The sequence below is a fragment of the Mugil cephalus genome, chromosome 21, assembly GCF_022458985.1.
Source record: "Mugil cephalus isolate CIBA_MC_2020 chromosome 21, CIBA_Mcephalus_1.1, whole genome shotgun sequence".
Taxonomy (NCBI): domain Eukaryota; kingdom Metazoa; phylum Chordata; class Actinopteri; order Mugiliformes; family Mugilidae; genus Mugil; species Mugil cephalus.
The window spans coordinates 18,936,834-19,081,012 of NC_061790.1; the positions used below are offsets into that span (position 1 = coordinate 18,936,834).

The window sequence follows — 144,179 nt, forward strand, 5'->3', positions numbered from 1 at the left end:
AGACAAGCAGTTAAAGGAAAACTAGTACTATACTTCTGTAGTGGTTTATACTCATTTCATGGGAAAACACAACTTTGGGTCCTGAATATTAATGTAGAGAAATTGAAAAAAAATGCAGTCAGGGAATATAATGTAGTGCAATAAAAATAGCAATATGCAACACTTTACAGAGCCCAAGGACGCCAGAAGTGATTTAAAGAGGAGAAACCAGGGATCTTGAAGAGTGTCTTAAAAGAGAAGTGTGCTTCTCAATCCTTCCCAGGGTTGGGGATCCTGACTGCAAGAGCCCTCTCTACTGAACATCAAATGTTGCGTTCAGGCTCCTAGATCGGCATGTATGTGACTGTAGTAGTAAGAAAGGCGAAGGGAAAGAGATGAGTGATGTGGCGAGAATAACTAAAGGGAAACTTTCATTGGATTTCTGCTGATGGCGTCCCTGTCTGTTCAGACATGGAACTCAATTCACTCTTTTATGGATTGCCACATCTCCAACACTCAAGCCGAACACAGGTGCTGCTATTGCCTCCACAGCTATTGCAGTGTGAGGGGACACCTGCAGGGCTACAGATGAGACCGTAGATATGGGGTTCTGGATGTCCCCAACCTTAATATGCCCAGGCGCCACCCTGTGAGACAGGGCGCCACCCCCTCCCCGTCCTCTCTCTCACCCATAAATTTTAAGGAAAGGATTATGGGTTCATTTGACAGACCCTTTTAGCCCCCGCAAATCCACCCATGCCCTTTGACTGGGGGAGCCTCCAAAACATGAGCCCTGCTTCACAGGGGTCCGCGTGCTAAAACTGAGGATTTGGAGGACGCAGCCCTCTTCTCGATGACAGTCCCTGCCCCGGAGCTTGATGTGGTGTCAGGCCCAGGTGCCATGGTGGCGCAGCCTCTCTCAGCGCTCCAGACAGGCCAGATCCTGGCTCTGACAGGCTTGGTCTGTGGGGAGAGGCTGAGTCCAGACGCTGCTATGACCCCGCTGCCCTCCTGTATGTTGTTTACCTTCAGGTGTTGGCACCTGCTCGAAGGAAGAAAAAAAAAGCAGATATGTCTGCCTCTTCCTCTCCCAGACAGGACTCAGAAACTGACAATGCTGGGGCTCAAAACACCTCAGCCAGACCTTGTAGGCCCTGTGGGGCTGCCAAGAACTGACTGGAGCTTGACCATAGCTTAAGCAGGTTCTCCAGGCCAAATGGACCCAGGTTCAGTTTTCAGCCTTGAGAAGAAAAATAAGCATTTAATCTGAAGTTTTTCTATTGCTGCTGTAAAAGGGAAAAAAAAAAAAAAAAAACACTTCTGACAACACATATGTAAAACTTCAATTCATGCAGTTTTCAAGTGTATATTGACCAGCTTCCAGGTCATATAGCATTTGAATTGACCTGAACTCCAAGCAAACCTTCAATTACTTCAGGAGTAAAAAGAAAAGAGAAGAAAATCAGCCATGTCTGTGATCCCTCTGTGAGCTAACACTGAATAAATGCCTGTGTGGGCAGGACCAAACCTTTTCCCCCCTCACCTCAGTGTGAATGAAGTCCTTTTCATTAGCTTGATTTGATATCATTCCCTGCATTTTGTTCAGCAATGTTGCATCCAAATGAGAATTTGGAAATACAATGCAGATTTAAATACATTTGGCCTTTCAAATTGGAGGTTAAAAAGACTGGACGGCAATTACAGCAAACATACTTTCTCGCTGACGGTTTACCGCTCACTGCTCTATTCTTGGTGAGCATTAGTGCATGAGTAATTATGGAGAATTATTCAACGCGAGCGTAATTATGCAAGTCTTTCAAATGACGGACAAATCTGTTGCATTATGTTCATTGTTTTGCAAATGCGGTTGATGATTCTGTTATCTGTCTCCTGCTCTGCAACACCTGTTTCCTATAATTAAAACAAACTTTGACATGGGATTATGGCTGTGACAATCAGTTGAATCACGAACGCTATTCAGCTTCAGAAAATAGTCAGCCAACGGCCGTGCACAGGTAATTTTTTATTCTTCATATGGGGACAGTGTGTGTTTGAGTTTTACAGGCAATACAGGCCAAACCAGGTCAAGGGTGAGTTTTGAATTTATGCATCTTGTTCGTCGACTTCAGAATGCAGTTGTTTTTGCTATTCAGTTACAGATTTTTTGCTCATCATTAGCATATTATACTCATAATGTTTTATATTATAGTCAAAGACTCGCACAACTCTGCCAGTCCATTCTTATTTATGAAGAAGCATGCCTCTGGAGTGTATTCATTCAGAATGAGGCGTAACATCCATTTTCATGATCACATTTCTATAGTTCACTACACTGATGACTTCAGATACACAAACACCAAGGAAGTCTTTAGAACACATCGTACACATATACTGTATAATATCAATACAAGTGAACTCAAAGACTTTTTTGACTTTAAATGTGTTGTCTTTAAAAGGCCTCCAACTGATTCAAAACGCCGCAAAACGCAATAGTATTGACAAGAATTAGCTCAAGAGATAATTTTTCTCCAGTATTAGCTTCTCTTCATTGGCTCCCTTTAAAATTTAGAATTGAATTTAAAATCCTCCTCCTTACATACAAGGCCCTGAAATGCCTATCTGCATCATATCTGAAAGACCTCATAGTACCATATTGTCCCAACAGATCTCTACGATCTCAAACTAAAATGGGAGGTAGAGCCTTCAGTTATCAGGCTCCTCTCCTGTGGAACCAGCTCCCACTTTGGGTCCATGCATGCAGCGAGTTGCTAAAGTGAGTACACCAGTAAAATGTAAAACAGTTAAGAGAGAGTTAATAACGCCGTATGTGATATGCAAATTGGTCATTAAGACATCTGTGGCGGCATCCAGTCAGAAGGCAATCTTCAGTGTGTGCAGAAACACCAGCTGCAGCGTCGCATTTCATGTATCAAACACTGATGGACAATAAATATGCTGTCTGTATTCACTTGGTTTGTATATGTGCCTCAAATAGACCACAAGCTGAATTGTGTTTGTTTTTTCTTTAGCAGATACAGTGTTGGGCTGGTTAGCCACTGTACAGCTACTATAGTGAGTTGCCACAATATGTACAGAGCACCCAGTTCCCTGGAACTGCATGATGGAAAACAATCTCAACATCAAACGTGTCTGGAACCTTTGCACAACACTGTATTGTTATTCACGGCTAATGTACGCCTAACAGTGTCATCTCCTGGCTAATCCACTGTCAGGCCTTTGCATTTCTCTCAAAACATCTCCAACCCATTGAGGCTTCCACTCTCGGTCCTCTGAATGTGACCTGCAGAATCTGGTGCCCAGACATGACTTTTAAATCCTTTAAATCCTGTAATTTGGAGCCTGGATCAGACTCGTCCCAGCACATAGTCCAATAACCGCCGGCTAAGTCGCCGGTGCGTTGTTTGAGCAAATTTTGTTAGCAGCAGTCCTGAGCACAACACAAGCTTTAAAGCTGCTCAGGTCCTTACATCTACACCCAACATGTTGACTGTGAGAATGGTTGATTCATCATCTAAATAGGCCACACCTTGACTTTCACCACAGCAGCATAATCCATGTTAATCATGTGTGCGATACACGTGAGTCATGCTGTTTATGGCTCCACAGAGTACGCAGGAGTGGTAACATTGACTGTAAACTGCAGAGAGTGACATGTGGCTTGCTCAGCTCCTTACAGTATAGTGTATCTTTTTCCTCAAAACATCAGAGGTAGAAGTAGTACCAAGCTGCATCTCTACCGTTAAATTGGTACAAAAGACATTCAGTCCTTACCAACTAATGGCTTATCTGCACTTGTGTCAGAATCCTAAACGAACATGGGTAAAGGTGAGAAAATAGTAGCGTGAATCCATTTGGATTGTTCTATTGCTTGAATTGTAGTGTAAGTAAAAAAAAAAAAAAAAAAAAAAAGCGTCATCCTGTCTCTGCAAATATATTCCCCCTGGGGTCAAAGTCAATAACCCATTACATGGATTAAAAGGGCCTCTTCTGTCCTGCTCACTTCTGGACAGCAAATGGCTTCTGATTTTTATTCATTGGTTTCTATCACAAAGAAATAGTTGGTAAAGTATGTGTCAAAGCAATTTACTCCCTTACATACCCATACTCCCACCTAGAACAATACTCATGCTGTTCGCCTAAGCATTCGACTTCCTGACTCACAGAGACATGAAAAAAGGAGAAAAACCCATCTTTAAGGCAATCTTAAGCAGATGCATAGAAGCAGGAAAATCCCCCTGGATAAGCCGTTATGATGTGAAAACCTTTCTCTGGTTATGAGCTGACAACACACTGCCTTTATTAAACATGGGTTTCATCTGTGACAGGTATAAAAAGGTATTTCAGATACACTGCAGGTAGGGTCTAACCCAGATCCTCCGGTACGGGCTATTCACAGCATTTAAACCTCCGTGGCAGAGAAATGAGGAGAGATTCATGCCTCCAATCTTGCCCTCAGTATTCCAGGTTCATGCTTGACAACACATTACCATTTGATATGTGCTCAGTGCACACCTAAGCTCTAACAGGCTTACATTTCTCACTAGTGGTATGTCACAGAATCCAAGACTCCTTTCAGTGGTTAAGGTATAATCTCATCAGTCTAGTAAAATCCTTTATACAGTATCTGCTCTATGATAGGTGTGAATGTTGGACTTTTCCACTTAAAGGATGGTTCCAATTTATTGCAACTTAAATCTTGTTTAGGATTTATGACCATATTTGTGGCAACAATAGTGCCTGATAAAGACCCTTTTATAGACTGGACACGGCAAGAGATGATGCCACCCTGTGCTTTGTCAAACTCAAAGCTGGGCAATGTCTTTATTGTCAACACAATGGGAGGTGGTGTGGATGGGTGAGTGACACTTGAAAATGATGATAAACAGTAATTTGACCACAATTCAATGTGCAAACAAAGTGATGCGATGGAGAGATCAGTCACCCCAAACCAGGAATATCAATCAAGCCGATCCCAACACTCCCCTCCTTGAATAGAACTCTTATCATGACTGATATTTTGACTTATAACGTACAGTAGGTAAAGCAGGTGTATTATTGATGACTGCATTCCACTTCTGGGAAGGCCATGTTTTTGATCATTATTAATTCCAGCAATGTTTTCTCTGCTATTCATTTACTTAAATATAGATTTATTTTCAAAATGACCACCACACACTGATGAAAATGAGTGTATTTAACTAATGACTCTATAAAGATTTGTGGAACAAAATCACTGATTTATTTTTACATGAAAGGCTGTTTATGTAATGGAGACTATCTTAGCCAGAGAGATTTGAGAGTTTTTGTGATACGAGGGGTTTTTCTCTTAAAGGGGCTTGCTGCTCTGACTTCCATTTAAACCTGTGGTTGTTGCCGTGTGGAAAAATGCATTGACTGACTTTACTGGACTTGTTCACTCAAAGAGTTTTACCTCGAAAGTGGGGATTATTGTGGATGTTTCATGTCTAAACAAAGTGGTTATAATATTGTATTTTGCCAAGATTAAAAGAGCTACACAATGCAATATGTTACAGTGTTGCATTTAACTATGATTCAGTTTGCATTCATAGGCCAGTCCAGACAAAGAAACTGAGACAACTGACCTGGTCATATTGGCCTGTGGGTGATGCATGTTCTCACTGCCATCTCTAACCAGTCTCAGCTTGGTTTGTGCGTCGCTGTGTCCACACCAGCCCAAACGAACTGACCTCGGAACAACAAACTAGGTGTGAAAGCACCCTATAGATTTTCTGGGTGAACTGCTGGTCCGTTTACAACCTGCCTGATTGTCTTACTGCTCATGTCGCTTGCCCTCGTGACATCAGTGTTTTCGTGTTACACTATACTTACCAAGTATAGTTGTTTTCACAACAGCTACTGTGGTAAAACACCCACAAAAATAAAGGTCCTTACACAGCGCCTGATAACAGTGATCTTGCTGGGCCATAGCACAGGTTATTTTTTATTTTCAGTCCAGAAAACTTCTGAATGAACAACCTTTTCCTCTACAATCACCTGCAGATTGACATTGCTGGTTCTAAGTCAGATCAAAATAACTTGTAATGAAATTCTTATTTTCCCTTCAGAGTGAACTATAGTGCGACTAGTCCAAATTCCATTTGCAAAACTAACTTCCTTGCAGTCTCTATAGTATTTTTGTTCAGGGTAAGAACAAAAGAGGCAAATGAAGTGATGCCCCCATCCTGCCTAGTGTGTACTGTACCAGCCTGTGGGGGCAGTGCTATGATGTGGGGTTGCTGCAGTTGCTCAGGTCTAGGCTCAGCAACATTGTGCCAAAAGAATGAGGTCAGCTGACTACCTGAATATACTGACTGACCAGGTTATTCCATCAATGGATTTTTTCTTCCCTGATGGTCCCAAGATGACAATGCCAGGATTCATAGGGCTCAGATAGTGAAAGAGTGGTTCAGGCAGCATGAGACAGCATTTTCACTCATGGATTGTCCACCAAAGAGTCCAGACCTTAAACCCACTGAGAATCTTTGGGATGTTCTAGAGAAGGCTTAGGACTGTGGTCAGACTCTCCTATCATCAAAACAAGATCTTGGTGAAAAATGAATGCAACACTGGATGGAAATAAATCTTGTGACATAGCAGAAGCTTATTGAACCAATGCCACAGCGTTTGCTGCTGAAGGTGGTCCAACCAAATACGAGAGTGTGATATTTTTTCTTTTTTTTTTCTAAATCTCTTAAAGGGTTCTGAGCTTGATGATGCACTGTCCTAAATGTGCACCGTTATCCTATTTTAAATGGCATGACATGAGCGTTGTGTCTTACTGTAGCCTCATATAACAATAGACTGTTATTTCAGACATGAACTTAAGAAAGAACATAAGAAAGCTGGCTTAGTCAGGCTGTTAATGACTTTGTGTCATTCAGACATGACTTACTTTTAAAATGTTCATTACTGTCCTCCTCCTCTCTTCTAAAGGAGAGCAGCTCTCTGGTCAAGCCACCATATTGGTTTTATTCAATAAGCCTCTTTGCGGTAAAACCTGCTTCTACTGGACAATGTCTGGGATTAGATACTTGCTTTCTTCATCTGCCTCATCGGTAGGATGACTGCCCTAACCTTATTGTACCTGCATTCATTCAGACTGTCTCTCCGTTACATCCAACCTAATAAGATTGCATTTGTAACTTTTACAATCAGTTCAGTATGTGTTGCATGTGGGGGTAAAAACAACAACTATATTTTAAACTCAAGCTTTGCAATAACGCTTCTAATGACACATTTACACATACACTGATCAGCCACAGCATTAAACCCACAGACAGGAGAAGTAAATTACATTACGTCTTATGACAATTCAGTGTTCTGCAGGGAAACGTTTGGACCTGGTATTCATGTGGATGTTATGCTAGACACACAAAAACACTGTAGGAACAACTAAGAAAAAAAAAAGAAGGTGACTTGAGCTCCAAATTCACTGGATTTAAAACTGATCAAGTATCCACAGAGTGATGGAGTGGAGTGATCCACAGAGGCCCTCCCTTCAACGCATAGGACCCAAAGACCCCCCACTAACAACATTCTGTTACTAGACACCACAGGACACCTTCAGAAGACCCGTGTCCATTCTATGAGTCACACTGGTTTTGGAGACACAAGGGAGACCTACACAATATTAGGCAGGTGGTCATAATGTTATGTGTGATTGGTGTATATTCTGTCATTGCATGTTGTATTATGATTGGTTCTTTCTCGTGTTTATATTGTCATAAAGCAAGAATTTTGGAGTCCAAACTGTCATTTTCCCTGGATTTTGCCCTGAATTGGACCTAAATAGGGTCCTGATCGACTCAATCTGTAATCAGCTCCCTAATTTTACCAACCAAAACCTTATGTTGTTCTTTGGAGGCAAGGCTGTTCTGTACCAAACGTAGGGAGTTGTCCACTGTCTCAAACACAAATTCGACAAGCCCTGGTTTGACTTTTTGCTAACTACACATCGACTTGGGGCCCAGAGAATTGTAGTTCACTAGAACTTAGAACTACTTTATCCTAACTCAGCAGGCCCTGATGGTTCTCCCATGTGCACTGATGACCTCAGGATTCAATATCCTTATTTGCCTACTTAGTTCAAGACATGTGTCTGACACCAAAGTTGTTAAGGCAAAACAGTGATTTATTTAGCCAATTAAATTCGGGTATAATTAGGCGGAGACAATGAGGGAGCCGGGTGGGGAATTTGTCCAGTATGCAGAGGTTAATGATAATCCTCTTTGAGATAAGTGCCATGTGACCAATGGGAGTTAAGACTGGATTGTGTGATCCAGCAGACATCAGTGGGGTCTCTGAAGTGCATAAATTAGTATTGGGCAAGCCTCTGGCTGATTTACTGTAACTCCCAAATGACACACTCATTATTGTAATATCTTCTCTGCGCTACAATACCCTCTTCCACTTATTTGATCATGTTTACTTCAACCTGATTAGCACTTGTGTTTTGTTTTTTGGGGGGGGGGGTTTTGTACCAAATTATGAATAATGGAATGTGAAAACGCAATTATTTTCTCAGTGCTCATGGTGAGTGTGGATTAAATGAAGTAGAGGGATGAGGCCTTCAGTGTTTAACAGTGGGCTAACAAACTCTTTTGCAGATATCAACATTATTGACAGCAGTATGTGTATAATTAAATGATAACTTCCTAATCAACAGATTAAGTTATTCTTCCTGCATTTACTCAATCAATGACAATTTGAACTGTAATACTGAATACAAATGATGTCTTGATGGTTCTTTTACCGTTGGATGGACAAGGAATAATATAGCAGCATTAGGGATAAGCACAAGGTTTAAGGTACCCTTAAATATCCCTGATCCTGTCTTTCACTTTCAGCTGGAATCCAGTCATCATTATTGGTATTAATCACATGTACTTATTAAACGTGCCCAAATTTCATTCTGAATTTGGTAAACATTGTTTTAAGTACTCTGCACTGCTATTTGGAATTCCCTGCAGAAAGCTTTAAAGTTAAAGGAACTAATCACCCTTGGATCTTTGAAAACCCATGTGAAAGACCTTGGGGCAGCTACTTTTTGTACTTGTTCTTATTTTAATTTAAACTCTGAGTTTTAGTCCTGTTGTTTTTATCTTCCATGTATTTTATTTGTGTTGTGTGAGTTTCTGTCTGTTCTTAATTGTCGAAACCTTCCTAGGCTGCTGTCTTGGCCAGGCTTCCCTTGGAAAAGAGGTCTTTGTATCTCAACTGGATCGACCTGGTTAAATAAAGGCTAATAAATAAAATAAAACACAATATTAAAAGCCAAATGCTGCATTTAAAATAATAGTAGTTTATTGAATATATTAGCAGAGAACATTCTTCTCACCTGTGTATAATCACCGATGCTCTCATCTAATAATGTAGTATACGGTTTAAACAACTCGCGTATGGATAAATATTTAACATATAATTCACATATATCTCATTTCCAGCGTGCCAGAAGTTTAAATACAGTCAGCTGAATGTGTCTTTGCAAAGACTGACAGAAATCCTGGCTTTATCCTTTCATTCAAACTCACTGCCTCTTTGTTTGACATAATGGGGTGAAAAAATAAGTCAGTCATTGAATAGTGGATCTTCATATGTCTGGTTTATCCTTGGGAACCATTTACAAATGCCTTGTAGGTACCATGTGCATCTATAAAAACAATACCACTGAAGTACGCAAACCATGGGTCCATGCAGCCATCATGCAACTCAGAAAAAAGACACCGAGACCTCGAGGTGAGCACATTGTTGGAACAAAAAGCACAATCCCAGAACAACAACAAAGGACCTTGTGAAGACACAGGTACAAACATCTTCATTATATTCACAAGAAGAAAAACATCCAAAGAAGTGGCCACTGCTCCAAAACTACCACACACTTGCCAGACTAGAGTTTTCAGCTGAACACATGAACAAAGAGACAAACCGTAACAGTTTGGCCATTAAGACCATCTGGAGCAAAAAAGGGAGTCTTGTAAGCCCAAGGACACTATCCCAACTATGGAGCACAGGGGTGGAAGCATCATGTTCTGGGCAGCCTTGCTGCAGGAGTGACTGAAGGAGTCTGGTGAAACAGACGTCATCAGGAAGAGGGAAGAACAATGTGGTTAGCACTATTCAAGGTTCGATATTCTTTATTGTCATTTATTGACAGAAATTCAGGTGCACCATTTCTCAGAGGTTCTGAGGCACTGCATGTATATATGTTGTCATTAGGGATGAAAGATGGTTTCCTAAATCAGACAGGAAGTTAGCAAAGGCTTGGTTGCAAATAAATCTTCCAAATAGACAAAGACCCCATGTGTACTCCCAAAGATATGGCAAGATGACTTGAGGTTATCATATCTAAAAGGCCGTCAACATTGTCCTGATCTTAATCCAATAGAACAGTAGTGGTCACAATTGGAAAAGCTGACAAGGAGGAGGCCTATAAACCTGACTTAAATCAATTTTGTCTGGAGGAATGGGCGAAAAATCCTGCAGCTTATTGTAAGCCGCTTCAGAAGGCAAACCAAAAGATCTGATCCAAGTTAAACAATTTAAAAGGCATTGCTACCTACAAACCAAGTATATAAACTTCTAAACCACTGGGAATGTAATGAAGGAAATACAAGGTGAAATGAAACTTTATCTACTAGTATTCTGACATTTAACATTCGTAATAGAAAATTATGAATGTAACTGACACAAGAAAGAGAATGTCCAGCAGGATTAAATGTCTGTTGTAAAAACCTGAGTGAAATGTATTTGGCAAAGGTTATTTAAACTTCTAACTTCAACTGTAGCTACAAAGACGCATGAACTTTGTATTATGTATACGTAGCAACATACTTACTTACAAGGATAAACCATATAACAAAGAACACATTAAAACTGGCAAAACATACTACTACTACTACTGCTATTACTACTACCACTACTACTACTACTACTACTACTAATAATAATAATAATAATAATAATCATCATCATCATAATAATAATAATGTATCTGTTTTATATAGCATTTATCCAAAGACGCTTTACACTGAATACATTATTCATCTGCTCACACACTCACACCCTGGTAGTGGTAAACTACCTTAGTATTCATAGCTGCCCTGGGGCAGACTGACATGTACATAGCATGTAAAAGCTTCCACTATAAACTACTATTTGTAATGTGAAAGGTATGAACGATGTGTGATAACATTCCAGAGCAGTGCAATTCTGTCTTATAATATTATAAACCCTAGTGTCACATGTTGATGCCTGATAAGCCTTGAAAATAAAATAAAAAATCTTGCTTTGAATGGACTCCCTGGATCAGATTTTATTTTCTCACTGGTGTCTCATCTATGTGAAGGATTCTAACCCGAAATAATACATTCTGTTGCAACTACCCTCACCTATGGTTATAAGGCTCAGCTAGGGACCTGACCAAAAGGGATTTCCTCCCTAGGCTTTGCCCTTTACTTGGAGCGAAGCCACAGCGCCATTGTGTTAAAAGAAGGAGGCATCTAACACCTTGTATTCTTGTGTAACTTGGGAACTTGTAGGAGACCCTTGTGTAAAACCAGAAGAGAGTCATGCAGTAACGCATATCTCATCTTGCCACAGAGTTTCTGAGAATCACACAGAAGATTCTGGAAAACCATGTTTCTGAGGACTACCATGCTTAGTCTGGTGTCATTAATGGCATTTTCATGAAATATCTATGAGGGTAGACTATAAATACATCAGCATTTAAATGGTAAATGGTCTTGTAATTACAGTATATAGCATGTTTCTACCTACTGGTAAACCTTTCGCAATCACAATGTCACATTTACCATATGGTCCATGAGGTGGTGATGGATCCGTCAACACTTCATTGTTCATGGACAACCCATTGTACCAACTGAATGATAATAATTAACCATAAGCTATGCATTTATAAATGTCATTTTCTAGTGTAGCACATATAATTAATGCTTATTCAAATAAGATTTATCAAATCTACAGTAAAAAGGAATACATGATTCATTATATGCATTAGTTACAGCTTATATTATATACAGTATCATGTTGTATCCAGCTTAGCAGTAAGTTACGCCTGTGGTAATATCTTAGCAAACATGTCTCTTCTTGCCTCTTCCCAGCTGTTGTGTATCTGCTGTAATAACAAAACAGAAACGCAACCAGTGAGTCACAGCTTTGGCCATATGAGGAAAACACACACCTCAGTTTTCCTGTTAAACACATAACAACAAACAAGCAGACACACCACTTAAAAGGACGGATTTGAGTCAGCACAGAGAAGTGAGTAAGGCCCTGATCCCACGGTAGACGTGCATCATAGACGCGTTCGTCAATGTAAAGTTTAGAGTACAAGTCTGGAATGGTATTACCTAATGTGGAAAGTCAGACTTTCTATGGTGCAACTCTTGTCGCGGGCAAAGGCTGAAGAAGTCATGTACCTTGTGTTGCCCAGGAAAACAGATTTGTTGTATTCCTAAGTGCTGATCCTTTAAATACACACTCACAGGCGAAGGAGTCTGAGACACAGGAAGACAGAGCAGCAGAGCAGACTGGGCCTCGGTCTTCATCATTAAGCTGTCTAAACATGAACATTTAGCATGGATTTATACATTTTGTTCACTTTTTCTCAAACATTAAAACTGCATCACAGCCAACATCTGAAGGGTCCCAGACAACCAGCTGGCCAATTATGATTGCATAGCCGGGGCATTGTACGACACGATCAAAAGTTGAACTAAACACATCCTTAAAATACATGATTACAGAACTTGTCTGGAGCCAGTTACTGCCAGCCCAAAAAGTTGTACAGTTTGCTTTCTCCTTAAAGCATCTTATTTCAGGGAAATAATCTTTCATTATTATTTATAGTACATGTAAATTTGGAACCGTGGCTCTCAGCACTCATTGTTTATTCAGCACACACAGAAACACAGGGCTGGCTTATTTAGATGTACACACTAAATCTGAAAGCTGTAAGCTGATTTATGATAAAAAAAAAAATGTTTCAGTCTGGACATGTGGCTCAAACTGAAAGAAAAAAAGGAAAGATTGACAAATTACACAACTTAGCGTGGGCATTTCTACCTGCTGGTGGTAGTGGGGAGGGAAGTCATGTGAGAACAGCAGGCCTACAGAAAATGTTTCAGAAATAGCACCCGACCTTGAGCTAACCAGCTTCCATAGGTGGACCTGAAGCAGCCCAAACAAACAAAGGAAGTGCTGTGGAAAGAGTGGCTGGATACTTAACCTCAAACACACAGCTTTCCTGACTGCACAGCTTCCTGAACACCTCACAGCAACAGGGATTCAATAACAACTCAATTTAGATTCCATTATTATTATTTCTTTTTTTTTTTCAACCAAAGCTGGGAGAAATAATAGCAGCTAGAGAGTGGACTTGAGCCCCTCTGATGAGTTTCTTTGAGTTATTTCTCTGTTAGAGTTAATGTGATAATTATGGTTGTTTTGGTCTGACTTAGACTTTGACATTTTAGCCTGACAGGGATGCCATAAAGGCGGTCTGAGAGGGCGACAAACCTCATTGAGATTGTCCTTTGAGAACCATTAATACTCAACCTGGCCCTTGGTTATTGATATGTAAGTGTTCTAATTAATGTGTACTCTCTCTTTGTTCTTCAGAAGTGACCATCATATTTCTGCAACTTGAAAAATAACAACAAAGTCTGTTTGAGTCTTTTTCCTTTTTTGCTTCACTGGACAAGTGCACAAAGATTTATACACATGTTGACAAACTGAGCAACAGACCATTAACCTAGACCATAGGTCTTCAATAGAGGGTCCGTGACCCCTAGGGGGTCCGCAGGGGGTACTGCAGAAGGGTCGCAAAATCTTTAGTTGATTGGGCATTTGGGCATTATATATATATATATTTTATTTTCCCCAAAAAAATTTTCCGGATTATGTTGTGATGAAACACAGTCTCTGGTTGGGGTGGATGGTGGGCCTACACAGAGGTTTAGTTTTGCGTCCATGCTCTTGTGTGTCATTGAGGTAAGATACTGTCAGCAGTTTAGTGAAGTTCAAGACAGGGTAACTTACTCAGTACTATAAATTATTATTGGGATTTGTCAGGAAAATGTGACATGGAATGATGCCCAAAGGCAAACTAGGGAAGATACAGAATTTGTATGTAGGTATATCTGCATGTGCTCTAATTCTTTCGATGACAAACTACAGGTAGAAATAAAGCTGACAGGAATCAGATGGGATGTCTGAACTGCTTAGTATTGCAAGACATCAAAAAGACGAATGATTGTGTCTGACAGATGTCAGCACGGGATATGTGGTATTCTAAACAAATGATTGAGAACCGCAATGAAAGACAAGTGGGCAAAGAGAAGGGAACGAAAACTCATCTGTGTGTGTGTGCAAATTCTGTGGGTGGGATACACACACGCACACAAAAAAAGTTGACGCGCCCACTCTCACGGCTTACACTGCCGTGCCCGAGTCTCAGTGACAGGCCATGAAAGGAAAGAATGCTGAGAGAGATATTTATCAGGTGTGAAAGCCGAGAAACGATAACAACAACCAGGACAGGGAGAAAACAAGAAGAGTAAAAACAGGTTTGGTTAAAGGGAAACCCTGACAAAGTCAGAAATGATGAGAGTCGGACAGCAGGACAGACAGATCGACTAAACATTGCATTTTCAACTAAGAGACCACTGTCTTATAAACGGTCTTGTTTTTTACATCATTCTGTAAGCACGTGCTTTAAACACACCTTCATCTTGTTGTTATTGGGAAAGTAGGCAAGACAAATGACTTCTGTGATTGTTCAGGTTAGACGGCTTGTGCTTTAATGTTCACTAGGCTGTACAACATTACAGCCCCCTTAAGTCATGTGAACGTCATTCTTCTCTTTGACGCCAAAATCATGACAAGATTTTGGTATTGAACTCAAATTAAAAGTTTTCAAAGATTAAACTTAAAAAGTAATCCATTGTGTTGACTTCTACTGAGTTTTGTCTGTGTGGTGGTTCATTTAACACAAGTCTTTAAGTTTTAAGTTGAAAAAAGCAATGGGTGACATGAAATGAATACTTGGAAATATAGACCTTTTTTAATTAGACAGAACTAATACATTTGGATACCTTTTAAACAAGGCTCTACAAAGAGGATTAACCCATAACATTACAACATCAGAAAAAACAGAACCTGTTTCTCTACCCTGAATTAATTCCAAAGAGGTTGTTTTTGGTGGATCTAATTTTAATGTCCTCCTCTGTAAAAGGCCTAAATAAAATGTCAAATTTCTTAACAAGCAAGATGTGAGTTGAATCTGTTTAGACTTTAGGTAAACTTTAAGCCAGTAGTTGTCGAGATGACAATTCAAAACATTAGCGCTCTGAACTTAAAATGGTGTAAATATAGTTAAATTGATCTTGGAAATGGGAGTTGAAATAGTGAGGAATTGGAAGTTCATTTGGGAAGATCAAAAAGGGTTTTCTTTAATGGATAATGTAATCAGCCCCCGGTTCGGGACACTCACGAGGATAGGCAGTTATGGGAAATGAATGAATGAATGAATGAATGAATGAATGAATATTATTTTGAGTATTTATTTATTTTTCTCTCCTCTGTATCAGTTGAAACAGGCCCCCAGTTCAACCACAGCGCCACCTGTACAGGGGGCTGAGTGAGATCCGTGCGCTACATACGATCTAAACGCATGATAGCGTGCACCATTCTGAACATGTAATACACCAAAATGTCGAGGAGAAACTCATCTAAAAGCCTCTGTCAGGCATTGCCACCTAAACAAAACACAAATAATACCCCAAGCAATTGTATGGAAATGTGATGAAAACGTGACCGGCCAGCGTCTCATTTAGTGCTTCTACTAACCCCACCACTTCAAGATAACCACACAAACAGATGCTGCTAATTACAAAGATGTCTGTCTCTGAACTGTGCAACAAAAACTCAGAGAGCTAGAAGCCAAAGAGTCATGAAAATGCTGAAAATTGCTGTTTTGTGGTTAAAAGTTATATCCCAGCTCCAAAAAACGCTGCTAATGGCTTCTCCTATGACTCTGTGTCAGTTTGCAATGAATCATTGTGCTCCAGTTTGTTTACATAAAGAGGAAGAGGTTTCTAGGTTGAAGTGTAGGGTCTTCTGACAATATGCGATCTTTGGGTTTACTTCGCTCTGGATAGTCATTGGTGGTTGCTAAGTTAAATTTGGGCAGCTGGCTTTCGATTTTCTTGACTCTGATTGGTCGAGAGGCGTTAATCATTAAACTTGACCAAATGGTGGTTGAAATATTCTCCTTTGAGTTTCACTGAAGCCCTCCTTTTACGCACAGTCTGGATGAATGAGTCAAAACTGTATTTGTATTTAGTGATACTCTAAATAATGTGGAGTTTTTGTACTTTGTTCTCTACTTTGTTCCAGATGAATATTCTCTGACACAGTAACATATATGTTTATTCTAATCCTTTTGTAGCAATCTCACAGGTGTTTGTGTCACAGGTGACAAAAACTATTCATACAGCCCTTAGAGTTATGAAGATATAACCCGTTTATTTTGGGTTTATATCATTCAACCGCTCAAGTGGTTAATAAAATACAAAACTGAGTGTTACCAGGCTCATATTCTGATAAGAATTTGATCATATTGCACCTTATGATGCTTTATAGTAATAATACATAAAACAATGACAACTGTTCAAATCCATAATTTGATGGACAGCTAACATTATTGACAGAGTAAAGTGTTCTGCGGAGACAGTTTAGCTGCAGAATGTACCACAGTGGTTATTCCACTGCTGCTGCTTCAATTAGCTGGATATTTGTGGAGGCAACACATTTTCTCTGCCATAAACTGTGGCGGAACAGTTTCTGTTCTGCTTTTACAGGGCACGGCGGGCAGCTCTGTTTGATCGCTGAACACCACGTGCATGGATGTGGCTCACTCACGTACATTTTGAAAACGGAGGGAGGAGCCGTGCCGTGATCAGCATGTCTGTGCAGCACTCGGATTCAAGCTTGCTCAACTGAAGCCTCAAGTCATCAGACGTAGGGCAGAAAAGAAAAGCTGTAAAACTAGAGAGATCATCAAGCCTCGACAAGAAGAGGTAATCAGTACATTTAAAAAAAGACTGTACCCACTGTATCCCGTTATGCATAAAAGTTCTGGAGACTAATGGGATTATCATGAATATCATGTGGTGATGTGGCAGCTACATTGATGACTAGCCCAAGGGTGTGGAAAAACAATTATTGTGCAAAACCACCAAGGGAAAAAGAGAACATTTTCCAAAGCAATGCATTTTCTCCCCTCATTTTCATAAATCTATGTTGAGAGAGACGCTTGGGAGGAGCCATTGTATTTTAATAGCTGTCAGAGGATGTCACTCATGTCTCAGCAGTTTTGACAGGTCGAACATTATCCCTCAAGCCAGGAAAATGTCAAGCAGCATTCCCACTAGTAGCTACTGTAAAACTGATGAGCTGAAAGGAGATGTAGGATGATTTCAGATCTATTATGTCAAGGAAAAAGGATTTCACTTTACAGGCAAACATAACTGCATTTACTGCATCTTCAACGTATAAAATGCATTCCCCACTGTCTTTGTTATACAGTGGACATTATTGAGCGAGGTTCTTGAAGTCAGGCATACCTATTGTTCTTTATAATCTTCTGATGTTGTGATATGTCAGAAAATAAAGCGTCTTCTCTGCCTTTTGTGAGCTGGAGTGGCAGTTTCGATTTCACATGTGGAATCTGACATGTGGGAAGATGTGGAGCACACTTGTTTTGAGATTTAATTATCTGATAGCATTGTATGAAGTATGGCTTTTTCAATTATTGTAAATTCAAGAATGGCGCCCTGTCGTGTCAGTTGTGACCCTGGCCGAGCTCTCTCAGCCTTTTCTGAGCCTCTTCAGGATCATAAACTGTCAGTGTGTGTATCCTCATCAAGTGTCTACCCTCTGCATCCCCATGCTTATCCTCGTGGTCACAAATCACCCTGACAATTTTTTTATTGCTTCTATCTTTTGGTTCGACATTGTCTGCTGCCCTCAGGGGCGACGTGGAAATAAGACGAACGCATGTATGTCTGGTCACACTCGCACAGACGGTTATTTCCGTAATACAGATACAGACCAACTCTCTGACCTGCTATATACACTAATATATTTCATAGAAATGTCTGAACACCCTTAAATTGTGTGTGCCTGTCTTTGAAAAGGGTTTGTTGAGACGTGGGCAGCAATCTTAGATCATCAATGTGATTCTGGTTCAACCACAAAAGAGAAATAATACCTCTGTAAACGACTGGCTTGTCCTACAACCAATTGGAGCCAATTTTGCTGGAAACAAATTCAACTCATTTTCAACAGTTTTTTCTGTCCATCACCACATGAAGACCGCCCAAATGATTTGGTTAGCCTGACAGATCTTTGACATCGTGAGCGTTAATCGGTTCCCAACAGAGAGACTCCCGCCCCACTAACAACAAAAATGTTGTTAGTGGGGGACGTCGGGCTGGCTTCCAGTCTACGATTTGAATTGTGGTTAACACAAACCATACTGACGCCCTTAGCAATAATCCACAAATACCAACAGACATTTTTCAAAATAAAACCCAAACCACAGGTGTAAATTATAACATCAATTCCTCCATTACATTAACCCACTAATCTATGACAATGTGACAGTGAGAAAGCTCACACAATACAGGAACCTGAAACTGGCTCACTGAAAATAGCTGCCCAGCCACTGTAACTAAGCCTGTTAATGTTTTTATTACTCAACAGACCAGTGTGATGTGAATGGGACATGCCAAGACTCACTTACCTACTTATGTTTTGGTGTACTTCAAATAAAGATAATAGCGTTTGCATAGCTTGTCAACTTCCTTTCCAGCGGCTCTTGCAGCTTCAGTTGTCTGGCGAGCTACATCAGATCAAATCACAGAATTTAAGAGTTCATTTAAAGCGGAAGGCCTCTTTCTGTCTTTGCCTTTGAGAAATAAATGATTCATTTGAAGTTTAATGCTCTAAATGTACCATTGCTATTACTAATTGCACATATCTATGTTACACACGTTAGCAAGTGTGATGTGCGTTAGGTGTCGCCTCGCTACGGTATTCAGTGTATTAATGTTGGGAAGCTTAACAATATAGTCAACAACATTGTCTCTATTTTGTCCTGTCACTATGAGCAGAAATGGTCCATCATACTAATACAACTGGTTCTTTAAATACATTAACAGTACAAGTAAAAATGCTCATAGGCAGTTAGCTCCTGGGGTACCTTTATCAAAACACACACACAATGACTGAATGGTACAGAATATTAGTAATTTATTTTCTATTACTACACATGCAACTGTGTACAACTACTATATAGCATGTTAACCGCTGTGTGTTCCTCTCTCCATCTCCCCATTTTCTGTCTCAAAGTTTCTTCAGTTCTTCTCTGAGTTTTTCCTTGTCTCCGTATCGCCTTAGTGCTCGCCTTATTATAGTACTGTGTTGTATGAAATTCAATTGAATTTTGACAACTACCAGCCAAATAAATACATAATTAAAAATAATATTTGGCACATTTGTAAAGTTAATTAATGTGACAGCTCCCTTTTAGAAGCCTCTATGTTAACACATGCACTTTACTGTCGTGACCAAGGAGGCAGGAAGTTAAGACAAAATGCTGACGAATTAGTTTGAATAATGCAATTGCCATTTTTGCTAACTTTATAAAGGTCCCTAATGGCTTTCCCAGCCAGCTAATTTGTGTTAGTACATCTGGTCAAACTCAAGGGGGAAAAAAAGTTCAAATAATTCATGCTTGGAAAACTGCAGGGTGCTCAGTCTAACTGCGTTGTGCCTAATATGCTCTGATTTGAGCACAACTTCTTATTTTCAGAATCTCTACAACAGAAGTGAAGAATGGAAAGTGAGCATTACCTTACATTAATGTGTGAAAATAAACCAGAATTTTACTTTAGGAAAGCTAATGCATTTTCTCATTTGAGCAATCTTATGCCACATGTTGTAAAAACATCATTAAGTGTAGATGCTTTAAGCAGCTGGAGAAAATTTCCTCCTGATAAAGCCAAAATACACCAAGTTTCCAGCTGTACTAGCAATACTGTGGGAATGGACTAAAAGGCTCGCAGCCATAAAAATTTACAGCATAGATGAGAACATGTAATACATTCAGTTTACAGGTTCAATTTTCATCACTTTTTATTATTAGTCACGACTCTGCTGTCTGCTGGACAGGTTTATTCTAGTTTAAGGTATTTTTTCTGTGTCTGTCATATGAATAGATGGGGTTACAAGGAACTCACCATTTAAATGAAATAGTCACATTTCCATGCAGGACTTAAAGTGATGTCAAGTTCAAGAAATGAATTTGTCATGGAATCACAGTTTCAGTTGAACATTTTCCTTCTTGGGCCGGTGTCTCAAACTGTCTCTTCCTCCTCGACATCCCATAACAGCCTTTAATAAACCCATTACTGCTTCCTCTTGGAAATGCTTATTGGCATACTGGGGGGATTTATGCATGAAACACGGAAGGCGACGGGCTTCACACTATTTCACACTGGATATGTTTGGTGACAGCAAGCGGTAATGGATTGAAAGGTGCAAATCTATATGGATTTACTATGGGGAAATAATAAAACCTGCTGGCCCATTCTTTCAGGTGGAGTGGGCAATGCAAAATTGGCTCGGACAGAATTCACATTATCACAAATGTGTGGTTTCAATCCTCACCTTCTATCAAACACATTACGATGTGGCTGCAAAAGTTTTACAGTTACACTTCATTATAAAGCAGAAAGTTTCTCCTGACACGTCTCTGCCTTGTCGTAGTTCATTTGGAACTTTAAAATGAATATTTTACATTTTTTGGGAGTAAATTTATTTACTAAATATTTTGCGTATAAAAGCATTTACTTTCTCTTGGCTCATAGGCTTTCTAATTGCCTGCGTCTCTATTGAGTATGTCTTAAACCCTTCATTGAGCTTATTCCTCTTTTTTATTTTTGATTCTTTTCTTTTCCCTTTCTCCTTTAGTGCTCTCTCTGTATAATTATGTATTTAAAAGACACAGTGTTAATTTCTTCTTTCTCCTGATTACTATGAACCAAGAACAGAACAATTTGAGACAGTTCCTCAGAATAAATAGACAAATCTTCCTCCTAAAAGACATGGATTATCACAACATTCCTTTCAAAAATATTGCTGGTCTACAAATCATTTCTTTGATTTGTAGACCAGCTACTAACATGTGTTAGTGTACCTTGTTTGTTGGTTTTTATTTATTTATTTTTTTTATAATTTTATATTTTATTTTTTAATTCTAACATGCTGTTTTTTTCTCTTTTTCTCTATTTACTTAATTATATAAATTACATATATATAGATATATAAGACACATAAGCACACACAACAACAGCCCAAATCACAAACACACAACACAACACAGCACACACTAAACACACACACACACACACATATTGAAATATATAAAATATCTGTGACCTGCAATTCTTTGCAGAGAATCTGCAACATAAAGTCTGAATTCTGCAGCCTCTCAAGGTGCTGTGTTGCTCAAGGACATGAGTTCTGAGCGAGTCCAATGTCACTGTTAATGTTATACCGTTTTCACATGACATGAAACTATGCATCAGGGCTGAGCTAAAACACTTCACTCTATCTTGAGACTGTGTGAACATCTCCAGCCCATCCCTCACTTTATCTACATCACAGAACAACAAACAAAGTCTTGCTTCTGTGGTTCTGACAGCCGTGCACAACCCAAAGTCACATAAGTTAACAAGTGGCAGGTTTCCACATGCTAATTCAGTCGCTCTGGGAAGTGGGCATGCAACAGTGACCTCTCTCCGAGTCAAAGTATGCCACTGGCATATTAATACTGCATGAATATAGTCAAGGGCTAAATTACAGCGCTGCAACTGCATCTTCTACATTTTAATCAAGATGATGTGCTTTTGGTTCTTTATATCTGTTTGCAATGGCATGTTCTCTGAGTTCTCTGATGGGTCTCTGTGGTCAATCCAAGCTATCTCTTTAAGACCTGAACATCCAGCCTACGGATAAAAAAATGCTTGCGGTATCTGAATTACTGTAACTCACCGATGGACAAAATTCAAAGGGTGGCTGAACACTGGGAAGTTGCACTTTCTGTGGTAATGATGATGCACCGCTGCTGTCGTCTTCAGGTTGGGGAGCGACGCAAGACCAGGGAGCCCCAGGGAAATAGAGTTATTTGGAGGAATGTGCTGGTAAAAACAAAGTTAGTTATATACTGGAGATGTCACAAAGATCTTCCAGACAAAAGCACAACTTGCCGGTGTACAGCCACACTTTGAATTTTGTCAGCAGAGCACACCACTGTAAGTTACGGTAATTCAAATACTGTGTGTTATAACATATCACCAGCGAAACATTCAGGCTTTAAAGGGCTATACTTGTGAAAAACTTACATAGCTGTCACCTTCAGAAGGGACCGTGCCCTAAACAGACAGGAGGATAATCATATAATAATCCTATAATTATTATTTATTAAGTAAATTCTAGAAGTGAATTCAAACTAAATACAGGGCACTAAATAAAACAACCAGTAAAAGCTGAAAGGTATAATAAAAACACAAAAGATAACGGTGCATTCTTGAATTCTTCACTATGCTTGAGTGTGAGCGTAAACTATTCCGAATACAACCCTTTTAAATATTACAATCTGCGTCTGATATTTAGTAGGCCTATAAAATAAACGGTGACGTATAAACTGATGAACATGTTCTACTGGAAGTAAAATGTTCCTGTTAAAAATAAAAAGGAAAAGTTGTATTGGAGTGTGAATTGAAAAAGTAAATTCAGCAGAAGTGTCTTTATAGAGTGCAGCACATAACATGTAACAGCTACAGCAGGACTAGAAACAAGAGGCGAAGCTTTCCACAGCAGGGATCATGAAGTGGTTTCAGTACGACAGTTTCCTTCCACAAACAGTTTTCGAAAAGACAAAACAACAAGTGTACTTATGTGTCTTAGTTTTAAAATTCAAAGATGAAAATGTAGAAACTGCGGAGATTTAAATTTTGTGCTATGAATAAATAAAAACTAAAATCACTAGAAAGCAAAGAAGGAACCCGCACCAACGCGATCACATTGTTAAAAAACTATGGAAGAAGACTGGTGCTGTGCAACGCTCCGATTCAGCTACAGCTTCCTCCCCCGGGCCATCAGGGCTCTGAACACTCTCCCCACGCTCTTTGCTTAACCCCCCCACCACCCCCATCCTCCGACATCAACACACCCACACGGACAACACACTCCCGTACAGCCGTGAACTCCCAAACATTGCACAAGCCACTTTCAAATAAGACGGACAGTTGCACAATAAACATTGCACAACTATTAGTTGTCATTAGTTGTTATAAATATGTTTATGATCATGTGTTCTGTAGCATTAGATAGAGTAGTGCAGTAGTTACTGTGTGTGTCTTGTCAGCATATATGTAGCACAGCGGGCCTAGGAGAAACAGTCTTTCACACCTCCGTATGTTTCTATTAACGTATTGTGACAATAAACTCAGCTTGAATGTTGAATAACAGACCTGGACAGATGAACGTGGAGCAGAATGCTGCGGCCCAGTCTGCCATCACTTACGCTTCTGCAGTCAAACCAGCAGCCCCTATATTTTGAGTTGATTACAACTGATCTAAAGTTTAAAGTAATAGCAACGAAACAACTCTGAGGTCACTCTAACACTAATGCACACTCCATGGGGAATACAGTGTACAGCAATACAGGCTTCACAGCAAAACATGGTCTTTTTTATGATGAAAATACAGAACAATGCAGCCATTGCAAATAAAGAAAAGCAAACTGAGGGAGTCCGTTACAGTTTTTCAGAACAACATTTTCCCCTATGGTGATAAGTAACTTTCACACATACTTTATTTTCACAAAGCAGTTGAGGTAAATGTACATGTACCAGAGTTCTGTATGTGAACAAAATGTTGTTTAATTAAGTGTGTTAGCTATGCATAGAAAACAACATTTACTTGGAGAGACAGATATATATATATATTTTTTTATCCTGTTGGAAATTATAAATAAATCAATATACACTGAATACACCGTATATGATGAAGACACACTGCCACACACCACCAAAGGAGTGGCAGTGCTTCCAAACACCACGCAGTTGAGTGCACACTCGCACAAAAACACGTCAGGTGAACTGCTTTGTTATATAATTTGAAGGTAGTCGTACCCGAGGCCATCGTCTCTAACCAGGCTCAGGTCAGATCATGTGTTCCAGAAACACAAGCGAATTGCTGTGTTCATTCCAGCCAAACCGAACTGACTAAAAAATATAAATATAAACAAGAAATAACTTACAAGTAATAATCAAGATGTAGATGACAATTTCAACACTAAAATGCGGTTTGGCAAAAATAATTGTTGTGTTGTGTTGAATGATTGTTAATGATCCACTGTGATTTTTCTGTCATACGTAACAGAAGAATAAGCATACAATGAACAATGAGATTACGACACCCCAACAGAAAACAAAAAGGTTATGCATTAAGATTTACATAATGAAAAACATTTTCCCTAAGCCCTAGTTATTCTAGAGCTCAACGGGCAGCGTTGTTCACCTTTACTAAACCAGACGTACGAAACAAACACAAAAGACAAGGACTGTTAATACATTTGCTTTAAGGGGGAAATTGTGTGTACTGTTCTGTGTCTACCTGCCTCTAGTCTTTATAACAAGCTAGATTAACCATGTCCACACTCCACTTTTGTATTTCACACGTACATGACGCTGATATCAATCATCCCGCTCTCAGAAAGATAGGAAATAAATGGATGTCCTAAAATACAGGACTGATCCCGTAACTACAATTTCAACATCACAGCGCAGGTGTTAAATCTGGGTTAAACGTAACAGACAAATAAAACTCTGTGTGACAAATTCAGAACAAATGTTTGAAAGTGAAAAGTGCTGGATGGGGGCAGTCCTGATTCTAAGCCACAGCTCTGTTTCTCCCTCGCCTGACCAATAATTATCCCAATCAGACGATGAAAAGAAGCAAAGGGGCCAGGATGTGGACTGATCCCTATAAATCTTACATAATCCCTTCTCTTTCCCTAAAGGGCAAAAAAAGAAAACTGAATGTGGAGTCAAAAGTGCACATGGGGTGTTTTAACAACGGAGACGAGCCAAAAAAGTTCGGAGCTAGCCAGTGGCGTCTCATTAATATATACACACAGACCTGAGCCTGAGTGTTAAAGGATGAGTACCTGCTCCCATATTCCACCTCAGTCAGCGCTGATGTACTGCAGCTAAAATGAGCAGTGATGAGGAAGGAGTTTAAGAGAGGCGTGTAGCGATTGATGTGATAATGATAGCGGGTTTCCTCCCAGGGCTGCTTCGTCTTTGCTGTTGAAAAGCTGCGGGTCCGACGGGAACCTGCTGAGGACTGGGCACGTTTTCTCTGGCTTGTCAGAGGATGAAAAGAGCTAAACGGCTCGCAAAGCAGCAGCGAGCATGAAAAAAATGAAATAAATAAAAGCCTGGCTTTAAAACTGTCATTAGAGATTTTCGTTTTTTCGTTTTCAGTATTTTTATGCTACAATAAGTGGTCGGATAGATCTCTTTAACCCTAATCTTTCAGCTTTTACTTTTATTGAAATTCTATATCTTCATTTTATCATCTTGCAAGAATGCTTTCATAATGTTTCTGACTTTTGTGGGGTCTCTTGGTAATATCAGTGAAGGACTCTGCCTGGTGGATGTTTTGGGATTTTATTTAGTTTTTAACAAAGGGGACGCTAACATTTCTCCTGAGGTAAGAGCAGCACAAACCTGTCCCCGTTGGACAGAGGCACTGGGCACAACATTGAATTTCCCCATACCAGCTACAGCTTCAGCTGCATGTTAAATTGGTCAACCTATTGTGGGGAAAGCTGATTAAAGAGCCATTGTAAAAAAAAAAAGAAAAAAAAAAAAAAAGCAGGATGTCTATTTCTCATGGGTCATGAGTGCCAGACAGGCTGCACGGCTAAAGACAGTGTCTGTGCAGGGGGACAGCGGTTAGACGGACCGCTCAAGGGAGAAACGGACCAAGCGCGGCCTAAACTGGATGCTGTCAGCATTGAGACACGGGCAGCTGGAGAAACAGTGAAATAAAACACTTTTCTGCTGGGCGTTCTTCGCATTCAAGGGGGCCACCTTCTTCTCTTTCCTGCTGCTGGAAACTTAAACTCCCTCCTTCACCCTCTACCACGACACTGAGCTTCATTTACAGGGGGCACTTGGGTAACCCAACACTGCTGCTACATTTGGATGAGGGCAAAATACAGTATTCCTAACGGTGCGTTAGGTGTGCGTTCAGTACCTGAGCAGGGTGCTGTTAATCCTGTTTCACATCATAAAAAGAGATTTATAACTGGATGAGCAGCTGGACAATCATCTCGCTAACACTGTTGCCAGTTGTGCTTTGACATCTCCAGTGTTAGGGATCCTACAGGGATTAGTGAGGGGCAAGCCAGATCATTTGGCTTCACTTTAGCATCTTTCTCATTCAATTCAATGAGTGTTTTGACTGGTAGTGTACCACTGAGTTATGCTAATGTCTAACACTCATGGGAAAATTAGTTAAATGTTAAAAAGAAAAAGAAAAAAATATGGTGCCTTTATGTCCTGTATGTATATGCCACAAAAAAACAAAACACAGATGAAAAAAAAACCCCACTGAAAACCACAAGTAAAAAGGAAAATAATGTAAGATAATAAAGATAAAATAAATTCGAAAGAAAAATGAAATAAAATAGTTAAATTAAATGATTTGTTAATAATAATGAAATAAATAAAATACAAGAAAATGTACAAAGTACAAAACTAACAAATATACCCTGTATACAAAGCAAGTTTAAATGATAAGGTGTAAAAATTTGGATGGAGGAGCATTAACATCATTAACGTAGAGTTACCTGTTCAAGAAAGGTGAGTTGCGGACATATGATTCATTTCAAACACACGTGTGTTAATCAGTCAGTTAATCAGTCTGGCTGATCAGAGACAGACGTGTGGCATCCAAGTGTCAAATTTGCCACGTTAAGTATAGGCTTACTCCTGTCCACCATGTTTCTGTGTTCAGTTTCTAGTTTTCAACACCTTCAACACACTCTCGTGTCACAAAATTTCTGTGTTGTTCTTCTGACTTGGAGTTATTTTTAATGCAAAAACTGCATTATTATAAATATTTTCAAGGGATTTTAAACAGTTTAGGAAGGAACAAAGTGTGGGCCAATCCTATGTGTTAGCTTGCATACATACACTCTGTTTTTGTAATTGCATGGGAAAAGTAAAATCGTCCTTCGTTCTGTTGACATATTATCACTGACACATTTGCATTAAAACAGGAGTTCCTGGCTTCCACCGCTGCTCAGGTTTCACTGAAATTGGTGCTTTGAGTTTGTTTTCAGACGTCTCGACTGTGGGACTCTGGACGGCTAAGAGGAAGTCATTTTAATCACTCCTAAATAAACAAACAACACAATGATGGTGGAAGAGCTGAATGATGGAAAGTGAAGCTGACCACATGTTTCCCATAGGTGCAGATGTCTGGGAATCGTCACTTGTCAACAATGATTTCAACAGTCCCACAGAAAAGAGCAGTGACACTGGAAGTGAAGCGGCTCCGAGAGAAGCACACTGCAGCGTTGTGACATTTTGCTTACAGGAAGGTAGTGATCCTGGGATCATTTGAAATTAGACTGCAAAAGAAGTGTCTTATGTGAGCAAGTCCTATTAATTAGCACACTAATTAATTTTCATTTGCTTGGAAATATCAGACTGGAATTAAAGGGATTGTCTTCACATGTGGTTGTCTTTAATGTGGATACATCAATTACTGCAGTTGTGTGTTATAAATAGTGAGAATGTTGAGTCGTTTGAGGCTCCATTAGTCTGGGTTTTGTCTCATGTTCCGTTCTGGCTGTTGTTCTTCCTGTAATTACAGGATCTTTTTTTTTCTACTGCAAAAACGAGTTCTATTATCTGGCTCTCTCTGAAGCTGCAATATCACGCATCCTGTGACCCATTAACTAAGATGCAACAGCCCAAAGTTCTGCTGTACCTAAGTAAAAATTAGAGCAAGACATCAGACGAAAATGTGCTCAACAAATACAAGTGCTCACTTCTTTCTTTGATTCTCCTAATTGGATCACAAAGAGATGTAGATTTCTGGTGTACTTCCTTCCTTGTGTGAAGATTAACCGATTTTCATAATTCCAACCCAAGGCACATGCGACTTTAAACACGGGAGGGGATTTAATGTGTGGAATGATCACTCGTTCTCTGATGCTTTGCATTTTAAAAACTTCACTGCAGCCACAGACAGACTCCAGCAGGAATGTGATTATATCAACAAAAACGGTGTCAGGTGCAAATGGCTTTGAGCTGCCCCACAACAATACCAGTTGAATTTTCAACACTTGAGATTTCCTCTGGGACGACCGTTCCGTATTACTGATCTATAAAAAGAAGCAAATTGCCTGCTTGCACAACCAAACCGCCATTTGACAGGGCCTCTGGGCAGCTTCTCATGGTCGCTATTAAAGCTCTGGGTGGTGTTTTCCTCCGGGGCCCTGACAGGCAGACTTCAGACTGCCCCCACCCTGCCTGCTGGATGCCAGGATCAGCCTGCCGCTGCCGACTGAGGACGGCTTGTTCGCTTCTCACTGACACAGCCTGAGAGGTGCTTTTGGAACAAGATACAAGTGTGTACAGAAGTATTTCCAACTTCTTTACACATCTCAGCAGTCTGTGGGACTCTGTCTGTCTAAGACATGTAATTTGAGCCTGGAGGGAGGAAACACTGGAGAGGAGTTAAGTGCTGCCTGCTGATGAGGACGCCGGATGAATGTTTAACAGATTTTTCTGGAAGGAATACACACTGTGCTCGTGTTCTTCCGACGTTTTCCCCACTTGATGTGATTCTTTAGGGACTTGAAAGACCTTTATAGCATTTAGAACGGTTAGGGGCTTTAAGATACCCACTTTGTCATCACAAATTGTTGTTGTGTTTGCAACCCCGTACGGCGGCCTGACATACTGCACTAGTTCAGACGGAGGAGGGATCAGTGGTACAGAGTAAGGGATCAGGGCTGTGCGGGATATTTTAAATAGTTGTGTGAGGAGTCCAGATTCCATTGTGGGGCAACTCCCACAGCGGCCAAAGGCATATAGTCACTTAGCTCGGATAGACAGAGATTGGTCATGCATCGACAAACTTGCAGCAAGCGTGGCAAGTATTATTGCTGTCCTCTCTAGGACCCCCTACCTACTATAGGCTATACTGTGTTCTGTATTAAACTCGGCCTAGTGCTATTTATACTGAATTCAGTATTAAGCTATCCATTCTCCCTTTACTAAAATATGTTGGAATCATGTTAATGTGCATTTAAAGAAACTTAAATTTGTGGGAGAAATTAAAAAAATATGTATAAAAGTCTAATCAACCAAAGATTTTGCGACCCCCCTGCAGTGCCTCCGCGGACCACCTAGGGGTCACAGACCCCCTTTTGAAGACCTATGATCTAGACAGTAAAGGTGTTTTTAGCCAACATGTAACTTTGTCTCCTGGATCTGCTGGTGCTGCTCCTCAGAGGACGACTGCAGTAATGCCTAGGACGTGTGAGAGGAATTCTGTTCAAACATCTTGTTTGGAAATGAAATATCCAGTTATTGGAAAGGTAAAATGCAAAAAATGACACCCTACAGGCAATTTCCAGATTTTTTTGCAAGCAAAACGACAGAATTTAGCATCTCAGAGCCCTTGTCTCGCCGAACAAACATGCAAGGCAAAAGCAACATCAAATAGCATTAAGATAAACTGCGTGATGGCCACACTTAATATCGACACAGCTGCTGAGATCCAGAAAACACTTACTGGCTACTGGTGAGATGCGTCAGTCCTCAGTCTGCAGCAACAGCTTGCCTCAGCGCATCATGTTGCAACAGCTGAGCCCTCTTGCAGCCACTCCCTCCCTAACAAGTCATTGTTGCCTGTTCTAACAGAGCGCTGAACCTGAATTAGCTTGAAAGTAGAGACGCGGAGGCCGACGGAGAGCCGGTGCATGCTGACACGCCAAGTTTCACCAGCTAACTGCTGCGGAGTGACCTTTTGACTGTCGCACACTTTCACTTCTCTCTGTCAGCCAATCAATTCAGCAATAACAAGGCAAGATGGTAGTAGATTCATTACTGTCAGTGCTCAACATAATACCTCCGATGCTTAGTGCCCCCTCCACATGAGGATAACAGGAACACTTTAATTAGAAGATGCCATGGCAACAGTGAACATGTTTGGCTTAGGCACAATGGGGTGAAACAGACAGTTTCTCCCATTAGCCGTGAGGTTACAGCTATTGTTGCAGTGTTGTGGGGTGTTACAAAGAGACAAACAGCAAGGGTACATTCCGGGGTATGTCCTGCTCTTGGCTTAAAAAAAATCCATTTCACAGACAGGAGAGTCAATCTTTAACTTCACACCCGTCAAAACAGAAGGAGAGCCAGGGATGAGGGAGGAGGCAACTCATATTGTTGTTTAAAATCCTTTAAAGACACGCGGGTAACAATATCATTGTACCCATCAAAGTAATTGATATGGTGACAGGGGAGAACCACTAAAAAGAAGTTTGAAGGAGAAAGAAATCCAAGCAATAAGGGTACCTGTAACTTGAACACGCCCGTCATTGTACTGCACGTCAACCGGGAAGAATGTTGAAATGCCCAAAGAATGTTTCATGGCTCGAGAGGGGAAATAACAACGTCAGGAGGATGCAAGGTAATACAAAGAGTGTGATTTGTCACGGCCAAGTAATGCCTCTTTCAAAAAAAAAAAAAAAAAAGAGAAAAAAAAAGAGGTACCCCAGAAAAGCTTCCGTGATTCTGACCCTGATGCATCCAGCAGGAGTCGTACAGTATAGAAACCATCTACAGTCCTGCAACAGGCGGTCTAACCCCCACAGGGGTCTGATCTCAGGGTGTCAGTGGGTCAGTCTGATTACACTGAGACTGTTGGGACAAGCTATAAAGGTATAAACCCCTGCAGTGAAAACCAGCCTATTATCCTGAGGAATTACAGAAAGAAAACAAACAGAAGGTTAGAGACACACATGTAGCACCAGTTTTGTCAAAATGAAGCGTTATAATCAATTATAATGCACAAGATCTGTATCTATGACACTTCTGTATTAGCTGTGATCATCAGCTGTAGTAGAGTAAAATTCATCCAAATTCCTCAGATTAACCCAGTACTTTCATTACTTTCATACAATCTTATCCGCTTAAGAAGACTTTGCTTTCCTACTTTTCTTAAATAGTGTGATAAGTGTGTTCATTTGTAATCCAGACCTGATGACTCGTCGTGAAACATGACTTTCCATCAGAACTGTCTGTGGCTCACAGGTCAAAAAAAAAAAAAAAAAAAAAATTGCTTGCATAAGGTGGCATCGTCCTTGTTAACACATTTACATGCTCATAGTGTGTTGGACTCAAGCATACACCAATCAGACATAACATTGCGACCACCTTCCTAGTATTGTGTATGTCTCCTTTCTGCCTCCAAAACAGTTGTGACTCAACAGAGAATGAATGGACGTGGGTCTTCTGAGGGTGTCCTGTGGTGTCTGGGAACAGAATGTTGGTAGTGGGTTTTTTTTGGGTCCTATGGGTTGAGGGAAGGGGCCTCTGTGGATCATCTCCCAGATCAGTTTGGGATCCAGTGAATTTGGAGGCCAGGTCAACACCTTGTGCCGTTCATCAAGTTTTTTGAGTTGTTCTTGCTGCCATTAAGGAGTGTCAATGATATCGGGTGCGGGTGTCTGGTCTGATCTTGGTGGGTGGTACGTGTATAAGTAACATCTGCATTAATGCCAGATCCAAAGGTTTCCCAGCAGAACACCAGATTGACACAAGAGTTTCTATGTTATTTGCAGCTCCTGTCACTGGTTTTATTGTTATGCCTGATCAGTGTATGTTCAATTAGACCACAAAGCATGACATTTACTCCTGTAAGAGAAATTAGCTTTGCAACTTCAAACTCCCATTGTCTTTCTCCACATACTTAGCAAAATGCTTTCCTTAGTTTGTGTAAAAGTAAGACCCCTTAAAACTCCTAATTAGTCTTTTTTTAGTTTACTATTTTACCTTAATAATTAAATCAACAAAAACATAATTAGGACATGGCTTTGGTATCTTTAATGGCATGTTATCATCACTGATGCAAATGATGGCCAAAACAAAAAACAAGTTTAAAGCTCCTTAATGCGCTTGATGAGTTGAGTTCGTCTTCCGTGGTTACAGCATGAAGTCTGGGTCTGTCACCGGGGAACAAAGCCAGTGCTGTTGACTGAAAGCCTACATTTCCACGCACACTTTCAAAGAGCGTCTGTACGCTGACTATCAGAGCACCGTACAAGACAGTTTATGATAAAGGTAACATTAATCCAGATTAATTCCAACAATCATTAGTAAAACACATCCAGTCAGGACTCCACTCTGCATCAAGGGCGAAAAGGATTAGCTACAATTTGCATAATGAACAGGCCAAACAAACAAACCAAAACACAAAAAAGCAAAGGTAAATAAACCTTGAAGTGAGTCCTTGTCTCTTTCTGTCCATTTTTATGTACATAGTTTATTAATCAATATTTGTGGGCCATAATTACAGCTGTTTTTTCTTGTTGAGAGGTAATGGAGATTAATTAGCGACCTGCAACAAATGCCGTAAGTATAAAAGGATAATGAGCTCCGCTTTATGCTTTCATTTTTTAAGTGATATGCCAAGTCATCTGAGAAAGTGAGAAATTAACTTTGGACGTTTTAATTGTGTTTATGTTTGTTATTTGAAGACCCCCGCTGAGTCCATCTTTATGGTGAAAGCGTCTGAAGCAGCAGACACTTAATGAGTAGGTCCTGTCGCGTGGATGGCCTGTCTCAGTGGGACCTTGTTTTACTTAAGGTAAACTTCCACGGATAAAAACACTGTTTATCTCTACATCAACTGCTTTATGTGGCTCAGATATTTAAATAAAAGACATGCTGAAGCTTACAGTCCATTAAAAGGTGCCAACACACAGACTGGACAACTTTTTAATTAAACTATATCTTTATACTTTATACTTCTTTTTCTTATAATATCATCATTGTATGTCTACCGCCTCCTGGACTTTATCCTCATGAGTCAAAAATAGAAGAACTAAGGGTGCATGATGTCCACTAAAGCCAAATTTGGAGACTTTTTTCTTAGTGAACTCCTACACCAATCCACTGCCAAAGATCCTCTCACTAGCTGATTATTGTGGGTTGTTTTCCATTTATTCCAAGACCCTGTCTTCTCCTCCTACACACACAGGGAAAAAGTATGAACTTATGTTACAAATATGTCGAATATTAAAAAAAAAAAAAAAAATGCTTTAGAGACCACTGCTGAGAGGTTTGCATCTTTGACAGGCTGGCACTACCACTACACCACCTCCTCCTCCTCCTGACCACCAACATAGTGCAACCGCATGGTTTCACTCCCTAGAGGAAACTAAGTCCCAAATCTGTAATTAACATGATGGTAAATGTTAAATCCAGCGAATCTTATCCACTCATCCAACCACGGAGCTCTGAAACAGAATCGCCGTTATGCCGTAGAAACATATGAGCAGTTAAATAGCACCACTACACTGTGAGTGGGGACAAGCCTCATGCAGACTACACAGATAATGTGCCACAGCATTTCACTCCAGCAATGAATAATTGGCATTCATACTGCCTTGTGCAAATACATCAACCTGGGCATATTTAATTCAAATAACGAAGTGAATGCAGGTTTTAAAATACTTTTTAAAAAATTTTTTTTTTAGACCAATCCTTTCAGGTACACTGGGGTTTTCTTTAAAATACCCTGTTTAAGATTTCATATCCTACATAATTAATGTGTATTGTAGTATATTATTGTTTTAATGATTTGTACAATCTCGTGTGGTTTATAAATATTATATAAATCGCCGATGTTCGGCCCTGCCTGTGACATTTGGGCCAATCTCCGGCCCACACTGCACTTGCCAGAGCCGTAAGTGCTAAAAGTTTCCCAGATTTCTTTCCTAAGTGCGCCTGCTGTCTGGGCTGTCTCTTCAACGTCTGCCATATTTATTTATTTATTTATTTTAAATGAAAGTCGTTCAATCATGCATTTAGCATATTGTGTATAAATTAAAGATATTATTAAGGCATTACTTCTATATTAGTGTATGCGCTTCTTGTGCTCAGACGAATGTTTGTCTCGCAGAACAGTGGAACTCTTAGTAAAGTAAAAAATGAAGCTGCCTTTTAAACTTTAACGCTGGGGAGCTCATTGTTTTTTCAGAGTTGCTATTTCAGCCTCAGACTTCTTGTGGTGTGTGTATTGTGTTTTGCGCCTAGACACCAACTTCACTGCATCCCGTGGCCTTTCCTTCAAGAAACCCAAAAATATCAGCTCTACGTTGTATCCACATTTTCTCCACCGTGCAACCCCTTGCACAAAAACGCTTCCACGCGTGCTACTGGCTCTCCCTTTCCGTGACGCGTTCTCCTCCGCGCTGCTATTGGACCGCCCGTGCGCCCGTCGCCTTGACTGACATCACCGGAGGCACAGTCTCCTCCCAGCGGCAGCAGACGCTATTTGAGTGGGGACCAGCGGATTGTTGTACATTGAGCCGGTTTTTAGTGTCGTCAATGGGAAGCACGCGAGGCGGTGGAAAAGCGAGTTACGGTTTAAATTGAAATCCGCTGCAGCACCATGCTCTCCACGTCCATCCCGTGTCTGTGGATTACATTTTGCCTTCATTTATGCTGTCATGTAGACAGCGGAGAAGCACAGAATGCGAAAGAAGGTAAGTTCTTAAAGTTTGGACTCTCTTCCATCCCGTCGCGATTTGAGATAACATCCAGTTTTTACAGGGATGTGTCCAAAAACGAGCAAACACCTTCCAGACTTTTTTTTTTTGTTTAGTATGTGTGTGTGCGCGCGCGCGTTGTCTCTTTAGTTTTTAAATTTTAATAAGTCAAAATGTGGATGTCAGATGAGGCCGGCGAGCTGGGGTGACAGCCCCGTCTGCTCCCGGGTTGTTTTGCGAGAGACCTCTCGGTGTTTTTACGCACAGCAATTAAACAACGTTTAACAGGAATTAGACTCCCGTTTTTTTTTTTTTTATTTAACTCCAGTGCGCAATTGGTATTACTAGCCTGCTCGTTATAGACAATCTGTCACGACAAACTAGGTAATATCAGCGGATCGATCGTTGCGGGCTCGCCTGACTGGAAGTAAGTGCGCGGTCCATCAGGACGCAGTTTCCGAGGGTTATTTCCACCAAAGTAGCCTGACAGTCCTCTGTAGTTTCTTGGCAGGGAAATACAACTGACGGATTCGTAGCCGTAATCTGTCCTGGACGGCCAAGTAGTCATGATCCAAGAGAATAAAAGACCAAATTAAGCAAAAGAAATAATTAAATAAAAATGGCACATTCAATTTGTGAGGTTCCGTTTATATTAAATATATTATTCTTTCCGTAAAGAAAGAAATCCATTCTGCAGGTATTGATTATCCGAATCAAAATTACAGTGTGACCACCGAGCGCGCCGTGGATGTTGACACGGTGACTGGATTGTAAATCCCTGCTGTTTATATGCGGAATTTCGTGCTCCTCCATATCAGACATTCTCCTGCAAAACATGACACGGTTTATTGTTATCTTAATTTCCACGGCTGTGCGTCCTGGCTCCCCAGCGTCTCCCCTCCATCCCGCGACGGAGCGGTCTGCTGACATTAAATACATTTTTTAAACAACTTCCTTCTTTATTTTTGTGAAAGCCGCCGCGGTGCCGCTTTGCGCTCTCGCACGCGTCCAGAACATAAAGCAGGATTAATTCGCTGAATAAATCTGAAAATAAAGCCGCGTGTTACACGTGGTTTAACTGTAGTTATTGTTATTTTTTTTTAGTCAGTTCTGACATAAAATCAGCCTATCATACATTTTAAGCACGCGTGGGCTACGGTTTGCGCTGGCGGCGGCGGCAGCGGCGGCTCCTTTAGCCTTAAGGCAACAACTTATATTCCTCAAAATCCCATCTCTCAATAAAGGTCAAATGAATCAATAAAAATATCCATTAGTATGCGCAAATCTCTAGACTATAACGTGCTTGTAGACATCCATTCCTTTCCCATACACAGCGCCAGTGTCTTCATTTGTCTCCTAAAAGTTCCAACCGCAGACACGAGGTCCATGTCTGCTGCAGTGAATACCTACTTCTTATTGAATGTTTTTGCTTTAGCTGCTGCTGGAAGAAATTAGGTCACGGGTAAATGCGCTATAGATATACTGTAGATGTGTAGCCTATCAGTAATACCAAGGCCCGCTGCCCCGGTGAGATTTAACCACCTGCCTCTTGGTTTCCTGTCACTAGTGATTCTGCTGGACTCCAAGGCACAGCAGACAGAACTGGAGTGGATCTCATATCCTCCCAATGGGGTAAGTCTGCAGAATCTCTGCATTCCCTGCATGCAGATGTACTCTCTATCTCTATATTTTTCTGCCTTCTCTGATGTCTGGACGCTGTGATCGGAATAATAATACTGAAGGGACACATATAGGAGGATCAGTGTGTTATATTCCTCTGCTCACAAAAGACCGTCCAGAAGAAGAGGAATGTAGCAGACTGTTTCTGCGTGCAAACTCTCCTCTTTTATTTTTTTGACATTCACACCTCAAAGGCCTTAAGCAAACTTTTTCCGACTTGCCGGACCGCTTAAACGCAGGCGGTGAGAAACTTTTCAAATAAACAATGCGAGGACAAACAGATGATCTGAGCACAATCATTCCTGAAAGGTGTGTTTGTGTGACCAAAAACAAACTACTGCACCGCCTTCCTGCTCTGCAGTTCATGGTTTACAGCCTGGTCGGTGGTGGCTTTGCACGCTCACGTTCATGTTAGGTTTGACTGCCAGTCATTAACATAGTTTGTGTGGGTATCTGTTTGATGACTTTCACTCTTGTGGATGCGTTCATTTACAAATATGTGTTGCTTCTTTCAGTGGGAAGAGATCAGCGGCTTAGACGAGAACTATACACCCATTCGCACATACCAGGTTTGCCAAGTCATGGAACCAAATCAAAATAACTGGCTTCGGACTAACTGGATAGAGAAGGGCGATGCCCAGAGAATTTTTGTGGAGCTGAAGTTCACCTTGAGGGATTGTAACAGCCTACCTGGTGTGGTGGGTACTTGCAAGGAGACGTTCAACTTGTATTACCAGGAAACGGATTCAGAGGTGGGCAGGAGCTTAAGGGAGAACCAGTATGTAAAAATTGACACAATTGCTGCAGATGAAAGCTTTACCCAGGGAGACCTGGGTGAGAGGAAGATGAAGCTGAATACAGAAGTGCGCATAATTGGCCCCTTGTCCAGGCGGGGCTTCTACCTGGCCTTCCAGGATGTAGGGGCGTGCATCGCCCTGGTCTCTGTCAAAGTTTATTACAAGAAATGTTGGTCCATCATCGAGAACCTGGCCACGTTCCCAGATACGGTGACGGGATCGGAGTTCTCCTCGCTGGTGGAGGTCGAGGGCATGTGCGTGAACGACGCTGAGGAGGAGGCCGACAACTCGCCCAAGATGCACTGCAGCGCCGAGGGGGAATGGCTGGTGCCCATTGGGAAATGTATATGCAAAGCTGGATTTCACCAGAAAGGGGACGCGTGTGAACGTGAGTGCCTTACTTCTTAATAAATATTTTAGGAGTGATTTCATTTGCTTAGTAGGGTCTTTTTCTTGTTGAAATATTCTTTTTTTTCCCCCTGCTGCCTTGGTTTCACATAACAAAAGGTGTGTCTCGACAGAAATCTCAAAATAAATGGGGAGTATTTGTGATTTAATTATGCAAAGTCGAATGACAATTTAGGCATCAGTGGGTGAATCGTTGGCAAACAGGATTAGAGCGGCCAATTTGACAGCAGTAGAGTTGAATAAAGTATTACGGCCAGACATCTTCAGTGTAATAATTGGATTCTGTGCTAATTGATTACGAGGCTCTTAATTTATCGCCATGATTCTGTTGACACTGGGATTAAATAATAAGTTCGGTTTAGCTCCTTAGCTCCTCCACGTCTCTCTCTTTCTGACTGGCTGGGAGCCAAGGCAATCACTAACAGAACACGGCGGTGTGGAGGAAGTCCAGTCGAGTCCGTGTCTTTCAGTCATTTTCTGCCCCGGCCGATGACCCTGACAGAGAGGGAAAACAAATAGCCATCAAACTGTGGCATAGGACGTTAGGTTATTTATAAAGGAGCGTACCATTCTGAATCATGCCGTTGCAATTAGTAATATGCTTTTTGTCACTCTAAACACGCAAAGGATTATTTTCAGTGGCCACCTGACTCGAACGGTAGAAATCACTGTGGATTAAAAAGAGGGTGACTTAGGTCACAGAACTTAAGTGGCCTGTCTTGTCAGCCAAGCCTTGTTTTTTTTTTTTTTTTTTTTTTTTTTTTTTTGCAAAGTGGGCAACCTTAATCTAAGCAGCTTAAAAGGAGCAGCAGCCAGATATAATTGAACGGAATGCGTCTAAGAACAAATTAGTGTCCCTGGCAGACAAGCTTTTATGCCACGCTGTCATCCATTAGGGACCCCTCTGAGGGAGGTGTGTTAATGAAATATATTAGGCCATGTAATTTAGAGCAACACAGCCTGCCTAAAGTTGTTCTGTGTCTCTAATGTTAGCAGGCTATCGCTGATTCAACCCCACGGAGCTGCCTCTTATTGTTCTTGTTGTTTTAATATGCATAGATGGAAGATCCTGTTGTGCCCTTAGGTTGAAAGAAAGCCCACGATTTATTTCCACAGGGAGAGCGATGCAGCATAACAACCGGTGGCGTAATTTTAGTCGCCTTTTCTTATTGCGCAAAGCCCGCTGAACAGAAGACTGTTGCTTGTCTCTATTAATTAATCTGTTCATGTGTCAACTGAAACAAATACCCATAGATACGGACAGAACAATGAGTCTACCTTTAGGTTGTTTTATAGCCAGAGGAGGGACGCTCCTTAATGTGTATGTGGATCAAATTCCAGGGTTGACACTGCACCTTTATGAGCTTTATCTCCACTGAGGCATGAGAAGCTTTTGTATTAAGGGGTAGTTAATCTAAATAAAATGAGAATCACGGTGCACCATCAGCACTTCTTCCAGCGGCTCCACTGACATCAAATTGTCCATTCAGTAGTTTCTTCAGAACAATCTAAAAGCTATTCAAAGTATTTCTATCAGCTGAACAGCAGAGCAATAAGTCCAAGTGTGTGTGACCATAAAAAAAAAAAAAAGAGAGAGATCCAGCAGACTGGCTAGTCTTAGTGCTCCACAAGTACATCATCCTTCAGCTGAGAATCTTCTCTGATTCCTCAAGATACACGGCGGACTTTTACTGACGAGAATTTCTGATGCTTCAAATGAACTGGAATTTAGTGAGAAGCCTATTAATGCCAGATCTGAACGGTGAAAGGTGAGAGAAGAGTAAAAAAAGAATAACCGCATATTTGAAAGTCTCTCCTCTAAAGCTCGGCATTTGTTTCTAGCTGTGCTGGATAGTGATGACGTTATTGTCAGAGGAGAGCTTAAGAGAGCGCTTTCCCGACAAGATGGCTGAGTGATCGTCCATTTGTCAGTTTGTTAAAAGTATTGCTGCCAGTCAAACCTGATCTCAGAAGGTTGTCTTTGCAGACTGAGAAGACGCTTTCGTCTAAATGAATATCAGATTTTGTCCATTTGATAGAAGCGCTTCCGGACGCATTTTTCCCGTACCCGAGTAGTGAGTTCAGATGTAGTCCTGTCGTATGACGAGCACTTCTCCTTAAGCCGGTCCTGGCCTATTTTAGAACTGGGCTCTGTGCTATGATTATAACATGGTCGCTAAGTAAAATATTCAGCTAGAGGGTGGGTGCAGGTGGAGTGAGCAAGTTGAGCTGTCAGTCATGTCATTTGAGGAGCCCCCTGTGTGGATGCAAAGGCCCTCTCCGAAACTTGTTGTGATCCACTCATTCATCACCGTCAGCAAAGAGGGATCCCTTGTCTTTCACTTCTACCACCCCCTCCGTCCCCCCCGCGTCTGTCTTTAACTCTTTGTGCAGCAGTCTGTGGCAGTAAATGTCACTCTTCTTCTCCGCCCGCTGTGTTCGTTCAGTGGTCTCAGTGTAATGGGTGTTGAAAAAGGCCAGTTGAAGTGTCCCCGCAGCCTGCAAGGGCTTCATTTTGCGAAGAAGTGCGTGTTGTGAAAATAGCACCCATTCATCTGCTGGTTCTGTTTAGCGCTGGCTACTGGTTGCAATGGAGCCACTGAGTCGATTAGACAGAGAGAGGGCCCTTGTGGGAGGACACTGACGCCTTTGTTTCACTCAATCCCGGGAATGTATGTTGTCCGATTTTGACACATCACATCATTGTGGTACTAAGTAACCAGTGCCTGAGAAATGATTAACTGTTGACCCTTGCCTAAAAAAAAAAAAAAAAAAAGGGAGAGGCCTCTATTTGGTGGAAAACAGATAAAAACAGGCTGTATCTCATTGCTATCGGTGCATGCTAACAAGTGAATTAATGAGAGGTTACAACATCCTGTAGATGCTGGCACCATCCATCTTGACTGTCAAGGAGTTGGACAGAAGTTAGTTGGAGACTGATTGATGATTGAGCCCCTGAGGGAAAGGGCTGAGCAGTCGGGGTCTGACCGCAACTGTTAACGTGTTTGGAAGCCACCAGGCGCCCGGGCAGCCAGACCTATACCTTCACTTCTGGAGAAAAAGCTCCACTTAGCATTTCAAATGAAGCCAGGAAGCCAAGAGTCAGGAGGTCCTCATACATCTTTATGCTCCCCTGACTGATAAGGTGTGGATTTAATACACCAAATGGCTGTCTTTTACAACTGTTCCAAGCTTAATTATGCAAATGACAGGTGTGTGTCGAATCCACAGGAGACACAAATGGACCTAAATCACTCAGGATTGAAATAAATTGGTGATGGATGGGATCTCATCCCGTCACTGCCAGCGTCTGCTGGGTACGAGCATTCTTTCACATCCCAGGGCTTTTCCCCCTTGTTGTCTTGGCCTGGCAGGTAGCACTCAGACAAACAGATGTAGTATTCTCTACTCAGGAGGCTCCTACTGGTACAGTTGCCATTTCCCTCAAATTGATTACTGAGAGAGGACATTCTGACACACAAATCATTTTAACCATGAACTAATTAATGAAATATTAAATTAGAAGATTTATAAAGTGAGATGCTAAGTATCTCCAGATGAATATTTTTTGGATTTGGAATGTTATTCTCTCTTATGTTTTTGTCCTAATTTTTTTTTAGGCACGCAGCACAGGGTGCAGGTTGGAATTGAATTCGCCCAACAGGCGGTTTTAACGGCTAACAAAAAGAAAAATGTAACATTTTTTTTAAATAATAAATATAGCCTTTTCTTCATGTGGAGTTTAGTTTTTGGTAAACCAAAATCCACCAGTCATCTGGAAAAGCAATGGAAAAGCATGTTGAATTTTTGTTCAAAAAAAAGTTGTGAGTTTACATTTTAAAAAGTTGCTGTCTAGCATTTTTGTCGCCCTTTTCAATGTGGACATCCGGCTTTGATGGTCAGTACATTTCAAAAGTCACAGTATTTTAATCGACTATGCAGGTAGGTTACATTTTCTGTCGAATCCGTGCCTCATTTCAGCTGAAGTCGGTTGACTTTCTTCCTGAACATATTACCATTTTCCTACGCAGCTCTTTTTCTCTAATTCCTTCTCATTAGCAGAGACTAAACCATGGCTCGTTCCTCCGAGGATGAAGAGAGGGAAGAATGTTTGAAGTTGTGATTTAGCAAGCTGTAATGAAGAGTATTTATTTGACTTCCACATCTAGTGCCCCGTTTTAAATACACGCTTCCATGCGCAAAGTAAGGGCGAGAAGACGTTGCTTCCCGGGATTTTTTTGAGCTGGTGCCAGCAGCGCTTTCTGTGGGATCCAGGTCCCCTGTCAACACTTCAAATGAAATATTAAATTTTACACACAAAAGAAAAAAAAATGAGGCTCGCTCATGAGGTAGTTTGGCATAGTAAATATTTGTGTCATGTTAACCACAATTAGACATAAAGCAAAAAGGAAATGAGAAGCCTGTCATGCCTAATTATTTAGCGGTGGTCCCACTGAGCTGGAGCTGACTGTAAAACCACACAATCGGAGTGCAGATAAGTGAGTTTGAAAAATGGTACAAGGCTGCTGGTTTAATGGCTCTGTCTCTCACCTCTGCTGATAAACTGTAGCTGCCGAGTGCTGATGGAAAAGCTCAACCCATGCAAATGTTTTAGCGCTCGTTGGGCTAATGAAAACAGCTCTCGTGGAGAAATTCAATCCCAAATATTCTTTAATACATGGGATCTGCTCTTTAGTGTTGGACCCTGGGCTCGTTCTTCTTCCCACTCATTCCCAGCTTTGTGATATTGTCACGGCTTGGCCAGGTGTCATTTAATGTTATTTCAAGACTCTGTAAAACTTAGACTCAGTTGAATAAGAGTGGACAGGAGGCAAGGACAGAAGGAAAAAAACAACTGACCTGCAGTCTTGACTCAACATGACTATTGTATCTGTGTTTTTTAAAAAAAAAACAACTAAAATCGTTAATGGCAGGGTAATGACATTATGTTTATAATGTCAAATTGTTCAATAAAAAGTTTGTCACAAAAAAACCCAAAAACAATAGTATCAGTAGGTGGTCCTGCGTCGTCATGTGTTGATAATGAAAAGAGCACGTTTTAAACAGTATTCCTGTATTATAATCAATGTTTCTCTTCAGCGCAAATTAGAGATGCGTTACTGGGTAGAACGCGCTTTCTGCTGATTCCATCCTTCTTCGACTGGGTCACGCTGAGACGGAAGGCTGGGACCTTGTTGCAGATCGCACCAACCACTTCTTTCAAGTCAGCAAGAAGAAAAGAAAAAGAAAAAGAAAAAGAAAAAACGAGAGTGATGACTTACCAGCATTGAGGTCTAGGAATCTGACCTGCCAGTCCCAATTTGAGACCCTACGTTGCGTCACGTGAAAAGAAGCAACCAAAGCGAACGTTTCTTATTCTCACGCAAACAAAGCCATATGGTCAGCTATACCGGTTAAAGACTTTACAACCCCCCAGCGAGGGAGACCTTTGTGCCTTTGCGTCGGATGGCGTTATTTCCAAGGTGACACTGAGGTGCATATTTGGCCAGGCATGAGGTCAGTGAATATTAACTTCATTTACACATGGCTGCAGACCAGCACACCGCCACAATGGAGGCCTGCCTGTTGTGTTTAGTAACATGAGCACCCTGGCTGACAGGACACTGTCAAGAAGAAGATGGATGATCGCAGCAGTTGACCCCTGATCACCAGAAGAGTCACCTCTCCGGCCCCCCCTCTCCCTGCATGACAAAAGAGCCCTCCCCACAGCGAGGCGGCCCTCATCTCCACTTGCACTAACGGGTTCAGACATCTCCATCGATCCCTGCTTCCATATCTCTTGCACTCCTAAGCTTTTGCCCTTTTTGGCCATTAAACCTGTGGCACGGATGTCTTTTTTTTTTTTGTAATTGCTTGCTTGCCGACTGCGTCAGAGAGATGCGATCTGACAGGCGAACTCCATGTCAGAAGACAATGTCTTTGGTGATCTGTGTGGTGTCCCGTGGCATGAGGGTGAAAGTGATATGTGAGCAGGCCCGGGCCCTCACCACCTTATGGGGCAGCAGGAAGGGTCCTGTTGTCAGTGGAGCTGATCCTCTGGGAGGCTTCAGATGACTGGCTTCTCTGTGCTTCTCTCTTCCTTTTAAAAGAAAAATCAATAACTTATTACATAACCTCACACTTTTTCCCCCGCTCACACCCAGAGTGGAGGAAGCGGAACTTAAAATGTGCTCATGACGACTGTGTTTTAGGAAAGTCACCTGTTTTCCAAATAGTTTTTCTTGAGTGTTTGAGAAGAAAGGTGATTTGTCCATTAGTGGATGATCTAATAAAGGTCTGAAAAATCCTAATGGCTATAATAAAAATGATTCTTTCAACATCCTGTCCGCCTAGTGTTTTTTTAGGACTTGGGCGTCTGAGGCCAAGCTGGTGCCTTTGTGTGTCAGGGCAGGCTCGTCCACAGCAGTGATGAGCGGCTGGTTTGACATTGTTTCATTCCTTTCTGTCACCGCTCTGCTACCAGAGGGGGGTGGGGGTGGACTGCGATGGGCGGGGGCTGGGTCAGGAGGGTTGGTATGGCATTGGCACAATTCAGAGAGATAATGCTCAGTTGCTGACTGGGGACATTTTCAGTGCCGATTTCGCTTGGGCGGCAGGGGGCTTTGGATCGGTCAGACCTTTAGACCCCGTGCTTTCATCCCCAGAATGCAGAGTCCTCGCCTGATGCGTGGTGTCTTTTAGCACGGCTCCCTTTTTAGAGCTGACCACCTCGTCCATTAAAGGTAGCCGCTTGGCTGGCCTTAAGGGCCCACTCTCCTGTTTCCATGCGAGTTAAATGAACTAAACAAAAGGCGATTAGGCAGGGACATTTTCCATGTCACTGAGAATCCATTTCAAAAAGCTCACTCTGCATGATAAGTCAAAGAAGCAGAGAGCTCTTTGGAGCCGGGCGCTCAGACTGACGACACAGCTCAGGCAGAGTGAGAGGCTGTAAATTCACTGATGTAATGGGTTTAATCTTAAAATGCCCTTCATTTTCCCCCTTCAAATCCACACAATAAATCAGAAGGAGTGCCAGAAGAGAAAACAGGTGTTTGAGTTTGTTGTTTGCCATTTGTACTGCTGTCAGCGGCGGCTCTAATGCAGTTGAAGCTAGTTGTCTTTTGTGAGGTCATATTGCTCCCTTACATATTTCACACCTTAGTAGATGCATTTGTTTGGCATGCTTGGCACCATTGATTTATTCTTAAACACGGGGTTGTTAAGAATAGATTTTTGTTTCTTTTTAACAAATAAACAGAGCAAACCCAAAGGCGGCCTGACTGAAACTGACTGAAACTGTATTTATTATTTATTCTGGAAAATACACAGAAGATGTTGTCAGAAGTTTAAGGCTATAGGAACTATTTGGATGGGCTGCCCCACTTTCAAACTTTGTAGATGAGTTGAAACATCATTTTTTATTTGTTATCCTCATTGCAGAAGCATTGGCTTAAATTTTAGCGTAACTTAATCAGTGTCTGGCTTTGATCTTTGCCGTGAACAACCGAGCAGGCACTTCCTCCGGGTTTTTCCTGCTTAGAGGGCAAAGCTGCATGCCCTCCAACACAGTGTAAGGGAATGCTAATCTTCTCTTTGTTTCTCATGGAAAGCTACTTATCTCCTGCTAAGCACAGGTACCTCAGATGAATGGGCCGGTTGTGTGGATGTGTGGAGTGCGGTAGCAGGCAGACAGAGCCATTCCAAGTATGTGTGGGGTGGAGGGAGGATCCAGCATAATATGACATCAAATTCATTACCCGTTTAATATTCTGTATGTTCCAGTGGATCCTTTTAATTCTGTTTTCGGCCTTATTATAGCCGCGCCGTAACTTCCCTCCTTCCTCCAAAGCCCCCGGGAGGTGTTGCTGCTCGAAATTAATTTTTTTTTTTTTTTTTTTTGACATTGAAACTCTATCTATGTCCCACGAAGAGATTTTCAGCACAGGCTCAGTTCTTTTCCTTTCTTCCTTTGTACGTTCAGCCACTGTTTCCCTGAGCTGGGTTGGCGCCTCGCCTCTCATAGGTGGGAGATTAACATGTCTGCGGGCAAAAACCCAGCTGCTGAGCATCTCTTTCTTTGTCGATAGAAGAAACAGAGGTTTTAGAGCGGTGCATCTGGGCTCTGAGGAGAAAGGCAAATTCAACACACACCTGCTGCTTCCTTTGTTAATCCTGTTATCATGCTCAAAAACAAAAAAAAAAAACTAAAAAATTAAATTTAAATTGTGAACCAGACGAATTTCATAGCACAATATTGGAGTGCATTGAGTGTGGTTTAAATGATTCAAAGCTGTACACAAAATATTAGCAGGCACTGCAGTAAGCATAATAAATAAATCAGGCCTTCCCACAACTTGATTTCTCCAAAACCTTCCACACGTTGCTTAAAAGATGAGATCAACTGAGTTGTCCTTAGGCTTTTAAAGTTAGGAAAAATTGCACTTAAATTTTTGTCACGTCGGTCTGCCTGTGTGGCTCTGAAGTACTGCCTCTCATACTGCAGGACAAACCTCCCAACACGCTTTAGTCCATAATGGAGACGCAGCTATAGTTCAGCAGCATTGGTGAAATAACAGTAAACAGAACCTGATGAATGTCTACACTGTGGCCTACTACTCATTGAAGCAAACAACATAAGTCACATCTAATCAGAACAATGCACGCAGGCCTTGGGCCACATTAATGCATAAGAAATAAGCTCTGTGTGAGCTATTGACATGCTTCTCTGTGGCCGCAACACCCAGTCATGGTCCTAATTGTGTGCCTTGAGAGGAAAAACTGAAAAACATAAAGCAGGAGTTGGGTTTAAATAACATTTCATGGTTGTCTGAACATCCAGCTAGACTCGGGGCATTTTGAAATGGCTGTCAGAGAATGTTTATGGCAGCATTAACATTGGATCGTGGTCTAATAGAAGTGATCAGACAATAGTGAGGGAGAAAAATGTCTGTTTTCTCAGAGGTGGCATCAGGTGTCAGGAACATCTTTATGTTCCACTTCAAAGAAAAAAAGTGTACTAAGTCCACATGGTATTGAAAAGTTGCCATCCATTTTTTTTTTTTTTTTTTGCATTCTTCATGGAATTCCTGATTTTAAAACATTTGTTTCTGGAGAGTCACATATCTTGCACAGCTGTTTGTGTTTTAGCAACTGTCCAAGTTGCCAAGGAGCAAAGAAGTGAAATTACCCCCTGGTCCACCCACTCTCAGGCCAATGTGTCCATGTTATGTCCGGCCAAGGTGAATGATTGTAAAACAGAACACTTACTGTACATATCGTACCCGGAACGCTCGTAAAATAATTATTGGACTCTTTTCAAGTCAGGGAATTGAGAAGGAATACCACGATCGTATCACTGTTGTATTTTAGTTGTAAGCATTCCCAAACAAGTGCAAAATAGTTGACCCACAGCAAAGCATTTGGGGCCCCCTGGAATTCTGAAGGCCCAGAGAACTCGCTCTGCATGGTTAGTAATCCCATATCTGATGAGTTGGGCTTCCTTCGTGAAAAGAAAAAAATATCCATGATAATATATTCTAGGGTCATGCATCACCTGCAAGCGTTTTGTCCAAAGCTTCAGACCACTTCCCATGGTCTTCTTGGATACTGGCTTGAAAAACATGGGCAACATGGGGAAAGGTACTGAAATCAATTGCGGATCATCCTGTAGATCCTGTATCATCCGTGGGAACATTTTAAACAGTCCAGGTCCCTATGTGAGCACAGAGGAGCAGAACTGAATGTTAGAAACATGTGGACAATGAAAAAGACACTGAAAGGAAACATACACATAAACCACAGGCGACTGACTCCACAGCGTACCACGCCTGTGTTTGGACTTGGTATTTATAAAGACATTTCTATCAGAGCAGCCCTGGCCACAGCGCTCATTTTACCAATGGTGTTTTTTTTTTTTTTTTAAATAAGAAAATAAACAGTTTTCTTTATCGCACTTGACCTGTTCCACCTGGCGTTCATCAGCCGTGCGGTCTGCATGTAGGTCCTGTCGGCTGCTCTCCTCCCTCTGCCTCTTTTATCACTCTAATGGGGTGCTATCTCCAGACCGCTCTCTCTGGGTCTCGGCAGCCCTGCAGTCCTCCCTTCAGCACGCATTCTTTCCACATCCATCCCGACACACGGTCGGATTTAACACATAATCAGGCCGGACGGGAGGGCAGTCGGAGAAGAAGGGGGGAAGGTCTGGTCCTGACAGGACTCATCATGTAAGGGCCATGGAGAAAGAAATGCCTAAACTAGTCATTCTCAGTTTGGCTCTGGCAGTCTGCAAAATACAAAAAGGGGAATCTCCCATAGTCCCGCTCTGGAGCTCACTTTTAGCCTTGCCCGTTGCAATATTGAGACAGATGGGGAGAAACTCAATATCCCAGCTGCTTGGACAAGCTAGTCCCCTCTGTGTTCAATAGTAATAAGGATTGTATCCGTGATTGGATTTGTGGATTGTAAGCAAATAAGGAAGCTTAGTTTTCAGTTCCTCCAAGACAGAGTGGGAGAACACATCCACACAGACTAAAAACGTACGGCCTGGTTTAGTGAGACCTGGAATTTGCTACGTGACTGTTTCTCATAGTTGATCTTTTGGAAAACATTTCTATCACTTTTTTAAGATGAAAACCATGCTATCTGCGTCCTTACATAATGATTCATCGTCTGCACTTTGATCGCTTTTGATTCTTGATGCTACAAAATCTTCATGTGCACGGGAAATTATTTTCTAATTTGGCCGGGGAGAAATGTGTCAGGCTGCTGCCACTTTCCCCTCCTCCCTCTCCGCCCGTCACCCAGAGTCATGGCATTGCTAAAGTGCTAAAGTGTGAGAAGAAATCGGCCGTAATTCAAGAAAGTTAAGAAGCTCGGCTCGGAGGGAAATCAAATAAACTGGGATCTTACAAAAACACAGAAATCCGCTTTTAAGCATTTTTGTGTGTGTGTGTGTGTCTGCATAAGATAAGGAGACTTTGTTTAACTCTCCGGGCTTGTGTCTTCTTTGGTTGAGACACTATATTCGCAGGAGCGTTTGATTATCTATATCCCGCTACTCTGAAGACTTCTTTCTTCTCAGGCTCCTCTTCCTCTCTCTGTGAAAAATTGCTGACTGCAGCTTGTCCCCTTACACATCGCTGAATAAATGTGCTTGACCACTGGAAAGGAAATTACAGATGCTGGCTCTGTAGCCTGCTGAGGAACCAGTTGGAATGTAAGACTTTTTTTGTCCTCCCTTTCTCTGGGCTAAACCTCATCCCGCTTCTCCAAGGACTAACTAATTTCTCTGTGTCGTAAATAAGCTTGCTGTTGTGTCTGGCGATGAGCTTCCTTAACGGGCCCTGTGTCAACAAGTACAAGCCAGCCGTCTGCCTTTATCTCTGCAAGAAGAAGACCAGACTTACATAAATTGGCTTCCTCCCAAAGAGTCACTCTTGAAACACTTCATCCTTACAAATGTAATTACATGTTGGACTGTAAGTCCTCTTGTCAAAGTCAGTTCAAGTAGAAAAGTGTGTGGCGTTTTATGCATTGTTTCAACATGTTTGTGTGTCAGAGTTTGCTAGTAAGGTATCAGTCATTTTGTCAGTTCAGACGGCTACTGGGTGAACAGACTTGGTGTAATTGCTTCGTGGATGTATCCCCTCCGAATGAAAGTGTTGCTGCAGGGACAGTCGACAAAGAACCTCTCACTCACGATCATGCCATCTTGACTGAGAGCGTCTCCTCGGCATCTGGTGCCAGGAAAAGGGAACTTGCCAGCAGTGCGTCAGTGTGTTGATGCTGGGAAAGGAATGCCGTGCTGGGACGGCTGTGTTTGTACTTGTCACTCAGTACACTGCCAGTGGTGGAGAGAGCTGGAGAAACACTTAGTTGCCGGTGTCATACGGCCGTTCAATTTTTGAGGCCTCATTTGCCGCCTTGTTGCTTCTGTAAACATTTGCGGGTGCCAAACCCGGTCGGACGCACTGATAAACACATTGGCTGTCACTGTAGAAAAGCATAGGAAATCAACCATGGTTTGCTTGTTCGAATTAAAGCATAAGTAGTTTATATATAACAGGGGTCTTGTTTTTGCAGTTTGGGCTATCATTTTTTAGCTATGATAACAGCCACCCCATCAAAGCAAATTCCCAGATTGAAAGATCATGACAAAAGTCTGAGCTAAGAACCACAAGGCAGTCAAAACAGGACCAATGCTGAGCCAAGTAGACTGATAACAGTAAATAACAAATGTGTATCAAAGAGTCACCTACAAAAATGGATGCATTAAACATTAAGCACAAAAAAGCTACAATGTTTTCAATCACAGTAGTAGTATGTAGGTAGCAGCCAAACTAAACTAACAACTGTAGAGTTTTCCCCCACAATGATCACCCCTAAAGTGAAGTGGGTAGTTGAAGCCTGTGTCTGCTGATCGAAGCGAGAAGTAAGAAGTTTGCTCTCGCTCCAGGGACTGCAAGAACAAAATTATGCAATTGTATTCTCACTCGCTTGTTTGAGAGCTCTTGCAGCTTTGTTATTTTACGCATTAACCAGGCAGAACTTTTTTTCTCGTGTCGGGTCCGGCATGAAAATGAAAAATGCTAGTATCCACAGTGTGACCACTAATCTCTCCTGGGTACAGATCAACGTACATGGGTCATGCTGAATCAACACCGTGATCCAATGGACATGGTCGTCAAAACATCCTAATGTGAGGACTTCTCCGGATTACCCCTCTTCAGTTACCAGAACAAACTTTTTTCTTGTTCTTGCTCCTAGGGCCAGGGCTTACTTCTTGTGAAAAATGCAAAAAGCATTATGGTTAAGATTTGATGTGTGGTTTTAGTTTTCAATTAGGGGACCCCTGAAACAGAAGAGTAAAACCACCGTTGTGCAGAAAACATAAATAAAGTCATGGTGAACTGGAATAGTCCTTTAAAGCTGTGTTTAATTTCCCCTGAAAGGCCTTGCATATATCTTAATCTACACTACAGATCCTCTCGTCTGCTGGAACTGGGGTCGCGGTTGGAGTTAGCCCTGGTCCCAGCTGGGTTTTCCCCCTTCGCACACTGGTCACCCAGCAGATGAGCTCTCTGAAACCCAAAGGCAAACAGACAAGCTGGCTTATCAGAATGTTAAAAAGCCCCGGCATGGTGGGTGAAAGCAGTGGGATCTAGCCAATCCTTAACCTGCTGGAGAAAAGCCCTTCAGAGTCATTATGAACATCCATGGGAGACTGTGTACACTGTGTATTAGATCCTGCAACTGCACATGGTTTACTCTGCTGTCTGTTAAATATTGTCGCTAATCAGACCTGTAGATACAGTAAAACAGCCTAATATGATGAGGAAACTCTTGAAGGCTTTGTGGATTGTTGTTTTGCCCGGTAAGCGCACAAGACCCACCGCTCGCAAATCTGTTTTCAGTTCCATAAAGGTAAAGAAAGATTATTAAAGATAAAATTATGTTGTTTTCCCTATTGAAAATAGGTCTTGTTCAAGTGGAGAATGACAGGGCTTGCATATATCTGTAATAAAGGATACTTGGGCTTCGGCCTCTTCATCGTGCTGCTCTGGAAGTGTTGGAACAAAAAAAGTATGCTTCCAGTGTCCGTTATATTCCAGACTTGTCACAAGAGACAAAAAAAAAGGAAAAAAAAGTGAGACAATACGACAGCAGCAGAACAGAACTGAGCTCTGACGCAGGGGAAGCCAGTATGAAAACCGCTGCTTGTTTCCCGGTTTCTCTGTGGCTCATGAAAAATGCATTTTTAGTATAATTTGATAGTTTCTATGCAGAACTATTCGCAGTATAGATTTCTTGCAGATTGTTTAGAGAATCATGTGGCCTAGATTGCAGTTTTCTTACTGGGCTTAGCTGAGATTTGCAAACACAACCAACCGGTGTGGATTAGCAGACTTCCAGGCTAAAATAGCCAGGCTCAGAATAGAGATTTTCCTCTTTGCAAGTATTAAACATTAACTGTGCGATTCACATTCAGGTTGCCATGAATCATTGTATCTGTTTTCCATTATCCATTCTGCCTGCCATTCCTGGCTTGCTCTCTGGGCATCCGAGAATCATCTCCAACTTAAGAAAAAATGATGTGTATGTAAACTGATTGGGTTTAAGAGCATAATTACGAAATTACTATCTCACCACACAAGCGGTGATGAGTTTTCCTTCATTAGTCATAGCGGCAACACTGGGTTTGTTTACCTACTTGGTCAAAGGTGAAATGTTGAAATGATCCATGTGCTTGTGCTTGATATATACTCTTATCTCTCTACACTACTGAAGAATGTTTCCTCTCACTGATAGGACTTGTTATAAACAAGTCGGACCCCTTTTGCTGACCTGGGGATTCATCAGAATAAAAATAGCCTTGTTATTTTCCTCTCTAAGTGAGAGATTGTAGTTTATCCCTAGGCGGGTGCTTCAGTACGAGATTTTCAATGCTGTTTCATGGCTCAGCCTGCATGATGAAGCCCAAGGGGGCTGGTTCCTTCAAATACTGGCTGCATTAAGATGTGAACACAGCGGATTGTTCTGTCATGCCCTCTTCACGGTGGGAATTCAGGTGTGACGCTAAGACTCTTTCAGGCTGTGTTTGCACAGGACTAATATCACCTCAAGACATTCAGTCATTTTTTTAATGACTTCTGAGATCATCAGTGAATATGATCCTGTGTGAACCTCTCTCAGCTGGATTATACTAAATAAAAATTACACGGAGAATTCTAAAGATCTGTCAAATCTCTGGATAGGGATGTTTATATTTTATATTTTCAATACCAGTATTAAAGTATTAAGCAAACTGCAAACCAGGACCAGATACCAGAGGCGGTGGGTCTCCACTGACAGGTTGCAGTTTCTTTTCATAACCCCTGACAGACATGTTATCATGTCTTTCTGTTAGTCGAGTGGAAATTGACGATTTCAAAGATCAAACGTCCCGATCTATCATGAAAGCCTTGGACGTGACTCTTCAAAAAGCAAATCTCATTCACGTGCAGTCATGACATGTTTGACTGCATAGAATTGTTTTGGGTTTTTTCGACAAAAACATGAATGAAAATGTTCCGTAAAACAGGCTGGAACAACTGGCAAGATCAAAGAGCAATCTCTGTCTAGTCTTGCATATTTCTTATCCCTAGTAAATGTCACACCTACCAGTTTCAGCATGTCCAATAACGCTACAAGTAAAATTGAAATGTTTCAGGAGTTGATTAAAAAACAACCAAAGCTTTCAACTTTTTGGGAGCCAGGACGCTCAAAAGTATGGAATTCGGTATCAAGTCTTTTCCAAATCTGAATAATGATGTCATGCTCCATGGCTTCCAACTCCATTTATAGTGTCAAAACAGAAATGTGAGGGATTCCATGGCAATGAAACATTGGACAGGGGAGAATAAGGATAGATGAACTGGTTCCTTGATAATCAAGAAATGATGTGTGGTCTATTGACAGTGAGAATATTTAGGATTTGCCGCTTGCCAAAGAGGCAAACGTAGCTTTTGACTCTGTTTTCTTTTTCCCTTGCTTTCCGCAGCGTGTGGCCGTGGTTTCTACAAATCGTCCTCCCAAGACCTTCAGTGCTCTCGCTGTCCGGCTCACAGCTTCAACGACCGTGAGGGCTCCTGGCGCTGCGACTGCGAGGACGGCTACTACCGAGCACTCTCTGACCCTCCGTCTGTGGCCTGCACAAGTAAGTCTGCCTTGGCGTTGCTAGGTAAACAGAGCACAGCTCAGTTGCATTTAAACTGCCACACATGCGAGGGGAAAAACAACACACTCCAGAGCCCCGATCCAGACCTGTTCAGTCTGTCTGCAGTGGTCTCATGAAAAGCCCCAGATGTGCTCCATAGCCGTTCCTCTGCCTCCCAGTATGTCATTATAATTATGTTTGCAGGCTCGCGTGTCTGTTTTCTGTCTTAGCTGGTTGCTAATGATGAGAGGAGCAATTTGCCATTTCCCGTCTGAAAGATTGCAATTACAGTCAGCAGCGGCAGCCCACGCAGCACCCCGCTTCTTCATTCGTCCTGGCCAGTGTAAGAGTTCTGTGACAGCCATTGATGGCTTATTTACACAGGCAGGGAGATTCAGTCTGGGTGGGGCTCATTTGCTTCCAGATCCATTCTCAAACATGTTTATTTCAAAGTGCTGCTGGATGTTGCGTTTTCTTTTTTGTTTTTTTTTTTCCTTTGCCTTCAGCTACTGTGCGTGGGGGAGTGGCACACCCCAGCGTGGCCACGTTAGCGCTCGCTTTATCTCTGGAGGTAAACAGGACCCCCGAACTAAATCTTGGCGCCTTATCACTGTGTCTTTTTTCTACTGATAAAGAATCACAGTGTTTCTAGATAGGCCCGCTAGCTTTTGACTCTGACGCATACATCTGTTTTTTCCAGACGTTTCTATTAAGGAGATGAACATTTCAGATTGTGCTAATTTATTTTGTAGCCTTTTCTGTTTCTGTATGCATTCTGTCTTCATATCTCGAGCAGTGGTCTTTTTTCCCTGTACAGTAAAACTAGGCCAAGTCGGAATTTCTAATGTGTGTGTGTGTGTGTATGACAGAGAGATGCTGCTGGTGCAAATGGAAATAGTAGAATTTTATAGCGACGCGCTAGCTTGTCTACGTATTAAATCAGAGAATCAAAGAAAGGATTTAACCGATTGGAGTTTTGATTTAGTATTGGAAATTCCATAGGAAAAATTATTCTTTGTTATTTATGAATGTCTGCAAAACAGCTTGCTAGGCAAAATCTGTCTCCGCTTGCCCTGAATATTTCTACATATTCCCTCACAGACAGGTGTGTTTATGTTGCTAGGGGAGCGACCCTGAGTGCTGAACTTTGTACCTTTTCTTTCTTTTTTTTTTCTCTCTGAGATTCCACGCCCAAGATATTATTAATTAAAATACTGAAAAAATGTCAACATCATCAGCTAGCATGGTGAAGTCGTTTTTCTCGCTGTTAATATTCATATTTATCTTTAAAATATAGGACTTCTATATTCAGTTAATTGTTTGACAAATTCGGAAGAAATCTGGCCATGTGGTAAAATGTGGTAAAACAGGTCTGGAGTTTCACCAAAGAAGCAGACCTGACCCTCTCAGATCTGTTATATAGTACTGAATACTCACTCTATCAGTGTAACCGTGTCAAGCATGTAGTGTGACTATGGGCCTGTTCAGACTCGATCTGGTCTGCGCTCTCTGATCACAAGCCACCAGCTTTAGGTACGTGTGTAGCATCCCTGTTGAGTATAGGCGATCCTAATGTGACACATTGCATTCACACTACCAAAGGAATGTGGACACATGTGGTCACATGACCAGACCACCTCCAAATGTGGTCAGAGATCTGATCTCTCAGATGCGATCTCAGTGCTTCCTGTGGGTGTTCACACCTGTTTTTTACGCGTCCAGATTGGATTTTAATGCGAGGTTTGAACAGCCTCGACTAAACAGCTATAGTAATTGATGGACATGTATACAGCTGGGATGGCCTCCCCCGTGACCCTCTGGAGGACAAGGGGTCATAGAAGATGAGAATGAGTAATTGGTGGTTACTATTGCACCATAGTTTGTTGTAGGTGCAAATATGTTTGCATATGTGCACAGCTAGGTTGATAGCGTCTCTGTGGTCTTCGTGTGGATAAGTTTAGTGACCTCAATTAGAGCAAAAAAGTTTAAAATATCAGTTTACCACCAGTCCAATCAAAGTCTTGCACAGACAATAGGCATAAGTGAAGTTATACAAGTTTGAACGTCCTATGAGCACCGATATCTCAGTGTAACATAGAGGCAACCATACAAATGTAAGGGTTCTTAAAGACAGATCCTTCACGCACTCCTCCAATCATCCTAATCAGATGTTAACGCTTCACTCTAACATTCTGCTGATCAAGGGAAGGACACACATGCGTTCATGAGAACAGGAAAAGTTCCCACTTCTTTGCAGTGTCCTCTGGCTGTTCCCTTCTGGGTAATCACCTTGGCCAAGTAGTGCAGTAATTACCGAAGTTGCCTAATGTACACTTTCCATTATTCATTTTCATTAACTTTGGGTCTACACTTGATGACCCCATACCATTATATGTAAATATGTATTTTTAAGTCATCTGAATAAGTTCACCCTCCTCCTCATTCAACCAGCACGAGTTTTTTTTGCGTGGCTTTCTGTACGTGCATTTCCTCATTCATTGCTGGATTAAGTCAGTGTGACCAATAGTGACTGTGATTTCCTTTTTTCATGCCTTATCCACACCAGGAGTGAACAGTAATTGAAAATGAATTTGCACTGCCTGAATAAATAGCTTGATTGACAGATTTTTTTAAATAGGGGTTTGTAAAGCTACCATATCGTAGGCCTTAGCAAAACAGTGAGATGGATCTCTGGCACACAGAGATTAAGGATGTGTCTATGAGGATTTGAGAGGAAATGAGATGAAGATGTAATGTGGGGACATGAAAAGCCAAATCCATGCTGAATAAAGATGAGGGAAGAAGTTCCAAAAAAAAAAAAAAAAAAAAAACATAGCTCCAAATACATTGTTGCTGATGTGGGAAGTACTGAGAGGGGGTGGGAGAAAGAACTTGTCTTTGTTTGTTGAATGTTTGTCCGTGCCATTCATATGCAAAGTTGTGAAAAGATGAGATGTGTGTGGACGACCATCGGGAGGCAGTTTCTCCAGAGACGAGGCGCAGACTGGAGTTGTTGACAGTATGGGGAGTTGGGCATCAATCACGCAGCAGCTGTGATTGGTGCTGGTGCAAGCTCGGGGTCTGGATGGGACATTTGCGAGCAATCATGTCCCACCACACCTCCCTCATCACTATCCAAAGTTTCAGCCGCCGTTGTTGAAAGTGAAGAAGGAAGTAGAAATGAAAATGAACTTGACTGGCAAAAAAGACACAGGCATGTTTTTACAGAGCGAGTCAGACGAGTTCAAGTGTAAATGGCTTGCACTAGTGTCGGCTACATACATAAGTTGTGGCATGTAGATTCCGCAGTTCTCTAAAAGAGCGTTTAGTCCTAACTTTGAAATAGTGGCCAACCCGTTATAAATTTGACTTATTCTAAGGTCCCCACCATGGTCATGCGCATGGAAATTCTATGTAAATTGCCGCATGTTTTTGTTTCTACGCTGTAATTAGATAAGTCCATGCAAATACAGCCAGTTCACTCAAAACAAGATTCCCAAATACTACCATATGTAAGGACATATAAGACATCCCTGCCTCAAAGGCTTTGGGCCTTGTTCCAACACTTGACTGCTTCACAGGCTTGGCGGGGCATTGGAGGCCCGGGACTGAGCAGCTCCCCAAAGCTTTTCTTCAAATCCTTCACAGCATCAGAACTTTGCTTGCGCATGCAGTTGAGCTGCACCAAAAAAACTAAAACAAAAAAAAAACTAAAATTAAATGAAATATATAACAAGGTCATTGAAATGCTTCGGTTTAATTTTTCATTCCTGTCCACGTGCCATCACGCACTCTCCAGAGACAGAGGCGGAAATAGAATTTCAGTTTGCAGCACGCGTTGTGTGCAAGTAGCAAATCCGATATTGAATTCAGGTCGCTGCTGTAGTAGCATTGAAATTTAGCCGTTATGCAAAAAAATGCTCTCTTCCTCTTCAGCATGTGTTCCTTCATGCAACTTCTGCTGCATGCGGCCACATCATTAGAGGCGGGGTCACGGGGTCACAACACACATTTGTAGAGTGAGGATTACCTCATGGGCGATTTGAATACCACTCACCCCTGCCACCCCTCTCCCCGCAGCTCCCCAATTAGAGCACAGCCAGCTAATAGGCTGTGGAGGGTTAAGTTAGCCCAGAGCACCTCTCAAGGCCGATAAGTGGCAGATTCTTCCCTCCTAAGCCTGGATTTACTCAAGACTTACAACTCTGCACAGAGTGGAGATGTGGTTTGAAACATGACCTAAAAAAAGCTGCTACTCTACATTGTTGTCTATATGATAGATTATTAGATGTGGAGCCGTTTTCCCACAGCTTTTATTCATGGGGGTTTTACTCTACAAATCCCCTGTTACCCTTTAAAGTCTGTGCTACGTTAACATGCAAATGTTGTAGCAGGAAACATAAAGTATGCACTCCATATTTATGTGCAGCAACAAAATGCCCTCACACATACCTAGCCATGCTTGGTCACAGTGGCGTATAGGGGAGCTAGCAAGTGATTGAGACATTTCAGGCTGTGGGGGCTCTGGCAGGCTAATCCGTGAAATGAAACTTGACTGGGAGGAGGGGTGAGAGGAGGGAACACGAAAAGATAAGACAGAGTGGGGAAGTGAGAGACAGAAAAAAAAGGCAAAAAAAGAAGAAGGAGAGCGACAAGCCCTTGAGCTGCAAGGATGAGCAGACAGCGGAGGGCTCAGGTTGTGGTGCAAATCTGTGCTGCAGGTGAAGCCGGGGCAAGAAGAGTTTGGCGTTCCTGAGTCTAGACAGAGACACTGCAATACGGAGAAACAAAGAGAGGGAGGAAGCAGGGAGTGAGCTGTGGTTCAAACAGACTGGGGCATATCATGTGTCATTATACCATGTCAGTGTGACTGAAAATCCTTAAAGGCTGGGCAAATGACTCTACCCCTATACTCATTTTATCTTTTTCCTAGGAGACGCAATAATTTGTACAGCAAGAGAGTGAGAGCTTGAGAGAGCAGCACAAACACTTACTTCCGCAAATCCCTGTGCGCTTGATTGCCCGCTATGAAAAGTCGCGGAGCTTTTCGAGCTCAGACCCAGTTGCACCGCTGTGTAGAGTAGTTTCAGTCACCGGTTAGACAAGCTGAAGCCCTCAGAGAACAAAGACAAACCTGGAAACGTGGTGTGCATCTGAAAAAGACTGCAAAAGACAAAGGTCACGCACATCCAGGGTCAGTCTAGTCTAATTTCCCTTCGCCTCTTGTTGCGGAGAAATCGCTGCTTTGATCTGTGGCACCTGAGACCTGAATTAGAGCGGTGTGAATGAAATGAGATGTTAGCATCACTTACTGTAGCCATTGAAATGGTAGAACAAAAAATCCCTCGGTTTTGGGCGATAGTGGAGGTTGACAGGGCGTGTGTGTGGGTATCTGAGTGCGTATGTGTTGAGTCACACTCTCCCTTTGTACACAGGGAAGGTTGAGAGTGTGGGTTGAGTGTCAATGCCAAGGCTGAAGTTGAGTGGTGCTATTGGCAGTCACTACTCTCCACTTCACCTGCCACAGGTGGCTCTTTCATCTTCCCTGACCACAGCCTGTCTCTTATCTTATCTGATAATCATGAATATAGATGTGTCCGCGGAGCCCTCGGCTCTAATGGGTGTAAAAGGGAAAAACAACTAAGTGCTGTATTAATGAGCCCAAATATTGTGAAAGCAGATTTTTGTGTATGCATATGCACAGCCTATTTTTTGTTAGTTAATGCAACAAATCTAATGAGTTGAGAGGTCCCTCCCCCAATATTCCCTCAACAAATAAATCTTGAGAAAACAACTACCAGAAAAGAAAATGAAGATTTCTTTAAATTACAAAAACATAAACAAATAATACAAGTCATATAATCTTTATTGCGCTAGAAGAAGTTTATTCATATCAACATCTGGGCCATTAAAGCCAACAGCCCGGAATGTGAAAGATGAAAGCAGCAATTTGCTATTCATTGTTTTAAGAGATGAGCTAATCTCTTTGCCATTATGTGAACATTTATAGGTAAATGAACTGTGGCCCTGTGCACATTCAACGCTGCGGAGCTAGTTGTTGTTGTATGTCAAGTGAAATTGTATATGGCAGTTAGAGGGCAGCGATAATCCAGGCTTAAATCTTGTTCATAAATACTGCGGGTGAGACAGGGTGTAAAGTCTTTTTGGAAGACATTAACTTTAAGTGTGCTGCTGTCTGTGTGATATAGCGGCCCGAAGAAACCCAGTAAAGCCACTGTCTCCAGCTGGGATAGATGCATGTATATTTGGAGAACAGGAAGACTCGGTGCGTCACTGTCTGCGGCTTCCCTGCATTTGTTTGACCGTGCAAACACGTCTCAATCATTTCCATGGCAGCTGCAGATTTGGTGCAGGTCACAATCACCATATAAACAAAGCCTTTAGTCTGTTTGCCTGTATAAGAGTATTGTTTACTTAAAATAGGAGGGCCACCCTGCCTTATGGCTAGACAAGTGATTCTTTTTTACCATTGACTATGGATTGAGCGATGGTGTAATATTAAAAGAGTTCTGGGGAAAAAAAAAAAAGAGGATACCATATTTCCTCTTAGCAGTGGCTGGTATACAGTTAATAGCTGGATCTCTTATAATGTTTGGGGGCTGATTTACACACTGTCAACAACAGAGAGATTTGGAATATGCAGAGCAAAATACAGGAGAGGGAGATGCGAAACGGTTTAATAATAACCCTGAAGAATAAGTCTGGGACTCTCTCTGGTAGCTACGCTATGGCCATTTAAGCTGGGTAAAATTTTCATGTGTATACGGTGCTTTAAAAACAAAAACAAAAAACAACAACAACAAAACAAAAACATGTCAGTTTGTCCAATAAATTGACTCGTTTAGTTTTGAGTTCAGACTGAATGGTAAATGGTAGGGCAATTTTGAACAAATATGTAGGTATGTATGAAATAAAGGGAATTAAAAAATAAAGGCCTCTATCTAATAAAAGCCTGCCTCCAATGACTGGGTATTCTTGTCAGCTGAGTAAATAAGGGCCCTGGCCACTATTAGAGGAAATACCGTATATATCTTTGTAAAAATGACAGTGCTAACAATGTGATCAACGCTTTGTTCATTTTAGAATAGATTAACGTGTATGAATTTTAGAAACTAAAAGTAGGAAACTACCAGAAAAAAAAATGTTGAATTGTTTTATACAACAAATTAAAGAAATAAACCCTCAGTATCAGTTTAATTACGATGAATATCCAGTGTAAGCAATGTTGGTGGAGGGATGAGGGGATATGGTGTGGTTCAGTTGATAAAAAAAACGTTGCATAACGCGGACGTTTCTGTCTTGGAAAGTCTGAGCTCAACTGTTTAATTTCTCAGTCCTCTAACACTGACCTTGGTGCCTGCCAGAGCTCACTTCCTTTCAGAGTACCTGCACCTCTCCTTTCTGTATATAGGAATATTATTAAGTGGTCGGCTCTGGGGCTCGACCTGGCATGTCCTATAGCTCGCTTTTTTTTTTTTGACCAGTGAAAGCGCATATCCAGTCAATGCACACTCTTGGCTGTCACTTCCCTTGGCTCTCACTTATTTAATTCTGGCTTCTTCCGTGTCCACCTCTGACAGGACCTCCCTCGGCGCCACAGAACCTGGTCTACAACATCAACCAGACCACCGTTAGCCTGGAGTGGAGCCCTCCAGCCGACACTGGTGGTCGCAATGATGTCTCCTACAGGGTTATATGCCGCCGCTGCAGCTGGGAACCCGAGGAGTGTGTTCCATGTGGGCCAAACGTGGGATACTCTCCCGCACAGTCGGGATTAGTGGACACTTATGTGACCATTCTGGACCTGCTCGCCCATGCCAACTATACTTTCGAAGTGGAGGCTGTCAACGGGGTATCGGACATGAGCCGCACGCAGAGGCTGTTTGCTGCTGTTAGCATTGCTACCGGTCAAGCAGGTAAGAACCTTTATCAATTTGTTTTTAAAAATGCTACTGTGGTGTAAAAGGGCTTGGTAATTGAATGGAAATGGGAAGCTTTTGTAGGACACAGAGGATCTTGGATTTTTCACTTTAAAGAAGTGTTTTAATGCTTTGCCAGAAACAAGCATGTTCACTTTCTTTTAAGACTTAGATGTACACCATCGTGTATCTGCAAGTGTGTGGGTGTGTGCGCATGTGTTTGTTCGAGTATGGAGCTGAATCCATGAATTGATTAGCATAGCTTAGCATAAAGACTGGGAGCGTGTTAGCCTGCTTCTTTTCAGGGATAAAACCTACACTGGTCAACATTTCTGAAGCTTAATGGATTGCATCGTTTGTTTTTCTGTTCTGACACAGACACAAAAATACTTTAGGAATAACTCAAAAAACATGAAGAACAGCACAAGGTCTCACAAACTGGCCTCCAAATTCACTAGATCCCAGACTGATCAAGTATCTGTGGGATGATCCACAGAGGCCGCTCCCCTCAACCCATAGGATCCAAAGACCCCCACTAACAATGTCCTGTTACCAGACACCACAGGACACCCTCAGAAGACCCATGTCCATTCTCTTATCAGTCACAACTGGTTTGGAGGCACAAGGGAGACCTGCACAATATTAGGAAGGTGGTCATAATGTTATGCCTGATCGGTGTATACTGTGTATGGCTCAAACAACAAGTCAAGATGAGGTGTTAACTGTGAAGTGACGTACGTAACTCAGTTTCCCCATTAATGCACAGACATATAGTCTTGACCTTAACACTAGCATTGTTTACATGGTATGCTACATGGTAGCATGGAGCTCATGCTTTTCTTCAGCTGAGAGAGCATTAGACATTAGCACCATGGCAATTGACAGTTTAATTTTGAAAACCTCTCACATGCAAAATACTGTAATGATTCTCCATTAACATTAATGGTCATAGTCTGATATGATTCATAATATTTCCAGTATGCATATTACAGAGATTAATTTAATGTGTATCAGCACTGCAGTGGCAAACATTATTAGCTTAGCAATGATGCAGACTCCCAGCGGTACCTAAAGAGCTAGTAGTGTATTTGCTGCTCAGTCCCAAGGGAACCTGCCGTAATTAAAATGCTGTGTTTTGCAGTGACAAACTCTACAGGCTTTTTTATTCATTATTTCTATGGATCCAACCAACAAGATTCCTCTTTCATGCTTGAGCATCCATGAAACACAGTTGGCCCAAAAGACTATGTTCCTACTATGGTGATAAGAATAAGACTGGGAAAGGAATATTGAAGTGTTAGCGGGATATACGGTGTGTGTGTCTGGATAAATACAACTGTGTGCTGGCCATGCTGTCCTGCTGCTTCTACATTCGGTTACAAGCCACCAACATTGATGTCATCATTTTTATCTTAATTTGCCACTTGTCACTTTAGAAATGCCTTAAGACGGTGGTTTGCTATGAAAAGCGGCGTGCTTAGGAGATGTGTGTATCTGTGAGAGAGAAAGATAGTGGCAATCAACAGAATGCACGTGTTGGGAGATGATTTATTTTTCGTGGCTCGGTTTGTGACAGAGACATGAGCTGGAACGTGCCGAGGGGTTGCACGGCCAAGGACGCGAGGACGTCAGGAGGAGGGTGACCTGCAGGACAAAATCCGAAACATAACAATTAACACATGCTCTTTTGGAGTCACGTATAATTATATGTGGCATGTTGACACACAATTAGTCAGTTAACCTGGCAGAATATTTAGCTATTAGCTATTGCAAAAGGAAGTGGCGTGCCCGGCCAAGATGGTGTCATGTTTTGAATAAGTGGCATCATTTAATGGGGTATCACGCTGTATTCTGTAGAGTTGGCCTATGTGGATCAGATTGCTGATGTATTTTGATACATTAAGTTTTGATATTAAATTTAAAGGACTCATTGCTTTTAAAACAACATGGAGCTGGCATAGCTGGCCTCAGAAATAGTACTGCAATTCTAAAGCCCCTATTTTTGAAACCCAGACTAATCAAATTTCTTCAGGGTTAGCAGCTCTATAAGGCAAGGCGACCTTCTCCATCTGTTCAACGGTGGGACAGCAGAAAAGAATAATACGTTTAAAGTAAAGGCTGGAATTACTAAAGATTACGGTGAAAAGAATAAATTAAATGAAATGTGCAAATCAGCACAGGTTTAATATGCATTTCTTTCTCCCATGCACACCATAACTAAGAACTATGAGATGAGTTTAAAGAAGGTTAGGTGTTGTGGTTATGTACTGACACATTTCTAACAAGTACGCTGAAATGACTGTATTTAACAGTACGTTTAACATGTTGTGGTGGAAAAAAAGAATGTCTTGTGGCCTTTAAGTGGCCTTTAAAGACCACGTTTTGGATTATTTCCTGATCATTCAGGGGGATGTGTTAGACGCAAAAGTACAACCACCATGACACGATCAATGAACAGGACAATGATCACATCACAAGAGATTTTCATTGTCAAACATGACCTGTCGTCGTGTTGATAAGAAAAAACTTTGGTCGAAAAGCCTTGTCTTCAAGGGTAAAAAGGGGCTGTTTGGCATGACAAGGGATCAGAATGTCAGAAACTACTTTTAACAGTCAGTAGGTGTAGTGAATGTTCCCTTGCTGGGATTTTAAGGCTGTTCAACATAACACAAATTTCCCCAGGGTTAAAGAAACAGGGATTTGAGACACCTGAGACCTGCAGAAGCAGACACTCAAAGCATTCTACGTTGTGCAAGTTAGCAGTGTCTCTCGTTTTCCCATCTTCAGCAGACATTAGCTCCAAGCTGCCTGTCTCATTGTCCTGCTCACTGGACCCTCACTGTGCCCAGCGCTCTCTGGGCTGTTGGGGGATGCTTGAATGCTTCGTAATTGGAACGTTTGAGCTTCCTAAAACAACCGGTCCTTCCTGGGCAAGCGTGCTGGACCACTCATTAGAGAATGACTGCATTATTAAAGCTTTTATGGTTCATCATTTAGAATTGATTAACCTTTGCGTGGTGAGGAGCTGGAGGCCCGTAGCACTGAAAGAACCTTAAAAACGTGAAGCCCTCCTCCCTATCCCTCCCATCTCCACCTGCTGAATGATAATCAGCGTGAGCATAGGCTCGTAGCTGGGGACAGGGGGAATGAACAAGCAGTGTGTGAATGCAGATGGTGATCCATCTGATGAGGAATTCACACCTCCCCTAATTATACCAAAGGAAACGTCTGGAGTGAGGCTGGAGCTACTCAAGGTGCTGAGTTTCTCCGTATTGTTCCCAGAAACCTAATTACCTCTCAGCTCGGTCTTAAATGAGTTTAAGTAGAGGCTGCAAGTTCATAAGCTTGATTTCTTCCAGTTCCGTCCCCGCAGCAGTTGAATAGAAATTTGTCATGTTGAGGTTTTTTTTTTTGCCGTCTTCGATGCGTCCTTTGCCTGGAAGTTAAGAGCGCCTCAATCAGCACTCCATTGTGAGTCGACAGCGCTGCGGAGTCAACCTCAGAGGCCCTCGTAGGCCCTCCGCGCCTTGGCTTGACTCAAGCGCACTCGTAAACAAGGCCTTTTGTTCTTATAGCACACTTGTGAGAGGGCATTGCTCATAGAATTACAATTAATATTTATTCAAGCTGGCGTTCACATCTCTGAGCCAGAAAAATCACGACGGTGGAGGAGGGCTCAGGAGCAGGACTGGAAGTTGGTTATGGGAAAGGCTACAGGACCCATGTCTGTGTGTACATCATGTGTGTGCACACATTTGGCTTGAGACCAGTGAAGTGGGGTTTAGGTGCAATCAGCGAGAGGTATAAACAATATAGCGAGGGAAGGGAAGAGCATGTGGAAATAGATTTTGATGTTGACTGCTTGTATTAGCCAGCAGCACAAAGCCTGTTACCGTCCGATAGCAACGTGTACAATAGATGAGCTGTGCTCTGAAGTGTTCACAGGCTCCATGAGTCAGAGCGGTGAACAGGGGGAGTGACTTGATGCCTGATGCATTATTTAAACTGTGCTGAGTTAGACTACAAATGCCACGGAACTGCAAAAAAATGCCGTGGCCGTCATACCAAAACATGTGTTAAGTCCTCTTTAAGCCTACTGCAGACGTGGCGCACATAGGAAATCCGGTATACCGTCTTTATCCAGCAGATACCTTTGTCTTTTAAGCAATGTCTCATTGATAGTTAAGATCATTTCCTGAACTGTAGTCCAACTAAATCCTGAGGCTTCTAAGCAAACTGAGACCTTGATTCCGGTCTGCCACCAGCCCAAACAAACAGTGCTACGTAACCTGCGAAAAGGGCTACACTATAAAAAGATGTCTGAAAGAATCTTAATAATCCAGTGATAATAATTCATGTCTAGAATGTCATGGCCATTATTCCAAAGCACTTGATAAGACGGAGTCATAATATCTTGGAACAGACATATCTTCCTTTTTATTTATTTATTCATTTTTTTAAATGTTCTTTGTTTTTGCATATATATCAGAGGCTGAATTATCTCTGTGTATTTTTAGTCCTTCTCCATTTGTTGTGCAACACTGCGTGAATGTAGGATGATGTTAAAGTCCCCCCTCAAGTACAAACCTAGTTAAACATGCAGAGGGAACAATAGGCTATTCCCTTTAGTACAATCTCTCGGAGCAAAAGCAGAAAAAAAAGCAAAGGCGCACAAGAATGTAAGCTAAGCATTTTACTTTGATCTGAAAAGCCTCTGTGCCTTCGCACTGCACGAGAACCACATATTTATGTTTGGTCCGTTTGTTTCGGTCAAAGTCTGCTTTACTGTCCTGAAGCAGTTTAATGTCTGCAGCTTCGCTTTCATAATTATTGACTGCTACAAGAGACCAATGATCTTTAACATATTAAATGTTCATGGGGTCAAATTGATATCCGGTTACTCTGTGGTAACCTATATGTCCACTTTATTGACACTCTATCATCACTAAATGGATATTTTTCATTGCATTTGTGAAAGTAACACTTGGGGAACAATAAGGCCATTGATTTACTCCGTTTTGTGTTCTAATCTGCCATGGTGGCCTTAAACAGAAGGATTGATTGATTCTGAGGAGTCCCCACTGACCAGTGCCAGCCAGTGTAATTTTCTAGTTAAGCGGATCCTCCTTTGTAGCATTTGTCCCCGGTTTTACGTTACCTGGGAGCCCATTCTTTTTACCCCCATCCCCGCGCAACCCCACATGCTCGCAGTAATTTGATGAGAGCTGGGCAAAGCAGCAAGATTCAACAGCTGCAATAAAACTGTGGTGGTCTCAAAGCAGCAGCTCGGAGCACTTAACCTGTAGCTTTTCTGTAAATGCCTCCTGATTTGTCTGTCACCCAATCCGTCAGCAATGAATAATTTTCATGGAAGGTGCACTTTAATTACTTTCCCATTTAAATGGCATTATCGTGGCCTATCTTGGTAATTAATCTCACCAAGTATCCTGTTTCAGCCTTTTATTGCCGGCAGACGAGCTCCCTAAATCCCCCCGAATCTGCCGTGCTTGAATGAGCCCTCCCTCACAGAAGCTGGTGTTGCCTCTTTCCCCTTCACTTGGTCCCTATCGTAGCCATTGGACAGTCCTTTCTCTCTGTGCAGGCAGCCTGTCAGAGCAACCGGCTGCTTCACCGCCTTGGAAAGGACACAGGCAGACACATCCATGCGGGGGAGTAGGCAAGAATAGGCCTCATCCAGTACATGTTTAGAGGGCTGATACAATAGCATGAGATCTTTTGTGTAGATATTCAGCATCTGTTATGTTTTTTACTTCTCTTGCTAGGTACAAGCTAATACATTTATATTTATGTTTTTATCATCAGACACACAGACTGTATGTCTAGCATGTTTTTAAGATTTAACACATCTCTATTTTATTCTATAAAAGTACAGAATCAATCCAGACTTCCACTTTACTGTGACTTGAGAATTTACCGTGCACGTGTTGAGTTTTACCCTTACTACTGAGGAAAAGCGCTCTTCTAAAAAGTGGATTGGTTTCACAACATCATTAGAGAAAAGGTTAACACGGAGTCTTTGCCACAAAGACTTAGTTCTCTGGAGAGCATTTGTGAATCTAAGCCTGCAGTTTTTTTTTGCACCTTTAAAAGCATCTCTGTATGAAATTACAGTAAAACACACAACTGTAGATCCAGTACAACGGCACATAAAAACCACCACGTCCAGTTATTTTCTAAGCCCAATACATGATGAAACTTGTGTGGATCTGCCTGCAACATGAAAACTAAATATTACAGAGAAGTAGACAGAAAGCGGGAGTCAGCAACCGGTTGAGGGCTAAAGGAAAACCAAGACATCAGCAAAAATCATGCTCACACAGAAATACCCTTATTTCTTTGTTCCTTTGTTACAACAGATGAATAACAGGTGGTCCTAGAGCCTGTATGAACAACATATTGATTTGTACAAAGGACAAGAAGAATGAGCTATAACTAAAATAAAGAATCATGACTTTCCTTCATGGATGCAGCCCTAGTATAGTAGTGCATGCACAGCAGTAGCTGTTTATTAATGTTTTAGGTTTTCCTTGAAACATTCTAATTTCTGTGGGTTACCTTTGTTTATTTCCATAGAAACTCCGTCCTCTACTCTGTTTGTGTTTTTGGAAGCAGCGTTATTAATTTGGAACATTTGCAGAGAGAGCGATATTATTTCATTCTGAGAGCTGTCTGAAAAGTTGCAACATTCTGGTGTTTGGCGCTCAGCTGGGAATATGTGGAGGTTGAAAAGGGAGCGCCGATTCGCATTCAGCCTCATCCTATAGGCTGCGTTACCCCGGAGCACACGCAGACACAGTTTTAATTATTCAGGCCTCTGCAAGGCAGCAGAAAGAGATTGAGGCAATGTTTGTTTTTTGTTTTTTCTGGCAGTCAATCTGCTGTTTACCTGACACACAGTGGCCCAGATTTTCAGCCAGACTCTCACCTTTCTGGAATCACTCCTTTTCACAGATGTCAGCTGCCCTCATTTATGAGCTGGGACATTTGACAACAGTTTTCCATTTTTTTTTTTCTCCAGAACTTGGCCACTAAGTAAGATTCCCAGAGAATTGTTGCACTTATCGGCATTTTTGGGGAAATTACATTTTTGTGTGTGTATTTTACAATATCTTTAAGCCTTCTGCAAATAAATAAAGACTTCTCTGCAGGCCTGAAGCAGGAAGCAGAGAATGTTTGACTAGACTCGGCTGCATGTTTACATGCCGGCGACAGGCTGGCCGAGCGCTTCCAGTGACAGGCAGCTGAGTTAAAGGCTGTCACAGAGCAGTCTGTCGAAGTGTCTTTAAGCAAGACATGGAACTGTTAATCTGCTCTGTCGCTGTGGGTAAAGTGAGCCAAATGCCTCTAATATGCAAACTTATCAATGTGTCAGGGAGCCTCCGATTATTGCGACCCCTCTATCAGCAGATCTGTCTTCACAAGGAAAAATAAACTTGGAGCAAACGCAAGGGTTTCTTTCAGAATGCCAAAGCTGAGTATACTGTGTAGTCTGTTTCTACTTCCTCCCAAATGATGGTAAAATGATACTTCAGTTCCTTTCATTTTTATGTTTAAGCTGGAATGGTGGCTGGCATGTAGAAGAAGGCGCGAGCTCCTCCGCTCCCCCCGCGCTGCCTCCACCACGGGGTGACAGATTACGAACAGAGAGTAGTCGCTCAGTGAAATTACAGACCTGAGGGGCAGTTGATGAGAAATGTCACTGTCGACGAAAATGGAACTCTAATATATTCCATCTCAGGTTTTGTTGGACACTTATTAATGTCTCTCACTGAGTGCCACTAATTAAGGTAGTCAGTCTGGTGCGGCAGATGAAGCGTGGGACAAATAACGGTGTGACCTGAGAACAAAAGAGCTGCGATGAGAATGTACATATTTAGCAGAGCGATGAAGCACCAGAGCACACAGCGTTCAGGCACGGATGGCTATTTTTTCACTGCTTGTGAGAATGTTATCTGTGTTATTTTTTCATCTATTATTAATATAATTGTTGTCGTTTCTTTTGTTATTGTTGATTGTTAGTTTTTGTATGACTAGTAGTTTGCTAATGTCAGTGAACTGATGTGTAACAAAAAAAAGAAGAACCCTTTACTTGTGGAAAAAATTGGCTAACACGATATAGTCCAAAGGCTGTATTGCAATTAATATGCATCTGTATGAAATTAATCACAAGTAATTAAGCCATTTCACAGTTGGAAAATGTATTCTAAATAATTACTAATTAATTAATTAGGGTTGTCAAAGTTAAGACACTATAATGCGTTAAATTCTTTTTAATTATCTATTTACTTAGGGAAATAAGGAAGTCCTCGGTGCAGCAGAAACTCTGTGGAAAGCAAGCAGAGTGTAAAGTGCGGAGGGCAGTAATGTGCTTTGTAGTGTGTCAAAACTGTCAAAAATTCCAAAAGAAGCAGAAGAAGAAAGCAAACAGAAACAAACAAGCAGAAATTACATGAAAAGACACTTTTTTTTTTAAAACAAATCGCAAGTTCAGCTTCAAAGCCCTGCCGGACGCTTCTCTCGGCAACGTCAAAGTTATCACTATTTACTGTTGATACGAGTTGAATTATGAACTGAGCAGAGAGCTCAGATACTGATAAGAGTAAACAATGAGAAAAATGCCCATTAGGTACATTTAAAACAGATATTCAAAAAGTCAAATTTTAATTTGAAATAACTATAAATTAATCGCAAAACTATGATTAACTGCAAAATTGTGATTAATCACAATTAAATATTTTAACTATATAATTATTTATGTATTCTCTGAGATGTGCTTGTTTGCTTCTTTCTGTCAGTTTTATATCATTGCAACATGGAACATTTTTGGTATTCCCACTGAGAGCTGCAAATTCACTGAGTAAACTTCTGATTGACACGTAAACTAAAGGCCCAAATCAGAAAAATAAGAAATAATAAAAAACATTTATTTTTTGCTGCTGTACAGCCATCAATCACGCGGCCATCACGTCAGAGAAGAAGAAAAGAATTTCTTACTGAAAAGTGAACTTCATCCCCATATTTAAAGTTCTCATGTTCTCTTTTTCAAGTCAGCAGAGGCAGTTGGCTTCGGCTGTGGAATGCAACAGCCATCCGTTTACTGCCCACGGGTGACTGTAAGGCCTCAGTAAACACCCGAATACTTTCTTTCCTTGACTGTCTTCATCCGCAAGCCTGCTCACACTCCGTTCGCTCATATACATTCATGCAAACGTGCACACACATACCACACACACTCAGTCAGCATGCACCTGTGACTCCCCGAGCCTCTCTTTATATGGAACACATGCTCGGGAATGTCACAGCCCTGGCTGCAAATGGCTCCGGCACTTCGCAATAGAGCCATTCGAGTGTTTCATTTCCTGCCGAAGGAGTTAAAAGGGCTTCCAAGGGTAATAAAAGGCGAGCAGGGTTTCATGCCGTAGGTGCCCAATAGCAGAGAATTCCCCCTACTGGACAACAACACACACACAAAGACACACAGCAGCTATACACAGTCAATAGCAAAACTTTGATCTTTGTATCCTGTTGGCAATAGTATTTTTTTTTTGTTTTGTTTTATTTAATTTTTTTTTCTTCCTGCCTGTAGCCCAAACAATGTTGGTATGTTTGCCTGAGAGAGCATATTTCATCTATCACATACAGGAGAATAACACCACGGGCCTGAGCCTGCATCTGCTAGACTGCTATAGGTTTAACTAGCAGCTATAACGGTTTGTCATGTCTCTGACCTAAAGATGACGTAAGATTTAAAGCTGTCAACCCTGTGGAATACCCGCTAAAGATCCTGTTTTTTGTTTGTTTGTTTGTTTTTGTTTTTTTTGTCAAAGGTTGCCAGACACTAAAACAAAGCTGGCATGCACTGACATTACATTTGTACTTGTCTGGTAGCCAGAAACATCTTTGTCAGGTAAACATGGAAATAGGCAGCCTGCCATGCTTTCAGCAAGGTTTTAATATATGTTGTTGTATTTTTTTGTGTCTAAAAACACATTTTGCAGCTTTAAAATAGGCATGTTTATGTCAGAATATTATTCATTAAAGATATTTAGTTTGGTATTGCCTAGGGGACCTGGCGACAGTCTGAGGTGAGGCTCAGTTTATATTGTCATTTAGAGGTGCAATTTTTTTAGTTTTAAATCACATAGGCATTAGAATAAAAGTTGTTTTTTTTTGTTATAGGAACAAGTTTTATTTTCTGAACTTCTAGCCAATAGATTCTATTTCTTCGTCAAACAATTTTTTTAGCGCTTTGACTGTGACCTGGATTATGTTTGCTAGAAAGCCTGTACTTATACGCTTGTTTTTCCTTCCTTTCTGTGAAATGCTTCATGCCTGTGGAATTGGCAGAGGTGCGCATTGTGCAACACAGTCGTGCATCGCTGTTGCAGGGTGTGTGGGGATTTCTTTGGGTCTGTGAGCATTGCTCACTGGTGCTTTGTGAGATGAAAAAGAAATGGGGGAGATTGACAGCTCCGCTTTTTTTTCTGTCTTTCATTGTCTCATCAGCATACTGTCTCCTGCAGTGAGGAAAACTAATTATGTCTTCAACCCCCTGCTTCACCCCCTCCCCTTTTATTCAGATCATCACACTTGGAAATCATAATGAGTTTGTGGCAGACCACTTTGGCTTTGGAGAAAGGAAGGGGGGGTGGTGGATTTGAAAAGTCCATTTGCTTTCACTCAAACAGGCCGCTAGCAATTATGGGCAACCTTCTGACCCCTGAAAGCTGTCGCCTAGAATTCTTTCAGGGTCTCACCAAAACTTAGTTTAGTTTTGCACACCTGCTCGCTACCTCGTCTGTACTTCTCGTGCTTTAAACCAGAGCTGCACCAAAACCTTTGCATTATCAAAGTAGAGGGAGCGCACGACAGCCATCTGGTAGGCTGCTTTTAATTATTTGGTATAACACAACAGTAAAAAGATCGTAGCAGCTGAGGATCTGAAAGGACACTGGTATCGGCTGCGCGGCAGATGGGCTACACATCTGGGCTGGAGGAAGTTAGTGAGGGCAAAAAGGATGCTGTGACAAGGTAACACTGCCAAGAACTCCCAGTCCCTTTGTCTTGGGTGCCGTCCTTCACCTGGTGCTGTTTCCGCTGCATCCCTAGGCAGCCGGGACAAACACTTAGTATGAAGTGTGTGGGTCGGACTGAAGCTCTGCAAGTCTTGCTGGGAGGAAATAATTGCTCATTTAACCTTGTGATTTCACAGATTGTTGACAAAATGCAAAGAGGGCAACACATTTTAGCCGGGGACAGCTCAGTTACTCTCAGTGAAACTTCTCACAGGCAGGTGGTTGGGTCAATGCTTTTAAGAAGCAGTATATTTGCTACTTGGAGAAAAAAAAAAAAAAAGAAAAAAAGAAGACATTTGGACACTGTTCCAGGGTTGCGTCTCTCCTGGTTGTTCTTTCTTTAATCAACCGTTCTTTTACTTCTTAGCACCTCAAGTAATTTTCTGGTGTTGTTTAACGATGTATTTAATCAATTTCTGGTGGAGAAACTGATATTTCTGCTCTTCTTTACCGTCTTTTGATGGTGAGCTGAGAAAAAAGCCCCTCTCTTTTATTTTTCATAAACATCATCAGGGTTAGGGTTTATATTTTCAATTACTGAAAGATTCTCTTTTATATTTGTTAAAAAATAAATTGAAAGAAATACATCTAAGATTTAAAAGTATATAACTCCTTTAGTGAAAATATATTTTGGAGTGGAACGGTGTTAAGCTCAGTTTAACTGTTCAGTGCAGGACATTCAGTTTGGCAGACTCTCCCTGGTTCGCTACACCCTATGGAGCAAATAATTACACTCAAGTTTGCCCAATACACTCTAATTAGGTCAATGCGTTAGCACTTGTGGAGCATGCTAGAGCTGCAATGATTAGTTAATGTACTAATTAGTCAATCGACGGGAAATAAGTGGGCACTAAATTGGATAATCAATTAACTGTCATTAAGTCAATTTTCATAGTAAAATGCCAAATATTTATTGGTTCCAGACACTCAACCATAATGATTTTCCTTATATCATAAATCACATTTGATAATCAGATAATGGAGCGCTTGTTATCTGTTGCTTACATATAATTTAGAAGAATTACCAGTGAATTAGAGAATCTGGTGAATCTGGCCAAGACAAGCAACATCCAAAAGCTTGTATTACATAAACAGAGTCCCTTTATGAAGTTCTTTTGTGTGGGAATCATCATAGAAAATCGCTGCTTGTGTCCAGGAATTACTCTCAGTGGATGACTCCAACTTCAGAGCTCCAAAATGCGAGCGCTCTATACAATTACGCCCCTTGTGTTTTGCAGTATTGCAGTCTTTTCGTCATTTATGCTGCCATTACTCTCACTGGAACCAAGCAGTCACTTTCCTTTTCATGCCATCAAGTAGTGAGACGGAGAACAGCCATTCTTCCCGAGCGCTGCGTCCTGAAATGTATTCTCAGAAGAAAGATTACATCTAAATGAAAGTTGGAAGAGCCCGGATCCTTAGAGACAGAGTTAATTAAATTTGTAAATTCCTCCCAAATCATCTCGCTATCACACTGATGCTCGCCATCGAATGCTGCCAAAAAAACGATGTCACATCGTGTTAAGACTGGTATACTTTGACTGTAAACGTCAGGGTGAGAGATGAAGCTGAAAGCCCACAGAGACCTCTGTGTTTTCAGAAGGTTCAGCTTTTGTAAAAACACCTCTCCGCTGCTGCTTAATAGCAAAGATAATCACTTTTTAATGTCAAGATTTTATTTGATTGTATGTACAATCTAAACTGAAATTGCTTGTGAGAATCCGTGCTTTCATGCACTGGCTAGGTGAACAGCATTTAGTTTTGTGGGTTTGATACAATCCTTTGCATTCCGGCTGAAATTAAACTGCAGTTGATGACACATAATGAAATCCACCTGGAAGTCCAAACTGTGCAGCAGCTGACAGGAATGGAGACAAGTGCACACTGTGAAGTCAAGACCCCCACATACTAAATGTGTGTGCATGGTGTTCTGCAGGAGGGCAGGAACTCTCCCCCAGACTGCCAACACTGTTATTGTTAGTTTGTCACCTCCAGCTAACTGAAGGTAGCTCACTTTAAATTGTGTGAACATGTTTGACATTTACATTAGAATAACTCACTAACTCTCCAATTAACTGGTGACAAAGTGGATTGGAGCTCCGCTAAGTAAACATACCGGACGTCTGACACAAAGAGGCAAAAGCTGCTGTCTGTCATTGTCCCAGAGGTAATTGGGATGGTGTCTGGGAGAAGCTCAGCACCCTGAAAAGCAAGCCCTTACCCAGGCCCTCCCACTAAGTCTTAAGCCTCGTCTCCCTTGCTGCCTATCAAACAGAAATCACCAATTACAGTAATGGCAAATCCTGGAGCCAATACACAAAGGCTGACAATGATGTGACACCTTGCCAGCCTTAATCAGGACGTCAGGCTTCATCTCTCAATTTGCGAGTCCACTGTCACTATCGTTGGTTCGGAACTTTAAGCTGCTTTGGCCCAGTTTCACAGGGCACTGTTATTCCGTGTGAATTATACCAGTCATTGTATCCACATAGCCACTGACTTAAGTACAAAAAAATAAATAAATAAAAATTCATATGCATAGTCCTTAGTCCTATAAAAACTTTCCAACTTTTGCTGTTACATATTTATGTGGCAGCTATTATTTTGCGGCTTTACATTAATTATTTTGGGAAAGTTACATTGTGTTGAGTTATGCATGATTTATACTTCTGTGTCAGCACAGACCCTATAGACACTGTAGCCTGACGTGTCCATTCCCAGAAATGTAACAACATGTCGTGGGAACACAGATTGGCCCGCTTGGTAGTAGCATGCTTCAGCTTTAGTATTTCCATTTTATTTATTTGTGGATCAATAAAGATGGAACACGTTGAGGAAAGGTTAACTGAGGTGGTTTGGAGATACAGATATTTGTATGACTAATCTTTGGTGAAATTTCAGGGAAGCTTTCAGTTGCCACTGTTGAAAGCGAAGCAGGAAATGGAAACAAAAAATGTACTTTACTGGTAAACGAGAAAGAGTGCCGGCTATCGTTGGGCTAGCGTTTTTACAGAACGGGCCAGACTGACTGGCTCGCACAGGTGTAGGCTACATACGTAGGTTACGTCGTTTATGTCCTACAGAGGTGTAAACCACACTTTAATGTGGCTAGTTGGAGTTTCTGCCTCTTTACTGTAAATTATTTTAGATATTGTTGTCAAAAGTCTCGTGTTCGCCAGCATGGCGTTGCTCACATTGATAAAAATAAATTCCTGCAAAACTGTTGAGATATTCACCAACAGCAAACTGTCCTGACGTTTGAACTCTGAAGAAGCAGAACATTGAGCTTTAAAGCTGAAAAAAAGCATGTGGTTTTAACTGCCAGCTGTCACTGGTGATAACATTCTCCCAGCCGACTAGCATGTTTGCATTTAGTGCGTTAGCTACAGGAATGCATCTATCAGCCCATCAACGAGCAACAAGGTTTTCTGTTGGTGTTTTTCTTCCCCAAAGGTTTCCTGCCCAGAATATGATCATAACATTAAAACTTCAATCAGGAATTACATGCTCAAAGAAAGGTTGCATGGTTATGAAGCAGACCAGGAAGTGGCTATGTGAACTACGGACAGTGTGAACCAAAGCAGCATCATGGTTTGATAGCTAGTCCTAATTTATAGTAATAGAGTCGTTTTATTGTGTAGTAATGCAAGCTGACATAAACCCTAAACCTTGTACCATGATATCAGCAGGGGACGTATGATGTATAACTTCTGCTACAAAGCTCAACTCAGCCTGACATACTGACAAACAGCATACTGTACCGTTTGTGTGTGTGTGTGTGTGTTTGTATTCCGCTCTGCTGGTGGTCCACTCCTAGTTGGGAATCTGCATCACAAACAGACCCCCCCTGACCCCCTGCTGCTGCTGCTTTCTGAGCCTGCAACCGTATTAGTGTGGACGTCGCCTGAATCCACACAGTTCTGTTAGGCCTCAGCTCAGAGCGGCCGTCTATATAGATATGAATGGTCCCACCAACTATTCTCGAGTTTAATAGCAAAGGATTAAGGCAATTCAGACAGATTTACAAAAGACAAGCTGCAGCAGCTTTTTTAATTGTTCCTGCGTGACTAATAGCTGTGTTAAGGCGGGCAGCCTTTTAGACAACACAATGTGTTCAAGGCATTGGCTGCTGATTATTCCCATGTGGAGGCTGGGAATTTTATTTGACCAGAACATGGTATTTGCAGTGGGGATAGATTAAGAAATAGATTTTTCATTTCTTCTTTGTTCACTTTGTCAGCTCCTCTTTGTGCCGTACCTGCTTCTTTTCCCCGATCTTATAGGAAATAGAAATATGACTCCCAGCTAAAAAAAAAAAAAAAGCAGTTAAGTACAGATTGAGTTTTTTTTTTCTTTTTGTCTGACCAATCTCCAAACTTTAATCAGTCCTCCGACTTCAAGGAGGTACAATACTTTCCACAGGCTTCTTTCTTCCAGAGCAGTGGGAGCGATTCATCTGCCCGGCCCGCAGTTTTTATGTGACCGTTTCCTGCTTCTGTCGTTATAAGCAGACCCCTTATAAACTCGCAGCGAAACAGCCAAAATGAGAAAACACTGCAGCTAATAGAGCTGTTAGAAAAAGTACCTCGCTGGATTGCTTAATGCCACGAGGTGCCACCTCGGGTGCGCCGAGTGTATTACGTTCCTCACGGTGGTGTTTTAAAGTCCCTCTCAGTATAACCGTTATTTTCTCCACAGCTTTCACTGATGATCTCTGACATCTCATTAGAGGGTCTCCCATTCATATTACCCTCACTAAAAGATCATTGCATGGATATTGCGAGACAAATTCCCAGCCAAATACGAAAAAGAGTTATTATCACGTCTAATATATAGTTGGCAGCTAAACAGGGACGCATTGCTTGAAGGAGAAAGTACAAACTATAAGATTGTTTCCCAAGATAAATTTTCAAGGCTAATTATCTTGCAATAATGTTATTATTATAATGACAGTGAGCCAAGGCTGTTGAAGAAAGAAGCTCTTGTCTTAACTCTCCCTCATACAGTTTTGCACAGCTGAAAAAAATGTCTCTATTTGAATGACCTCTTCTGCTAAACCTTATAAATTCATCCCTACGCTTTAAAGCGAAATAGACTAGAGACCTGATTCAGACAGATAACACAATCCAAGACATCACTGGATGTCGAATTCAGTGAAAAGAAATATTCAAGTCGATATTTTATTTTTTTTCCAATATTCAGTTTGCTTCAACTTGACTGGAGTAAGTAAGTTCCCAGACTTTTGACAACCCGCCGAGAGCCTGCGTGAACTTGTTGTTTTTCAGCTGTGGGTTTCATGCACAGGTGGAAAGTGCAACAGCGAGAGGAAGTGGAGCCGAGAGAAAGTGAAAGTCACGACCCTGACTGAAATAGTCTTGTGCGCTGTGAAGGATTCCTGTCTGCCTCTGTGGCAGGAGAAGCCGTCACCACCTGTTTTCTTTCTTTCTTTTTTTTGTTGTTTAGTTTGTTTGTTTTTTGTTTATTTTACGTTTTTTTTATATGGACATTTTACCATTTCTGCTGGAAAACTGAAAATTGAAGCTTGGGTAAGAATGTTTTAGGGACCAGGCAAAGATTTGATATAAGGCCTTCATTGACCCCTAGAAACACAGTGTGTGTATTTAGCTGCGTGCACTGCATCACATAGTTGTAGACAATAGGTTGATTTATGCTATGACAATACACATACTATGTATACAGAGATGTATTTTGTATTGTTTTATTGTAGCAAAGGATTTTATGTCATGGGATTTTTTTTCCATATTGTGGTGAAGATTGTTTCGCAGTAGAGTTAAAGCCTATGTACTATATCAGAAAGATGGAAATACACATTTGCTACAGCCATAACAAAGCTGTACATTTGTGCTTTATTTGATTTAAATTCAGTATATTCTATTTATTTTAGTTTTAAAACATAGGAAATATTTAAGACACAAGATAAGTTAATTATCAAGGTTATACTACGTAAAACTGATTGTGCTGTTTGCAAATGATAAAGCTACAAAAACTCACTTGGGGGCCTCTGGGACCCATTGTTGCCCAATTTATCCAGTTAATCAATCAGTCGTCTTATATCAGGTTCATGGGGGACAAAGGACACAGTGGCCGTGCCTTTGTAGGGCAGAGAGAGGGAACCTGGGGGCCGCTGTGTGCCCAGCTCGGACGGGCAGCCTGAGAGCCGGCTTTGTCTCCACAGAGCAGCCCATCACTCAGCGCAGCGTCGGCTGAAAACAGTTTGGAGAGGTAGAGGGCACACTACGCTGTCCCCAGCCTGGGAATAATCGACTCTTGTCGGACTCGGCAGCGTTTTAGCACAGCAATCAGCTTTTACATGACACTTGATAATAAATCACGGTTATGAATTTGAACCAAGCTGATTTTTATGCGCGACGAGTTGTGCAAAACCAACCCTGAAATACTTTCAAACCCATGTTATTTTAGTTGTTTTGTTGTGTTGTTGTTTTTTATTTTATAATTCTACAACATTCACACAGCCTCTGCTTGTCTCTCCCTATGCTTAGAAGTCATTAATCATAATCAGTTAGCTGTCTCCAAAACTCAACAGAACATGACAAAGAATAACCGTGTCTCTGGGGCTCAGTCACTTAAAGGATCAACTCCTTCTGCGCAGTGACACGCACGAGCCTTCGTCCCTGTAAAATATGCTTCCAGGACAAATATGCTGTGTTTTTCTCGAAGCGACACACCCAGTCGTAAGCATTCATGCGCGGCCGTCTGGTGACTTAACTTTCTGTCATTTGCTTTTTGTCTGCGTATAAAGAAGACATCAAGTGAGCTCATAATAGACAGATGAGTGATAGAAGAGCTCATCGCCAGCGACAGACGTGAAAAAACCTATCCCTAAAACTACAGTCAGCTGATAAGTGGGCTTTTGTGCAATCCTTTTTTTTTTTCCCACATGTTGTCTGGCTGGAGGCCTGTCTGAAGTGTCTGGCCCGGGGGTTACTCATCACGAGCACAGCTGCCGGCATCGGCCCGCTCCCTTGATTACAAGGCTGCTGCTGAGTCGGCTGGGCGTTTCAGTCCTATCCCTTATCACCAGGTGCATTTTCCCCGGCTATGCGCCGCTCGTTTTTTTTTTTTTTCCAGATGCACTCGCTTCATTCAGACTGAGCGTGCAGTCGAATTAATACTGCGGTTTTCCACGTAAGGTCGCTAACGCCGCGTCGTCTCTGTTTTCAGTGCTACAGAATTAGGTGTTGCTAGGTGGAGCTTTGAGTCAGGCTCAGTGGGGAATCACCGTGGGATTTATGTAAAAAAAAAAAGAAGGGAAAAGTCACAGCATGTACCTCACAACTACTGGCGTGAAAGTGACCTAAGCATTAATACCTTTCAGCGTGAGGTATTTTTAAAATGGAGACATCAGAAGGGCGTCAAGAGCCACCGCTTCATTACAGAGGTCCCCTGTATACTGTATGGGCGCTGCCGCTAATGACTGTGTTCTTCATAGATTTATGTAACAGTTGTTTTATAACCTATTCAAATAATTAAGTTCAATTCAGTTTTATTTGTATAATGTCAGCAACAATATAAATTGTCTCAACAAGGTGTACGGAGGGGAGGAATTGCCATATTGCTTATTTTATTTGAACATAAGAATTAGATTTTAGGACAAGCAAATATACACACTCACAAAGTTAGAGCTGTTTATTTGAATATATTTGATCCATCTTTTCACTGAGACGGTCCCCTTATACTTCCTTTTATACCTCAAGTCCAGTGTGTGACATTTCCTGCATGTCATGCTCTCTTTCCCATAACGTCCTTTTTCTCTTTATTGATCTATCCAATAAAGCTGCAAATAAATCTTATCTGTCTGTCTGTCTATCTACCGACCCTTACTACTCTCCTGGTACGCTCACTTGTTTTAAAATATAATTAGCAGTATGCATGATTGCCCCTCATTAACAACAACATAAAAAGGTCTTCAAACAGAGACTAGGAAGAATAATTATCTACACACAACACTTGACATTTGGTTTGTAAATATACAAGGTTAGTTATGTCCCGGTTGTACTGTTTCAGTTGACAGAAATATTCAGCACGTCTTTGATGCTAATGTTATTCTCATGGCCACAACCCGTTTGTTAAGTTTTTACTCGTTCCCTATTTTATTTTGAAATCCACCTTCCTTGTATGTCCTGGTTTCTTGTACTTCCTGCTTTGTGTTTTTCTTGCTGTTTTTTTTTTTTTTTTTTTTTTGCTCATCCGTCTTGTTGGCTCACGAGGCCTTGTGTATTTATAGTCCAGTTTCTTCCCGCCTTCAGCTGCCAGATCGTTGCACATGCTCTGAATGCCATTAGCCGTCCGGCTAGTTTTAGTTTGGCTGATTCACTTTTTGTTCCCTGCACCTGCATCTGCGTTTCCAGTCTGTCGTTTTCGTTTGCTCGCAACTTCTCTTCCAAACCTGCGCTTTTCGTTTTGAAGCCCGCCTGTGAAGACCCGCGTTAGGGTCCTCCCTCCATTCCATTTGTGTTCTATCAGAATTAGCTTTATTGGACAAACTCAGTGCAACATGTCCCACAGGTGTTTCTGTTTCTCTCAGCGGATTAACGCAGCAGGCATACACCACAACTACAAAAGCAAGCCTCACAAAGTCAGGTCAAATCTGTTTAGTTAACAACCAGTATCTCTACATCACAGATGAAAACAGCCTGTTAAGTTTCTTCAAAGTCATCACTGCATTTTACGTGAGCCTAGACAGACATGGATGTAAACTGTGATATTAAAGGAGATATACAACGTCTAGATTTTATTTTGTTTAGTTTATTTTCTCTTTTCCGAGATGAAGGTGACCACCCCTCACTCAGAATGAGTTGTGTTGGTGCTCTGTGAGATTTATCCCACTTGCTGCGTAGTGGATTGTTTTCTGTCTTCCCGAAAAATGAAATATCAAAACAGCGGACCAGTGCCGAAAATAACCAAACTTGGAACGATGTAGTGAAGTGCTGAACTCGCTGACAGATTGGAGGTGCTCAGGAAACCTGACTGCAGCACCAGAGAAACACAGTCTTGGGTTCTCAGCGGCATCAACGTGGTCATTTTCAGCACTGGTTGCGCTTACGTTGCACTGTGATCCGATTTAACTGTGTGGTGTCTCGAAGAGTTTCGGGCCTGGTCTGGATCGTGGTGGACTAGACAGCTCAGTGCAAAATTACAGAGGTGGCTGGATGGGGCTTGGATGTGATTTCGCTGAGATGGAGCTTTTCCAAAACTGTGATTAAAGAGCATATGAGCGCTGATTAATATGGCCGTCCTCCTGATGACAGATGTATTTCTATAATAAATGGATGTTTATGATGCCAGCCCCGAGCGCTCATATGTCCCCATATTCTGCAAAACGGCAGCAGCGGGCTTATTTTGTAATTTTAATAATCCACATGCCGGATACCATGCATTAGAATTAACTGCCGGTGATAAGGGAACGAGAGCTGTGTTAGGAGCAGCCGCAAAAGAGTGTGACTATAGAGGTTGCAACCTCAAAATAATAGCAACGCCTCGGGATTCTGACCCGGCGTGAACCATCAGCCCGCAACACAGTGCACTTTGTGAATTATCTCACTTATCAGTCCCTGTGGAGCTCAGATGTCCAATCAGGATTTCAGATTGGAGCACATAGCCCTCAGGCTGTGCTTTGACATTTAAGGCAGGCAAAGAGGTGAAAGGTTGTTAGGCTGCTTAGTAGCTCCTGTAAATATCCACAGTCAGTGCGCCGGTCTCTCGCCATAATCGGCTCTGTGCCTTTTCAGTCCACAGTCTTTGTTTTATTAAGATAAATGATAAAGTCTCCGAGCATGCAAACGCATATCTCTGCTTAGCCCGGCCATGTATTTGAAAAGACATGCCTTCCAGCTGCCTTTAGCAGAAAAGGTCAGTGAGAAAGCGTATAAGCAAAGCCAAGCGTGTACATTATGACAAGTACCAGTGCTTTCATTTCTCATCTGGCCTGTGCCTGTTTGTTTCACAGTGTATTCCCTCTGACAGTCCATGTGCTGAGCTGGAGTTAGATAGCATCACTGGAACACAGCTTACCAGCTAAAGGGATTTGGACAAGCATGGCATAATTTCATGACTTCATCAGGCTGTCTCGCCAGTGAATTCTGCACATCTCAGGAAATCAGTAATTAAGACTGGGAATTTCAGGCCGTGCATCGTAAAGCCAGACAATTCCTTCGGATTGACTCTGATTAAGGGAGTTCACGTGGAAAACGATCTATGAAAAAAGCAGAGTTTTTTTATTTGCAAACTCGCAGAATTTTTTTGACCATGTAATCTCTTTCAAGCGACCTCCCTGGAACAAGCTTGCATCTCTGATTTGGCTTCATCCCTCCATGCCACCTTACATCGCATTACACTACATCTACCACACACACACTGGTGAGCTCCAGAGTAAGTCAGCAGAGTGTTATTTCATGCCCCTGTGTTTGTTTTGTGAACACACGAGCATTTTAAATAGAGAGGCTCAGTTTTATGTCTCTGGTTGATACAAACTTTTTTGATAAAATCAAACTGCAATTCACTCTGTGTTTAAGCTCCTTGTTGTTGTCCTTTGCGTCATCAGAGAATTATCATGACCTTCTAAAATATGACCTTTGAAACTACTGACCACACCTGGTATTATTAAAACACACTATTTTGCCGTTGTATTAAATCGTGTATGCATGAATGAAATGGCAAGACATGCCCAGATTCTCCGATTCTCCAGATTCTCACAAGGCAACTTTGCAACTATTGGTATTATCTGTATATATCTAGTATTGTCTCATTACAAAATTTGCCTCAGTCTGCAGGCATTTGATTTGATTTGACGATCGTAGTCAGTGTGAGCCGTATACAGAGACAAAATACCTCTGCACGCAAATGGACAGTCCTACAACCACATTACACGGATGACTAAAATATGTGTGGGTGGCCATGTGGGTTTGACTTTCAGGCTACTCAATATAGCCATACCAAGAAATATTAAGCAACAGCCAAATAACCTCAGTAAAATCCAAAGTGTATGTGCCCTTTCTCTGGAAAATAAATGTGACTATTGTAGACCAGATTCTTGACTTGAAGAAATCAGGGAGTGCCAACGTGATAGGCAGCCAGCCGCGCTCCCTAATTTGGACACTGACACAGGAAAGCTGAGTGCTTCTTCAATAACTGGGGCCCCTGCTGGTTTAGCAATTATGTAACAAAGCTGACCGATGATTTCTGCATTTGTTACACCACTGAATGGCATCCTTGATATTATACGAGAGAGAGCAACATGGGACGCCACTGCAGCTCAAAATGAACTTCCTGTCAGGAGGCGCTGGGGGGGCAATCATGCACAGTGTGCCTGTGTGCATGTCAGTGTAGCATGAATGCAATTTCCCCCACTGACCTTCCACTGCGATCCAGATTCCTGGCCTCATACTTGCGCACAGGGCTATACTTAAGCTGTTAGGTGTGGGCGATGCACTCAGCAACTGAAACGCCAAGAAAAACATGCACAAGCGCAGGTGGAAGAGGGGAGAGGGAATTCTTGGAGATGGAGAGATTCTCATTGACTTCTAATCTGCTAAAATGGGATGGCTAAACATATCCTAGCAGCGTGTGATACCTGTTTTTTGATCCACAGATGTGAATATATGATAGTGGGTTCCTTGAACTTGGAACTAATGAGTGGGGAATGTGATGGCTGTATTGAGCTGTCAGCACTGAATGCATCGGATATGTATTAATAATTGTCCCATCAGCTCCAGAGCTGTCAGCCCTATAGAACATGAAAGACCGCGCCTAGGTCTCCTTCAAATCAGGCCTAGTTAATTGCTTTCAAACCGAGCCGCCTTTGACCTCTCCACATGGTCACTAAAGGTGTCCCTGACTCGACCGGCATTGTTATGCAGTGAGCACTCCGTCCTCTGTCATGGTCTTTAAAACTCTATTTTCAAACCCGCTCGGTTCAAGGGTATTTTGAGCACCTCCATCTACGTCCGCGCTGAACGGAAATTATTGGGCTATCAAAACATTACAGAAATGATATTGTTCACCATCAATGGGAGAACATGCTTCAGCTTTTGGCTATGTCTGGCCAGAATCCACACAATCTTTTTAATGGAGAGCTTTTAGAGGATTAGGAGGATTAGGTAATCAGACTGGCTAATACAGATACCTACAAGGTTTGGTTTTACAAGTACGGGGTACAGTGGAGTTGTTCTCTCTGAGAAAGTGCTACGAACAAGAGCTTCAGAACTTTGTTGGCCAGAAATGCAAAAAATAGTCTTGCGATTAGCTACGCCATGAGCAACACCTTTTGCGTTTGTTGCTATTTGGGCCTAAGAAGATTGTAAAACACAATACCGTGCAGAGTCTCGGTGCCACCGGGGAGACGCTGGCTTTGATGCCCAAGAGCAAGGAACTTGTCAGACCAATCTGACAATGGCCCTCTCATTCATCAGAGCCCGTGTTTGATATTATCGTCCAACACAAACTAAAAGAGTGTGCTAAAAGGATTTCAAGTGTGCTCTGGAAGTGAATGAGTGGCCTACGGAGCTAAGCTGCCAGCCACTTTCAGTCTGACCAGCACCAAAGCCAGACAGGTGTAGTAGTAGCAGTAGTAGGAGTAGAAGTAGTAGTTCAAGGGTGCACACATGCAAGTGAGCACCCACTCCTGTTCACAAACATACGCAGGCTGTGCAAACCAGCTGTGGCTGCATGAAGTTCTGCGAACTGATCCCATGATCACACAATTGGATCCTCCTTACAGAGAGGGATAAGCAACCCCTACGAAGAGAAGACTACATAAAGTGGTCAGAGCATATAGCAGCATGACTCTGGAACAGAGCGAGGGAAAGTGAGGGAGGCAACAACGCTCAGCTTAGGTGGTTATCCTTTAACAATGAGTGAAATCAAAATGTCTAGTTTGAAGGGAATCCCGACAGTATTATACCTTTCTACAAGGTTTTTGTCAAGACTTTTACCAAGTAGGGCAACCGGTCAAATGATGGTGTTGGTCGTAGTACAGGAAATTGACTATCTGGGAGTTTTGGAGCTTGTGTCATGCAGAGGCGTATAAGCCAGAGCATCTCAAGTGTCTCACAGTATTTAAAAGCTGATTCTGGTCTCCCAGATTAACAAAACACACTACACTGCCACGTTACATGGTGGGAATTGTGGGCATTTTCACCACACTAGGGATTGAAATTTAGCAGTTTTTTACAAATAAAAACAAAGAAACAATTCAGCAAAACTATAGGATCCAGCTTGTTTGGACATTGATCCACATGCAGACTAAAAGACTTTGGTTGCTTATGACAATTCTTTATTCTTTTAATCAGTTTCCATTCAGTACAACACAGTCAGTTATTCCGGTATGCAACAAGTAATCAAAAATGTTCAAGATATAGTGCAGAGGCCACTCCATAAATGCCAACTTTAACTGAGCTGCCAACATTTAACAACAGGCACAACATAAAGTTGAAGTAATCTTGATTATGTCACACCTCATTAATGTCAACCCAGCCCGGGGCCAAACTGTTGCTAGTCTATTGTTTACAGGTCTTTTTGGTGATGATGTGTTGAAGGTTTCAATCTCATAACCACACTCCCCTTAACTGTAAATATGCAGCTCTGCAGTGTGGCAGGACAAGACCAAATAGATTATGATAAATACATCAATAGCTGTCGACGTGTGAAATACTTGAAATGGAGAGTAGTGAGACGCTGGGATTTTAAGTATTTAAAATACAGCAGATGAAGCTCAAAGAGAAAGCCAGAGCTTGAGAGGTGATGAAATTGAGTTTTATTATTGTATCAAATGTGCTTTTGCTCAAAAAGCCACTAAGTCCAAATGTCTGTCCTGGACCAGGAAGACTATATATTTACATGCTTTGTCCTGCTTCTTCAGAGTTGACAGATGGGAAATTAAGAAATATTGTACTGTCGCTTTATCGTAGCATAGTAGGACAGTTCATTTAAGATTAAAGCTATGTGCATGTAATTGCAAAAATCTAAGGAATAAACACAGAGTTTGGTCCATTTGAATAAAACAACAGTTTTATTCATTGTCAGTTAAATGGCAAACTATTGTATATTTGTCCTTTCATATTGCATAGGCCCTGAAACTAACATATGAATATAATAATTATCATAAAGCTGGCAACACTGCGCCTCATTTGGGCCTGAAAACCTCCTTCCCCTGGATGTGTGGCTATGTCTAAAGCCAAGTCTATTCTATTGTAGGATTTGTATTTCAGGCCAGTATTTCTATTGTAGGATAATGGTGCAAGCTGAGATGAAGAAGATTTGCATGCAAGAGCGTGAACGTGTTTACAGCCTAACTAGCTTCGAATCAGCAGGGTGGACCAAGAACTTACCGCTGTTTGTAGAGATTGCAACAATAAAATTGATCAATCAATGTGCAAACACTGATAAATTAAGTGGACCTAAGTAGTTAGGTGTGTACCTCGGAGGCATATCAGGTAATCCATTGATCTCTTTTGTGGATATTAGGTTTTCTGTTTCAGTTATAGGAAGTGATTGGAGGAGAAGAGCGAATCTTTGACTGATGATGACTATGTTTCATACTAAAAGACTATGTTTGATACTATGTTTCATACTAAAAGTTCAGTTTCAGTCATACAGTGAACAAATTTATGTGAGCTGTTCTAATCCCACAGTATGCTACTGCAATGTAGATGTGTCCTGGATGTTTGTTTTTGTGCCGATATCGAACCCAAAGGATTCAGTTTGGAATATTTACTGAAGAAGAGGCTGAAACAAAAAAAAGTGGCAAAAAACAAACACACACACACAAAATCACTTTAAACACTGTCAGACATCAGCGATTTTTCGCATTTCAACACAGATGGTGCTGTAGGCGTTAAGAGGCATACGCGCATCTTGAAAACAGCAATAATTAATACATGAGTTTGTAGTGCTGGTACGGTCCATGAGATGAGCACGGAGGCAGAGAATGACGCTTATGTAATGAAGTACCTCTGCTCTGGTTTTTTGCCTCAGAGTTGAAATCAGCAGGCTGAGTAAAAGAGGAGGATATTAAAAATTCACTGTCTAATGTATTCATAAGATATTCAAATGCAGAGCACGGCGGGGACTGGCTTCTGGATCACTTAGCTTTACAGGAGAAGGTGTTCGGGGTCACTACCACATTTTCTAATATTGCAAAATGAATGCACAAATGCCTTCCCAAACAGTCTCTTTAAGACCGGCATAACAATTATACAATTTTCCGCTGTGCTAAGCCCCACAGGTTGGCTAAAAGTCTGAGAGGGGCTGACTGGTTCCGGTCTCCATGATATCAAGTTAGCCGTTAATGGCTGTCACACAGTAATGCTTCAGTGATTCATGGGGGAGAAAGAGAGAGCCAGAGGAGCTTTTTTTTTTTTTTTTGTGCTCAAATATGATCTTCATTCACCGCCTTGAGAAATGCAGAACGACTGCTTCTCCCAATCTGAAAATCACCTTCCTGTAGCGATCACCTTTTAGTCAGCTGAACAGCACGTCTGCTAATGCTGTTCACTGATCTCATCATCTCTGTGGAAGCACCGGGCCCACGCTTTCTGTCACCCGTGGAGGGGTGAAGGAGGAGGTGGGACTCGGCTGAGTCATTGCTACTACAGCCGCGGGCCAAAGGGGTAAAGGAGCAGATCTGGTGCCTGAGCCCTTGTCACACCGGAGGGAGAAGAAGCTGTGTGGGGAAGTGGCTCGCCGGGCTGCTCACTGCCTCTGTGGCTCAAGCAATGTAAATGCTTTCACTTGAAAATCATGTAGTTCTGACAAGTACATGACTTCAGAGGTGAGTTTTCTCTTAGCAAGAAGTATTGTTTTTTATTTATTTTTTAAAAAAATTAGGACGGATAGGTATTTTTTGGGAGGCTCAGGAAGTAAAGTGGTCATCCAATAATCGAAAGGGTGGCGGTTTGATCCCGCCCTATCCCGTTGTGTCCTTGAGCAAAACACAGTCACAGTTGTGACTACTGAGGTAGTTTACCACCACCAGGGTGTGACTGTGTGACCGGGTGAATAATGGGTATAATTGTAAGGGCATTTGGGCATCTAATGATAAAGCGGTATATAAAACCAATGCATTATTATCATTATTATTATCATTTTTGATATGCATATACTTGGTGTAGCCCTGAGATAGACTGGCGACTCGTCCAAGGTGTACCCTGCCTCTTGCCCGATGCCAGCTGGGATAGGCTCCAGCAACCCCTGCGACCCTAGTGCAAGATTAAGCAGTACGGAAAATGAGATGAGATGAGATATACTTGGTGTGCGTGTGTGCGTATCTCAGGCCAGCATTTATCCTGGTCTACCAAATTGCATTTTTGGAGTTTACGCCATACGAAGATGCGAAAGAATTGATAGCCCAGACGCGTCAGGACATTAAAAACATCTCTGTTTAAGCTGAATCATCAATTTAAGGAACATTTGTTTTGGAGGTTGTCCCATACAAGCAACAATCAGCGTATCTACAAAAGTCGACCTCGTCTTCAATTAAATAGTTTGAGAGACGACCGAGGTTCATCAAGGAATAACTGTAATCCATCAGTTTATGGAGTTTATCCAAGGATACATGAATGTATCTCAGGATATTGAGCCACCTGCCAAGCTATGCAAGCCCCTCGACTCTCTTGGGGTGAGTTGCATCATGGGAACAGAACAGAAACAAGTTTATAATATGTTTTCTCTACAGTTGGAAGCAATACAGAGTAAACCACAGTGAATCATTATGTTTGTTCTTCTACTTGTTTCACAAAAGAAAATAGCAACTGTAGGTTATTTTCTTACGCGATTGACTTTTAAACCAGAAAACAAAAAAGATTACGACCAAAAGAAGACGCATGGCCCAAAGTTATATCAATGGGCACTTAATCTGCTGATCAGGCCAGTCTCAAGTTGTTCACTTTATTATTTATAGGGAACAGTGTGTGAAATAGTGGTGTCATCCATGTCAATGTAGTATTGAGAAAACATTTTCTCGGGCATAAGTTATGACTGAATGAATCAAAGATGCTAGCTTTAGCAAATAGTGTGAAATACTTTGTATCTTAAATTACTTTCTGTCTAAGTACATGCAAGGTAGAAAAAGGGCATGTGCAAGGGATAAAAGCAAATGTCGGATTAATGCTGAAAAGTCAAGAAGAATCATTTAGCGCCCCTAAACCCAAACCAGAATTAGGATAATTGGTAGAAAAGTCTTCATTTCTAGCACGCTGTCTGGACGCTCGCATAGAAAGCAGCAAAAGTGGATGATGTTAAGCTGCACTAACTGCTTGTTGTGACTCGAGAGTGAAAACTCAATCGTCCCTTTGACCGGTCGACTCCGCTGAGAAAGCATACATTGTTCCAGTGTTTTGGGTGGATTATGAGGGGACATGTCACAACAGCAGGTTTTTGACAAGGTCTTGGGTGTCCGCTGTCGTGGGCATTACTGTCAGGAATCCCGATGAGGCCTAATGAGGTTTTAATCCAGCCGGAGTCATTAGTGGCAGGTCATCTTAAAACAATCTGGGGTCAGCCCGTATTAAGGCTACAGAGGTCCACTCCAACCGGGTCAATGAGCATCACACAGGCACTTGAACAACTTCTGCTTCTTCTGGGAAAGGGGTTGTCTCTTGTTGGCCAGTTGCCCTAATATATGATTTGGTTAAACTGAGATATTAAACCAAATCTGAGTCGTTGTGTCAAGTGTTTTTCAAGAAGTTGCATTTTCTTTGGTGTAAATTCGATATTCATAAGACTTCCTTTCATATGAAAATGCTTTTCTGGTATGTTACACACCCAGGAAACAAATCAAAGCACGTCTTCTGATAAGTGGTGTGTACCTTAGAGTTCAAGTCATTCCCAGGATGGCTTTACTAAACTTGCTAAAATGTGTCAAATAATACGTTTTGCCCCAAGAGTGCAGAGAGTCATCAAGATTTTACAGTATGTTTACAGAAAGGACTTTGGGGCTGTTTAGAGTGCAGATTTACTGTAAGGATCTCTTTTGAAAGCATCATCTCCTCCGGGTGAGGTATAGTAATCCAAAAAGCTCGCTCTGTTTGTTCTCACTGGGCTCTTTAGGAAAAGTGCTGTAAAATGTTGGTGATTATAATCAAGATGGAGGTGATAATGATGTGCTGTAAAGGTAATGGAGGATGTACTTGAAGCAGCAAACACAGCTGCAGAGCTGGAAGCAGTTGTGATATACGGCGTCTTATGAACAACTAAAAGCTTTTTATTATTACGTGAAAACCCTTCTGTACACAATATGAATGTGAACCATAGACTGTATATAAATATGAACTCCACTTTCCCAGGTCCTTGCAAAGGACGGACTAACTGATTCTAGTTTCCCGAGTTTGTGAGTTTGAAGCCAGAGTCTATGGTACGGTCCCAAAGTGGAGCCACGCAGGGCCATGTTATCAATGACCACACGTCCTACAGATTCACTCGTGTTTTGTAAAATAAAAATGATCAGAAAAATGGACTCTTAATTATGCAGAAAATAAAACTGACAAGGGCAGTCATTGTATCCGTTTTTAACAAAAAACTAAGCTAAGTGATTCTGTCTAGAGTTTTGGCCTTAAAGGTCTGATAATCTGCACCTTATAACATCAGGCAGTGGTTTTCAGTGTTACCTGGGTAGTCAAAACCATCGGACAGAGCTGGCATCGTCCTGGAGCTTCACATTAGTATGTGAGAGCCCTACATGTTTAACAAACATATTCACTATAAGAGGAGAAAAAAAGGCCCAGTTTGGACTTATGTGATCTTTGTCCCCAGATTGCGTGTGGTTCTTTGCTGCAGCTCTCTTTGATTTGCACATACTGCAATCATGCCTGTGGATTTAGCTGTGGAGCAGATGTAGCAGCACTAGCAGTGTTTTTCTGTGATGTTAGTAACAGTAAAGAGCAGTAGTCATGTAGCAGTAGTTAGTGTTAAAGGACCAGTGCAGTAGTAACACAGCAGTGCAGTCATTATAGCAGTTTTTTTTTTTTTTTGCACTGGGAGCAGTAGCAGTGCATGATGGTACGACGCTAACCTTAGAATTAGGGTAACGAGACATTACACAACACACATGTAAGCTTATAAGCTCTGTCTCTTCAAGGATTCCAGTTTCTATACAATCATTTACTTATGGGCATTGAATCCTAAAAATATAATTGCCTGTGTGCGTGTGTGTGCTCTGTTTAGCGAATTTAAATGCGGTCGCACTTAATCCAGACAGCCAGACACTTAAAATGAGTCATGCACAGAGCCAGAGATAATTGGTGTGCATAAGACTAGTGTCAGAAGGTTACAGGTACACACCTCTCCCTCTAAGAGGCTCCTGAACAGCTCTGTCATCACGGAGCGCAAGTGTCTGCCTGTTCCACTGGAAATGTTGGAATTAATTGAACTGAATTGTCATTCAAAATCTGCATGTTGCCGCTTTCCACTGGCTGGGATATCGCTGCCTTCCGCTGTTTTTGCGCTGTAATTGAAATTTCGATCATGAGGTGTAAACATTTAGAAGCGTCCCGGTGAATATTCATCAGCTCACAAGGGCCGTCGAGTGTTGGTGGGAGAGTTGAAGTGGCTGATTGGGGCTGGTTTTATGCGTATGTGTGTGCTAAGAGGGTTTGCCCTCCACTTATTGACTTGTTCTTCTCTAAACAGCTCCGTCCCAGGTCAGCCAGGTCAACAAGGAGAAGGTGCAGCAGCGCAGCATCCAGCTCTCCTGGCAGGAGCCCCAGCAGCCCAATGGTGTCATCACCGAATATGAAATCAAGTACTATGAAAAAGTGAGTGGGTTTGTTTGTCTTTGTCTGTTCTTGAAACCCTCCTCCCCCCTCCACCTCTTAACTTTCTATCCACATTTGCTGACTCTGCAGCTTTTTCTTTCATCTGCTGTGAATGGACTTTCACAAGATTCTGCAAGTACCTTCTTTGTCTCATAATTGCAATAATGAATGAGACGCTCATAAGATGTTAATCAGGCTGTAGTCCTTCACTGCCCCCCCCCCCCCCCCCCCCCCCCCCTCCTTCCATGCACATGCTAGCTGCCAGAATACGCACTCTGTTACTGTTATCTCCTTTCCCCTTCCACATAGATTACACCGCCGCTTCCCTGTGTTCCAAATCTGAACACATCAGCTCTTTACAGCGAGGTTTAATGGAGTGAATTTAACTCTGGCAAATCAAAGGCAGAGCGGCGTTGCTCTGACGCCTGCTCCGCCGGCCACAGCCCCTCGCACACACTGAAGAATCAGTCTCCTGTGTCACGTACTGTGGCTGTGGTCTGCCCAGCTGTAAAAGTGGAAAATTGGAAACAACGACTACACCCCTAACAGACCCTGGCATTCCATTTGGGCTTTTACCGAGCAAAACATTTACAGATCAACAACAAAGTACACACCGCGTGCAGCCTGTGCGTCGGAACATATTCTTCAATGCAGAAGATATTTCTATATGTCCTCACGCTCTCCGTGTGGCTGGCTACAGAACTGCGTAATAGTGATTTCAAATCAAAATTTAAAGGGTCCAAATTGGAGATCTATGCTGTTATAAAGCAGAACTATAGGGATACATAATGTTGACTTTGCTGTTATTGTTATTAAAAAGTAAAACTCTCTGAAACGAGGGCTGTATGAATGTATGTAAATTTGGCAATTATATGAAAACTGATAAATAGAAAAATTTGCATTGGAATGAAATTGATCTCTGTTTCTAAGGAAAGCTGAGGTTAAATAAATGTCAATTCATGATATAGAGACTGAATATGTGAATGACAGCTAGATGGGAACGTTTTCATCTCAGATCGACACATTTCTCAGTACGTAGCCAGATGAAACAGTTACACGACGTTCATTCCATTTAGAAAGTGCAGGTAATTACATCCTCTGAAGTGTGTGTGAGTGTGTTCAAAGCAAATACCTTTTAAAGATAACAACACTTCACGAGGACTCAATTATGAGAGCTTTCTTCTCCTCACAGCAATCAGATGTTCTTTTTCTGTTATTGGTTAAAAAAAAAGAAAAAAAAAAAGTTATTTTGGGGAAAATGGAAAAAAAAAAGCTGATTTCTTTCCCGTGCAGGATCAGAAGGACCGGATCTACTCCACAGTGAGGTCCAGGTCCACATCAGCTACAGTCAGCAACTTGAAGCCCAGCACAGCCTACGTGTTCCAGATCAGGGCTTTGACAGAAGCCGGGTACGGCACCTATGGCCCCAGACTAGAGATTACCACCAAGGAGGAGGCCACAGGTAGGGTTAACTGTGCTTTAGTTAAGCTTTCTTTAATTCATGTGTTGTGCTCTGATGTGAATATGAAATTGGCTCTGAGCAGACAATAACATCTTGGTCTGTAACTTTTAATCACTTTTCATTACACTGTGCAGATATTTCTTTATTGAATATTTTTTTATGAATGTTTAATTTCATTTGCTTTATTGATTCCTTAAGGGGAAATTCTGGCACAGCATATGTTACAGCATTTTGGAGGTTAGGTTCTTGCTTAGGGCAGCTCATTCACGGACCACAGGGGAATGAAAACTTGTGACATTACCACTGTCCCACAGCCACACTGTTGACGTTCAGCTTGTTAATTGTTCAAAACGTCACCCTTCAACACTTAACATGACATAAACAGTACCACTGCATCCATAAAACTCCCAGTCTGCAGGTAGATACACCGATCAGCCACAACATTAAAACCACTGACAGGAGCAGTGAATAACATTGACCATCTTGTGGCAATTTAATGTTCTTCTGGGAAACTTTATATCTTGGTATTGGCATTCATGTGGAGGTTACTTAGGCATGTAGCACCCACATAGACCAGACCAGGAACCCCAGGAAAACCTATTTCAAGGTTTATTACCTATTTCAAGTTTTTGATGTTGGTGGTAGTAGCCACAGAATATAACACACTCTTAATTTCAACACATAGCATTTTTGTATTTAATATAAAATGTTCATCCAGCTGATGTGGCAGCAGCAACAGGAGAATTTCGAGCTGTCCCATCGAGTTTTAAAAGAAAGCTACCCCTAGAATGGCACTAGTTTGACACACTGTTTCCACTCAACAATTGATGCCCCAACCTGTTAATGTTCCCAGCTACTGTAGCAATAGCCCTGGGAAATTATTTGCTTTCAAGCAAAGCAAACACAAATTGCTTTGACTTTATGCTGACACCACGTCGTGGGAAAAACCACCAAGCACAAGGACAAGCTACTGTAGTGCCACGAGAATAAACTCATTTAAATCTAATCAGTTGCATTAGTTCTGCCCTGGGCCTCACAGCGTGTTGGGAGATTTGGGGTGATGTTATGAGGCGTTATGGATCACAGTGTCTCGCATCGTAAGCTGCTGTAGCCATGGTCACACGTAGGGTTACAATATAAGGCTTTACAAATGTCCCCATCAACTTTCACAGTTTCTTATTCAAAGCCAAAAGCAGCTACTCTTTTTGGTTGAAGCATTCCGGTGAGGGTAAATGCTGAATTTCATTATCAGCACAAGTAAGCTAGTTAGCCATGTACAAATAAATAACCGACTGCAAATGTTCAAATTATCGAGCTAAGGTTAAAGAACTAGGGTTAGGTAGATGTATGTAGCAAATGCAAATGATTCGAGTATGCACTACCTCTTACAATTTACTGATGTAAAGGATGTATCAAGTACTTTCATTCCATCTTTTTAACCTTTGTTTACTGGTGTAACTTTTCAAAAATGAAAAGAATATATAAAAGTTAGCATGTTGCACCAGATATCTCAGAGGTTTCCATTGCGTACATTGAAATGTTTAATCCCTCTTAAGTTGTGGCGAGCCACACGATCCAACCTACCCACCTGAAACGCACCCCCGCCCCCCTTCCATCCAACCCTTTTGCATAAAAGGGCGCATTAATTACTCATACCACATGTAGAGTGTGTCCTGTTCCAAGGTTAGAAGCTCGCAGTCCAGTCAAAGTGTCCTTGACCAGCACAATAAACCAGCGGAAAGCCTCAAGAGGGAAACCTGCAAGTGTTTTAGTATGACGGTCATCGACCAAACAACAGCCGAGGCTACATGGGCCACACATCCCCACACATCCCCAGACAGTATTTCTCAATATTAATACAGTGCAGATCCGCTTGATTTAAAATGCATGAATTTCTCCTCCTCACACACCACTCACGTTGACTTTATGTGATGCTATGGCGAGGCGCTCTCTCGAGCGATCGGCAGTTTGTCAACGCAAACAATCCGAGCACTGTGAGAACTCTGAATGGGAAACAATTCAGCCTGAATGTGTCTTTGTTTGAGATGAAGGGCATCGCAGTCGCCGTCTGGGACTATTAAGCCCACTTTCTGAAACAGTAGAGCCGTGTGTATAAGGAAGGCTCAAAAATAGAAGTGTCCCTCCTCCACTCTCTCAGAGGGGAAGAGAGGAGGGGGAGGCTATCAGTCTCCATGCTGCTCATTGGGCTCAGTTACTGTACGTCCTGCAGATTGTGGTGTTTGATGTGCTGAAGTTCTCACTGAGCTTTCTGTCTTTCTGTCCATGTGTTTCGTGTGTGTGTGTGTGTGTGTCCGTGTCATCAGCTGCAATTGTCTCCAGCGAGCAGAACCCGGTCATCATCATAGCGGTGGTGGCCGTGGCAGGGACCATCATCCTGGTGTTCATGGTGTTCGGCTTCATCATTGGGAGAAGGTACGCTCTCGCGGGCCCGATTGACTCTCCGCTCCTGTGAGTCTGCGCTTGTCAATTAGCTTTTCTGTCACTCACAGGCCTCCACGTCTGTGGAGCAGTCACACGCGCACACACGTGCACTCATCATCTCGTGGCATGCCGTGCTAATGGCTTGTGATGCATCATTTTCTTCCCCACCAACCCCCAACAATTTTTAAAGTTTTTTTTTTTTTTTGCAAAGCCATTATGAAACGAGCACTCCAGAGCGACAAAGCTTTGGTTGTGCATTCCTGTGTTTGAGTGTGTGAAATCCCGAGGGCAAGATGAAGTATGCTGATGATCTTTTTCCCCCCCACCACCACCGCAAAGCACCCAGCCCGTTGTCATTATCACCATTTCCTCACGTACTTTGTGTTTTCATCTGAGCAAATGGAATGTCACCAAAACTTGCTCCTCGTGATGGATTCATCAGAATGACCCCGTTTCAATCCTTTGTGTGTTTTGCTCCAGAGATCGCCCTCCTTCTTCTCTAAGTTGTAATTTAGTCGAACCCAGAACAAGTACCCAGATGTCAGAGAAACATAAGGATCCATATCTCTGAGTAAAAAATATGAAAAGAAGGCAAAGATGAGCTGCTAGCAGATTGTGCAAATCAAATTCAAGATATGATATATTATATACTGCATACATATATCATATATTAATTTCCTCTTAATTTATAGATTTTTAGCTCTCTTGGTGCTGCCTTTTAGTGGCGCAGTTTCATCAAAATGGAATTTAGTGCTAACGCTGGAGGCACAACTATTAGGATTCCTCAGAAATATATATATTTTTTACTTAAGTTCCTTAGCATCCCTCAATATTGAAATAGCACTCACTCAGATCTATGAGTTTTATGAAGATTAATTTTCCCTTTCTCCATTTTTTTAATTCAGTGTCTATTATAGTAAATGTAATGTGCAGTAAACTCTATCATTAAACACCTTTTTTTCCTAAGACGTATACTATAATAAAGCAGCATTAGGCATTCATCTGATGAAAACATGTTAATCCAAGGTTCACTTGCTGTTTCTGCAGCGTTAAATATTTCAAATTGCCAGACTAAGATGGATGTGGGTTCAAACAAGTTAAAGAATGCAGGAGGGCTTGTGCATTTGTCCTCCAGAGTGAGTGCATGCCCATCATTTGTGGTGTACTTCAGCCTCTCATAATATCGCTTGTTTCAGTTTATGCCCAGAGACAAACATTGTGCAGCAAATCACCTGTTACCTGTTAATATTCTGGATTAATATTAAAAGACACGTTGAACAGTGCATGCATTATGTCATATGCTACATGATTATATGCCTGAGCTACTTACTCATGTCTGTAGGATCCACAGCTCTATGCTCAGCTGGAAAGCGCTTTTGTCATGTACGGCCTTAGTCGGCGCATTAAATGTGCCGTAATTTAGGGCGTTTATTTCCTCCTCACAATCAGCTGATTCTGCCACTCTCTTCCTCCCCTCTTGTGCAGACACTGCGGGTACAGCAAAGCCGATCAGGAGGGAGACGAGGAGCTCTACTTCCAGTGTGAGTGCCAGCATTCGTCAGCGCAGACACACGCACACATGCACTGCACCGCACACGCACCGTATGCTATGTGCACACACCGAGGGGGACAGAGACATCTCAGTCGCCGGACACTGAAACGGAAGCCATGCTTTAAAACCCGTCACCACCCGCGGGCAAGGCATGGTTTATCCCAGACGCTTTTATTTGAGTCAAAGCTGGAATGTGTCAGGCCAACATCTGCTCCTGATTGGCTAGACTATCCTTGTGGGGATAAAGAAGTCAGGGAACTACAAACACGTGAAAGTGACAGCTGCCATGAAGAGAGTAGAGGGCTGACCTGTGTGTAGAGCAGAGTTCTTTAAAAATGTAACCCGTCAGATGGTTTTACTGTGGCAGAGTTTCTGGTGTGCACACCGTCTGCTGCGTCTGTCATAGGTGTTTGTTCTATCAGTACGGGTTTTTTTTTTTTTTTTTTTTTAACTGATACACCACCCCTAATGATGCCCCCGGAGATGCAGCTGCAGACAGCTTCCCCAAGTGGAGCCGTAATGATTCGCGCTGTAGGCAAACTGCTGATTTGGAAACAAAGGGTCACGGGTGTCACGACAGCACATGGCTAGAGCGGAGGCAGTGCCGGGGAGCCCAGGTTGGCTGCTGCTAAGGATCTGACAGATCCACCTCGGCAACTCACAAGTCCCACCTGCTGAACACAAAAAAATAAAATAAATAAATAAAAAATACAAACAAAGCTAGTGTCGGGCTTAATGGAGGGATCCGGCATGCGATATCAAATGACAAGAGGCTGCCAGGGTGACAGACGCTAGATAGTGCACAAATCCAACACGTAGACCCAATTTGTCTGCCATGTAGAGACGAGGAAGTCGTGATAAGACATCTCCTATCTGATCCACTGACATCTTGGATGGACGAAGCAATTACGGGAGTGAGTGGAGGGAAATGTCGGCAGCCGGCGTCCCCCCGCCAGCACACAATGCATTTGTTGTATTTGCTCTGGTGGATTGGTCAGCGTGCCATTCTGCCTTTCAGACAATAAGTGTCTCCCTAACAGGAGGCGCTCGCCGCTGTGCCGTTTTGAAAATTGAATTGTTTGGGTCGAGCGCTTATCCAGAGTATCGCTGTTGCACTATCTAATTAAATTTTAAGTTGACGGGTTACGTTGTCATCAGTGGAATTTAAAATTCATAGTGTAATAGCCCCCACGAGTGGTCTGTTAACTTAATAGTGGATAATGTTGTAATTTTCTGTTAATTTGGGAGCACTGTGAAAAGTAGTAACCCTCTCCTCATTCTCTGGCCTTCCTCTAACGCTGTTTATTTTTCTACACACTTGTTTCCACTCTCACCTCATGGATATTCATGAGCTGTTCCCATATCGTCGCTGTTGGAAATTGCAAAAACTTCTATTAAAAAAAAAAAAGAGTCCCAAACCCCTCGCCTGAGGCACGTGTCTAACAAAAGAATGCTGTAGCACACGTTCTCCCACGCCTCATTTAGCTCCATTCATAGGGACCTATTTCATGATGGAAAACGATGCATCTGCATCTCCCCTGATCTTATCATTCCTTGATGTTCACTTGTGCTGTCTTTTTCCGAGCATATAATTGCTCATTGTCATCTGTAAATGCAAATATAGACTGAATGATTGATTTCCACCACCCTGAGTAATACTTTAAGATTGTAACAGAGAGACACGACGTCATCACCAAAGAATATTAGTCTGCGCATTATTTCCATTGTACTGAAGGATCTCTTCAAGTCTAATCCTGGGATAACCTCACTTAAGACAACTTACTGTCTTACATTTATTTTGGTTAAAGGTAATGAGACGGAAACTTTTATACACTGATCAGACATAACATTATGACCATTATATCCTAACATTGTGTAGCTCTCCCTTGTGCCTCCAAAACAGTTGTGACTCATCAGACTTATCTAAGCTGTTCAGAAGAGAAACTGGGAACACTGGGCAATTGGAATTTTTCATATAGGTGAGATGAGATGAGATGAGATGAGATGAGATGAGATGAGATGAGATGAGATGAGATGAGATGAGATGAGATGAGATGACATATTTAAGAGCAGAACTTGAATTTGATTTCAAATCACATAAATGCTGAGGTATGGTTTGTCAAGTAGAGTAAGTCAAGATTATTTTTACCAATATTCTATTGTTTAATAAAGTTAAATCATAACAAACCCACACACATGCATACACATCCCAAAAACATATATATGTAAAGTGTGAACCAGCATGGCTGGTGAGACACTGTTTTTTCAGTGGAGTAGTACCAGCTGTAGGGAGGTTAAAGGTAACTAACAGCTTCATAAAAAACACACACAGGTTACTCAAATCTGTACTTCCTCTTTATATGTTGAATTTTTTTTTTTATACACTGGTCACTGACTGTTCAACAGTTCTCTCTGAACCACTGGCCTTACTAATCATTTGCCTGTCAAGTGCCCGCTGGTGCGCAGTGTGCATATTTAATCATAACAGTAATCCTCTTACCTTTCTACAGTTAAATTTCCAGGCACCAAAACCTACATTGACCCTGAAACCTACGAGGACCCAAACAGGGCTGTCCATCAATTTGCCAAGGAGCTGGATGCCTCCTGCATTAAAATTGAACGGGTTATTGGAGCAGGTGAGCCCATCCTACGACTCTCAGCTCTTTCTGTTTAGTCACTCTGTGCTCTCATATATCACGCTGACAGCCAAATATTTACACCTTGAATAGGGACACAGCTTTATGCTTCGTGTATTGATAGAGCAATTGCAAAGGGGGGAAAAAGTTCATTGCAATTAATGTGTGGGCTGCATCTGGTGGAGGCAGTCGTGAAGATACCCACAGCTGAGAAATTGCTGCCACATGGGTTTTACAGAGGCGGTCAATGACAGTATCTATGCATCTCTAGCATGTCTTATTATAGGTCTTGGTTGCACTCCCCTGAGTATAACAAGATGTCACATTCCAATTTGTATTCCAGCCCTGCACAGCTGCTTTGTCTTAAAATACACTAATAAATTTGTCATCGAGGAGTGCTTGATTTTTTTTTTTCGTTACCTCACCAGCCCCTTCACTTACAAACGGTTTTAACCCCCACAGGAGAGTTCGGGGAGGTGTGCAGCGGCCGGCTGAAGCTGCCCGGAAAACGGGATGTGTCGGTCGCCATCAAGACTCTAAAAGTGGGCTACACGGAGAAGCAGAGGCGGGACTTCCTGTGCGAGGCCAGCATCATGGGGCAGTTCGACCACCCCAACGTCGTTCACCTGGAAGGGGTTGTGACCAGAGGTGAGCACGGTATCTGAAATCGGACGCTCCGTGTTGACACGTAATACAAAAAAATTGGCAAGATTTCTACCAGGGTATATTTAGCTTTGGGAGGTAGGAGTGTTGCAGTTAGAGTGGCATTATATCTGATTAAATTAGCCACACTCCCTGTTTAACATTTTCTCATTTAGACAGTGTAATAAAAGGAGCAGATGGTAACTTTTAATTAAAAGCCAATGAAACACAGCTAAAAATAACTTCAAAGCACTTTCACTGTCGTCATTGATTGTGAAGCATTTTGTAAGCAAATAAAAGCTAGCTATTAATTAATCTTCCCCCTTTTTGTCCATTTCTTTCTTTTTTTTTTCACAGGTAAACCGGTCATGATTGTCATCGAGTACATGGAGAACGGCTCATTAGATGCTTTCCTCAGGGTGGGTATCACCTTCAAAGCAACATCTTTTGTAACTTTTCTTTGCATTTAGGTAGAAACAGTCCCAGAGAGCAGGGAGTCTGCAGCAGGATCTGCGCCGCGCATAAATATCATAAATCTTGTGCTAGAGCTGCTCCAGTGCTGTGACCTACATTTCCCTTATGGTCAGTGAAGACGGCTGACCCGCTTGCGTTTCTCCTCTCCCCGCGCAGAAACACGATGGTCAGTTCACAGTCATCCAGTTGGTGGGGATGCTGCGGGGCATAGCGGCAGGAATGAGATATCTCTCTGATATGGGATACGTCCATCGAGATCTGGCTGCGCGGAACATCCTTGTCAACAGCAATCTCGTATGCAAAGTGTCTGACTTCGGCCTGTCAAGGGTGATAGACGACGATCCAGAGGCTGTCTACACAACAACTGTGAGTCAATTAAAGTGCTCGCTCTGCCTACCAAGAGCCCTGTCTGAATCCTCTAATCAAGTCACTGCTGGTGCATGAAAATAGAGCTGAAGTACAAGCGCATACCAAAGTAGTCTGCACAATGTTTAATATCTCAGCTGGCTTTGTTGTCAGGCCTCCTTTAAGCTTACTTTATTAATTGTAAGTAATGTAATTAGTCATTTAATTATGCCTTATAGTTAAGTTACACTGATCAGGCATAACATTAGACAGGAGACATAAATAACATTGACCATCTTGTGTCAAACTTTTTTTTGCGGGGAAACTTTTGGGCCTGGTATTGGTGTGGATTTTTCTTAGACATGTAGCACCCACCTAGTCCAGACCAGGCAACCCCACCCCATAGCAATGACACTCCTTGATGGCAGCAGCAGGAAACAGCCTGACACAAACACACAGTTGAGGAACAACTCAAAAAACATGAACATCTCAAGGTGTTGACCTGGCCTCCAAAGCCACTAGAACCCAAACTGATCAAGTATCTGTGGGATGGTCCACAGAGGCCCCTCCCTTCAACCCATAGCACCCAAAGGCCCCCACTAACAACATCCTGTTACCAGACACCACAGGACTGTTTTGGGGGCACAAGGTAGACCTACATAACCTACATTATTAGGAGGGTGGTCCTGATGCTATGCCTGATCCATGTAAACCCTTCAAAAGAGTGTTAACAAATGCAAACTGGTGATGACGAGATGTTTCATAATCGGAATTATAAATCATTTAGAAATCATTTATGAAGTGACCCTTTATTAGTCACTCTATCTCAGATTACAGTAATTATGACTTGTGCTTGTGTGTGTTGTGACCCTGTGTGTAACTGAAAAACTCTTCTCTAATTGGTGTTTTAGGGGAAGATGCAGGATATAATGAATGTGATCTTTACTCCAGCCACTGACCTGCGTTTTACTGAACAGGGTGGCAAAATACCCGTCCGATGGACCGCACCGGAAGCCATCCAGTACCGTAAATTCACCTCCGCAAGTGACGTGTGGAGTTACGGCATTGTCATGTGGGAGGTCATGTCCTACGGGGAACGGCCTTACTGGGACATGTCCAATCAAGATGTGAGTTTCTGCCTGATAAAAAGTCTTTAAGTAACTTACAATAAAATTTGGGGGCTACCACAGAACACGAGATCGAAATAATCGTCTGATTCAAGTCAGAGATGGGGAAACTTGCAGTAAATGTGGAAATCAATTCCTTTGCTCTAATATTTGCATTTTTTGCCTGTAGCATGCTCCTTTCGCAGTTTAAGTATGATCACTCCGGTATCGATTGCCACTTAATTCTTAACTCATTTATTCCATTCTCTAGTCCCAGCTTCTCAGGTTTTCACTGCAAAGCTGGTCTTCATGGTTTCTACACTAAATGATCAATGCTTTCTTTGTAAACATAAATACATAATGATTGTCAGCTGTATTTAGTGTAAGAGTGGCTCAAAAGACAGTGTGTTTTAATACATGGGATGTGCCTCATTTCTAATCCGGATCTCAACTGAGAAATACCATTTATCTGAAGGGGTGCATGGATTGTGAGAATATAACATTTTCCCTAGATTCATCCCTACTGATGCCAAATGAGGTCCTCCCACTAAAAGAGACACTTACGGACTGAAATCCCAGTTTTTGGTTCTTTTTTGAGGCTTTCTTACGAGACCCTCCCGAGAGCAGCTCGGCGGGGGACGGTAACCTTGGGCTTAATTAGTTCAAGAAGTCTTGCTAATAATCACGACGTTTGAATCAATTTGAAGGAGAAACAAGCCTGAAGTGGGACACACATTAAAATGATTTCCCGAGAACATGGACTTCAGTGGTGCTATTAATATAAATAACAGGAGTGGAAAACATGTCATGCAGAATGCTTTCGATTCAAACGTCTTTAAAAGTTTATAATGACTTATGGTAATGGTACCCAGTGTGACTAGCAGCGTTGAACCAATTACACTTCAGAACAACTTATGCATATTTTGCAGTTTGCATTGCTCTCAGTGTTTTGTTGTAGAAGTGGAATTTCAGGCACAGATAAGATTGTTGGGGTGTTGCAAATATATGAAGTCCTGATACCAAGCAGTCTGTTTGATGTCTTCTGTGACTCTGTCAGACATTTGTAACACAAAGTAACCCAACAGCTTTACCCCTATCCCAACCTAATACTGTAAAATATCAGAATGAAATACAGCCAGACCACAATAACAGCATAGTAAAAACAAGGACCTGCAACTGCAGGTACAGAAACAATACCGTAGTGATCCAGAGTGCCACAATTTGTCCCCATCTTGCTCTCGATGATATGAAAAGCATAGATTTCTGATTGCTATTATGTAATTTATATGTATCTTTAAGGTACAAAGGGATACATTAGGCTGCAAAATGGGTGAAGGGATAGTATGATTCAAAATCAAATTCCTCACTTTGGTCCTGTGGTCGTACCATACAAGTAAATTTTAAGAGCTGACTCCCAGCATTGCCCACACTTTGCTTTTTTAAGTCCCACACTTTTTACAAATGTCACAAATTGCTATAATGATTGACTCACCCGCGGTTCTCTGAGTGCTGTTGCTGGCTTTCCTGCCAACTCCCGCTGAGAGAGTCCAACTGTGCCAGACCATTTGAAGCTGTTGCTTATTTCTCGGACACTTGACACATTTTGATTGATGGTGGAAGGCGAGCGAGTTCCGGCCTTAAGATTCGTGTACGGCTTCTGGTGTTTAGCGCCCATGGCATCATAGCTAAACATGATTAAGATTCTCCGGCGCTCCAAAGCAGTGGCCTGCTGATTGAACGATCAGGTGTTAGAAATGCAAAACAAGATGGCTGAGCGTGAAAGCGGCGTATGCTCTTCTACTTGACAGACATCAGTGTCAGAAATTTTTGCGTTTTGTCAAGACGTCAGCAAATATCCTCTGGGGGTACACAAAGATTTATTTGCATTTTTCACAACAGTTTCATTGTTTTGACACCTTTTTCCTCCATTCTTGTCCGAGGAGATCTGACAGGAATAGCTAATGCATATATGCAGAAACAAACAGCTCCGTCCACGCAATATAGTAAGGAGAGCTAGGGGCTCAATCCAAAGTGCCTGACTCACCTAGTGTTCTCATGACTTTGACTTTAAATAAACTCTTTGCTAAACTGAAAGCTTAACACAAAGTGACAGTAGATTAGGTTTAAATGCCCTGCAGAAAGATTGTTTCTATTTATCAGACCATATAGCTGCTTGTTTAGACATATTAACATGCAGGAAATGAATCTAAGGGAAATAACTGCCTATACTGTAGCATAGACTACACCAAAATATCGAGACTATAATCAAAGCTGACCTTATAATGCCTTGTAAGGTTATCAATAAAATCTTGAACTCAATTCTAAAAACTCAGCCTGTAAAGCGCAGTGGTTGTAATATGATCCCATCTAGTAGCTGTACTTAGCTCTAACTGGATATTGTTTCTCAGTTATAGGAGGGCCAGGACAAAATAAAAGCAGGCAGACCTTTTCAGGATAAAAGCTCTGAATCTGGCAATACACCAAACTTTTAAACATGACCATCAAAGAGAATTTTCTTTGTTTTGCCTATTATAAGCTATGAATGATATATGAATGCACTATAAAACATTTCTACCCATTATGTACATTGTGGTATTCAATTAGCTCTTGCAGTACTGCTTTTGTGCATGTCGGATACTGTACTCAATGATGCGTTGAAGAAGAGGGTAGTAGTAGTTAGGGTCCAGTGATATTTTAAATGAATCTGAATCTTTGATTGCTCATGCACTTACCTATTTGGACTCAATGGTATCATTGAATTTTTGCCACCGTAAACCCAGATTTCAAGCCACATTCTGAAGTTACTCAATCACACACACTAATTTTGTTGCATCTGTGCTTAGGCCCGGTCCACCTGATAAGAATACCCAAATCTATCAGTGTGCAACACAGTTTTCCTTTCAGACTTTCAAATGTCTCCATCCTCACTGTGGGTGATTCGCCCTTAGCGCTACATAAGACATTATACAACAGTTCTCACAGGCAGAGTACTCCCCTTGACAAGTAAATGGACTCAGACGTAAAACGTAAACACTATAAAGTGGCCATTTAAACTGTATTACTTTTTTTTTTGCAGAGAGGCTTAACAGATAGAAGTGGAGATCATTAATAGATCTTGCAGAAGGAAATACAGTAGAAGGATCTTGGCAGCTTCATACTTGTAGAGGAAGCTGTTAGGCTTAAAATGCAGGAATACAGTATTACGAGTGACTAGCTGCTCCGCCATTCCATTTCAAAGCTCACCAGTATAGCAACTTCAAGTTGTTCAGCATATTATCTGTTCTTCATATTTCCATAACAAAGCTGGCTTACACACATATAAAATCTGGTCGGCAATTCATTCCTCCGCTCAACCCTCTGTTTACAAACTGATCAAAGAATCAAATGTGCTCACAGATAAGTAAATTGTTCCCTTTGTCAGACATGTTCACATCATTCTAAGGGCTGACAACACACGATTTGGGGGTTAAAGCGAGACTAAATGTAGATTCTAGAGTGAGCAGTAACACTGAAGGCTGATGATAAAGAGTTCAGTTCCGTTGGTTTTGCGTTAGGTTGATGTCAAAGCCTGATGGAACACTGACACCACTGACACTTTTGCTGAAAAACAATCAGTTCAAAAACTGTGGAGATGGCGAAGCAGCCAGAAATACTAAAGCAGAAATACACCACTACCATGCGGACCAACCGCAGGTCATGCAGTCTGTGTCACTGTGACCTGTAGTTACATTTCTGAGGAGGTGCATGTCAGGTTACGGCATTAGGGTCTGGGCTATCACACAATTGAGTCTAAAGTTAGGTACTGGCATACTAAAATTCTGAGATTGGTGTTAGGGTTAAGGGAGACTGAAGGGATTGGAGGTTAATGATACCAAATGCTGATAGTAATACCCCCATCTGTATTGTGTCTACAGGTCATAAAGGCGATAGAGGAGGGCTACCGTCTTCCAGCCCCGATGGACTGTCCACCTGGCTTACATCAGTTAATGCTGGACTGCTGGCAGAAAGACAGAGCCGAACGTCCAAAATTCGATCAGATAGTTGGCATCCTTGATAAGATGATTCGCAACCCTAACACACTGAAAACCCCAGTGGGGACATGTACAAGGTAAGGAAATGAAAGCACGAATGAGTCCTTTTAAAACACAGCTCCATACAATAAAGAATTTGGACTTATATTTGAACACATTAGTAGATGATCCAGAGTGTCCACTGGATGATTTAGCTTCTCTAGTTCAAAGATGAAAGATAAATCCCAGCAGATCGATACCCCAAAGCAGCTTCCATGGCTTTATCGTCAATAGCAGGGCTTTTAAATCAATCTCTATAATGAGTTCGTAGCACTAGAGTGCAGTGGGAACCCCAGACCTCACTCTGACATTTGTCAAATGAATTCTGTTTGCAGCCTGGACATTCTTTGCTGAAGTGAGATGAGACTTGGTGGTTCCAGCTGCTTAAAAAGCTCTTTATTATATGGAGGCCGTGTGGAGTAAGAATTTGGGATTGTATTAAGATTGAAAAGATATTGATTAAAATATTTCTCATAAGCAGAGGTTGGCGTGCTGCATCTATTTGTGATTTTCTTATTGATTGAAGACTCCAATCAGCAAGTTTTCCCCCCTCACGCAATTTAACGCACTGCAGGACGCCTTTGGTCGCCGCTTTGTCTCGTCTCATGCTTGATTGTGTTTTCAGACGAACGTTTCCTTTTCACATAAGAAATGAATGTCTTTCTGTGTTCATCCCGCAGACCAATTAGCCCACTGTTAGATCAGAGCACACCAGACTTCACCGCTTTCCGCTCAGTGGGAGAGTGGCTGGAAGCCATCAAGATGGAACGATACAGAGACAACTTCACAGCAGCAGGCTACAGTTCCCTGGAATCTGTGGCTAGGATGTCAATCGAGTAAGTGGACATGGAAAACATTAAAAACCACACAATCAACCACAAGTAAACTCTGATCTCACCTGCACTTCCATTTCTTCTGTCCGTTCTTGAATAAACAAATCTACTTTGGTATTCAGCTGGGAGATTGGTAGATTGTCATGTCAATCTACGTAACTTAAAACAGGCACATATTGTAGAAATGCCTTTATTATTATTTCCTCCCTGTGGTATATTAATTCTGTGCTTTATAATATTTTGTGTATTGATCTGCTCTTGTTTTAATTAGCCGTTTTTGTGAACTCAACACTTCCTCCACATTTATCTCCTGGTAAATTCCCTCTAGCGTGCATTCCCACAGCACTAACTCCATTACCTCAGCAGCAGAATCACCTTACACCTGTTCCCCTAGCGCTCTAAACTCATCTTTAAATCTGGAAAAAGGATTTTCACTCAGCAATTCTCTCCAATCATGTCTACTAGTCAGTTTCCTTTCATTCGGTATGAAATGAAAGGAAACTCAACACTTTCCACACAGTTGTTTCGCATCAAAATCCCTTTAATCTTTGAAAATAATTCAGTTTCTTGCCTCTTAACAGCAATTGTAAAACAAAAGTGAAATAGTATAATTGTCATGAATTGGTGACAAAGGTTAGCCTGGAAGCCAGCCTGCCCGCAAAATATTTGTGGGGGAGAGTTGGAAAGTCTGGATTATGATTCAGCAAACATCTGTTGGCCCAGTCACACAGTTTGAGTAAGACTAATAGTGAGTGTCGTGTAGTTAGTTTACAACACAATCAATCGACACACTAGAACAGGTAGACTACACAATGAACATGTAGAAACTGGAATTCTCCTTGACAGTTATTTGGTTTGGGAGGGACTGCCAATGATTTATTTTTGTGTGCGAATTCAAACTCTATAGCTGATCCATAATCTCACAGAATAGAGTCCACAATTTCTGTCATGTGTGGGTTTTGAGAATGTCTTTCCCTGCGCTCCCTCAGGCTTCAGGACCTAGAGTGAACTCTTTTCTGTGCTGAATTCTCGCTAGTTGAGGCCAGCAGAATATTAACATCAGCCCAGACTGTGGCTTGCCCTTGAGCTCTTATGTTAAGCCTCCCACTTGCATCAGTTGTCAGCATCTGTTTTCACATCACCATAAAGCACTTGAGTTCAAATAAACTGCTACGTCGTCCCTGGTATTGATGCATTATTGGGATTCACGGACAGTCCTGCTGTGTTTCCGATGCCATACTCACAATAATGAAAAACCCAAAGCTGTATGTCATGCTCGTTTTGCCTCATAATGTGGTCTCAGGTGCTCTGACTGATGTGTTGTCCTGTCTTCCAGGGACGTGATGAGCTTGGGGATCACTCTGGTGGGCCATCAGAAAAAGATCATGAGCAGCATACAGACTATGAGAGCCCAGATGCTGCATCTCCACGGTACAGGTGTCCAGGTGTGATGATATGCGACGGGCCGCCTCGGACCGGGGCGAAAACACAAACAGAAACTTATCTGGAGCAGTGCCTGGGACGTGACCAGGATACTTATCAAAGCAAGCGGACATCTGTTATGTCTGAATCTTCCGGCTGAGTCTGGAGTGAAACCATTCCTTTGTTCCTCAGTGAAGGAGGTCCGCCTTTTCAAAGGGCACTAAAGAGAGGAAAAGGGCAAAAAAAAAAAAAAAAAAAAAAAAAAAAACAGCAACAAAAAAAGGAAACTACTACCTGGACGAGATGACTTCTTTCCTTTCTTTTTTGTAGAAGCGCTAACAAACTCAACCACATATCAAATGGCGCCTTGGAAAGGAGTTTGACGCTTATGTTCTTTAACTTAACGAAAGAGCAAGTGCACACTTTGACTATGATTTTGCTTTACAAAGAACTACTAGTTCACTTGCAGTAGTTTCACTTGTTCCTTTGTTCTAATTTGTAACTGTTTTTTTGTTTTTTTTGTCTGCCACAGTGACATGTTGTGGCACGTACGAGTTATTTTTTCCTCTTCTCTTTGGATGTGACAACAGGGTAATTTTTATCCAAACGCGGAGGGAACTTTTTACGTGCAGATTTAAAAAGGTACTTTTTGTGCTGGACTGTTTGAGCTGTTTGCAGTGACTCACGTTTTTTCCTTCATGTGCTGTTTGAGTGCAAATGGTGTTCCTCCCATGCTTGTATGCAGCCTGCTGGAGTGGCTTCTTCGCCTGGTTTCGGCTTTTCAGAAGCTTTTATTGAGAAATTTTCTGATAAGTGCAACACAGAGGAGACGAATCGCCAGACTTTTATATCAGAGTAGCAATATTCTTTGTCTTTGTGCTCACTACGGGAGTTTCCGCAGAGAATGGAGAGGATTGTTGCAGCACAGTAGAAAGATTGTACCGAAATTACAGCCACTGTTCATTGATTTGCCATCATTTTGCCTAAAATTTTGCACACAGTATGTGTTTCAGCTGCAAGTACAGTTTTCATGGGTGGATCAGAGACTAAGAGTAGACGTAATACTGCCTTAAAATGTGTTTAGATTTAGTGCTGCAACTATTTTAGGCACTTCAATGGCAATGCTTTCTGTGGCTCATTTCAAGGGCGGAAAAGCTCCTTATTTCTTGCTTTCCTTGTAGTGTGAAATCTGCAACTTGAACTTGGTGTGCACGGTTTACTGTAATGCCACGAGTGACACAGTTGGTGAGGGATAGTCGGGCTAAAAAGAGCAATAATTACCAGGTAGAAACGGTTCTCAGCAGAGATGTTTTTTTTGTTTTTTTTAAGGTGCTAGGTAGAAACGCATGTGCGTGCCGTGCTGAGACAAAACCCTTTGGAAAGATTCAGCCACTGATGGTGAAGGAAAGGAATGTACCTCTATGACCTAAAAAACAGTTTGGAAAGTGCTCAGAAGACTGACGTGCCAAGTCATGAAATAATGAAATAATCATGTCGTACTTTGCCTCTATGATATGCTAAACGTTTGATGAAACTTACATGGCATGGAAATGCTGAACTGAGCGGCTGCAGGGATGAAATAGGCACTATTTGAAACACTAGAAAGGTGCCAATTAGCCACGCTATCATCTTCTGACACATTGTGCCGCCCAGAAATCAAAGAGGCCCCTTCAGGGTTTGGGTATGAAAATGCAGGACCAAACAACGGGGCCCGAGTCAGACGCAGACGGCGCTGTTAAATCTCTCCGTCCCGGCTCTGCAGGCAGTCACACAGCTCCCTTGTTTATTCATGCTTCTCTGCTGCTCATCCCTCACAGGCATAGATGTGACGGAACATGCATTAAAGTGTTTCTTAAGATTGCTCCTCTCTTTTTACGTACAGCTTTTTATGGAGAACAGGGATGGGAGATGTGCTAAAGGCCAATCAACCTATTTGGTGCCATCAGTCTCCACTTAAAAAAAGGTTGAATATCTTTTAGTTAAGTATTACTTGATAAGACAGTACAGTTATTCAACTGACATTTAAAGAGAAGGAGTGGTGTTCAAAGAAGTAATGTAGAACTTATTTCAGTGATGCTGTAACCTGTAAACCTATATTTTCAATGCATATGAAAGGATGATTTCAAGAATCAACCCCATCCCAGCCAGTGAAACCAACTGAAGACTTCTTAATTCTACCTACTGTTTCGTTAAGTACGTCCACACTGAGCCAGAGACATTGGAAAACACACATTTTACAGATGAGGACTACCCGTACGTACACAGTGTGTACACAGCTTATGAGCTGACTATGGTTCATTGATTGTTCTGTGGCCTCCGTGTGACCACTCATTTCATCTTCAAATTATACATTACCACAGCTTTGTGACCGTACAGTAGTGAATTGACACAGCTGCCACCGTTTGTTTTAATTTCTCTGCTTGGACTATAACACAGCTGATGAATTCAGATCACAGCAATCAACAACTATTCATACGTTAGTCAGAACCAATTAAAGTTTGGCACTTGCTTACCAATCCGTAAAACTCACAGGGAAACGAGAACATGGGAAGTTGCTAATCCTAACCCATGGCAGAGAGAAAACAAAATGTTGAACTGTCCCTTTAACGGATGGTATCCACGAGCATGAATCCATTAAGCTGCCTACATGCCTCCAATTATCCAACAACAGCAGTACAAAATATGTAAATTACAATAACTAAAGCATGAGTTTTGCTCCAGGAAACCACAGTGCCACTTTTATTTTGCACAGAGGCATTCATGAAATCATGTTAATATAGATGCGTGTCATATTAGACATCGGCTGGCTTGGTGTGGACGAATGCGTCCGTCTATTTTCATTGCGGAACTCACAGAAATGAGCCCTGACCAGACCTCTTTGTGATACATACCCTCCCTTTATACTATACAGCAGAGCTCAGCAATTGGGTCGTAGCCAGACCTTTGAATTGAATACCGGTATAAAGTCATTCAGTCAGCACAAAACTCCCCAGTTCACAGGCAGCAATGTCTCTCACCCCTCCCCGACTCCCCCCCAACTCCCCTCTCCCTGCTCTGATTTTCAAACCGCGCCCCCGGAGGAGGTCCCCCGCACCCCACGGTAAAATGCCTCTGTCCCCCTTTTTTTTTCGTCTGTGCTGTGGAGACAGCGTCTTGAGCCAAATTGAGATTAAGGCCAGGATGGGATCGATCCGACGTCCAAATCACTTGCAACCTTCACCAACAGAAGTCACTTTACCGTCCGTTTCAGCTTCTTTCTCCTGCATCCTGAACTTCAGGATGCTCAACTCCCGACTGAAAAGGCTTTCGTTGTGGCTATGTTGAAAAAGAAAAAAAAGAGAAAAAAAAAACTAAATAAATAAATAAGGCATAAACCTGCAGGACGTAGAGTGTTGGTGTGTTGGAATCAGGAATAGCAGATAGAGTAAGAAGTTATTTTTCAAATCTTGTGGTTCAGCAGTTGGAAATTAGTTTCACCGCTTTGGCGAGGTGGTGGATAATTCCAAAGAGTGCAGCACTGTCGATTGTGTCAGAAAGAACTGAGATTTGAGGGGATCTTTGTATATGTTCTAATTGTAAAACTTGTACATTTTATTTATATTGTTTTTTTACACATATTACTCAGTAGAGAGCTCTGAATACATTGAAAATGCACTATATTTTTCTATCTCGCAGATGAATTATTGTCACCCACAAAACTTCTGTTGTACATAATTTTCCATTTAGGACCAAAGACAGCTGGTAGGATTCCCATCTTTACTTTGACTTTGTTTGGATTTTGCCTTTTAGTTTGTTGTACAGTAATACAAATTGTCAATTTATTATTTATTTTTCTGTGATAAAAGTATTGAGAATATTCACTGGTCAAAAGTATTTTCCCCAACAGCAGAACTGTAAGATCCTTTAATTAGACGATTTCTTGTTACATAGACAATTCTTTTTGCTTTGTAACCTTTGTAATAGACTGTACATATATTTTTGGAAATATAATACAATCTCTATAGAATTCTGCTGTGTCTTTTGTTACACCAGTTACATCAATCTTACTTGGCATTACAGTTTTACAGACACTTTTTCCAAATGTCAAATATTCACCAATGAGCCAAAACATTATGAACACTCCAAATATCCTGTTTGTCCTTCACACACAGCTAAAACACCCAGTCTCAGAGGACCTCTAAAGGTGTCCTGTGGTATCTAGCACCAAAGTGTTAGCAGTGTATCCTTTAACTCCTATAAATTGTGAGTTGCAGCCTCCACATGAGATGGCTGGTTTATTTTGCCCCCTCTCAGACCGGTGTCTGGGTGCTCGTGACTCTTGGCCGGGAGCAGCCCACAGGCCTCCCACGTGGCCATAACCGTCTCACATAATCTGGCCCGTGATAAACCCTGTTGATCTACATTGTAAAAGTCACTTTTGTGTTTCTGAAAATAATCCCAGTCCTGCCACAGAAATGAAAACCCAAATAATACTGAGATCCAGTTGAGATGTTTTCCAACTGTCTGTGTCCTTAAACATGCGCCTGCTTTTCACTTACTTTCTGCTTAACTCTGCTTTAGTTATGATATTATTTGAAAAGGCTGAAAGTGTGCCAGGTTTTGGCAACATTGCACTGTAAAATCTAAGAAATTTTCTTTATTTCAAATAAAGTATGAAAACCCCACCAAAAAAAAATAAAAAAAGAATTTCAGTAAATGTAACATGGTAAATTAAAGCCAAGTTGTTCGGTTTAAGTACTATGTAATTACTACTACTTTAATTATAGTACAACTAACATTCTTTTTAAAGTTTAGTGTCCACTACTTGACACAAACTGCACCATCCTTAAATTAACTATTAAATTAACTTCAGATTTAATAATACTCAATTCATTCAATAATATCAAATATGTGCTTGGATCTACACAATCCTCTAAAAAACAAAACACTGACATCACTTGCACGGCAGCATTTATTTTTCCTTGAACATCACTTAAAACACAAGACAACAAGACATCAGGAGTGAATACTAAACCAGTGGGATATTGCAACTGACTACACAGACAGATATCAGTGCAATGGAGCTGAACTAGAGGTACAACCACCCTGTATGTGATGTAGATCAGCCTCAGTAACAGCAGTTAACTGTAGTTGAGACACTGGATCCAGTTGTGTCTCTTGAATCATATAACCCCATGAGAGTTATACAGGAATACTTAATTTTCCTCAGTGCTCACTACAGTATGTTGGTGGGGAAACGCCCCCACAGACCGGCATTTGCTTTACTCTGTCTCATTAAAACTTTGAAGAGTCAAATGACAAAGTAAAAAAATAGAAGTGGACTTAGCTTTTTTAACATTTGTACTTGCACAGATCTCTATCCAAAAGACGTACTGTTCATAAGAGGACTGAATTTAAAAACAATGAGTTGTGTGCGCCCATAGCCATTATTTTAAATCTCATATTCAACCTTATCTGTATGGCAACTATGTTAGTGGTGGCTTAGAGGAGTATCTTGGTTATGTAAATCAGTGATGGTGATCAAATTCCAAGGAAGAAAATATATTTACCACATTTGCTGAGTGAGGATACGCAGGGCATAAAGATTAAACATTAACATGACTTCATGAGATGCATTTAATGTGTGGCTCGGGTTCAGTACACTGGAAATTTGCCCACTGTGGGATAAACTAAAGGATTATCTGAATCAGCCAGTATAGGATCCTGGCTTCCTTAGTGAGAAGATGACCCAGACATTCAGGAAGTGTAGTCATGGATCAACATCATTAATATGTTTAAAAAGTATTCATCATTTCATAGTTTACACTAAGAATCATCACTGAAGTTTGTGTGTGTATGAACGTGCCTGTGAAACCACGCGGACACAATTACAACTTGTTTGTAGAGGATAACACAGTCAGAACTGTCTAAACACTCCTCCAAACTTCCCTGTTTTGTACTTTAATCTTCCTGAAATTCCAGTTACTCAACAGAGATTGAATGGATTTCTTTTCATCTCATCTTTCAGCAGTTCTAGTATTTATTTTGGTAAGTCCACTAGTGGCTCATCATTCTGTCTCCAAGCCTGCTCAACTTGTCTCTGTGAAGCACCAGCTCGTTTTTTTTTCTCATGAATCTGGCTTCCGTCCACGTGTTTTTCTGTGCCGCTACTTCTCAGTTCCCATTAACTTAAGCTGCACGGTCTGATCCTGCTTCAGTGGTTAGATCTGGTGGCTGGCTTTAAAACCTAAAGATGGATACTTATCTTAACAGTCAGTAGATAAAGGGGGTAGTCTTAATCTGTTATCACATAGGACTCACTTTAAACCGCTTAGCTCCATTTTGTTTGTTTGTTTGTTTGTTTCTACTCTAGAAATACATCACGAGATGTTAAATGTCTTGGTCATGTCGCAGCTTGAGTGGCAATAAATAAAAAGAGTTCTTCACCTTAATAACCAACGACATGTAATGTCAAATAATAAAATCTAATCAATGCACACAGAAAGAAAAGCCAAACTCCTGAGAGGTCAAAAACAACAGCAACAAAAAAATCTAACATATAGGCTCTTGGTCTCTTGGTGAGATCACAGACTGTAAAAATATGGGCTGCGTGTTGCTCGCATTATCCAAATTGATGCCATTTTCCCGGTAATATTGGTGGCACAGAAGAGGGGGATGTTAAGCCACAAAGAAAAAGCGACAAAAGAATTGTATTTTAATGTATTTCAAAAATTAGCATACCATTTCACGTACTCATCACTTGACATATGTCTGAAGCTTGTCCTTCAGCCGTGACATTTAAGTCATTCTTTACCATTGCATGTTTCAACGTTTTGTCTTTATTAATACGTATGCTTTGCAGCTTCAAACAGTGAAAACGTGATGGGTTTTTTTAACCTGAATGTTAGTCTTTCCACAAAGGTTGACATGTGTTTGACATGTGAAGATGAAGAATATTAACAAGTGAAGCACATAGACAACTGAATATTGCTGTTATCTGTGCTGCCCTTCAGTTTTCACAGCGTATGAATTGTTTATTTCAGAAGAGTGTTCCTTACATTCAGCAATACTAAGAATACTCCACTTACATTGATAGTAAGTGGGGAGAACTAATTATGCCTCACAGTTTTATAATGTGTGACCAGAACATATACAATAAAGGTTTCTGGCCTTGATATCACAGGATCAGTAAGCCAGACTGATACTTAAACAGTCATTCCAGATGAATGTGAGGACTTGAAAGACTTCAGGTCATTTTTTTACATTTAGTTCAACTTCCTTCTTAACAAATGCATCACATGTGATTTGGACATTGTGTGATAGCTTTCCATTTACATTTCATTGATGCCTTTGCAGTGGAGGTGTTTTCTTATAAAGGTTTTCCTGACTGAACTACTAACTGGATCCACTGGTATTGGTAAGTCACAGCTTTTGCCGTCCCAAGTATCTTTATTGCTGCTGTAACTTCAACATTTAGTGGTAGTTTTGAACAGGTGCATGTCAACCATGACTTCTATGCAATACAGAAACACACCGATCAGCCATAACATTAAACCAGTGGACCATACAAAGACGGACGATGGAACAGCAAAAGTAAAGCAAGTAGAGTTCCACCCATGTAACTGGCTGCAGAACAGGTCATATACTCCTCCTCCTCCATGTTGGATGGCACTTACCTAATGACCAACCTAACACACATTATGAGGACTTTGAGTTGCCATACCAACTGCGCCATGAAGCAGTCATATTGGACTGCGACAGTTGAAATAAATAAGTTCATAATTCAACATTTCTTTGTAACTGGTGCAGATAGAGCAGAGTGCAGTATTAATTAAATGAAAACACATCCAAGTACTCTGACTCCAAACTCACAAGATGGTGGACCCTGTATCCTAGGAAACTAGCAGTTTGGCCAAAACAAGGAAGAGGAGACGCATTATCTATGTTTATATTCACTCTATGACTAACAATTCAGTGTTCTGCTGGGAAACTTTAGGACATTTATGTGGCTGTTAGATAGATATGAACCACCCACCTACACCAGACCAGACCAGACCAGACCAGGGACCCCCACCCCATAGTAATAACAGAGTTCCCTCCCCTCAATTCATAGGACCCAGAGCCCCCACTATCAACATTCTGTTACCAGTGGTAGAATATGCATTCATTAATTTTTCAAAAAGGATGATGGAGACTGCTTCTTGCGATCTATAAAACATTTACTGAGATATAGAAAATAATTTGTGTGGATACACGGACCCTCCTTGGTCCACTGAAGCTTACCAAAGAGGGCAAAGTTTCCATCTACAGAACGAATGTGATTGGTTACCTATAGCTGAAAAGGAACCTTCCCACTGATGAACCAGCTGGTTGGACTGCCCCTTTTTCTGTACTCTCCAATAACGAGACAGCAACTGCAGTCAATATAGAATGGAGGGAGGGGGACAGAGCGGTTTGAGCTCCTCTGATCTTTCTATCGTGACCGTAGCAAATACTGATTATCACACAAATATATAGAAATTCAAAATCATTCTCACACCACGCGCCACAGGACACCCTCACAAGGCCCAGGTCCATTCTCTGATGAGTCATAACTGTTTTAGTAAGGTGGTCGTAATGTTATGCGTGATCGATGATGTACACAGCAACATAAGATTTGGAGTAGTGAAGAAATATTAATGCGTCTGTCTACATTTTAGCCCCTACCTTACAAAATTATACCGTAGAGCATCTCAATGACACCATTTGTCACACCGAGTCAGTACATTACTGCAGTATTTATTGGATTCTCAAATAGCAGTTTTTGGCAACATGAATATCTTAACAACTCAATCAGGCTGTATATAGCTAGCTGCTCTCTTACTTTTAATCCTCTCCAGTTTTGTTCGGCTATTTTTATTTCACAGTTTAGGCCCAACTAAAAATTGTTGCTTACATCCTCAGACAGCATCTGCAGTGAACATACTCCTTCCAGTCTCCTCAGGGACGCTACAAACATCATTTTTCAAGTTTGTTCTTTACATTTCAATATCAAGTGAAATGCAGTCTTTGCTAAGTCGGGTAGTAAGTCGGATTTTTCTCGATGGCAATAAAGTTTTTAGCTAATCACCGCCCTTTTTATATCAAACCGTTGTAAATAAGAGAGCAAAATGTCTTCATCTACGTTTCTTCAATACACACAAAAACAGAGGAAGCTGGCAGACTGCCAGAGGAAGATAACAGGGAAAGAAATCATTTGTATTTGGCAACTCTGCAATAATCCTGAGCCTTGCTTCACCATTATTACAGTATCTGACATTTTGCATCTAATATAGAAGTCAAACGGGAATATGGAGATGAATGGTTTTAAACTGTGTAAATTGATTAGAGGAGGAACGAGCAGGCCTGACTAATGCTTTACCTGTTGGACTCCAAAGGGAAAACAGATCACGACCCATTTAGAAAACAAAGGCTTTGCTTTGCTTTTCACAGTTCAGGTGTATCCTTTGGGGAAATATTATGTGGTATTTACAGATGCGAGAACGTCGACTTTTCACGCCTAATCCGTTGCTCTTGTCTTGAAGAAAAATAGAGGTGATTTCTACGGAAAGGGGCCTTGTATCGCTAAATAAAGAGACGGTGCTTCATCAAAAGTTTAGGGAGGCACTTACCAAAAGAACATAAATCCGTTTTTGTCACGGCCGTACTCATTATTCAGAAAGTGTTTTTGCTAATCAGACCAAGTTTAAAATACATTCTTTTTATGAATGTTTCCACTGGGAGGATTATATAGCTCTCTAGACAACGCAGCTTCCAGGACTACAATGATATACATAACAGAGACACAGCACAGTACAAGATGCAGGAGTCACGCAATGACAGTTTGAAATGCTACACAAAATGACAAAACAAAAAAACATCAATGTCAAATAAAAGAGAATTAATAGTGGAGTAGCATGAACGCAATGGAGGAGTGAAGTCCATCCCTGCCTTCTTGCTATGAGACCCAGAACTCTGTTGAGTCGTCACAAATCAGTGTAGATGCGCATACACTGATCGGGCACAACATTATGACCACCTTCCTAATATTGTGTAGGTCTCCCTTGTGCATCCAAAACAGTTGTGACTCATCAGAGAATGAATATGGACCTTGTGAGGGTGTCCTGTGGTGTCTGGAAACTGAATGTTGTCAGTGGGGGCCTTTGGGTCCTATGGGTTGAGGGGAGGGGTCTCTGGGAACATCTCACAGATACTTGATCAGTTTGGTTCCAGTGAATTTGGAGGCCAGGGTAACACCTTGTACTGTTCTACATATTTTTTGAGCTGTTCCTAAACAGTTTTTGTGTGTGTCAGGCTGCATCCTGCTGGGGATTGCTGCTGCCATCAAGGAGTGTCATTGTTATGGGGTGGGGGGGCCTGGTCTGGTTTAGGTAGGTGCTACATGTCTAAGTAACATCCACATGAATGATTGCCAGGTTCAAAAGTCCAAAAGAATTGTCAAAAGATGGTCAATGGTATTTATTTTTCCTGTCAGTGGTTTTAATGTTGTGGCTGATTAGAGTATGTCAACCATTGAAGAACAAAATGCAAAGCAGAAATACAGATGTAAAGACTGTCATTATCCACCTGTAAAATTTGTATGAAAGGGTCTAGTGTGAACCAGTTTTGATTCATCACGGTAGCATGAACTACGTACGTGGAATTGTTTTCATCCTGTTCTGTGGGATCTCCACATTTGTTACACCATAAAGTCAAACCAGGGAAATACTAAACAAACTGAAAAAATCCTTTGAGTTTGAATTTGTTTTCCTATAGGGCTATACTACCTAGTCTTTCCAGAGCAAATGGGTATAAACAGCCTCATAGTAAAGAGGAGGGTAGGTGCCTTAACCCTCTACCGGCTGGTTCATTTCATTTCATTGTGGTGGAATACAGGAAAACATAAATGTGTCACATCACAATAAATGTATTCATCGCGGTAAAGGCCTTCGATTCACAGTTCAGCCCGCTGTCACCCGAATTCTTCACATTCTTTGTGTGCAGTATTGAAAGCAATGAGGGGCTTTCTGACTTGGCAAAGAGCAGGCATGCTTTGATTTTCCCTTTAATGTTGTATAAGCCTGAGTAAAAAGCTGCTCGTGCTCTTAAGTGTCACATGTCAAATATAATCTCCCAGTCAAATCAAATTTATTTCTTTCCATGTTAACAGGATACACAGTATTTTCAGCATAACGTACTCTCATTCCTCTGAAGCTGCTCCTGATGGACAAATCGGGACAAATGATTATAGCAGAGGTAATTAAAAAGCCTGAGTGACAGCTACAAGGGCATCTGAACGGCATCCTGCTTTTAAATAAAAATGAGTGAACTATTTGCTGTGGCATCAGGTCAACCAATACAATTTTCAAACATGAAGTTTGGGATTACTACATTAGCATACGTAGAAAACCCTCTATGATCTGTGGAGAGTTTACACCGATGAGCCACAACATTAAAACCACTGACAGGAGAAGTAAAGGATATTGACCATCTTGTGACAATTCAATATTCTGCTGGGAAACTATTGGATCTGGCAACTAAAGCATACATCTGTCCACAAAAACACTTTAGGAACAACCAAAAAAGAACATGAAGAACACCACAGGGTGTTGACCTGGCCTCCAAATTCACTAGATCCAAACTGATCAGGGACCCCTCCCCTCAACCCAAAGGACCCAAATGCTAACAATACTGTGACCACTAACAACATAGGAAGGTGGTCATAATGTTATGCCTGATCTGTGTTTGCACTTATACTTGATTCAGTGAAACTCCAACACATATTAGGGAGTGCAGACCATGCCATTTCATTATATTTTGTTACATTAATGATGAGTTTCAGAGAAGCAATCATCAAAATAAGAAAACGTGGATGTGAATTAGATGGATGCCCTTTGGCTCAGTTTATAACCTGTGTTTCAGTTTGGAACAAATGACAGACTTAATGGTGGACACAGATTTAATTAATCATATCTACAGTAATCTTCAGTTGTAGTGGCAATTCCTAGCACACCTAGCCTCTCTGGGCATCTTCTTCCACAACTTGTGAATTTACTGTTTTGGCCCTAGCAGGTAGATGTATGCTACCCAGCCCCACACTTAAATAAATTCCCTGTGCACTAATCTTGCATGCAGACAAAGTCAGTGAGTTGTGGATTTGCCATGTTAATAACAATAAAACTTTTTTCTTCCCTAAGGTAATAAATCCTCCCATGAATTAGGAAAAACTGAGAACATTCTTTTTGATTCTGTAATCAAGCTGCGCTAACAGCTTAGATAACACAATGGTTAGATAATGCTGTTGTTATATAAAAAGTATAAATACTCTGCCAAGAATGCAGCCCTGCTAGAAATATTCTCACTTCAAATGCCAGAAAAAAAACACACACACACACACACACCGGACAGTTGCACAAACATCTTTGATTCCACTGAATCTTGTTTTTTCCGCATTCAACCGCATACACTTACGCACATAACCAATGGAAAAAGCAACGTAGGAACTGCAACCCATGCACATCTAGACCAAACACACATATAAAATACACTTCTGACAAAGAACTGGCCTCACAAAGGATGGGGAAGACAGGCGCCTCAAGTCCTTTAAAGTATGTCAGCTGGGTCATCTACGACCGATTGCGAGAGATTATTGAAATGTGTGATGAAACGATAGTGATGATAATTGTACATAGTACATTTCACGTCAGGATGATAATAACAGACAATACCGTATCATCTATGTGAGCCTACCTGGTATAATTGCAACATACTCACTTCCCAGGTGAAGATTTGCCTGAAGTAGATATTGTTATTCATAAAGGATACTATAGCAAGTACGCCACAAGTTGATTACAATCATTTGTTCCTGACAAATCAACGGATAATGCATTCCTAATGCAAATGTGACCACCTTACTTAGGGAACGCCAAATTACCATTCTGCTTTTTTCCCTGAAACTAAATTTCATCTTGATTAAGTGTTGGAACGGCAGTCAGGTTCCTCAAATGTCTGGATTGAAAGTGTCTGAGGATGCTGTTGGCTGATTGAGAGTGGCCTGGCCTCCGTGGATTCATAGGGTCCTTTTTATGGCCCGAGCCCATGGCACCTTCCTGTATTAAGAATTTAAGGAGGCAGTAAAATATGGCTCCCCCCGCTATGGCCTGCAATCCCCAAGGTAGATGATCTGTTTCATAGGCTAGCAAATGCCTCTGTGGGAAAGGTTGATGGATTTGGCAGACACAATGGTTCCTTCAAAGACACAGCAGAGTAGAATGAGTGATGGTGCTTCTGCCATTAGCTCGCTGCTTGCTGTGAGCAGCCCAGCTCAGTTTTCAGCTCTGGTGAGACTTGTTTGAAAAAAATGCACCAACATAAGCTAATACACCAAAGGCAAGTCACATTAATTATAATTATTATAATTAAAACCAATATGGAAACAAATGTTTAATGTGGGGGTCTTATTGCATTTAAACTAATTATACAACAACAACAACAACAACAATAGTAATAATAAGTATTTATTATTTAACATATTTCATTTTTAACTAAGAGCATGTGCAGACTTTGGGGCCGAAAGGTCAGTTCGCATCTTGTTATGCGTGTTATGCATTATTATTATTATTATTAGTAGTAGTAGTAGTAGTAGTAGTAGTCATAGTATGTCATTCTGGTTATATTGATAGTAGTAGCTGCATAGCTGGAAGAAGTTTGGTGTATTGTCAACATGGACAAATGTATGATACAAATGTGTGTCCATCTTCATCAACTGCCGCCGTCACTACTCCCTTATAACAGCTTGCCACGTCTGTGTTCATGATCTCACTGAATGAGTTTTCCAATACCGCAGGGCAATTTTACAGATTCCCCTCAATGGCAACAAAGCACTGATATTTGGAAAAAGTGAACAGTTGTTGTGTTTAATTAGAAGGGCTTAGTGTTTGGTTTGATTTGAGCTTAATGTGGACTGAATCTGTTCTGGAAAACCCTCCCTGGCTTCAGCAGCAGAGGCTAGTCTGGCTGGGATGGATAGAAACATATTAAAAATGAATGGTGTGAAACCCTGTTGGTATTCATAATCGGTTCTGATGGGGCCATGGAAATACATTATCTGAAAACAGTTTTTATGGCCTCTAAGCCTAAAGGAATCATCATTGATTGATTGACTACTAGAAAGTGTATGTCGGTGACGAAATTCGTCAGCACTTGCTACATTCTCAGTTTATAGTTCTTCCTCAATTACACATGGTGACAGTCCAGACCTGACATGAACCTCCTTTTCTCCAGAAATGTACGACGACGCAGACCGCAAGAGCTGTGATTGGTTCACTTTGTAGTAGTGTGTTTGCACTTAATTAAAACAGTATTTCCGGCTGCTTCTACATCTCTTGAATTTTTTTTTAACTGAATTGATTGTTTTTGGTCAAACATTGATGAAAAGTTAACTGAGGAGTTTCAAACATTTATATGACTCGTCTTTGGTGAAAGTTGCCATTGCTGGAAATGAAGAAGGAAGTAGAAACAAACACAAGTCTCATGAAGGAGAGGCTGAAGGGGGAAAGGATTTGAGGGTAGAATGTGTTTTTTAGTCTATTGGTTCTGGATTTGATGACTTTGTATCTCTTTTCTGAAGGCAATGAAAAAGAGCATCTACTTGAGAACATCTTCAGTTCTTTGGACTTCATTAAACAGAAGCTTGGAGGTTGCTTCAAAGTGAATCTGGAATCTGGAAAAGACTGCAATCATTTCGGTTCACTCTAGCTGATATCATCCCTTAAGGCAACCTTGGAACCAGCGTCCTGTCAGCTAGAAGCAAACAAACAAGTCCAAATTGGGAGTGATCAGTAGCACCCCAGCACTCAGAGGTCAACAAGAGTGATTTGTGTAGGCGTGTGGCTGTGTAAGATCAGGATGTGCTTATCTTTGAATCACCCTCTCAAAGGGCAGCAAAGTACGCCATAAAGAGGCGAGGAAATCACAGAATGGCCTATTGTAAATTGTGCTGAGCAGGAGATGTGGAGCCAGAATTGTGACACCATTATCTTTCCATCTGACATGAGATGTGCCACATTATTCATGGAGAATGAATTGGTGGAGGACCCTAAAGGCTTGGGTGAGTGGAGCCGGCCAAACAAAACAATAGATGAGTATTTATACAGTCGCTATAGTGGAAGTGGCGTCTTGAGATTACTTACAAACTGATCTATAACGTGCATGATATGCAACTCCTTTGGGAATTATTACAGTGCAGATTTGCAGATATTCATAAAATGAACAGCAATTGTTAACATGTGTCACTTTCATGCATTATTTTGCACCAACACATTTGCAGATAACATTCTGCTGCCTCTAAAATCAGCCGCGATTCTTTGCAACTCTTACACTGAATTTATAATTGTCTGGTCCTACTGGCGAACAGCTGCCTGGCTGTCCTCTCACCGGAAGCATGATTTTGATAAACACAGCTGACAGCCACGCTCCAAACACCATTCAGTAATCACTGTAATAACAGTGCTCATCCAGAACGCATGAGAGTTTAGGAATGCATGTGGAGCACCTAGGAGACGCAGCTCGATGCAGAGGGATGGCCTTCAGCAGTTGGCATGTCCTGTAGGTCCTCTCTTCACCGACCGGGTTGAATGGGTCGATGCTTGGAAACCAGACCCAACAGGGGTGCCTAATGGGGCCGGTATTGATCCTAGCATGGTGTTAGCCCCATGGGTCTAATAGAAAAGACTGCGAAAAAAGGGAAAAAGTGCTATCCACTCTCAGAATTTGGAGCACACATGGGTCAGAAGTATTCACTTTGTCTTTCTTCTCTGACAGACAATAAACAGTTGTGGGAAAGGCTTATTCAAGCAAATGGGGCCAGAGTGGTTTCCGAAAGGTTAGCTAACATCAGCTGAGAAGGCTCACACTACAACACCGAGCTGCCCTTGAGGGCTTCCCTCCCCCTTTGAATAAGTGTTTGCAGCCAACAGCTATGATGTATAGCTTACATGTCCCCTAATGACCTTGATGTGGTATATTGAATGTAAACTAGCTCTCAGACTATGCTTGCACAGAAAATATAGTATGCAGTGCTAAAGGGGTCATCGTCAGTCTTAAGGCCAGATAAACAATCATTCCAAGTGGATCCAGCTTGGGCAGCAAAGGTGTGGTGTGTGGCACAAATTAGCCCAGTATTCCCATGTGTTTATATCCATATTGAGTTATTGTGTAGCACACAGCTGTACAGTATGCAGAGCCAACATCCAGTCCGTGTGCAGAAAGTGATAGAAACATGGAAAAGCAATAGAAAATAAGTAAAAGAATAAATTTAAATCTTTTCATAACCTGCTTTTTATTTGATTTAATATCAGCCTTTCACTCACAATAACTACTCATTGTTAAACTATTCATTCAAGTTTAACAATGCTGTAGTTATCAAATATTGTAGAAAGACAGCATTTTAAAAAGTCGGATACTGAAACTATAAAACCCCTTAAATGAATGTGATATTATGTTTGCTATTATGAAAAAAATATATATAAAGTGTCAACGTTTCTACAAATCCTTCAGACTAAATTAAATTAAATTTTTGCTTTGGGTTATGACTTTACTAAGGGTAGAGAATCTACTATTATCATTAAATCAATATGTTTCTATCCACACAGCTCTAGCTTATGTTAGTAATATCCTGTTTTTAATGATTTTTCGAGATTTGGTGTAAGACCTTTCATCTTTTATTATTGAATGATACCACATGTCACTGCTCCTCCATTCAGGAGTGTCTTTGGGCCTGTTCAGACTTTTCATTTAGATCCAATGTGGGCTATCTCATGGCAAGTGACCAGCTTTAGGTATGCATGTTCCAACCTGCCATTAACATGTGTCTCCAGAGCCAATCTCAGTTTTGCGCTCTCTATGCAAATAAACCCTACATCATCTGGAGAGCAGCAGAATATTTTAACTGCTACTATTGCAGAAGTGAGAACAGTGCTGTTTTATGTGTGCGTGTCATGGCACACACACATTGCATTCACACTACTAAAGGAATGCAGACACATGTGGGCAAATGTGACCTAGACCACCTCCAAATGTGGTGATTGGATCTCTCAAATGCGATCTCAATGCATCCTTATGGGGTGTTCACATCTTTACGTGACTGGATCTCCCAGATCGGATCTTAATGCAAGGTCTGAACAGATCCATTTGGACTGGAACACTTCCACTTTACAGAATCTTTTTTCTGTATTGAGGAGGAGCTCAGAGACATTTGTGAGGAAGGCCATTGGAGTTATTGTGACTCCTGCCATTGTGTCTTAAATGCATAACTAAAGAAACAAGGACAGCATCAAGGCACAGGAGCAGAAGGGTATAGGTAAACTAGGAATTAGGAACAGATCCAGAAGATGAACAAACTTATTTTGGTTGAAAAGAAAATGTATATTTATGTTTATTCACTAACCAGTCAAGACACTCTTACACTTTGGCAAAGCACGTGACCACAGAGCCAATTCAAAGTGTTTTGATGTGTCAAGAGAAGGAGGACACAAGGTCGGGACACACAATCCAGAAAAGCAGGATGAGCAACTCAAAATAAATTTAATGATTTACTAAAACTGGAACCAAAGGTCAGCTGATTGAAAAAAACACAAATACCAAAATCAGGTTAAATCCAGTCAAAAGAGAAAAACATACATGTGACTGGGGGAAAATACAGGTGCAATTGGACAGAACAAGCAAGTGACTCAGAACATCCGACAAGTGGAAAGACAGGGCTGTATATCCAACACATACACAAGGGCTGATGGGTTAACAAGAAACAGGTCAACCAATGAGGGGAGGAGCACACACACACACACACACAGACAAAGTTTTTTTTCAGGGCTGCCTTTTTGTACATAAGAATATTTAAATTTCTTTTTCATCTCTTGACTTTTACACATCTGTTAAGTTTGTACTGGAGGACGCTGAACTTTTCTGTGGAATATAAAACCTCTAATTTGAAACACTTTCCCATGCCACATTCCACGCTCTATTTTGAAGTGCCCACGTTTCAATCCTGTCAAGTTTCAGCTGGGAAACATCCTTCCTTTTCAATTCATACAACGATAAATGTTTCCCGTTGTCGTAATTCATAGCGGCTACCATTACCGCACATTCACTGATTACCAAATTAACCTTCAGATCACCATTCAGCTATAATTGTTAACAAGAAATGTTTGTGGGCAATTGCTCATTCTATTTCAGCCACTGACGCAGCTGCCAGCTGCAGTGCACATCTGCAGGGAAACTGAGTATGAGGGACGAAGAAGATTCAGTAACCAGCACACAAAAAGGCTACTCTGCATTAAACTACAAAGTTTTATGCAGAGTTTGATCAGTTCATTCCAATAGATTCATGACTCAATGATTGCCTGAAGATTAAAGTGATGTTTTGCTGGTGTCTAATGAGTTGTTAGAGGAAGCAAAACTTTGGCACTTTTACTCCATAGAGTAATAAAGATTCAGTCACTTCAGCTTAGCTCCTTATCTACCGTATTCCTGGGGGCGCTGATGTCGAAGCGATTATAGGTGTAACTTCCTGTGAGACACTGGAAGTAGCAGTGAGCCTTTGGAGGCTAGCATACTTTAGTTTTTATTATTCTATGTAGGTACTTATAAACCTCAGAGCTTTGTAGAGTGTTCTCACTGTCTAAAGAGTTAATAAAGTAGCTAAAAATACTGCTGTATGTTATCTTTGGCCACCTTTTCATGTCATGCTTCCGCCCCTCTCTATTAGCTGGCAGCGGGATTGTGACATTGTCACGCTTGAGCTGAGACAGCTGGGGTTTTCATGGGGTCTTGCTCATAGAAAGTGGTTTTGATTCACGCAAGGGCTCATGGGGGGAATAAGATGGATATGTGAAGCCAAAGCAAGCAGAGCTCCCCCTGGTGACTGGCTGCAGTATAGGTCATAAGCTCCACCTCCTCCGTGTTAGTGGATGGGACTTATGCCAAACTTAAGCTAGTTTGGCATACAGTGAACAGTGAACGCGTTGTCCATATTTATGTGCGGTCTGATGTGGTTCATTAGGTAGAGCAGGTTGTCCACAACCTTGTGTGAACCAGTACATAGATGTAATATTGTGACTGTAAAGCACTAAACTATCAATAGGTAGAGAAGTGTCAAACAAAAACAACAAGAAAAAAAAACATAAGTATGATTGTACATGAACTGCAGCGGATAGAATCAACTGAAATGATATCATCCACACAAAGGGTAGAATGATGGATTGAGCGTGAGCAGCAGCAAGAGGAAAGCGTCTACCTCCTGATCCCCGTGTCACACCACCAGAAGAGGTGAGGAATGGATGCAATTAAAGCTGTGTCATTGGTTGCATTATCATAAATATTGCAAGGTGAGGGGTAATTTGTGTGATTGATAGAAGGAGTCTCTGACCAAATACTCCTCCAAATATTAGTTTTTATACGGCTTTGCAGCTGAAGACTGATGGGAGACAAACAACAAAACAATCAACCAGAAATATCTGAAATATCACCCAGGAATTCTTTGGACTAACTGGGATCTCATTTGCACACAGTAAGATGTTGTACACCAGTGCTACCCAAACTGCTGTGAGGGTCTCATGCTATTGGAAAGCAGCAGATTTAGATACTTATTTTTTTATCTCTTCTTTGAAAGTGGGGCCATCTATCAGGCCATTTGCTTCTGTTCACATGAAACAGTCATGCATTTATCTGACTTATGCCCAGATTACTGCCATTGTTACAGTTAATCAACCTTCTTCTTACCTTGAATCTCTACAGTCTCCCTTTTCATGGTATCAGGGTCAGGATGAAGCCACTACGGTGTCTTTCCTCATCATTTATTACTTTATTTGTTTGACCTTTTGTGTATGGTGCTGTCTGACCTTGGATTCAAAAACAAAATATTCAGTTTCTTATGAATCTCCACTTGCACACAGGTGAACTGTGACTCCATATGTGAGGACAGCCTGCTTTGCAAAAGGGACAGTAAGCATCCAAACCTGCTTCATGCTAACATCTCCTTGATCTCCATCTGTATATGGGATAATCGTGACATTTCTCACGGCACGCGTTCAGGCTGCAATTAATCCTCCGAATTTTGTTTTGTACATTTGCATAAGTGATTACATCAGTCTGTAGTACCCATATGTTCCACCTGTGTTAATTGCTTAACGGTAGCACAGGGAGTTTTGCGACTTGGAGAGCTTCTTCAAAGTGACTGTGTCGGCGGAAGTGTCGTCTGCACTTTTTTTTTAATTTCCTTATTTTATCACCAAGGGTGGAGGGCATAAATGTCCCTCCTTGGAAGAAGGCGTTGACCCTTTGTCAGACCTATGTACAAAATTTCTGCCATGCCAGAGCCTAGATCAATTTTATGTCATTTTCGCTGACGCTGCCATCTTATAATGGGTCAGTCCACTCACTTGAGCTGTCACCACACACTAACTCATCCATGTGAAAGACTACATGTTAACCCAAGTCGTTCTCCTCGTTGCTTCTGTTACAGTATTCTGTGTGTTTCTGTCTCTGTGTTTCATCTGCTTCAACTGGACAGCTTCAGCTTCCTGGTTCCTCCCTGATCCGCCTGAAAAGCATCGTTCTACCAACATTCAAGGGAGCTATATGTAGAGATAGACCAACAGCTTTGTGTCAGTTAGTGAAAACTGTTGCTTACTTAAAATTGTGCTTTTGAGCTACTTTTGTTTTGTTAGAAAGATTAGAATTGTCGTGTCTGTTTAGATTTTGTATTACTGCACACACTTAGAAGAATTCTGTCCAGAAACACTAGGTTTATGGGTGCTACTCCGTCTGTTTTCTGTTTGTATGAGTGTTTACATGAGTAACTTTGGTTTATTTTTGTGAGATTCATTGCATTTAAACTTCAGTGAAGTTCTTCCTTTGTTCTTGTTGTTTTTTGTTTTCCTTGCAGTGGCATCTATTGCCCACTTCTGTTCCCCTTTGTTCATGTACTTGGATTTATTTGTACATTAAACAGTAACCAATCAAGTGAACCTCTTCCACATCTGGTTCAGTGATGTTACATCCCTTTAATCCTGGTGAGCTGGCTCATAATACTTCTGTACTACAATATACATGAACATTCAAACAGAACAGAGGAGATCTTTGACTCATTAAAATGATCATTTCTCACTTCTTTTCTTCAGTTTCTTTTCTTAAATATGTTACAATTAACAACCTACTGTAAACATGAATATGAGAATAAATTATGTGTAACAAAACCAAACAAAGACATGACCTGCATCATGTTTTTCCATGTTATTCCCTCATAGTCCCATTTCCACATTGTAAAAGTAATAAGCTATACAGAAAGTGGCACGCAACATGAGTATTTGCCTTTGAGGCAATTACGGCTACATACAGGAGTAAGTGAAAAATATGTGTATGCAAAGTGACCCTTGAACCAGGGAAGATTCTCAACACCGCAATGCAACACACCAGGAAGGTTTCTGCTACAAACAGTTTAAGCCAGTGAGCTGCTGCAGTGGAGCACACGAGTTAAAGGTTAAGTGCCATGCTGAAGAGCAGTTCAGCCAAGGGAGATGACCCATCACCCAAGGGCACACACTGCGTGGCTCAACTTTACATGATTGCACATCATTGTAGCTGATTGTAGCTTGATAAAGTAATAATTGAATCATTTTATACAGAAATCTTTCTCCTCTATTCTTCTCTCAGCCACAACATTATGACCACTGAGTGGAGAAGCGAATATTCTGATCATCTTGTGACAATACAATGTTCTGCTGAGAAACATTTGGACCTGGTATTCAGCAGACATCCCCAGCAGGATGCAGCCTGACACAGACACACACACAAAAGCTGTTTAGGAACCACTGAAAAAACATGAAGAACCAAAATCACTAGATCCCGAACTGGTGAAGTACCTGTGGGATGATCCGCAGATGCCCCTCACCTCAGCCCACTGGACACAAAGGCCTACACAATATTAGGTCGTAATGTCATAATGTTATGCCTGATCAGTGTATATTAGAGGGCGAGTGAACAATTGGTTCTCACAGTCAGCATGTTGCATGTGGTAGGAATGGAAAGGTAAAAAGATACATGCCAAATAGTACATTATATAGTACATTACAATATGTTGGCCCATTAGGGTATAGTTAGTCTAAAAGCAAATCTGGATATTATTCAGATATGATGCCAATACATTAGAAACTTTACTGATGTATTAAATGTTCATTCAGAATAAAAATTCTCTGTATAGGCACCTGGCATGAGAAATAATAATAATGACACTCTTGAATTCCGGTTTAATTATTTTACTACTTAAAAACTCAACCATCCTTAATATACAAACAACTGTCATATTTTGGGGCTGCCAGCGAGCAAACCGGCTCAGTGAAGCAGATTTCGTCTGCAAAAACTGAGTAAAGGTCATGGGCTGTGTCGTAATTTTAATCGTGGCCTCATTGTGCTATTTTCCAAGAGTCATTTCAGCTCCATTGGAGGATATCTCATTTCACAATGATACACTTCATTTTTATGAAATAATGCGTTAACCTGATATCGATGGAGCCACATGCTTGCTGCGGTTCATATGGGCAGAACAAATCAATGAAGGCAAACGGGAAATCTATCCTCATAGTACAACCACTAAATGATGGGTCAAACACTGCTATGTACAATATATATTATCCCACTTTAATTTAGACATACTGATTTAATTGCTGCCCTTTATTTGACATTTTATATGCATTACTCAAGCAACTGATATTAGTTTTCAGTTATGGACTTCTTCCTTAAATTTTCTTGGATCGATTTTCTCGTTTTAATTCTCTCTCTCTTTTTAGAGAGTATAGTAGACCTTTTTTTTGTTTGTTTGTCGGGTTGAACAGCGAGATCGTGTTCTGTGCTCTCATAGACAGAATATACTTTACACAGATAAAAACAAACCAAACCCAATGATCTCAACAGGAGGTTTACATCTTAAGGCCTCACTGGGCCTAGTATCGACGGATAGTGGAAGCATCTAGAAACAGATCAGACTACAATCGAACATGGCTCAGAATGCCCCGATGAAAAGGAAAGTTCCACATCAATGTTTACCTTCCACCATTGCTAAAGATCGCCATGCAGACTGCAGAAGAACAGAGACATAAGAAAACATCCCTTTAACCAGGTGTGACTGCTTCACCCTATGCTCTCTTTGAAACTACATCAGAAAATGTGTGCAACCATGTTCTGGATTAAATACTGTACATTGATTTAAAAATGTGATAAAATGTCATGTTTTTATTCATTTTGAACTGTAATGGTCCTACAGGATTGCTTCACAGAGCAGTAAGGATGGTAACTTGTAGTCATCATGATGTCAGATCTGTTTCTATAGTGTCAAATAACTACCTAAAACAAAACTGATAAGTAGACACTTGAATATACATCTGTATTATACAATGACATAAAACGACACAAACCATTGTTAAAAAAATATTTGATTTATGTATTTTAGTGTTCAGTTTACCCCTAATGTAGACTGTATGACCTACACTTTAACCAGTCACCACTCTACTTGCTTTGGCTTCACGTCTGAGGAGCTGTTCTGTTGTATGATTTCAACTCTTAATTATGTGTGCATATTATTGCCAAATTGCCATCTCACTGTGACTGGTCATTGTCTGAAACTGAGGGACTATGCCAGGGTCTGTGGTGACCAGTATGTGAAGCAAAAGATGCATGAACTGAACTTTTATTGAGCTCTTGTATTAATCTTAGTTGGCAGTATTAGAGAATGTTTAGCCAAAAAAAAAAAAAAGAAATGCATCTGTACTGATGTAATTACTCTTGGACACTTAGAAGATACCACACAGTTTATCCTAAATAACATTTATGTATTTATTGTATTTATTGCCCACCTTTTGAAGTTTATTGAGTAGTGCAGTACTCTTAGTGGGGACCCCCTACCAAATCTGTGTTCCATATTAAGCTCAGCCTAGTGCTATTTAGAAATATACATTATTATCATTTTGAATTCAATATTAAGCTATTCAAATAACACATATTCAAATTCCACACATGTGCAACAGTAGGGTGGCTGTGCAACTGCTATAAACATACATACCTTTCAACATAGCTAAATGTAGTAGGGACAGTGAACTCACCAAAACATCTTGGCCATTTGAGAGCGAGCTGCACTGTTAGCTTCTCTTCAGCAGCAGATTTGGCTTTGGGACAGTAATATGTAGCCTTGTGATTGGATCAGCAGCACACATAGGGGTGGGGCCTGCTGTGTGCAGGAGGCTTAGATTGACTGTGGTGCTCTGTGTGAAACTGTGCGCCATTAAGACAGCTCCTGTATCATTGAATTAATGAAGTGCTGACCAAAAAGATATCCTCGATTTATCGCTTCACTAAAATATATCGGATTCATGTTAATGTGCATTTAAACAAATTTAAATTTTGGGGGGGAAATTAACAAAAATGTATGAAAAATGTCACAAAGATTTTGAGACCCACTTGCAGTACCCCCACGAACCTATGGGTCACACACCCCCTGTTGAAGACATATGATGAAGTAGATGGAGCACATGTGCAATAGGACTTGTTCACAGTGAGTCAATCCTCTTGTGAATAGGTGAGATCCCAGAACAGTCAGTGGAGAGTGACTGAAGTGGTGTGGATCACGAAAGAGGGAAAATCCAATCAGATTGACCACTCCCTCATCATCTTCCTGCTGAGTGCGTAGGCAAAGCTCCTCTTCAGTGCTGTTGCCAATCATCTGTGCACCTAACTGGCAAATGTTGATGCCACAGCTAATCAAGGAGGTGAAAGACAATTCCCATGAAGGCATTCATGGCCAAATCAGCAGTTCCCCCATATGTTACAGCCAATCTGTGTAACCATGTATTATCTTTTAGTTCATTCTGCTGGAGCTGGCCTTTGCCATAACAATATCGCTTGGATGGTTAGTACAGAACTGATGAATAGTGTATTTGAACAGTCTTCACCACATATGGACTACCCAGGGACGTGAATGTTAAGTCTTTACTGTAGGACTGAAGACCTCCAGACATTTAGATTCAGTTCTTGGTGATGCCTGGTGGTCCCAGGTGTAAACTAGAAAAGACCCTCTCTGCAGTGCACCCCTCGTCTCCAGCCTAAAATAGCTTACCCCATTTTCCACTCGGTTTCCTTAGAGGAAAGCTGTCTACACTACACAGTTGGGCAACGGTGCAGATTTTAATGCTAAAGTTTGCACAGATGTCCTTTGATTTCCATTAGTGATCACTGAATTGCAATAAAATGACCCAATTTAACTGGTAATTATGGCTGTTTTAAAGTCTAGTGTGTCATATGTTTAGATCAGTCAGATTTGGTATGAGTTTTAGGTCCCAAGTTGCGTTCTGGAAGCAATTGAGCATTTAAAGACAGCTGGGGTCAACTAAGCTGAACATCAAGCCTACATCAGCAGACCCATAAAACTAACCAGAGAAGAGGAAGATTATCAAAGATGTCTCCTGGCCGGTGTAGAGCCAATTCATTTTTTATGAGAATACAACACTGGCAGGTCAATGAGCATGCAGCACAGCATGCAAGAACGGGGTGCTGATCTTGCTACTATTTCTGCCTTTCACAGGTTCAAAGCCTGACTTTCCAAAGCACACTGTCTTTTGCCGTGTAGCGTCAGTCAGTTGCATTATTGACTGATATTTTTTGGGCATTCTGTTATTAAACAGTTCTTAAATTCAGTGTTCAATGCATAGACAGGCATACTGCTCTATCAAAAAAGTGACTTGAGTAGGAGTTGGAAGTGTTCTTTTAAGCACCACACTTAAGTAGAAAGACTAAAGTATTCAACATTTTTTATACTTAAGTATTGTGTGACCGGTGTGAGCCTTTCCTTGTGGATGTCCCCTCTGCGTTGTGTTGTGCGCGAGTGATGGACAGGGACACGTATCCGATTCAACTACTTCACTGTCAATAGAAATGAGAACAGTGACTCTGTGTGCGGCTCAACAGCAGACACTCCGGCCATAGCAGGAACAGCAGTGTATATTCACAATTATATTTACACCCGCTTACACTAACAAATATAAAAAGATGAATTCCTCTTTAACACAAAAAAACATAATAAAATTGGCGAATAGAATATATATATATATATATATATATATATATATATATATATATATTTGCCAAATTATATCATGTTAAAAAAATTAGGATAAAATAAATTACTACTAAAATAAATACAATGCATATCATCAAAAACCCCCACTAGCTTTACATACTCTTCAAAACCCACACTAACATTAAACCGCAAAACAAACATGAACATAATTCCCATACCTGTCAATAGAAATGAGAACAGTGAGCTCCGTGTGTGGGTGTGCGGCTCAACAGCAGACACTAAAGGAAGAAAAAAGCCTTGTGTTAAAATACCAATGTAAAATATCCGCGAACCACTTTGTAAGGCTCGCGCTACATACAAATGCTAATTTAAACTAGCGATAGTTAGCATTGACAATAATAAAGAAAAAAAAACATATTTAACAAATCCGTGACACAAAGCAACTATCTTTACAAATATCCCGATTCCACCCACCTCTGATTCTTGAACCAAAGTAACCTCAAAACAGTAGTTTTTTCACACATATTGCTGAATAACAGCGAACTCCTTAATCTTACCTCCGGTCATAGCAGGAAGGGCAGTGACGCATGCGTAGCCTTACAGGGCATTCCGATACTCTCACTACTACGCTCAGTGCGTTTACATGCACGTGAAAAAAACGAAATATTTCCTCAATCGGACTATAACAGGAGAACTTAAGTGCATGTGAACACGTTACTCCGATTAAAATCGGAGTTCTCATTGTCCGATTGAGACACCCAGATAATGGGATTGGAATCGGAGTTTTCATCGGATAATGTGTGCGCATGCTCCACAACCGCTGCAGAGAAGAGAAACGGAGCCGTCTGAGGGATAGCGCGGATCTTACCTGCATCAGAAGTAGCGCGAACATTACGTATAACATTTAAAAATGTACTATTATCCGTCTGGTTGTTGTTTGAGATGCCGGTCTACCGCATGAACGACTCTTGTTTATTATATCATGTAATAGGTTACCCGGAAATCGGGCCGTATTAACGTGGTATTATCTCGCTGAAAAGACACGTATCGCCACCTAGTGTGGAAGAGGAGAACAGTTATTCGATTTTCTTGCGCTGCATGTAAACTGGGACAAGGTCTGTAGTGAGAAAGTCGAATTTTGAGCATAGCTCGATTAAACTCTGTATGTAAATCACTGACTGTCAACAAGCAGGAAAGAAGAGCGCAAAGGAGATTAATAAAACTGGGGTGTTTTGGAGAAATTAATACAACAGTTTTAGCCACCTGCTACAACTGCAAGTAGTTTATTTTAATATGTACTACTCAAGTACTGAAAGTAAAAGTACAAACATTGTGTTATGTAGTTATTAAGGAAAGCTGTAAAACGTTTGTATATTGTTTATATTACTTCAACTGTTAAGCCAAAATGACACTCACAATTCCTTTGGCTGTAGCAGCAGTACAAGGACAGTTATGCACAAGATAGAGTACATGATGAAAACTATTAGAAAAACAAGCAGCTGTAAGAAGTTCTATTCACAGTTAGTCATGCAGGTATTTATTTGTTTGTTTGTTTTCTAGTTGGCCGTGGGTGCTTTACTGTGGAAAGCAAAGCAAGAACAAAGAAAGAAATAGAGGTATGATTAAGCAGATTTCTTACTTTCGTTTGAATAATGCCTCTGCCTCGCTGTACTGTTAAAGAAGTCAATATATGTGGCTTTAATAGACTCCCATTAAAGGCAGAGTTGTTTCATTTAAAGTGAGTGCTAAAATACTGCAAGGCCAGTGTGCCAAAGAGAGGAAAAATAGTGGAAGGGAATCCATGTCGTTTTTTTATTTTCTTTTTCTTCAGAGTCCTTCATTGGATGCACACAGTTTGTTCGGGATACAGATGCTAATTGCATTTTAATGTGTCATTAAAAATAAACTCATAAATCAAATGGTAGCATAGTAATTGGGGTTTAGAGACTTAGCAGCCCCCTTGGGAGACATAATCCCACTTTCAGAATAGAGGGGGAGTTTGAGGAGTGGTGGATTTCAGGTCAAACACAAATAAATGGCCAGCCCTCCCGCCCGACCACAGTATGTTCAGTGAGGGGCCGTTCAGCACCAAGGCCCCAGCTTGTGAAGGCAGGGCAGGATGGAAGCACCATGGAGAGAATCCAGGATGCAGGATCCACCGTGACTGATGCAGACAATGAAAATGCTTCTGCCAGGGGGAGATGAGCCAGGATGCCAGGAGCTTTGAATCAAAATATGAATGCAATCTGTTAAACCAACAGGGCATGTGCAGGTTAAGCTGGGCAGATTTCAGAACCGACTCAGGCAGGTGCTAGTGTGAGAATGTGTACGGGAGGTAAGTTGAGTTTGTGAGCTACGGTGTTGGTATCACTACCTCCTCATTAGTCCCAGAGAGAACTGGACTCACCATTCCAACATCACATGGCTGATGAGGCACACAGTATAGTTTGCACTGAATAAAAAAAAAATCATCTGCTGTATTTTCATCCATCCTGCCACACACTGATATAATTCTGCTGTTCGTTACAAATTTTTCATTCCTTGTTATAATCATGAAAGTATGCTTCCCCCATATTACAAATATACTATGCACACATTCTTTTTGTTTTTATTATTATTATTTGTGTAAGTTTTGACATTTCTGGAGGTGAGTGTGATTCCATTTCCTGAGAAACGATAAGATAACTGGGAGCAGTTTTCACCGCAAATGCTTGAAATAAAAGCAAACAAATTGCCTCACAAAGAGAGCTGGTTCTCAATAACAAAAAAAAACAAAAAAAAACGAAATTGTGAAGCTGCGCTGTAGGAATATTTTTATATGAACTCCGGATCGAATCGCTGCATATAACGCAAGGGGAAAGAAACAATCCTGGAGCAACCCCCTCTTAATTTTAGGGAACTTTTCTGCCTCTCTGAGCTCATTATTTTGGTTTTCCCATTTAGTCCTTCATCAAGGAACAGTTTTCTACAAGGAAGCACTGGTAATCTGACTCACTGCAGCTGAGAAACAAACGGGTGGGAGACATTATTATTAGACTAGATGAGCTGGAAGACAAAAAACAACGTTCGCTAACTGAATGTTAACTGTGCCTTCTTTATGTGTAGATATGTGGGTAATTGCTTGCTAATAAAAATCATTGCAGGCAGCTTTATCACCATGTGAGCTTGATGTAAAAAAATTTGCATTTCATATGCTTGACCAAAATAAGGAGATTAATATAGGTTTGCTGCAAATACCACCATGAGTATTTTTTTAGAGAAACTCATGCAGAAACCACATGAACCCATGTAAACGGAATATAATATAGTCTGTGCAGTTCTTGTGCACTGTGTACAAGAGTTGTCACTAACAGACATGCTATACATAACCAAACAATCCAGAATAGAGAAGACTTTTTTTTGTCATCTATCGTCGCAAAGGTGCAAGATAAGCTGCTGAAATCTCCCCGTCAGACGTGGCTGCCCTGATCTGTTGTTTTAACAGAATTAGGAGGATCTGAGGTGGATTATTGTTGGGGCTGAACCAACACTGTGTAGGGCTGCTGGGCTGTGCTTAGATGTTCCATGCATTTTACATTGTTGTCAGAGTGATGTGACAGGGAATGAAAGGCTTTTCTGTGCACACAGGCTGTGATGTTGGGAGAAGGAATGCAGCTTGCTACTGAACTCAGCTGGAGACACAATGATTAAGGAAAAGCCATATTACTATTTGCCCTATGAATCTGGGATTAAATAAATTCCAAACTGATTACATTTTGGCAAGAGAAACTTTTTTCTTTTCTTTCTTTTTTTTTTATCTCGCTGAAAACTCACGTTGTGTTGGTGCCATGTCAAAGTAACCCTGTCATGCAGCTGTTGAGTGACTGCTCATGCTGTGCTTATTTGGCAGGGCTGAAATGGAATTAAAACTAATCTGACAACTAACTTCTATTTTACACAGGCACCTGCACACTTAAAGCCATCACTGTGCTAGTTCTCCAAACAACAAAACTGAAAATGAGGTTTAATAGTTTTTTGTTTGTTTGTTGTTGTTGTTTTTGTTTTTTTTATACTTCCAACTATTGCGCTCTACTTTTTGACATTGTTCAACTGGTAAAACTTGCTTTTGTGCTCCCGTCTCCAGTAGATCAAATGGGAGCGCTTGTACTGTAAGTACTTTCAAAAATCATTCTTCAAAATAGAAAATGTCACTACCTTAAAGCAAAGTACACAGACTAGGAAAAGATCAAAAAACTGTGTGATTTACTGACATATTTTGTCATGAGTGTATGAGAATGCAATATATGACGGTTACATTATTATTTTACACTATGTTGTAAAATACTTGCTTTATACTGACATAATGGTACTAAAAACTGACAAACAAACCTAACAAGCGTCTAACATCTCAAAAGGCACATTATTCAGGTGTGTTGCATTGGCCTTTGATATATAATACATTTATGGACACTTTCAACAGTTTTGAAACAATACATAGTTTCCCTGAACATATTATTATGTAAGGCAAATCCTCACCACACTGTTATCGTTGTTGTATGATGAGCAAATTAGATTTCCATCTTCTTACTTTTACATTAAGCACAGTGACCTCACACAACCATGATTCATTGACCGCGTGTCTAATTAGCTAAAATAACTGAACGTATACGTGGGGACAAGCACGACTTGTAAAATGACCAACTGCTACGGTCTACAACTCCAGTGAGTCATTGTGAGAATTTCAAATGGTGTCCCTGTGCTCTTAACCGGATGTAAAACAGTGATTTTACATCTGGCAAATACACACTCGAATGATGATATTGTTGAATATTTGCTTAGAGCCAAGCAAAAAAATGAATATGCATGAAATATATGTGATTTAGATATAATGTTTACACAAATAAAAGTGGCGCAGTCATCAAAACACAGCTTGTAGCACAATTAAAGATGAAAATGAGCATCCTTAAGCACTTGTGCATTTATTTTGTTTTTATGGTTTGGTCTTTTTGAATCCTGTTTGAATGGTTTCTGTCTAAAATGTGATGTATTATTCGGTAAGTGTTGAGAAAACACATGTTTAGTGCTCTATAAATAAAACTGAATTGATTCAAATGAATTGAATTCACATCTCTCAAATGAACTGTGTTATCTTATTCTGTAGTTATTGACATCTCAGCAAACTGTGTATCATAAATATGTTTTAGGCACCAGCACTTGGACTCCAACATTCATTTACTTCACTCATTAGTGTGCTTCCTGCTGGTCTTGTCCTCCCTCTTTAGCCCATACACATGACACTGAGATTACTCCAAACACAGATACAAAACTCCTTTCCAGGCTTAGGAAAAGCCTTCCAGACATTAAATCTTCACTGATTAAAAATTCATTGTATAAAGCCTAATTATGTGATGATTCATTATAATTATATAATTAAAACCTTGTAATATACACTATATGCTGTCAGTAAGAAACAAAGTTGTGTTTCTGTGGCGGAAGCACGCTTCAGTAAGATGCTGGTACTCCGCCAGCAAGGAGCTTGGTCAAGTGGCATTAGATTGCTGGTCCAGGAAGATTATGGAACCCTGCCAAGCCCCATTAAACACCACACATGGCACAAGGCTCAATCACATTATTGTCCCTAGTGTGATTGGGGAGGAACCCTGCAGCACCTTCTCAGTGGCTGTCCTGAGGCCCTGGCTGATGGGCGCTGCTGCTGGCGCCATGGCAGTTGTGGAAGTGGTCAGTTAGGCCAACAGATCCATCAAATTCCACCCAGGGAAGAATTTCATCATCTTCCTTAAAGCTAGCGAGTATCCCCAACCACTACAGACAAGACTGTGCCTCCTATAAGCCACGGACCGGCAGCTGAGAGCAAATCTTGGTAGATAGCTCCAGTTCCCTGAACACACCACCCACACCTTACTCAGCCCTGACGTGGTCATCTAGACAGACTCCAAAAATGTGATCATGTGAGACCTCACGGTGTCTTAGGAAGACAATATGGACAGAACTCTTGAGAGGAAATTGACCGGAACAGGAGTTTTGGAGGAGTACAAAAGCCTAGGCTGGCAGGATTAGGCCATTATAGTGGACTGCCAAGGCTTCTTGGATCACTCTCTCTTCCAACTCAACTCAAGCTTTATTTATAAAGCAACTTTAAGACAACAGCGTTCAATCAATGTGCTGTCAATAACTGGGCACAGGATATATACAAGGCTCTGACGGTGTTGGGAGTGACTAGAGTAGAAAAAAGGGGAGACATGCGTTCCATCACCGAAGCCACAAAACAAGTAGTTCCTGTTTGAAAGCTTCTTTTTCTCAGGTAAAAGACTCCATCCCAGCAAAACCTTACTAGAAGAGGTGACACACCCTCTTGTCGAGAAGAAAAAATATTTAATGATGGCAAAATCTAACAGAAGGCACTGCAGACATGGCAGATAAATCCAAAACATGTAGAGGAAAAAAAAAATCTAAAGGACTCACATGACACAGGACAAACATGGCAGGAAGACAAAAACATGGCATGGTGAGTAAAAACGACACGACAGAGAACAAAGGGAAAGGCAGGGCTATGTACACAAGCCGGCAGAGTGATGACCAGACACAGGTGAAGCTAATCAGGGCAATAAAGAGAAAACACAGGAAGTAATACCAGACATGAAACCAAGGAACTTAACAAAATAAAACAGGAAACTCAAAATATGTTCATGGTAAAAGGACATGCATACAGATCATGACACCTCTGGGTTGTGTTTCAACCAGTATAGGTAGAGGGTTCACTGTTCACACCTTGCATTATAATCCGATGTGGGTGATTCGAGCATGCAAAAGAGTGTGAACACCCCCAGGACGTCTCTGACCAGTTCTGGAAGTGGTCAGAGTTGTGTGTGGTTAAATTACACTTTCCTCATCGACACATGTCTTTGTTTACTTTCATTACAGAGATTACAGTGTATATGGAAACTTCCATGGTTAGAGTAATAATCTGAGTTTTGTGCAGGTCTAACTGTGGGTGGTGATCTAGGAAACTAGGGTGGTGATCAATAAATAACTTATGGTGTGAAGCCAAAGTCATGATGCACACACTAGAAACAGTGCAGGTCTTTGTTCTGGAGCAGCCGTAGAGATCCATTAGAGGCTGCAGATATTAAAATATTCTACTGCTCCACAGATGATGTCAGGGTTTCATGCAGAGCACGAGACTGAGCTGGAGATACATTTGGAGACCTATTATTAATGGTAGGTCTGACCACATACCTACAGCTGGTAACATTTGATTGTAAAGCCCAGATTGGTTCTTAATACAAGGTCTGAACGGGCCAGTAAAAAAAGCCCCTGAAAGCAAATGAATCCTACAGTTGTACAGTAAATCTGAGCCATTTTGTTGGTAAATTCAACTCCATGCCACTCAGGTGACTTGTATCTCTTCTGTCCATCACTGAATAAAGCCTACCTAACAATCTGATTTTTTGCTTTGCTGGACTATAATCAGCTCCCAACGGAGAAACTCCAGGACAACTTTCCCCCAACTACCATATGTATAAAACTTATATTCCCTGTGCTGATCTGACATCTGAAATGTTATGTTAAATAAAGTGTATTCAGGTAACTGACGGAGTACAGTATTCTCTCTCTATTCACACTTAAAAAGAAAACCAATACTTAATAGTGGCTGTAGTATGTTAATGCGCTACAAAATAAGGCCTGTAAATTAGAATTAAATGTTCATTAAATTCACAACAATGGATTTTTTTTTAAAGAGAAGCAATCCAAAAGATGAGATTACACTGAGTTTTTGTTCTGCAGTCTATTCAATTACCATCATCATTTGAAGCAGGTGTTTAATGCTGTGTAGCAGATGACATTGTGAAAGTAACCTTCTAACCAATTTGACTGGAATAGAAGGAAGCCACATAGGTAATGTGGGTCTTTCTTAGTATTTCTTTGCTACTTGTGCTGTTAAGATTATTTTAAACAATAGGATATAACCTTAATGGGGACCATTTTGGGTAATGTAATGATCAATAATTGTAGAATTTATGGAGGGTAGATGAGTGAAAAGTAGTCATCTGTGAAAGAAAATCAGGCAAATTATGGCTGTGAAAGGAAATCAGGGTAGAATAATTCACACAGACAGACCCTTAATGTCTGTGCCTAGATGTACTTTCCTCTCTTCTCCACTTATTTATGTAAAATCCAAGAGCAGAAATGACTAGAAGAAACTGGCATGGATATGAGAGAGAGGGAGTACAAGGGTGGTGGGAAGAGGCGAAGTGTGTTTTAAAATTCTAGTCATTTTGTTGTCATCCCATACCAATGTGTCACTGTCAAAAGCTTTATCTGTCAGCTGCACTCTTGCCCATGGACAGCCCTGGGCCCTGTGGGAGACTTCACGGTGGCTTTTTTTCCCCCCTTTCCCCCCCATGTCTGCCTGTGGCAGGTGTGGAGTCATCACAACTCTATTAGCTTCACCACGGCAATAAAAACACATTAACCTGCTAGGCTGAGGACGGTGCTCATTACTCTGCTTCGGCTCAGAGGAGCTCTGTAGACTATAACACAATGTTCACGGAGGTTGGCCGGCGCATATGAGCCACGATGAGGCTTTGCAAATTCCAGAGCACCTGACCGGAGAAGTGCCCAAAAGGACAGTTTGTGAAAGTAGTAAGCAAAGTCGTAAACAGTGACCATTTTGAGTTATGAATCTAGGCTAGATG

At 41.4% G+C, this 144,179-nt stretch overlaps 1 protein-coding gene across 7 annotated transcripts; it reads left to right on the forward strand.

Annotated features, from left to right (window-relative positions):
* The first annotated feature begins 34,784 nt into the window (after positions 1 to 34,784).
* epha7 (eph receptor A7) lies at positions 34,785 to 113,373 on the forward strand. 7 transcript variants are annotated; one of them, XM_047573426.1, is made up of 17 exons: positions 34,785 to 34,975; positions 36,546 to 36,610; positions 37,174 to 37,843; positions 53,405 to 53,560; positions 61,162 to 61,497; positions 92,259 to 92,383; positions 93,677 to 93,845; positions 96,170 to 96,314; positions 97,773 to 97,828; positions 100,350 to 100,475; positions 100,938 to 101,123; positions 101,475 to 101,536; positions 101,748 to 101,957; positions 102,848 to 103,063; positions 106,957 to 107,150; positions 107,793 to 107,948; positions 109,282 to 113,373. In XM_047573426.1, exons 1-17 carry the CDS (start codon positions 34,882 to 34,884, stop codon positions 109,394 to 109,396), a joined length of 3,081 nt encoding a protein of 1,026 aa, XP_047429382.1. In that variant the 5' UTR covers positions 34,785 to 34,881; the 3' UTR covers positions 109,397 to 113,373. The 7 variants fall into 7 exon arrangements, with proteins under 7 accessions (XP_047429382.1, XP_047429386.1, XP_047429383.1 ...); XM_047573430.1 differs by having other exon boundaries at positions 102,914 to 103,063; XM_047573427.1 differs by having other exon boundaries at positions 100,362 to 100,475.
* Positions 113,374 to 144,179: the final 30,806 nt, after the last annotated feature.

Excerpts from the sequence above, each read along its gene's own strand:
- epha7 (XM_047573426.1), top strand. The coding sequence starts at position 34,882 with ATGCTCTCCACGTCCATCCCGTGTCTGTGGATTACATTTTGCCTTCAT. Across the intron at positions 37,844-53,404 it reads GAAAGGGGACGCGTGTGAAC|CGTGTGGCCGTGGTTTCTAC; the intron begins GTGAGTGCCTTA and ends TGCTTTCCGCAG. Across the intron at positions 96,315-97,772 it reads CCGATTGACTCTCCGCTCCT|ACACTGCGGGTACAGCAAAG; the intron begins GTGAGTCTGCGC and ends CCTCTTGTGCAG.